Here is a 144,179-nt window from a genome sequence, read left to right as displayed (position 1 = left end):
TGAGAAAAACAAACCAGTAAAGTTGCTGAATGACTTTCTGCTGTCCTATTCAATAAAAAAGATGACAAGAAATACAGAATATAACTTCAGTGCTAGATTAGAATCTGAAAAATAATAGCCACAAGGCTTTTATAACAGCGAATAATATCAGATATACACCATATGAAGCAACATATGTCTACATTTTATATCAACGTGCCAATCCCTGAGATTCTGCTCCATCCCATGAGTAACTACTCTTTTAATTCTGAACATGAGGAAAGAAGCGATCTTTTTCCACAATGCAAATTGTATATAAATAAACGTATCAAACTGAGGGGAAAAAAATTAATATACCGTTAAGAAGGACAGAGAGCATCTGACACCTGTGCAGAGTCTGCTCCCTCCCTGGATTCACTTCAGTTGCTACAAGTGATTAGTGTTTCCTCCCTCTCTCTCTCCCTCCCAGGATGAGGAATGGAAAGGGCGAAGATATCGCTTTGCTCCCATGATTTCTCCATGATGTGGGAATCCTTGTCTCTCTCCAGCTTTGACAATCGGTTGAAAGACCACTCATGTATGGAACGTGCTCCGTCTATTGCTGCTGCGAATGGGTGTTGCTATTTCAGGCTGTGTACCCGCTTAAAGCTCTTCCCACAGTCAGTTCATTGGAACACTCTCACTCAGGTATGCATACCTCAGTCTCACTGATGTTTGAAACCTTGTGAAGCAGACAGGACAGGAGAGAAATAAAAAAATTCTACTAGATTCAAAGGCCGATGATATTCCCGTGCCAATGAATTGATTGTCTCTATCAGATCTTGTTTTGAGATTTCTGGCTGTAAAGCCTCCCTTTCTTATATCCTGTAAAAGGAGATTACAGAAGACATTGCTGCCTACACAGTATAGAAATTCAAAACAGACAATTCTGGTTTCTGTGGAACATTCTTTCTTTTCTCCTTCCCTCAAAAATGTGAATCGTAATGCTACAGTCTCCCTCCATTCTTACTCTACTGTGGCTATTATCACCCTCATTCCCGTTCTCCTAAAAATGCTGAAAAATGTTGACTGACAGATCCTGTGGAACCCTAGGTCTGAATATCATACATAAGTAAAGCATTTTATCCATATCTCCCCTGTCAAGGTCCCACAGGATGTTTATCAGCTCTTCGGCCAAAATAATCCATTCACCCCATCGAATCTGCTCCACCATTTATTACCATAATGATTAATATTATAATCCAAACATCCACATTCATGCCTTATTATTGATTCCCCTATTGATTAAAATTCTGCCCAACATCTGCCTTGACTATACTTAGTGATTGAACTTCAATAGCCCTGTCATTCATTACCCTCTGAGAGAAGATATCCACCTCATCTCCATCATAAATATGCAAACACTTAAGATTAGAGGCTATCCCTTCTGGTCTGAGACTCTCCCACAAATGAACACTACCTTTTTGGCAACTAACCTTTGAGGCCCACTAAAATTCTGATATTTATTCATTCAGATCTCCTCTCATTCTTCCAAACTCGAACGAATGCTCAGCTAAGCTACTCAACATTGCATCATGAGCAAACACGTCAATTCCCAGGATTAATTTTGTGAACGCTCTCTCACCAGCTTCCAATGTTTCTGTCATCTCCTCTACTTCGAGGGACCAGAGTGCAAAACACGCAAGTTACAGCATAATAAAAGAATGATAAATAATAGACATTTTTCTAGCAGAAATTCAAAAATGTGCAAAAATAGTCAGATGGAAAAGAGTCCAATCATGTAGTGGTAAGGAGCCTGATGGCTTGGGGGGGAAGAAACTGTTGCCTAGTCTGGTCGTGATAGATTGAATTGGGAGGTGGGTGTGAGGATCTAAAGTTGGAATTTAGGCAACAAAATATGTACATTTTTATTTCAACAAAATGGCTTCTCGATTTAAAAGAATACTACAAAATGGCCTGTGAACCATACTGCTGAATATACTGCTGATTCGCAGAATTAACTTGCAGTTCAAAGATAAGAGGGCAATAGAATTTTCATAAGATGAATACTGACACATTATTTGACCATTTGAACTAACCTTGAACTAATACATGGCATGACAATTTATGTAAATTAGATATCCTTCTTAAAGAAAATATCATTGGATTAACTTGCTGTAAATCATGTCACCTTATTATATGTGATTGGTCTTTCTCGTAATTAAGACTACTTTTTTTTAAAAAACATATAAATCATGTGCAATTTTCAAATGTAATTGTGCAACTTCATCACGGAACACAGAAGCTTCAATCTCTGTGTTGCTGGATAGAATTGCGTTAAGATACCTTAATTCAATAAACTAATGAACCTTGCTTTTCGAATACACCGCATTTGTCGATTCCTTGAACCGATCTCGAACCAAGAGGCCCCTCTTGAGGAGACGCAGATCTTCATTTTGGTACCGTGACACGTTTCGGCTCGGACAGATTGTGAACAGCAGTGTACGAGTTAAATGTCCTTCACTATTGAGTGTTGAGGAATTCGGCCTGCCAGACGTGATTATTTTTAGAACTTTTGGTTTTCCTGTCAGTCAAGTGGTGTCTAACGTGACCAGTCCAGCCCGAAAGGATCGGTCTTAGCAATGGTTGAGTCTGGGGGACTTGTTAAATGTTTAAAAAGGGGGCAGAGATTAATTGAAGTTGAGGGTGCTTTGGTACTTACGGACAGTGGTCTTCGAAAATTGCTGAGCTCTGAGGGGAGGGTTGAAATCTGAATTCCCAAGCTTTGTTAATTTTTGTTTTGTTTTTTTTTAAATTCTTTCTCCCAAGCTTCGTTGCTTTCAGAAATAAAACAAAATCAATCTCCAGAGATTGGTTATTTTCTGGCGTTATCTTTTTAATAGAAAAAAATTCGATCGCTTAAACTTCATTTATTTTCGGTTGGGGTTGTGTTAACTTTGTTAGTTTTCGTTTTAAAAAAAAACTCCGATTGCCTAAACTTCGTTTATTTTCGGGTTCGTTTCATTTGAACTTCGTTATTTTTCGGGTTGTAGCTTCGTTTATTTTGGGGTCGTGTCATTTAAACTTCGTTACTTTTCGGTTTAAAGAAACTCCGATTGCCTTGATTTAGAGATGCCGCTGTCGGACTGGGGTGTACAAAGTTAAAAATCACACAACACCAGGTTATAGTCCAACAGGTTTAATTGGAAGCACTAGCTTTCGGAGCGACGCTCCTTCATCAGGTGATAGTGGAGGGCTCGATCGTAACACAGAATTTATAGCAAAAATTTGCAGTGTGATGTGACTGAAATTATACATTGAAAAATTGATTGTCTGTTAAGCCTTTCATCCGTCAGAATACAGTGATAGTTTCACTTCTTTCATGTGTAAATCACAAAACCCTTTTTTTAAAAGTTGTATCCTCGGGTTAGCTGTTAACAGTGGTGATAGCTAGACAATATTTTGAAGGAGTTAGCCCCCAGTGTTCTCTGTCTATGACCTGATGTTTAGATTGATTCTAATCTAAAAAGTGATATAACAGAGTTTTACATAAATTCACGCAGTTTTTGAGCTCAGAGTTCGACATGAATGTATGCAGTTTTTGAGCAAAGTGCAATGTAACTCTGCAAGTACAAATTCACCACACAAAATATATGTGTGCATGTGGGTCTTTGTCTGTGTTGTGTATCTGTCTGGGTTGGGAGTTGTGAGTTTGAGAATGTGTGTGTGCGTGTAGTGAGTGCAGAGTGTCTTAAGTCTGTGAGGGGGTGCGTGTGGGAGTGTGTGTGTCTATAAGGGTGTGTGTGGGCGCCTGTGTCCGTGTGTGTTTGTGTAGGAATATATGTGTGTGTGTGTGTGTGTGTGTGTAGTGCAATGGTGATCACCTGTAATGTGACATGGTCCCGGTTGAGGCCCTTCCTATGGGTACCGAACTTAGCTATCAGCCTCTGCTCGGCCACTTTCCTCTGCTGCCTGTCCCGAAGTCCACCTTGGAGGATGGTCACCCGAAGGTCCGAGGCTGAATGTCCTGGACCACTGAAGTGTTCCCCAACTGGGAGGGAACCCTCCTGTCTGTTGATCGTTGTGCGGTGCCCATTCATCCGTTGTCGTAGCCTTTGCTCGGTTTCCCCAATGTACCATGCCTCCGGGCATCCTTGCCTGCAACGTATAAGATAGACAACGTTGGCTGAGTCACATGAGTACCTGCCATGTACAATGTGGGAGGTGTTCCAACGCATAATAGTGGTATCTATGTCCACAATCCGACACGTCTTGCAGCGTCCACCGTGACAGGGTTGCATGGAGTTGTCCTGAGAGCCGGGCAGTTTGCTACGAACAATGATCTGTTTGATGTTTAGCAGTTGTTTAAAGGCAAGCAGTGGAGGTGTGGGGAAGGTCTTGGTGAGGTGCTCATCCTCATTGATAATGTGTTGCAGGTCATGAAGAACATGGCGTAATTTTTCAGCCCCTGGGAAGTACAGAACAACGAAGGGTACCCTGTCAGTTGCAGCATGTGTCTGTCTCCTGAGGAGGTCATTACGGTTCCTTGCTGTGCCACAGACTCCTCTACCCTGGGGAAAAGACTTTAAGTACTCACCCTATCCATGCCCCTCACAAATGTCTATAAGATCACCATGCAGCCTCCGATGCTCCAGGGTAAATACTGTCAGCCTATTCAGCCACTCCATGAAGCTCAAACCCTCAAAATCTGGCAACAGCCTTGTCAATCTTTCGAAGTATCACACATATTTCCTACAGCAGGGAGACCAGAACTGAACACAGTATTCCAAAAGTGGTCTGACCAATGCCCTGCACATCCACAACTTAACCTCCCAACTCCTGTGCTCTCTGCTCTGACCAATAAAGGCCAGCATACCAAACGCCTTCTTCACTATCCTGCCTACCTGCAATTCCAATTTCAAGGAACTATGAACCTGCAGTCCAAGGTCTCTTTGCTCTACAACACTCGTCTTAACTGTCAGTCCTGGCTGGATTCACTTCTCCTTATCAACAGCTCAAGGCCAGGAGCCTGGAACATTTGAGGTCCTTTTCATGTATGGAGTTGTTTTTCTTATTCCTTGACTGTTGATATGGTAGTTTACTGGCCTTGTAAGTCTGCTGTTAGGTCGGTTTAACTTTACATTTTTTTTCTGCCTGTCTGCAAAGTCAGGCCCTTACTTCTTTGTTTCCCTGTGCTTTTATAGATTTCACAATAAATGTTAATTTTCCATTACACCAGCTGGGTACCTTTTAAATGCTGTAATTGTACCAGCCACCACCACTTCCTCTGGCAGCTCATTCCTTACACGCACCATCCTCTGAATATAGGAGTTGCCCCTTAGGTTCATTTTAAATCTCACCCTCACCCTGAAGCTATGACCCATCCAGGGAAAAGATCTTGTCTATTTACCCTATCCATGTCCCTCCTGATTTCATAAAAGTTTGTAGGGTCACCCCTCAGCCTCTGGCGCTCGAGAGAAAACAGCCCCAGCCTGTTCAGCTCAAGCCCTGACAACATCCCTGTCAATCTTTTCCGAACACTTTCAAGTTTCACAACATCCTTCCTCTAGCAGAGAGACCAGAACTGCATACAATATTCCAAAAGTGGCCTAAACAATGTCTGGTGCAGCTACAACATAAATTCAACTCCTATAATCAGAGGATTGGGAAAGTTTTCAAAACCCACAAAAGATAACTGGGAAAGAACGGAGGGGCAAACCGAACTTTTGCAGGTCAGCTTGGCCATCAGGGCGGGGGGATGGGAATGAGGGAAGGAAGCTGAATGTGCTGGAGCCAAGGCGCAGGAAGAACAGAGGATGCAAAACTCGGCGTGACGCTGCAATGAGGAATATTGCATGTGATGGACTTGCACCTGTTGCAGTTACTTGTGGGAATCAGCTGCATTTTAAAAATAAAAACAGAAAACCTAGCTACCCCTGACACAAAACTACGTGGAAGCCATTTTGTTACGAAGCAATGTTTGCAGTAAAATGTAGCCTGTTAACATAATGCTGTCTGAGCCCTGGCTAAGGAATTCTGTTTTGATAGCCTGACCTTGCAGCTGCAGGCTGTCTCTGCTCCTCGGGCCATTAGACTGTGCTACTCCATAGAATGATGGATTGGTTCTCTCTGTCCCTTATCAGTAATTCGAGCCTAGCTGAACCTGCAGTATAAGATAACATTCAGATTTGTAGACATTAAGAAACGTGGGTCTGGACAACGTATGAGAAACTTACGACTGCCCCTCAGTTGCATAATTAATGGAGATTGTGCTTGTGATTTACCATAAAACTTGTAACATTCTGTATGACATTAGAATACGTCAGACTTTGTTTGACTCCCCATGGCAACGAATGAAGCTAGTTAATTGCTCAAGTTCTCCTCTCCTGACTACTTTGCTTTAAATGATTTGACACACGAGTTACTTGGCCCCAACAATACTAATAGTTACATCTAGGGAGAGAGAATTCCTCAAATAGGGCACTCTCAGAATCCTGGGACAGCCCTATTTCTGGTTTACTTCCTAATGAACAAACATTAAGCATTTATTTATTTTTGATTTTGTTTCATTTTTCTTGTTTGATTCCCTGCTCTGACTACACTCTGAGTCTGGATGGGTGACAGGCTGAGATTGTGGGTTTGCTTTCGATTGATTGAATGTTTTCTTGTTCTGGAAGCTGTAAAAGAGGCGTGAAAGCTTCAGCAGAAGTCCAGCAAAGCTGAGAACAGACCGACATCTTACTCTGTGGGAACAGGGAGATCAGAGGACAGAGAAATCAGGCCCTGAAACCCGAGCTGACACCAGACTACTGTGTGCTCAGTGCTTTGGTGAGCAGTGCCAACCCTCTGCCTTTACCTCACTTCCCATCTGACTACACCTCAATATCCAGGACCCAATCCTTGCCATCCTGAAGCCATGTCTCTGTAAGGAGTCTCAGATCATAATTATTCACTTCCAATGTGTGCAGTTAATTCATTCACTTTTGTTACAATGCAGCACACATTCAGACTCACCATGTATCATTTCAATTTTTGTGACATTAGTATTCAGTTTCGATTGCTGATACATTTCCTCTCCTTGACCCTTTCTGTTGTTCTGATGTTCATTTTCCACATCACGACATTGCTCACCGGCCATGATTTGGATTGGCCATGCTAAATTGGCCACAGTGTCCAGGGATGTGCAGGTTAGGTGGGTTAGCCATGGGAAATGCAGGGTTATAGTTTCGTAGTAATAGAAGCAGGAATAGGCCATTTGGCCCTTCCAGCCAGCTCCGCCATTCATTAAGATCATGGCTGATCTATCCATTGTCTGAGCTCCTCCTCCCTGCATTGTCCCAACTACCCTTAATTCCCAGACTCAACAGAGACACTCAGCCTTGCAGCTGTACTGCTACCTGATAAACAAATTCTTTCCTTCCATGGGAATATCCTTCTCTTTGCAAGGACCTATTGCACACTTATCAGCTACTGACCAACACCGTCCAGACACTACGTCGCTGGGCAATGTGACTTAGTTACTCAATATCCTGCAATTAACAGTTTGCTAATTGTTAAATGACTGTAACCTATATAATCACATAACTCTCTGTTTCTCGTCGGAGTGACTTGTGACTATTAGGTCGACTTGGCTCTCCCCGTGAGCTCCCGAATAAACAGTCAATAACTCAAGGTTTGTGTGTCATGATTACTTATCCAATACTTATTGGACTACTACGAGCAAGTCACCCACAGCATAATCCACTTCCATCCCCAACATGGATCAAGAGGCCATACTTTTTTGCCAGACAAGTGAATGTATCAAGCTCAGGAAACAAAGCCTGTCAAACATTAACAGGCACAGATCTAAACCAACCTTTTCCAGAGTCTGTCCTTTCCCCTCGATTGACTTCCTTTTTCCCTCAGCTCCTACAAACCAACAGCTGAACCCAAGGATAAGAAAAGAAAGGGGAAAGGGGGCGAGAAAAGAGAGTGCGGTACTCCAGATGTTAAACAGAGAAAAGAAGATGCAGTATGTACTGAAACTCAATCTTCATTCAGCGAGAGAAGAGCTTCAGAAGCTCATGGTCAAACTTCCGCATTCAGACAATGGCGGGGGTTTTAATTAGCAGGAGGACCAGACTCCTTCCGGTCCTCCTGGGATTCCCAAAGGTTGGTCGCACCGTCCATCAGAACGACGAGGGGCGGGGCCCCATTCCGATCTCACACATGCGCACCATGAACATTGCTCACAGCCGATAGAGCAGTATCTGGATCGCATGGGATTGTGGGTAGGACATCCGCCATGAAAGAGCTGAAATAAAGAGTCCCATATGCCTTCTTAACGGTCCTTTTTCATGTGTTCATGACGTACACGCCAGGAGCCAATCTTTAATCGATTTTCAATTGATCCACTGAGTGAAACACTACAGATGTTTAACTCGAAACTCTATTTCCAATTTAGTGTCAGTATATCGCTCTTTGTCCGTCCTCAAATAAGGACCAAATCATGCCTGCCTTGAAGAAGTTTTCCTCCTCTCTCTACAAGAATCTCAGGGAGTCCCTCTCCCACTGCAACTCCCAAGTCATTTCCTCTGCCCTGAAGCTCTTCAAACTTCCAGCTCAGCGCTGTCCCCATGACTTGTCCGGACTTGTCCGACCTGCCTTGCTCCTTTTCCACCTATCCACTCCACCCTCTCCTCCCTGACCTATCACCTTCATCTCCTCCCCCACTCACCCATTGTATTCTATGCTACTCTCTCCCCACCCCCACCCTCCCCTCGCTTATCTCTTCACGCTTCAGGCTCACTGCCTTTATTCCTGATGAAGGGCTTTTGCCTGAAACGTCGATTTCAAAGCTCCTTGGATGCTGCCTGAACTGCTGTGCTCTTCCAGCACCACTAATCCCGAACCAAATCAAAGTCCAACGTCTATTCCACCTGAACATTGATTTTTTTTTTAGTTTGCAGATTCCAACCATTTATTAAAAGTTATTCATGGTACATGAGCATTTCTGGCTGGCCAGCATTTAGTTCCGCTTGAAAAGGTAATGGTGACCTGCCTTCTTCAACTGCTGTGGTCCACACGCTGTACGGTGACCCATAATGTCCTTATGGAGGGTATTCCAGGATTTAGACCCAGCAACACTGAAGGAACAGCAATATATTTCCAAGTCAAGATGGTGAGTGGCTTGGAGGGGTACTTGCAAGAAGTTGTGTTCCTAAGTATCTGTTGCCTGATCCTTCTAGATGGAAGTGGTTGTTGGTTTGGAAGGTATTTTCTAAGGATCTTTGGTGAATTTCAATGTTGTGTCTTGTAGATCATATGCACTCCTGCTTCTGAACAGTCGGGCAGAGGGATTGGATGTATGTGGAGATGGTGCCAATCAAGCAGGCGACTTTGTCCTGGATGGTATCAAGCTTTTTGAATGTTGTTGAAGCCGCTCCCATCCAAGCTGGTGGGAGAGTAGTCCATTATACTGTTGACTTGTGCCTTGTAGAAGATGGACAGGATTTGGGGAGTTTCTTGCCACAATATTCCTGACCTGTTGCCTGCTCTTGTTGCCATTCTGTCTGTTGTTAGTCTAGTTGAGTTTCTGGTCAATGGTAAACCCCAAGGATATTGATAGTGGGGTGTTTAGTGACAGTAACACTGTTAAATATCACGCGGCAGTGGTCAGATTATCTCTTTTGGGGGTGAGTCATTGTTTGGCATTGGCGTGCATAAATGTTACTTGTCACTCATCAGCCCATTGGATATTGTTAAGATCTTGTTGCATTTCAAACTGAACTGCTTCAGTTTGTGAGGAATTGTGAACATCGTGCAATTATTGGTGAATATCACCACCTCTGACCTTATGATGGAAGAAGGTCACTGATGAAGATGGTTGAGCCGAAGACACTACCCTATGAATTCCTGCAGAGACGGTCCTGGAACTGAGATGACTGACCTCCAACAACCACAGCCATCTCTCTGGGTGCCAGGTATACCTTAACAATTAAGATACACAACAAATATTTTAAAACAAATTGAAGGAATACATACGAGACACCCCTCTTCTGGGAGACGCAAGTGCAAGTTTTTCTGTTCCAGAAACAATCTGATAAATGTTTACTGTTATCAACTTTTTTGATCTTGGCCAGCCACAGCTTCCCCTGTCCATTCCCCCCATCACCCACAGATCCCACTGTCTATTCTCCCCCGCCATCCACAGCGCCCCTTGTCCATTCTCTTTCCATCCCCAGATTCTTGTCCATTCTCCCTCTATACTTCAAACAGCCTGTCCATTCTCTCTCACGCAACCCTCTGCAACCCTGTCATTTCATTCCTCACCCTCTGCCTTCTGACCAGTCCTTCTACACACCCTCTGCCCCATCTATTCTCTCACCACCACACCCCGCTGTCCCCATCTATTCTCTCACCACACCCTCTGTCCCATTTCTATTCTTCCAGACCTCCACCATCTCCTCTCTATCCATTCTCTCTCTCTCCCTCCCCCCACCATCTGTCATCCCCACCCATTCTCTCTCCCCTGTTGTGGGAAAAAACACCAGGCTCGGATTCAGAATTGAGGTTCAATGACAGAGTTTATTGCACAAGGTAATACTGGGGATAGAAAGACACCAACAGAACAGTGTCAGCTGCGAGACTTCTCTCGACCTGGAGCACACGTCAAGAAACTTTTATACATCTTGTGATACAATCGGTCAGGGATGAGATTATTGTCTTTGTAACATGATTTGTTTATGGTAATCCTTGTAGAATCGTTGATAGTTTCGGTACAGTCTTTGTCAGTTCCAGCACAGCCTTTGTTAATTTCCGCACAGTCGTTGTCAGTTTCAGTGCAGACATTGTCCATTTCAATGTCTGCATGGAAATCCATTGTTGTAGTAATGGGCGCTAATTGCTCTTCCTGAGAAGGGGGATTTGTGCAGCCCTGGCTATTAGCATTTGGTATTGAATCTGTATCAAGCTGTTAGCACTTCTATAATGGGTGTTGGCTGGACCCAGACACTTCGGCGGGCAGTGTTCATTACTCATGTGTATTCTCTCCCCCATCCGCCTTAAACTAATCACCTGGGTTGTGAGTCCATTGTGCTGGCATTCTGGTGGCCCCAAGCAGTATCTGTATCAGCTCTGCTGTTTCTCTCCGTATTGTCATCTGGCGGCCATCTTGTGTGTCAAGTTGGCCAACTGATGGCTCAGTGATCATCTTGTGTATCTGTGTGTCTAGTGTCACCCTGCCCTGTGCCATCTCCCACTTCTCCGCCACACCCATTCTTTCTCCCCCGCCCAATCTCTCTATCAACCCCACTTATTCTCTCTCTCTCTGTTCCCCCCCCCCACAGTTTCTCTCTGTCCCCCATCCATTCTGTCTCTTTTCTCCCCAGCCCCAACCACACCCTTCTTTTCTCATGCCTCGTACCAGCTTTGACCGCTGTATCAAGCCCTTCAAAGGACACACACACACAGAGAAAATGGATGGTGATGACTCTACCTGGGAGTCGGGAGGGGTGAAAAATTGAGAAAGTGAGGACTGCAGATGCTGGAGATCAGAGCTGAAAATGTGTTGCTGGAAAAGCGCAGCAGGTCAGGCAGCATCCAAGGAACAGGAGAATTGACGTTTTGGGCATAAGCCCTTCTTCAGGAATTCTCCTGTTCCTTGGATGCTGCCTGACCTGCTGCACTTTTCCAGCAACACATTTTCAGGGGTGAGAAATGGCTGATCTTCAAAATTGAGAATATCTAAAATGATATCTTCAGAAACATCGTTAAAGTCAGAAAGCACGTTCAAGTTTTTCAAAGAGCTGCTGAAATCTTTCTGAAACTTTCACTGAAATAAGCATAGTCAGGCCACAGCTCAGGAGAGGCTTGGAGGTGTGAATGGGCGAAAGTGAGGACTGCAGGTGCTGGAGATTAGAGTGGTGCTGGAAAAGCACAGCAGGTCAGGTAGCATTTAAGGCTTTTGTCTGAAACGTCGATTTTCCTGCTCCCTTGGATGCTGCCTGATCTGCTGTACACTTCCAGCACCACTCTGATCTTGACTGTAAGGGGTGAATGGCCTAATGAAGTTGTTCCAACTATCTAGAAATAGCGTCACAGAGCACAGAAACATACCCTTCGGTCTATGCCGACCAGATATCCTGAATTAATCTAGTGACCCATTTGCCAGTATTTGGCCCCTTATCCCTCTGAATCTGTCCTATTCATACCCCCATCCAGATGCATTTTAAATATTATCATTGTACTAGCCTCCACCAATTCATCTGGCTGACACGCACCACTGTCTGTGCAAAAAGGTTACCCCTCAGAAACCTTTCCCCTCTCACCCGAAACCCATGCCCTCCAGTTCTGGACTCGCCCCCCAACGTGGGGAAAATACATACAAAAGTTGAGCAGCCAGACAGAATGCAAAAGCAATGAAGTGTCGAACCATCACGAAAAAACAAATTGTGCCTCTACCCCTTCGTGGGCGGCACGGTGGCACAGTGGTTAGCACTGCTGCCTCACAACGCCTGAGACCTGGGTTCAATTCCTGCCTCAGACGACTGACTGTGTGGAGTTTGCACATTCTCCCTGTGTCTGCGTGGGTTTCCTCCGGGTGCTCCGGTTTCCTCCCATAGTCCAAAGATGTGCAGGTCAGGTGAATTGGCCATACTAAATTGCCCGTAGTGTTAGGTAAGGGGTAAATGTAGGGGTATGGGTGGGTTTCGCTTCGGCGGGTCGGTGTGGACTTGTTGGGCCGAAGGGCCTGTTTCCACACTGTAATGTAATGTAATCTAATCTAATCTTATTTACCCATTGGCATTTGGACTCTTAAAATCTGACAGGAACACCAGCATACTGCGCATGTTATCCGGTGTCAGCAACGCAGTGCCAATGCCCACCGGTATCAGCAAAACTCTGGGCATGCTCATCGCGTTCCGCAAAAAAAGGCTCGCGACCTTCCTTTGATGGCCCAGTAGGGAACCCTGGAGGACCGGAATGAGACTGGTCCTCCTGCCAATCAGAGCCATAGCATTGTCTGAATGCGGAAGTTGGACCATGAGTTTCTGAAGCTGCTACTCCTGCTCCTCTCTTTCTGAATCAACATTGAGCTTCACCCAGACTGCAAATTCCTTCCTCTGTCTAAGATCTGTGAGTACAGCACTCTCTTTTCTCGCCCCCTTTTCCGTTTCGTTTTCATTCTGGGATTCAATTGTTGATTTGCAGGAACTGAAAGGAAAGGGAGTAAACCCAGGGAGGGGACAGACTCTGGAAACATGGTCGAGGTCTGTGTCTCAATTGGCAAAATAGACAGGCAGGAGGCTGGAACGACACAGCAAACCAGGAAGCATCAGGAAGTGGAGAAGTTGATGTTTTGGGTATAATTCTTCTTCAGGACTGGGGATGGGTGCTGGGGCAGGTGTCTAAAGTGGGGATAAGTGAAGACAGGGAGAGGTTACGGCCTGATGAGTCAATGGGTGAAAGAAATCAGGTTAATGAAAGGGAGAAGTGGAAATGAGGGGCACGGGGCTGAGAAGGGAGTCGGGGGATGGAAAGGGAGGTTATTTGAAATTGGAGAACTTGATGTTGAGTCCTACAGGCTGTAGGTTGCCCGGGCGGAAGATGGGGTGTTGTTCCCCCAATTTGCGGTTTGGTTCGTTGTGGCAATAGAGGAAGGCTAAGATGTTCTTGTCAGAAAGGGAGTGGGAAGGGGAATTAAAATGAGTGGTGACTGGGAGGTCTGGTCAGCCTCTGCAGACCCAGCTGTGATGCTCGCCAAACTGTTCCCCAAGTTTACACTTGGTCTTCCCAATGTAGAGAAGACCACAATTTACAAACTGACAAATGCAGTATCTCAATGTGAAGTTATAGCCATTGCTGTGAAAAAAAAGCAGAAAGGGGATGTATTGTTTAAATGGTGATATATTGGGATGTGGAGAAAGTGAGAACTGCAGATGCTGGAGATTAGAGTTAAAATGTGGGGCTGGAAAAAGGCAGTAGGTCAGGCAGCATCCGAGGACCAGGAAAGTTGACATTTTGTTCCTGAGCACTTCATCAGGAATGATGTGTGGATGTGCAAAGGGGCCTCAGCATCCTTCTACACCAGTCACTTCCAGTTGTCAGACAGGTGCAGGTGAAGAGCTTTTGCCTGAAATGTCGATTTTTCCCGTTCCTCAGATGCTGCCTGACTGGCTGTGCTTTTCCAGCATCACTCTAATCTCGACTCTGATTTCCAGCATCTTCAGTCCTCACTTTTGCCTGGATAGGTGCAGCAAGCAATCAGCAAGGCAAGGGGTATATTAACAAGAGGAATTGCGTTCAGAAGTGGGGATGTCTTCCTGCGTTAGGGGGTCATTGAATATTATTCAAGGCTGAGTTCATCTGATTTTTGAACGCCAAAGAAGTGGATGTTTCTGGGGGAAGGCAAGTAAATGATTTAACACCAGTATAGAACAGTTACAGAGTCAGACACCAACAGAACCAGACCCTTTAGTCAAACTAGTCTAAGGCCGACTATATTCACAAACTAAACTAATTCCACCTACCTGTGATTGGCACATATTCCTCCGAACCTTTCCTATTCATATACTTATCCAAATGTCTTTTAAATGTTGTTACTCAACCTGCATCCACATTCATTCCACATACAAACCACTCTGTGTAAAAAAGAAAAGTGCCCCCCCCCCCCACCCCCCCCCGCCTTTTTAAAATCCTTTGTCCTCGCACCTTCAAATTTGCTGCCTAAACTTGAAACCCCCACCTTAGGGAAAGGATACCAGCGGTCACCTCATCTCTGCCCTCGTGATTTTATAAACCTCTGTCAGGTCACCTCGAAACCTCCTGTGATCCAGTGAACAAGTCCCAACCTATTCATCTCGATGGTTGTGAATCTGCCGATAATCTGTTGAATGTTGGTGCAGGCTTGAAAGACCAAACAGCCTACTCCTGCTTTCAATGCACTCTGTGTGTGTCCAGGACAGCAAGAGAACATAAGGCATCGGAGCAGAAATTGGACCATTCAAGGTTTGCTCTGCCATTCAATTATGGCTGATAGGTTCTTCAGCCACATTCTCCCACTTTATCTCCGTAACCTTTCATCACCTTGAGACTCAAGAACGTCTCCATCTCAATCTTGAATATCCTCGGTGACCTGGCCTGCACAGCCTTCTGTGGCAGTGAATTCCATAGATTCACCGCTCTCTGGCTGAAGAAGTTTCTCCCTATCTCCATGCTGAAAGGTCTTCCCTTTACTCTAAGGCTGTGCCCACTGGTTCTAATCCCTCCAACCAATGGAAACAGATTTCCAAATTCCACTCTGTCCAGGCTGTTCAGTATTCCTAGTTTCAATTAGGTCCCCCCCCCCCCCCCCCCACTCCACCCTGAGTGTGGGCCTGTTAATCAGCATGAAGCAGACCCTTCAGGATGAGGTCCAGCAGGGATTAGGTTCAGCAAACTGAGAATGGAGAGAGGGTGTGTGGGGTGGAGATTTTCAACTTCAAAGGAATAAGAGAGGAAACAGAGTTCACTATGAATGAGAATTGATCAGGTGAGCTGATGGGCCAAGAAGTGGCAGTTTAGTTTAAGAGGTGTGTAGTTTGCATTTTGGTCAAGCAATCCAGGCAGGACTGACACAGTTAAGGGGAGTGTTGCAGAACAAAGAGACCTTAGAGTGCAGGTTAATAGTTCCTTGAAAGTGGAGTCACCGGTAGACAGGATAGTGAAGAAGGCATTTGGTATGCTTTCCTTTATTGGTCAGAGCAGAGAGTACAGGAATTGGGAGGTCATGTTGCAGCTATGTAAGTCCACATTTGGAAGACTGCATTCATTTCTGGTCTCCCTGTTATAGAAAAGATGTTGTGAAACTTTGAAAGGGGTTCGAAAAGATTTTTAAGGCTCCTGTCAGAGTTGGAGGGTTCGAGCTACAGGGAGAGACTCAAATGGCTGGGGATATTTTCCCTAGAGCACAGGAGGCTGAAGGGTGACCTTATAGACGTTCGTAAGGGGCATGGATAGGGTGAATACCCAAGTTACTTTTGCCAAAGTGGAAAGGTCCAAAACTAGAAAGTATATGTTTGAGGTGAGGGAGAATTTTAAAAGGTATTTGGATGGGTACATGAAAAGGAAGGGTTTTGAGGGATATGAGCCACATGCAGGCAAATTGGATTAGGTTAATTTAGGATATCTGTTTGGCCAGACAAGTTAGACCAAATGTGCTGTTTCCGTGTTGTATGACTCTAATCTTTGGTGAAAGCAGAAGTGTGATTGTGAAGGCTGGAGTTTCAGAGCAGCTTTCAAAGATGTTTTGCCCTTAATGGGAACAGAAGAAGTTACAATGAAATCTTGCATTTGTGAGACAGCAACTGAATGAGTTGCATCCAGGATTTTGGTGGAAAGTGGGAATTCATTGCACTGTGGGGATGAAGCTCTACCTATTGAGTAATTTCTGCTGGTGAATGAAACCAGGCCTCAAGATTAGGAGGAGTAAATGTAGGACAGAGATGAGGAGGAACTGCTTTTCCTGGAGAGTAGTGAATCTTTGGAATTCTCTGCCCAAAGAACCAGTGGAGGCAGCTTCATTAAGTATATTCAAGACACAGTTGGATGGGTTTTTGCAATGGTAGGGGAATTAAGGGTTGTTGGGATAATACAGGGAGGAGGAGCTGAGTTAATGGATAGATCAGTCATGATCTTAATGAATGCCGGAGCGGCTGGATGGGCCAAATGGCCTATTCCTGCTTCTATTACTCCGAAACTATAACCCTGCATTTCCCATGGCTAACCCACCTAACATGCACATCCCTGGACATTATGGCCAATCCAAATCAAGGCCAGTGAGTAATGTAGTGATGTGGAAAATGAACATCAGAGAACAATTGAAAGGGACAAGAAGAGTAAATGTACCAGCAATCAAAACTAGATTCTAAAGATCACAAAAATTGAAACTAAAAATGGTGTGTCTGAATGTGTGCTGCATTGTAACAAAAGTGAATGAATTGACTACATACATTGAAGTGAATAATTGCAATCTGACACTCCTACAGAGACATGGCTTCAGGATGACAAGGATTGGATCCTGAATATTGAGGGTGTCCTCAAATGGGAAGTTAGGTAAAGGTGGAGGGTTGGCACTGCTAATCAAAGCACTGATCACAGGGTAGTCTGGTGTCAGCTCAGATTTCAGGTCCTGATTTCTCTGTCCTCTGTTGATCTCCCTGTTCCCTTCTACACCTTCTGGAACAATAAAACATTCAGTCAATCAAACCCCAACCCACAATCTCCCAGCCTGTCAACCATCCAGGCACAGTGTAGTCACAGCAGGGAATCACACAAGAAAAATGAAACCAAATTTGTAATAAATAGGTGCTTGTGTTTAATGTTTGTTCATTAGCAAGTAAACCAGAAATAGGGCTCTCCCAGGATTCTTATACTGCCCTATTTGAGGAATTCTCTTCCCCCTTATATCTAACTATTAGTACCCAGCTATGATTTACAACAATACTTATACCAACAGAAGTAAGGCATCTGTTCTCAAATAGGTAGAGACATACAGGATGGAAATAGACATTTTCTCTCTCTCATGACCACACCGCACCGCACCGCACTACACTTCACTTGCAGAGCTGGGCTAAAATGTCACTTTTTGTTATAAAACTTTAAGTTCTCTTGAGAAGGTGCCTTACAGGTAGTTCTGGGATTTGCATGTTAATGATGCCTGCAACCCAATCGAAAAGATGAAAGACTGAACAATCCAGGTTTGTTCAACATGTCATTTCAATGACATGGACATTGTCATGTTTTTCCATAAATTCTATGTCTTATGACCTTATTCTCGACAATGAAGGAGCAGCGCTCCAAATGCTAGTGCTTCCAAACACACCTGTTGGTCTCCAACCTGGTGTTGTGATTTTTAACTTTATCCATTTTAGGGGGGGATTTGCAATACAAAATTATCCATAGTGTGTAGGGATGTGCAGGTTAGGATGGATTGGCAGTTCTAAATTACCCATAGTGCCCAGGGATGTGCAGGTTAGGTGCATTAGTCAGGAGCGTTAGTATTGTTAGAAACATGTTTAATAAAATTTAGACGAGACCACCAAAACTGGAAATAAGATAATTTATCCTACGATCTTGCAAGAAAGGGCATCAAATGCAGAAGCAAATGAGCAAATTAGAACTTAGGTTAATGTACAGTTATACCCTTTGAGCTGAGTGAGGTCATCTCTCCAGACTCCTAATTACCCAATCTCTCTTACTGTACCAGACCACTGCCCAGCTGCACTCCACCCTTATTACTTCCCCCTTCCCCAGGTTGGCAACCTTCCTTTCTGTAAATGCTGACACATACATTTATTTTGTCAAGATCTGGTTTAACATTTTGTATCAATTCTGCTGGTAAATTCCACCCTCGGACATTTCATTAACTTGTATCGTTTTGTATAGCTCAAACATTTCGGTTATCTCAGCTTTTTGCTGAAAGCATAACTTTACAAAAAGAACTTTTTGTTATAGTAATTACACACCAAAGTTAGCATTTAATTAACCACAATTATACACTGAAAAGTCCCTAAATACCTGCAGGGTTAATAGTTCTCTTGCTGTACCCCTTTTCTGTATGCTTTTTCTATATCTGCAAAAACATACTTTACCCATTTCTAACAATTCCCCCATTTCTTTTCTTAACCATTTGTTGTTTTTGCAATCTTATGTTCTGCCCTCTTTTCACCCTATGGTGTCGAGGTTCACAATCTAGTCATTTCTGACCTTCTAAGTTTGTACCATTATTGGTTGTTGTCCTCCCAAAGACATTACCAGCTTAGTCATTATCCATTTTATCACATTAAACCCTATCAGTAAACCTACAATTATTAGTAGCTCATAAATGCCTAAATTCACTAACCGTTTTCCCACCCGGTCAATCTCCAGTTACCCCATCCCCATCCTTCATCTTTTCGGAGTTCATCTTCAATTTCTCTATTTACTATTTCCACCTTATCTTCCACTATGGAAGAGATGTCTGGGATGAAGGTGCAGCATTCTTTACCAATCAGAGCACAGGTTCCCCCTTTTTCGGCCAAAAGATAGTCTAAAGCCATTCGATTCTGTAAAGCTGTCAGTCTTGTGGCAATCATTTCAGTGGTTATGGCCGATATTTGGGATTGAGTTTCTCCCATCGCGCCGGTGGTATCATTAATTAAATTTTCAAGGGCAGCCGCTATTTCTGTATTTTCACCCCTGCCCTTGTAGTGCCGTATTGGGAGTAGTGTCCACAGTAGACGGTCTCCTTCTGAGACCTCTCTGGTCTTGCGTCTTATCCCCCCCTCCTTTCTCAGGTTGGGCTCATGCTTTTCTATTCGGAGGTGACGGACGATATAAGCGAGGTAACAGCAGCCACTCCAACCTTTCTGGTTTTGGGGAAGTGTTTCGTCAACTTCATAACATGACACATTTGATCACACGAACATATTTTTTCCCGGGAATAAATGGATAGGCCTTCAGACCGCATACCCAATAGGTTCCGTTTAATATTTGGGGAGTGGTCGTGGCAGTGGCTTGACTGGTGTGGACACAAGATGATTTTCCCAGTTGGAAAGGTGCAGCATCATTCTGATTACAGAAACAGGTGGTATTTACTGCTCCTTTTGGTGGGGAAATTCTAAGACTATCAATAGCGCCCTGATGCTTTGGAGCTGGCCTTGGGAACCATCCCGCAAAGCTATATTTGCTTCTTTCAAACCTCCACTTTGTATTATTTGAACCCACATCAAATTATTGTACATCGTACACTTCTTTTTTAGTGAGCGGTATTACCGAGGTGGGGATCCCAGATTCGCCATGGTGTGGGACTTCTGCACAGACCCAACAGTCAGCAAGTCCCTCTTGTTTAGCATAATTCTGGCACAGCGTAGTGAAGTGATTTTTCCCACTTCCTTGAATAGTTAGTACTACTAACATTACAATACTATACCAGTATCTACCCATCTCTGAACTCTGCCTACCATCCTGTCTTAACATTTTAGGTGTCACACAGCCCTTACAATCAATAACAATATATATATATATATATATATATATATCAGCAAACGTTAAAAGAGTCTTTTGTCTCCGTTCATTCTTTCTTTCTTAACTTTCAGAGGGTTGTCTGTAGGATGAGCGTGCCACTCCGCCTTTGGGGCATTCACAGGACCTTTAACGTGAGTGTGATGACTCCACCCTTTCTCAGCAGTCCGAATAGCTGTTTCACTAGTTAGGAGGGTTAGGAATGGTCCCTCCCAGCTCGGGTGCAGTTTGGTATCTTTCCAGGTCATGATCAGGACCCAATCACCCGGTTGTATTCGATGTACTGCAAACTTGAGTGGCGGTGTCTGTATTCTTATTCCTAAGAATAGACAAAAAAGAGCCGAGCGCCACAATACAGTTCGTTAAAAACTTATCATTGAACTCTGACCAGCCGTTAGGCAGAGTTTCAGCCTCGATAATGCTTCCCTCTATCCCGTCTACTACAGTATATTCATTGTGCTTTTTACCCTCAATCATCTGGGAGGACCCGTCGATAAACAACCGAGCTCTCGCATGCAACGGTACGTCTCTTAAGTTCATTCGCACTTTAGTCTGATATTCAGTAATATCAAAGCAGTCATGTTCTGGATTGACAGGGGCCACCCCCCTCTCTCCGCCACAGAAATGCAGCTGGATTCAAGCAACTGTCTGTGACTAACACAAGGTCATCCTGTTCTATTAAGATTGTCTCATATTTCAAGATCCTAGAGTCTGTGAGCCATTGTCCCGCATTCTGATTTAAGAATTCTTTGCCTTTTACTCCAGGAACCTTGAGACCTTTGTTAGTTAATTTAACACCGCTAGGTCTAAAGCTTTGGGATGATCGTGCTGCTCCCGTATCCACTAAAAACACTGTTTCCTCTCCTTCAGGTCCCACCTTTAAATTTATCAAGGGTTCCCAGTGGGTCACAGGAGGAGGGAACCCCTGACTCCCCTAATCTTCATCAAAAATCATCAATGATACCGCTTCTCTTTGTCATCCGAACCTTGGACATTGTCTTTTAAAATGTCCTGTTTTTCCGCAGTAATAACATCCTGCCAGTTGCTTCCTTCCCCTACCATCTGCTCTCTGTCTCTCTTGTCCTCCTCTGTTCTCTGATTCTAACTTTCTCGTTGTAATTTCTTCAACTGCTGCAACCATTATTTTAGCTTTTTGTTTTTGTTTCTCCACTTCCCTTTTTCACATTCACTTTCTGTGCCTCATATAACAGATCTTCTATCTGTTTTTCACTCCAGCCTTATAATTTCTGTAATTTCTTTTGTATGTCCGGCCATGATTTAGTTACAAATTGGACCTTTAAAAGTCCCTGTGCTACCGGATCATCGGGATTTATTCCCGAATATTTTCTACAGGCTTCTTTTAATCCCTGTAAAAAGGCTGATGGGGCTTCCTCCTTTTCCTGTCTTACTTCAAAAGCTTTAAAAGAATTCTGAGATTTAGGTGCTGCTTCTTTAATACCCAAAATGACCATTTCTCGAAAGTCCCTCATTTTTCCTCTATCGTGTTCATCCATACCCTTCCAATGGGGGTCTACATTGGGGAATTTGCTTTTGGCTGGTATCACTCCCTCACCCACCGGATGTCTCTTTTCCATTCCCTCAGAGCAGCTCTTCTAATCATGCCCCTTTCTTCTGACCGTACCTGATGTGGGGTGCTGACTACTAAGGCTCCCCTAAAGGTAAGTTTCCGACTCTCCTCTACCAATAAGGCTATTGCTCCCACTGCCTGCACACACTCTGGCCAGTAATGTAGCTTTCCATTCTTTAATTAACAATGAATTAATGCAGTCATGTTTTAAATTAACCATGAATCAATAAGACAGGTCACTGAGAATGTATGAAGGAATCCTACCAATTAATATTGATTCAGGCTAACACAATTGAATTATTATAAATATTAATTATTAATTATATATATTATATAATTCAGGATGGAAACACAACCAAGTGATTAAAACATTTTTAAAACTGTAATCGCGCAGTTCTGTTTGTTTACCAGTCACTTGTGACTTCTCGTTCTGTTTCTGTCATTGTTTTGCTCGAGCACATTCATTTTTAAGAACCTCAACAGATTCCATAGCACCTTTTGCAGTTAATTCGATCCCCAATTTGGTGGCAATATCTCGTCATGAACGCAAAACTGATTCTTCGTGCCTCTCACCACAAAACTGTTTCCATAATCCAATTAACTTTTGTTTTTGTTCCCACTCCCTTGGGCTTAAAATTTAAGGATGACCTTGCTGCCCCCGTCTCGACTAGGAAAACCAAGTCCTCTTTGTAAGGTCCCACCTTTAAATTTATCAAGGGTTCCTGGTGGGTCCCCGGGGGCAGGAACTCCTGACACCCCTATTTTCATCAAGGTTCATAAACGACACTGCCTTTACTTCCTTTTTCAGCTCTGGACACTCTCTCTTAAAGTGACCTGTCTTTCCACAGTAATAACATCCCGCCTGTGGGGATTTCCACTTTGATCCTTGATCCTTGTTCCTGTTTACCAGACCCCTTAACATCTCCTCCCCGATCCTTTCTCCTCACTTTATTTTCAACATGCTGCCCGCCACCATTCCGGTTTCCTTATCCTTTTAGTTTTCTCCTTTTCTTTATTACCTCATTAACCGTGGCTTATCATTATTTTTGCCTTCTGTTTCTGCTTCTCATGTTACGTTGCCAGATTAATTACTGAGCTGATTAAACCAACTGAACAGCTTTAGGGCCACCTCCTGGCCATTCCTCATCACCCAATGTTTTGTTTAGACCTTGATTCTTTTCAAGAAATATTGCAATTTTTCTTGCTCCCTGTAATCTCAAATACAGTTTATCAATTGATGCTTGCTTTTCTTTAAAGCCTGTTCCTAACTATACATTTTGGAATCTTACTTGTAAATATATATTTATATATTATAAATTCACTTAGTCAGTGTTTAATATTCAAAATGCAAAATGCACACAGTTCCCAACTCTGAAATCCACCACAATCACCCGGTTCCAGTCCCCTGATTCAAATCCAAAACTAGTCCTCCCAAGTAGTCCTGACCAGTCATTGCTCAATTGCAATGCTATGGGTCGTGAAATAACCAGAGCTGCCTTAAAAGGATTTGTCTGTTCAAGTTAAAACTTCAACTGTCCTCCATAAATCGCTTTTATGTAAGGATAAAAGAGATTAGTTAGAAACTGATAGTAAAGCAGTTATGACCTGTAAAAAGAACAGTTTATTTCATAATCTTGCAAAATCCTTAACCTTAAAAGAAATCATGTTAAAATTTCCATAATGGAAATCAGATTCAAAACAATTCCGGATCTCAAGCTCCAGGGAACATTCAATCACCAACAAACAAATGTGCATTCACACTGAATCACAAAGGGATAAACTTTCTACGAGCTGTACAGCTCTTTTCTCTCACTCTCTCACACTCTCACACTCTCACACTCTCACACTCTCACACTCTCACACTCTCACACAGACACTTTTTGAGTTTCCCGCAACGACTCCTCTAGGTTTTGAATATTTTTTCTGGACGCCTGGCCATAAGTTAGTTACGAAGTGCACCCTCAGAAGCCCTTCAGCTACTAGCCCTTCTGACACGAAGCATAATCTGATTCCTCTTGACTTAAAGACTGTTTTTCATTGACATTTTATCATTTTTTTTATCCTTTCCTCGCGTCCAGGATTGTACTTCCAATCTCTTAACATTTTTCCTAAAGGACTGTCCATTGGAATGTGGTCCTCGGACGTCCCTCTCATGTCCCCTTCGACACTTAAACAACTATTCTTGTTTCCCATTTTAATAGTCGGCCATTTCTTTATGCAATTTAGTTAACCTGACTGAGGTCCGGTGTCACCTTCTTCCACACCCATTTCAGGGTCCTAACCTTCGCGTGGGGGATTTTCCCTCTTAACAACCGGTCTAAGGCTGGGTGATCGAATCAGGTAGACACCTTACTCATCAGATTAATCTAGCCAATTAAACACTTTATTTTGAAAGTTGCCAATTTCCCATACTTCTCGTACGTCCCGTACTTCTCGTACATCCCCGACCACAAAGGCAATACTTAAAGATCCCTTTTCTTACCTTGGTCTGTGCACAAGAGTTACCTGGTCGAATCCGCGTGCCCTTATCCCACGGCAATACCTGGCAACCACTACTGTTGACTATCCCGGTCGCTTACCGACCGAACTTCCCGCCGCGTGTTTGTGCACCCTGTCCCGCAGCAATTCCCTGGATATATCCACCTGGCAACAGTGACAACTGCTACCTAACCTGGTTGATTGGGTTCGCCTAACCCGGTCGCCCAGAACCCCGGTTCCCTGGATACCCAGATATATCTGACTGGCAACAACTGCCGCTGCCGGCCACCCGGATATATCCACCTGGCAACAGTACCAACGGCCATCCACCCTGGCTGACCAGGTTCGCCTATTCCAGTCACCAGCACTCCGGTTCCCCGGATATATCCAACTGGCAGCAACTACAGCTGCCTACCCCGGTCGCCCGGATAAATCTTTTAAGACCTTTCTTACCCGGGTCTTGTGCACAGAAGAGTCACCCGACCGAACCTGCCGTGTCTGCCCATCTTGTTTTCAGGGTCTCTCAGTCCGGATCACGCTCTCCCAAAGCCGCTGCGGAAACAAGGGGAAACCAGAGATCCCGAAATCAGCGAGGTGCATCTTTTCCGTTTCTCCAAGAATGCCGAGCGACCGGAGTTTGGGATCCCAGAACGAGCCCCCAAATCTGTTAGAAACAAAATTCAATAAAATTTAGACGAGACCACCAAAACTGGAAACAAGACAATTTATTGCGAACTTGCAACTAAGGGCTTCAATTGCAGAAGCAAATGGGCAAATTAGAACTCAGGTTTGTGTACAGTTATACCCTTTGAGCTGAGTGAGGTCATCTCTCCAGACTCCTAATTACCCAATCTCTCTTACTGTGCCAGACCACTGCCCAGCTGCACTCCACCCTTATTACTTCCCCCTTCCCCAGGTTGGCAACCTTCCTTTCTGTAAGTGCTGACACACATTATTTTGTCGACAGTACATCAAGATCTGGTTTAACATTTTGTATCAACTCTGCTGGTACATTCCATCCTCGGACATTTCATTAACTTGTATCGTTTTGTATACCTTACGCATTTTGATTATCTCAGCTTTTTGCTGAAAGCATAATTTTAAAAAAATAACTTTTTGTGATAATAATTACACACCAAAGTTAGTGTTTAATTAACCACAATTATACACTGAAACGTAAAGATACTCTTCCCTAAATACCTGTAGGGTTAATAGTTCTCTTGCTGTACCCCTTTTCTGTATGCTTTTTCTATATCTGCAAAAACAACACTTTACCCCATTTCTAACAGACTATCATTAATTTCACAAGGGAACGGCTGTGAATGTTATCACTTGGTGTCCTGTTCACACAGATTCACCGATGCTGAGGCAAACGTTCTTAATTGCCTCACAACATCCTGTTATCATTTGGTGAGCCCAGGTGTGCCTATCTTTAAGTTCTCTCCTCTTTCTGAGCCTTCCTGCCTGTTATTTTCTAGTGCAGTAAATGTATTCAATAATTGTGGGCGGCATGGTGGCACAGTGGTTAGCACTGCTGCCTCACTGCGCCGGAGACCCGGGTTCAATTCCCGCCTCAAGCGACTGACTGTGTGGAGTTTGCACGTTCTCCCCGTGTCTGCGTGGGTTTCCTCCGGGTGCTCTGGTTTACTCCCACAGTCTAAAGATGTGCAGGTCAGGTGAATTGCCCGTAGTGTAAAGTAAGGGGTAAATATAGGGGTATGGGTGGGTTGCGCTTCGGCGGGTCGGTGTGGACTTGTTGGGCCGAAGGGCCTGTTTCCACACTGTAATGTAATCTAATTCAGCATTACATTTTAGTCTGAATGTTTAAAGACAAGTTTTAAGACTATATACTTTCTCACGCAGATGCCCACACCCTCATTCCTCCCTTTGATTGCACCGCGATCACTGAAAGAGAAGGCTAATCCAAACGAATGCCCTTCAAGGTGGTCCAGCCATCAACATACTGCAGAGCAGCACCACCATCTTCGCAGCTCATCTGGTCATATTTATCATCGCCATCGACACGTGTGGGTGAGCCATCGGATCGCAAAAGGAGCATCTTCTGGGGCAAATCTATATCACTAAGGGACCGCATAATCTTAGCAATTAAATACCTAACAATACCAATACCGACAAACAGACATAGCTAAATTGATAAGCCAATTGTACCATGAGCCCAATCTGCAGTTTCCCCAACTGGTCCCTTCAGTCATTCTGTCAAGGAATGCCTGGATCTCTTCTTATATCTCAGTAATATTGCCAGTGAGATCGGGAATGCCCATAGTGCATTTATCTTGGACAATGGTGCAGACCTCACCCTCCCGGGCGAGTATATCGTCTAAGGCATACCGATTCTGCACAGAGTAAAGACACAGGTCTGATAATCCCAGTTTACTCTGTTCCAGAGCCTCTTTAGTCTTATTTCCTCGAATGATCAGGCTGTAAAAGAGGGAATTGCGGTTCTGTTGACTTGTCACCCCTGCCGATCCTTCCAACCTCAGGGTACTCTGGATTCCCCAGCCTATCGGGTGTCCTGTATTGTCACCCAGTCCCTTGGGATCCTTCCAATTGGAGCAAGGTTGGCTGAGACCAACCGCTGCATCCTCCTCAGATGGAGGTTCCATCGACTTGTCCACCGGCCAGGACAAGGTACTGTTGTGGGAACAAGGGCTCCGATAGTGACCTTATGAGGGACATCTTTGCCATCAAGGACAAGGACATTGGTAGCTTTACCTTAGCTGAAGAAATAATAGTCTGGTTTGGTGTATATTAGGGAGAGTTTGTCAAAATAGGTTACTGAAATGTTACAGCAGGGGGTCTGGTCAGGTCTACAGAAGTAAAGGGTCGACGTTTTGCAAGAGGAGTTGTTTGAGCGCTGTAAAAAATGGGCCAAGTGACTCGAGCACTCGCACTGTATGGGAGACAATGGTCCTCAGAATGCTGTTCCCATTGGGCTCTCCCTTAGCTCTATTGTACATGGTCTTGGTGACAGGATCAGGTTCTGAAAAGAGAAAAGGCCTATAAATGCGCATGGGAAGGGTTCAGTTCCAGGTCCATGTGCCACGTAAGGCCTACTGTACGCCAGCCAGTGTTACACCAGCTGTTTGTATACACAGACCCGAGGTTATTGGAAAACGATATTTCTCTTCGCAGGGTCGACAGGAGGAAGTCTGACGAATAGAATGGAATCGGGGACTGAGGACGGGGCAAGTAAGTCATCTCCCAATAGAGAGGAGTAACATATTACTACCTCTGGGGTGAAGAGCATTCTGTGGGCCTGTATAAATACGTTGTTTGTGGATTGAGGAGTTTCCCCTATCAGGCTTCCCTTTTCTCAAGTCGGCCCGTCCTGCAAAATGGGATGGTGTTCCTGGGCATCCTTAAAATATTTACCATAATAACGGGGTTGATCATTTTTATCCTCACTAGGCTTGCGTCTGCAGGTAAAATCAAAAAAACATGGTAACGACATGGTAACTCCCACTGATTTCTACTGTCCAAATGGACCATCTGGTCTTTCTGATGTAAGAGTCCATTGCAATAATCAATCTTCATCACGTCAAAGGCGTCTGGTCCGGTGCACTGGACGACATCTCCTCAGCATGGGTGGTGGATAATCTCTGATCATTCCTGGTCGCATCCATACTTAGTGGCTTTCCCCATCAGGATGTTGTACGTGATCAGAAAGGTGAGGAGATAAGCGATCCCCCACATGTCCCTCCTCTTAGTTCAAGTACCTGCAATAAGATTAACATTAGAACAACAGCAAAATTCAAAACCCATCAACAATGGTGCAGTTGGACCCAAGCTGAGTGCCCAGTGACTTTGACCACCATAGGGGTGGGAAGTAAAACCTGGAAGGGGCCATCCCAACGAGGTTGGAGACCTTTGCCAGTCCAGGTCTTGACGAGCACGAACGTACCAGGCTCTACCTGTGACGAGGCTGAAAGGGAGGGTACATCGCTGTAGGCCGTACGCTCCTGGGAGTAAAAGGCACAAATAACACTAGTTAGAGGAAGAACATAACCAATCATTGCTTTGGTCATGTGGTGGAAGTGGACTGAGAAGGGAGTTGAATCGTTCCAAGGGGTACGGAGGCGGTGACCAGATAGACTCTCAGCTGGAGACAGTCGTGTCTTGCTCGCAGACATGGATCGCATCTGGAATAAGGCCACAGGGATTAGCATAACCAGGAGAGGCCATACTCTGCCACTAATTTGGCAAGTTTAGTCTTGAGTCTGGTTAAAACATTCAACAAGTCCGGCCGCCTGAGGATGATAAGCAACATGCAGTTGCCGACAAATACAAAGCTGGGAACAGAGTTCTCCGTTAATATTACCTACAAAGTGTGGTCCATTGTCCGAGCCAATGCACGCAGGTATACTGAAGCAGGGAATTATTTCCTTAAACAAAATTTTCATCACAGTCTCAGCAGTAGCATTAGGAGGAGGGTAGGATTCAATCCACTTCGAAAAGACATCAGCAACAAGCAAAACACATTTATAGCAACTCAACTCATTTCTCCAACTCAATGAAGTCCAGTTGAAGTGTCTCCAAGGGACCCTCCAGCAAGGGAGTTCTCGTAGAGATACTTGAACTAAGAGGTGGAGGATCGTCTACCCACTAACCTGTTTGATCACGTACAACATCCTGATCGGGAAAGCCACTGACTGAGTATCGATGCAATCCGGTACAATCTGAGATTATCCTGATGTCATATGGTGCACCAGATCAGACGCTTTCAACGTGGAGTCGCTTGAGCGATGGCGTGAGCTGCCAGAGGAAGTGGTGGGTGCTGTTACGATGACAAGTTAAAAGGCTGCTGGACGGGCATCTGAATATGAAGGGTTCAGTTGGGTCAGGGCCAAGTGATGGCAAATGCAACTGGAGTCATAGAGATGTACAGCACAGAAACTGACCCTTCGGTCCAACCCGTCCTTGCTGACAAGATAGCCAACCCAATTTAGTCCCAGCTGCCAGCTCCCGCCCCATATAGGGGCCAAGTGATGGCAAACGTGACTAGATTAATTTAGGATATCTGGGCAGGTTGGGTCAAAGGGTCTGTTTCGGTGCTGTGTGACTCTAATTGTCTTCAGTGGAAGCAGAAGTGTGGTTGTGAAGGCTGGACTTTCAGAGCATGTTCTGCCTGACTGGAAGCAGAAGAGTTTGACTGAAGTGTGTCGGTGTTAATGCCTTGATGTCTCATTTTGCTTCCACCTTCTCGGGGTCGATAACCATTTTGTGTCTGGTCCTTACTCCAGAAGCTGCATTGCAGGTTCACCCTGAATTGACACTTTTTTTTTGCTTCCCAAAATCAGACCTGCTCACTCTCAGCAGGATCCCAGTGTTGTTAAAGATATTAACTTTCAGTTGGAGGTATGTAAAATTCAGAGAGATGTCAGTCTTGATGTTTTTGCTTTTTCTGCCCCTGTAAGATCCTGAATCAGCACCTTCAGGGGAATTAGTTAGAGCGGAGTGAGAACAGAGGGGGAGAGAGAGTGGGATGGTGCTTTCAATTTTGTGGAACAAGAAAAGAATATTCCACAGAAAGGAGAATTGCTTGTTCTGAATTTCTACCCTGCACTGATAGTGATGACTTTTGTAATCTCTTTTTGCAGAGTATTTGAACATCTGAAGATTGAAGTTTCAAAATCAACAGATGAAGGGCTTATGCCCGAAACATTGACTCTCCTGTTCCTCAGATGCTGCATGACCTGTTGTGCTTTTCCAGCGCCACATTTTCTGACTGACTCTCCAGTGTCTGCAGTCCTCACTTTGATGTCAATGTCTGACAGTCACTCAATCCATCGGGACCGCAACGATTTTTGACTGTGATTTCTGTGAGAGGGATCAATGCTTTTCGGTTCCTGTTTGAGGACGTTTTCAGTATCATTGGGACTGGACGAGAGCCCCCACTGTTGCCGCGCACTGTGTGTGGAGCCTGAAACAGTTATACGGCCTGGAAAGGGGATTTCACGGCAGGGAGGGGCTCTACACGTGTTTGTGTGCAGCTGAAGCTGTGGCCATGGAGAAACCTGAGGAATCCCGCCCCGTGGAGGAACCGTGGAAGTGTGGCGACTGTGGGAAAGGTTTCCGTGTCCTGTCTGCCCTGGAGACTCATCGGCGCAGTCACACCGGGGAGAGGCCATTCCCTTTCACCGACTGCGGGAAGGCCTTCAGACATTTCTCCCAACTGCTGACCCACCAGCGGGTCCACACGGGGGAGAGGCCCTTCAGCTGCCCCAAGTGCGAAAAGGGCTTCAGCACATCTTCCACCCTGCTGAGGCATCAATGGATCCACACCGGGGAGAGGCCCTTCACCTGCTCAAAGTGCGGGAAGGGCTTCACCTACTCCTGCAACCTGTGGAATCACCAGCGAGTTCACGTGCCATCGCAGGGGGATTGAAGGAGTGACGGCCAAATGCCATTATTGATTGGATATCAACCAGGTTCTGGGGACTCCCGGGTTCGAATCCCGCCACGACAGATGGTAGAATTGGTATTCGGTCAGAAATATGGAGATCGGAATCTAACGATCAGACTGTTTCAGGGAGGGGGTGGTGCGGGAGAGAAAGCCCCCATCTGATTCACTCTCCCCCTTGTTAGGGAAGGGAACCGCCATTGTGGGAATGGATTCACTCAGTCGTTCCACCTGCATCCTTTACCCGGTCTGGCCTACACGTGACTCCAGACCCACAGCAGTCTGGTTGACTCTACACTGCCCCTTCCTGGCAAATGAGCGGGGCGAAACTTACTTGGAGACAGGGTATGGGTTGAAATTGCTGAGTGAGGCAATACTTCCTCCGGGTTACGGCTGTACCAAGGATCCGATTACAAAGGGACAACTTGGTGCTGACCAATAGTAAAGACAGTGAGGGGGGTGGACAGGGGAGATGTGGTGTGTGCACTTTGACCTTGAGGTGCTCAAAAAGCAACTGCTTTTTCTCTGCCTTTTTCCTGGGTGGGGGGATCTGAAGCTGTAACAAAGTTGGGTTGCAATAAAGGTTACCTGAACTTACCGCCGGGCTGACTCTCATTGAAAGCTTTGAGCTCCAAGAGGTTTTTGTTTTAAAGCTGCTCATTTCTAAGTTTAGAACATAGAACAAAGAACATAGAACAACACAGCGCAGAACAGGCCCTTCGGCCCTCAATGTTGCGCCGACCTGTGAACTATTCTCAGTTCGTTCCCCTACACTATCCCAAAATCAACCATGCGCTTATCTAAGGAATGTTTAAATCTCCCTAATGTGGCTGAGTTGACTACCTTAGCAGGTAGGGCAGTCCACGCCCTTACCACTCTCTGCATAAAGAACTTGCCTCTGACATCTGTCTTAAATTTATCACCCCTCAATTTGTAGTTCTGCCCCCTCGTACAAGCTGATGTCACCATACTAGGAAAGAGTCTTTCACTGTCTACCCTATCGAATCCTCTGATCATCTTATATGTCTCTATCAAATCCCCTCTTAGCCTCCTTCTTTCCAATGAGAACGGACCCAAGTCTCTCAGCCTTTCCTCATCAGACCCTCCCTCCAGACTAGGCAACAACCTGTTTAATCTCCTCTGCACCGTTTCCAATGCTTCCCACATCCTTCCTGAAATATGGGGACCAGAACTATACACAATATTCCAAGTGTGGCCGCACCAGCGTTTTGTATAGTTGCAGCGTGATATTGCGGTTCCCCGGAACTCAATCCCTCTCCGAATGAAACCTAACACACTGTATGCCTTCTTAACAGCACTATCCACCTGCGTGGCAACTTTCAGGAATCTATGCACATGGACTCCAAGATCACTGCCTTCCTGTTATTCTTCCCAAAGTGAACCACCTCACATTTAGCTGCATTGAACTCCATTTGCTACCTCTCAGCCGAATTTTGAGTTTATCCAAGTCCCCCTGCAACCTATAACATTCTTCCAAACTGTCCAGTACTCCACCGACTTTAGTGTCATCTGCAAATTTACTAATCCATCCACCTATGCCTGTGTCTAAGTCATTTATAAAAATGACAAACCGTAGTAGTACCAAAACAGATCCTTGTGGCACACCACTAGTAACCAGACTCCAGGCTGAATATTTTGCATAAACCACCACACGCTGCCTTATTTCAGAAAGCCACTTTCTAATCCAAACTGCTTAATCACCCTCAATCCCATGCCTCTGCATTTTCTCCAACATCCTACCATGTGGAACCTTTACGGAGGTCCATGTACACCACGTCAACTGCCCTACCCTCATCTACATGCTTGGTCACCTTCTCAAAAAGCGCAATGAGGTTTGTGAGACACGATCTGCCCTTGATGAAACCATGTTGACTATCTGAAATCAAATTGTTGCTTGCTAGATGATTTTAAATCCGATCTCTAATATTCCTTTCCAAAAGCTTTCCTTCAACAGAAGTAAGGCTCACTGGTCTATAATTACCTGGGTCATCTCTGCTGCCCTTCTTGAACAAGGGCACAACATTTGCAATCCTCCACTCTGGTACTAAACCTGTCGACAATGACGACTCAAATATCAAAGCCAAAGGTTCTGTGATCTCCTCCCTCGCTTCCCAGAGAAAGCTCGGATAAATCCCATCTGGCCGAGGGCACTTGTCTACTTTCACTCCTTCTAGAATTGATAACACCTGTGTGCAACTAACCTTGATCCTTTCGAGTCTAATATCTCGTACCTCATTCTTCTCCTCTACAATATTCTCCTTTTCCTGAGTGAAGACCGATGAGAGATATTCATTAACACCTCTCCAATCTCCACAGGGCCCACACTCAACTTCCCACTTCTGTCTTTGATTGACCCTATTCCTACCCTAATCATCCTTTTATTCCTCACATACCTATAGATAGCTTTAGGTTCTCCTTTATTCTATTTGTTAAAGACTGTTCATGTCCTCTCTTTGCTCTTAACTCTCTCTTTAAATCCTTCCTAGCTAATCTGTAACTCTCCATCGCCTCTTCTGAACCATCTTGCCTCATCAACACATAAGCCTTGTCACAAGAGATGCAATTTCTGTTGTAAACCACGGTTCCCTTACCTTATCACTTCCTGCCTGACAGGGACATACCTAACAAGGACACACAATATCTGTTCCTTAAACCAGCTCCACATTTCAATTGTTCCCATCCCCTGCATTTTGCTACCCTATTCTATGCATCCTAAGTCTTGCCTAATTGCATTATAATTGCCCTTGCCCCATCGATAACTCTTGACCTGCGGCATGTTCCTATCCCTTTACATCGCTAAATGAAACCTAACTGAATTATGGTCACTCTCTCCAAAGTGCTCACCTTCCACTAAATCAAACACCTGGCCTGGTTCATTACCAAGCACCAGATCCAGTGTGACCTCCCCTCCTGCACACACTGGACAAAAACTGATCCATACGACGTACTCGAGTGAAAGCATTTCCGTCAATGTTGGGGAAGTTAAAGTCCCCCATAATGACCACCCTGTTCCTTTCACTCCTACCCAGAATAATTTTGCTAATCCCCTCTTCCACCTCCCTGGAACTCTGCGGAGGCCTATAAAAAAAACTCCAAGCAGTGTGACCTCTCCTCTCCTGTTTCTAACCTCAGCCCACATTACCTGAGTAGATGAGTCCTCATCAAAAGTTCTGTCAGCCACCGTTATACTATCCTTGACTAACAAGGCCATGCCTCTCCCTCTTTTACCGCCTTGGCTGTTCTTAATGAAAGATCAAAACCCTGGAACCTGCAACATCCATTCCTCACCCTGCTCTATCCATGTCTCCAAAATGGCCACAACATCCAAGTCCCAGGTACCTAGCCGTGCTGCAAGCTCACCTACCTTATTGCAGATACTCTGGCGTTGAAGTAGACACACTTCAAACCAGTTCGCTGTCTGCCAGCACATTCCTGTGACCCTGAAATCCTGTCCCTGTGATTCCTACTCTCATCCTCCTATGCACTACAGCTACACCCCCGGTTCCCATCCCCCTGCTGATCTCGTTTAAAGCCACCCGAATAGCACCAGCAAATTTCCCACCCAGGATATTAGTACCCCCCTGGTTCAAGTGAAGACTGTCCTGTTTGTACAAGTCCCACCTTCCCCAGAATGAGCCCCAATTATCCAAAAACCTGAAACCCTCCCTCCTGCACCATCCTTGCAGCCACGTGTTCAGCTGATATATCTCCCTATTCCTTGCCTTGCTATCACGTGGCACGGGTAACAAACCAGAGATAACCACTCTGTTTGTTCTAGCCCTCAGCTTCCACCCTAGCTCCCTGAAATCCTGCCTTACATCCCTATCCCTCTTTCTGTGGGAGATTAGAAATATTGTTTGTGCAGATGGGTGAGGTGGGGTAGTGGGGGGAAGGGAAGCGAAATTCTTGTAGTATGTAGCATACGTAAGGCTAAGACTTTAATGAATATAGAGGGTCTTTTCAAGAAAATAGTTTTAAGCTAGGAAATAACTTGAAAGTGTTGTAGTTGACCACAAAAAGAAGCAACAGGGGCATTTCACAATAAAGCTTATAGTATGATAAGAGAAACTGGATAAAAGAACAAGCTGTAACAAACAAGGAACAAAGAATGCAGACAAGGACAGCAGGATGGCCAGATAAGAAAATAACTAACAAGTGAGGTAATCAGCTTATGATCGGATGGGAAAAGGGAGGCGTGATTCCGCAACTTTTTAAACTGAATAAGAAAGCTAACATGCTCTGTTTTGGCGCGCATTTCTGCTTGATTGCGAAGCGTCTGGTACTTGCAAGACTGTAATAAATTGTTCTTGTTTCCAAGGCTTTGTCTCACGCTGATTGATTTGTGAGTGAGTTCTGTATCTCACAATTGGGGGCCTCGTTCCGGGATGCAAAACTCAGACCGCTTGACACTCTTGGGATGACGGGGAGGTGTACCTCGCCGATTTCGGTGATCTCCGACTCCCTTGCTTGTCGTTGGCGGTTTGGGCGAGTACGATCCGGACTGGGAGATTTATGGCCGGACGTCCAGAAGAATATTCAAAAGCTCAAGGAGTCGTTGCGGGAAGCTCAAAGTGTCTGTGAGATACGGTGTCTGTGTGTGTGTGTGTGTGTGTGTGTGTGTGATAGAGAGAGAGAGAGAGAAACAGAAAGAGCTGTACAGCAACTAAAAAGTTTAACCCGTTGTGATTTGGTTTGAATGCACAATTGTTTGTTGGTGATTGAATGTTTCTACTTTGTTCCCTGGAGCTCGAGATCCGGGACTGTTTTGAATCTGATTTCTGCTATGGAAATTTTAACATGATTTCTTTTAAGGTTAAGGATTTTACAGATGATAAAATAAAATGTTAACTCCTGTTCTTTTTACAGATCATGACTGCCTTACTATCAGCTTCTAACTAATCTCTTTTATCCTTACATAAAAGTGATTTATGGAGAACAGTTGAAGTCTCAAAAAGCATATAGTTGGTCAGATTAATCAGATGAGTAAGGTGTCTCGTCAGGACCCTGAAGGGGGTGTGGAAGAGGGTGACACCGGACCTCGTTAAGATTAATTAAATTAGCAACAATGGTAGGCAAGGTAAGTTGCCTGGGTAATGATCGATCTGTAAATAACGTTAAAGGGGAATATATTTCACCCGACAGTCCTTTGGGGAGAATGTTGGGAAATTGGGAACACAACTCCCAGACGCGGGGGAAAGGTAAGGCTATAATGGTGAACTACTGTTGTTGTTTTGTCTGGACTAGATAAAATATTAAGGCGCCTGGTATTTTGTGGCCCAAATATGGGTCCGATGAGGATTGGCTGTGTCAAGATCTTAATATATATGTCAATCGGAAAGAAGCGTACAGTCAAAAAGTGTCCAATTATGCGGTTTGTTGGATAGGGAGCGCAGGAGTAAAATTATGTCCCATGAATAGGGAGGAATCAGGGAAAGAACAGAAAAAGAATGAACAAGGGAAGCCACAATGTGACCCCTTAACGTGTTTGCCGCCCCCATATACTACTCCCCGGAACAAGCCTCCAGCTCCCAATGTAGAACCGAGCCCAGACACAGAAATGGGAACGGACTCTGAACTAAAAGATGCAGAACCGGGGGAGGGGGGGGGCAGAGTCACTCGAGCCACCACACGTAAAGGAGGGGCAGAGATATTGGAAAATGTAAAATTATGTCCCTTACGAGAGGTTCCGATTGGGGAAGGTACAATCGGATATGTAAACGCTCCCTTAACTAGCAGTGAAGGTAGGGTCTTTACAAAGGAAATGAAAAGTTTAATAGAGGATCCGTTGGACGAGCCGAACAATTAGAGCAATTCCTAGGGCCTAATTTATATACCTGGGGAGAACTGATGGCAATTTTAGGAACCTTATTTTCAGGGGAAGAACGAGGTATGATTAGGAGAGCAGCTTTATAGGAATGGGAAACCAGGCACCCAGTTGGGGAAGAAGGGGCCCCAGCTGAACAGAAATTCCCAAATGTTGACCCACATTGGGAAAATAATGACAGAGAAGACAGGGAGTCAATGCGGGATCTATGAGAAATGGGAATATTAGGAATTAAAGAGGCGGCACCAAGATCATAAAACTTTGTTAAGGCCTTTGAAGTACGACAAGAGAAGGATGGAACCCCTTCTGCATTTCTTAAAAGGCTCAAGGAGGCCACAAGGAAGTATTTGGGAATGGATCCTGATAATCAGATAGCACAGGGACTCTTAAAGGTCCAGTTTGTAACGAAATCATGGCCGGACATACAAAAGAAATTACAGAAATTAGATGGATGGAGTGAAAGACAGATGGAAGAGGTGTTACGAGAGGCACAGAAAGTGTATGTGAAAAGGGAAGACGAGAAGCAGAAACAGAAAGCCAAAATGATGGTGGAGGCAGTAGAAGAAATAACAAAAAGGAGACTGGGGTCAAGGGATAACAGGAAGGGTAGGGGAGGACACGAAAGACAAGGGTCAGATACCTGGGAAAGGAGGCAACAAACCACAGATAACCACTCTGTTTGTTCTAGCCCTCAGCTTCCACCCTAGCTCCCTGAAAGCCTGCCTTTCCTCCCTATCCCTCTTTGTTTTGTGGTTAGCACTGCTGCCTCACAGCGCCAGAGCCCCAGGTTCAATTCCCCTCCCCCCCCCCCCCCCCCCCCACGTCTGCGCGAATATCCTCCCATTTTCCAAAGACGTGCAGGTTAAGGTGAATTGGCCAAGCTAAATTGCCCCGTAGTGTTAGGTGACGGGGAATGGGGCTGGGTGTTTTGCTCTTCGGTGGGTCGGTGTGGACTTGTTGGCCCAAAGGGCCTGTTTCCACACTGGAGGGAATCTGATCTAAAGTTCTGGAATTTATATATTGATGATCCTGCAGCACAGCTACCGGCAGAAGAAGCAGCGCTGCAGAAGCCAGTGCTTCCAAGTACACCTGGGTGGGCGGGGTGTACCATAAGGGGCGGGGTTTAGATTGGAGGGTGGGCGGAGCACAATGGCGGGGCGTGCTCGTGAGATGGTCGCGAGCTAGTAGGCGGGGCAAGGCGGCTATCATAGAGGCGCGCGGCTTTGTGGGCGGTTGCGCGTGAGGGCAGGATGCGTGGTTTGACTCGCGCGGGGTCCGCCGCGTAGGGGCGGGGTTTGGTTCGCGAGGTGGAAAGGAGTTTGTGCCCGAGAGCCGTGGCTTGGTATCGATGGGGCGGGTTTACATGCAGCGTTCCAAAGTGCGGGGTGAACGAACTGCGTTCGGAAGGGACGGGGTTAACGAGTGCGTCCGGAAGGGGCGGGGTTTACGAGCTGCGTCCGGAAGGGGCGGGGGTTTACAATCTGCGTTCAGAAGGGGCGGGGTTTATGTGCCGATTTGGCGGAGGAGGGGGCGGGACCAGAGCCAGGGGGCGTGGCCACCCCCGAAGCCGGAAGTGTGCCGCGGCCTGTTTCCTCCGCTGGAGCTTCGGCTGCAGTAAGGAAGGTAAAGCTTTATCAATATTTCCTTTTAAAGAGTTTGTATTTAATAACCAGTAATGGTTACTCAATATCATCATAAAGTCCCAAAATGCAATTCTTTTCAATCCATAGCAGATCAGCACTAAGAGTTAATTTTCTACGGGATTCAACAGCCTCAGCACTAAAACGGCTGTGAATGTTGCCACTCCGTTAATATTACCTGCAAAGTTGGTCCATTGACCGAGCTAATGCACGCAGGTATACTGAAGCAGGGAATTATTTCCTTAAACAAAATCTTCACCACAGTCTCAGCAGTAGCGTTAGGAGGAGGGTAGGCTTCAATGCACTTCGAAAAGACATCAGCAATAAGCAAAACACATTTATAGCAACTCAACTCATTTCTCCAACTCAATGAAGTCCAGTTGAAGTGTCTCCAAGGGACCCTCCAGCAAGGGAGTTCTCATAGAGATACTTGAACTAAGATGTGGGGGATCGCCTACCCACTAACCTGTTTGATCACGTACAACATCCTGATCGGGAAACCTGACTGAGTATCGATGCGATCTGGAACGATCCAAGATTATCCTGATGTCATCTGGTGCACCAGATCAGACGCTTTCAACGTGGAGTCGCTTGAACGATGGCGTGAGCTGCCAGAGGAAGTGGTGGGTGCTGGTACGATGACAAGTTAAAAGGCTCCTGGACTGGCATCTGAATATGAAGGGTTCAGATGGGTCAGGGCCAAGTGATGGCAAATGCAACTGGAGTCATAGAGATGTACAGCACAGAAAGAGACCCTTTGGTCCAACTCGTCCTTGCTGACAAGATAGCCAACCCAATTTAGTCCCAGCTGCCAGCATCCGGCCCAGATAGAGGCTAAGTGATGGCAAACGTGACTAGATTAATTTAGGATATCTGGGCAGGTTGGGCCAAAGGGACTGTTTCCGTGCTGTGTGACTCTAATTGTCTTCAGTGGAAGCAGAAGTGTGGTTGTGAAGGCTGGACTTTCAGAGCATGTTTTGCCCTGACTGGGAGCAGAAGAGTTTGACTGAAGTGTGTCGGTGTTAATGCCTTGATGTCTCATTTTGCTTCCACCTTCTCGGGGTCATTAACCATTTTGTGTCTGTTCCTTCCTCAAGAAGCTGCATTGCAGGTTCGCCCTGAATTGACACTTTTTTTTTGCTTCCCAAAATCAGACCTGCTCACTCTCAGCAGGATCCCAGTGTTGTGAAAGATATTAACTTTCAGGTGGATGTATCCAAAATTCAGAGAGATGTCAGTATTGATGTTTTTGCTTTTTCTGCCCCTGTAAGATCCTGAATCAGCACCTTAAGGGGAATTAGTTAGAGCTGAGTGAGAACAGAGGGGGAGAGAGAGTGGGATGGTGCTTTCAATTTTGTGGAAAAACAAAAGAATATTCCACAGCAAATAGAATTGCTTGTTCTGAATTTCTACCCTGCACTGATAGTGATGGCTTTTGTAATCTCTTTTTACAGAGTATTTGAAAATCTGAAGACTGAAGTTTCAAAATCAACAGATGCCCGAAACATTGACTCTCCTGCTCCTCGGATGCTGCCTGACCTGCTGTGCTTTTCCAGCGCCACATTTTTTGACTGACTCTCCAGCGTCTTCAGTCTTCACTTTGATGTCAATGTCTCACAGTCACTCAATCCATCAGGACCGCAACGATTTTTGACTGTGATTTCTGTGAGAGGGATCAACGCTTTTTGGTTCCTGTTTGAGGACGTTTTCAGCATCAGTGGGACTGGACGAGAGACCCCACTGTTGCAGCGCACTGTGTGTGGAGCCGGAAACAGTTATACGGCCTGGAAAGGGGATTTCACGGCACGGAGGGGCTCTAAACGTGTTTGTGTGCAGCTGATGCTGTGGCCATGGAGAAACCCGAGGAATCCCGCCCCGTGGAGAAACCGTGGAAGTGTGGCGACTGTGGGAAAGGCTTCCGTGTCACGTCTGCCCTGGAGACTCATCGGCGCAGTCACACTGGGGAGAGGCCATTCCCCTGCACCGACTGCGGGAAAGCCTTCAGACATTCCTCTTACCTGTTGGCCCACCAGCGGGTCCACACGGGGGAGAGGCCCTTCAGCTGCCCAGAGTGCGGGAAGGCCTTTACTCAGGCCTCCACCCTGCTGAGGCACAAGCGGGTCCATACGGGGGAAAGGCCTTTCAGCTGTCCCGAGTGCGGGAAGGCCTTCAGCAATTCCTCCACCCTGCTGACCCACCAGCATGTCCACACGGGAGAGAGGCCCTTCAGTTGCCCTGAATGCGGGAAGGCCTTTACCCAGGTCTCCAACCTGTTGAGGCACCAGCGTGTCCATACGGGGGAAAGGCCTTTCAGTTGCCCTGAATGCGGGAAGGCCTTCAGCGATTCCTCCACCCTGCGGAGTCACCGGCATGTCCACACGGGGGAGATGCCGTTCACCTGCTCTCAGTGCGGGAAGGGCTTCACCTGCTCCTCCAATCTGCGGATCCACCAGCGTATCCACACGGGGGAGAGGCCCTTCAGCTGCCCCAAGTGCGGGAAGGCCTTCAGCAATTCCTGCGCCCTGTTGAGGCACCAGCATGTCCACACCGGGGAGGGGCCGTTCACCTGCTCTCGGTGCGGGAAGGGCTTCACCTGCTCCTCCACCCTGCAGAGCCACCAGCGGATCCACACAGGAGAGAGACCCTTCAGCTGCTCTCAGTGCGGGAAGGCCTTTACCCACGTCTCCTCCCTGATGACCCACCAGCGTATCCACACGGGGGAGAGGCCGTTCACCTGCTCTCAGTGCGGGAAGGGCTTCACCTGCTCCTTCAACCTCCAGACCCACCAGCGGGTCCACACGGGGGAGAGGCCCTTTAGCTGCCCAGAGTGCGGGAAGGCCTTTACCCAGGTCTCCACCCTGCTGAGGCACCAGCGGGTCCACATGGGGGAGAGGCCCTTCAGCTGCCCCGAGTGCGGGAAGGCCTTCAGGAATTCCTCCACCCTGCTAGCCCACCAGCGGGTCCACACGGGGGAGAGGCCCTTCAGCTGCCTAGAGTGCGGGAAGGCCTTTACCCAGGTCTCCACCCTGCTGAGGCACCAGCGGATCCACACCGGAGAGAGGCCGTTCACTTGCTCTAAGTGCGGGAAGGGCTTCACCTACTCCTCCAACCTGCGGAAACACCAGCGAGTTCACGTGCCATCGCAGGGGGATTGAAGAAGTGACAGCCGAGAGCCATTATCGATTGGACTATCAACCCGGTTCTGGTGACTCCCGGGTTTGAATCCCCCCACGACAGATGGCAGAATTGGCATTCGGTCAGAAATGTGGAGTTCGGAATCTAACGATGAGACCGTTTCAGGGAGGGGGTGGTGCGGGGGAGAAAGCCCCCATCTGATTCACACTCTCCCTTATCAGGGAAGGGAACCACCATTGTGGGAAAGGATTCACTCAGTCGTTCCAGCTGCATCCTTTACCCGGTCTGCCCTACACGTGACTCCAGACCCACAGCAGTCTGGTTGACACTACACTGCCCCTTCCTAGCAAATGAGCGGGGAGAAACTTACTTGGAGACAAGGTATGGGTTGAAATTGCTGAGTGAGGCAATACTTCCTCCGGGTTACGGTTTTACCAAGGATCCGATTACAAAGGAACAACTTGGTGCTGGCCAATAATCAAGACAGTGAGGGGGGGTGGGACAGGGGAGGTGTGGTGTGCACTTTGACCTTGAGGTGCTCAAAAAGCAACTGCTTTTTCTTTGCCTTTTTGCTGGGGGGGATCTGAAGTTGTAACAAAGTTGGGTTGCAATAAAGGTTACCTGAACTTACCACTGGGCTCAGACTCTCATTGAAAGCTTTGAGCTCCAAGAGGTTTTTGTTTTAAAGCTGCTCATTTCTTTCAGTCTCCTGCACTAAGTTTAGAACATAGAACAAAGAACATAGAACAATACAGCGCACAACAGGCCCTTCAGCCCTCGATATTACGCAACCTGTGAACTATTCTCAGCTCGTTCCCTGACACTATCCCAAAATCAACCATGCGCTTACCTAAGGATTGTTTAAATCTCCCTAATGTGGCTGAATTGACTACCTTAGCAGGTAGGGCATTCCACGCCCTTACCACTCTCTGCACAAAGAACTTGCCTCTGACATCTGTCTTAAATCTATCACCCTTCAATTTGTAGTTCTGCCCCCTCGTACAAGCTGACGTCACTATCCTAGGAAAGAGTCTTTCACTGTCTACCCTATCTAATCCTCTGATCATCTTATATGTCTCTATCAAATCACCTCTTAGCCTCCTTCTTTCCAATGAGAACGGACCCAAGTCTCTCAGCCTTTCCTCATAAGACCCTCCCTCCAGACCAGGCAACAACCTGGTAAATCTCTTCTGCACCGTTTCCAATGCTTCCCACATCCTTCCTGAAATATGGGGGCCAGAACTATACACAATATTCCAAGCGTTTTGTATAGTTGCAGCGTGATATTGCGGTTCCCCGGAACTCAATCCCTCTACGAACGAAACCTAACACACTGTATGCCTTCTTCACAGCACTATCCACCTGAGTGGCAACTTTCAGGGATCTATGCACATGCACTCCAAGATCACTGGCTTCCTGTTATTCTTTCCAAAGTGAATCACCTCACATTTAGCTGCATTGAACTCCATTTGCCACCTCTCAGCCCAATTCTGCTAATCCATCCACCTCTGCCTGCACCTAAGTAATTTTAAAAATGACAAACCGCAGTAGTCCCAAAACATATCCTTGTGGCACACCACTAGTAACCGGACTCCAGGCTGAATATTTTCCATAAACCACCACTCGCTGCCTTCTTTCAGAATGCCAGTTTCTAATCCAAACTGCTAAATCACCCTCAATCCCATGCCTCTGCATTTTCTCCAACATCCTACCATGTGGAACCTTTATGGAGGTCCATGTACACCATGTCAACTGCCCTATCCTCATCTACATGCTTGGTCACCTTCTCAAAAAACTCAATAAGGTTTGTGAGCCACCATCTGCCCTTGATGAAACCATGTTGACTATCTGAAATCAAATTGTTGCTTGCTAGATGATTATAAATCCGATCTCTAATATTCCTTTCCAAAAGCTTTCCTTCAACAGAAGTAAGGCTCACTGGTCTATAATTACCTGGGTCATCTCTGCTGCCCTTCTTGAACAAGGGCACAACATTTGCAATCCTCCACTCTGGTACTAAGCCTGTAGACAATAACAACTCAAATATCAAAGCCAAAGGCTCTGCTATCTCCTCCCTCGCTTCCCAGAGAAACCTCGGATAAATCCCATTGGGCTCAGGGCACTTGTCTACTTTCACTCCTTCTAGAATTGATAACACCTGTGTGCAACTAACCTCGATCCTTTCGAGTCTAATATCTCGTACCTCATTCTTCTCCTCTACAATATTCTCCTTTTCCTGAGTGAAGACCAATGAGAGATATTCATTTCCACCTCTCCAATCTCCACAGGGCCCACATTCAACTTCCCACTTCTGTCTTTGATTAGCCCTATTCCTACCCTAATCATCCTTTTATTCCTCACATACCTATAGAAAGCTTTAGGGTTCTCCTTTATTCTATTTGTTAAAGACTGCTCATGTCCTCTCTTTGCTCTTAACTCTCTCTTTAAATCCTTCCTAGCTAATCTGTGACTCTCCATCGCCTTATCTGAACCATCTTGCCTCATCAACACATAAGCCTCCTTCTTCTTTGTAACAAGAGATGCAATTTCTGTTGTAAACCACGGTCCCCTTACCTTATCACTTCCTCCCTGCCTGACAGGGACATACCTATCAAGGACACACTAGATCTGTTCCTTAAACCAGCTCCACATTTCAATTGTTCCCATTCCCTGCATTTTGCTACCCTATTCTATACATCCTAAGTCTTGCCTAATTGCATTATAATTGCCCTTGCCCCATCGATAACTCTTGACCTGCGGCATGTTCCTATCCCTTTACATCGCTAAATGAAACCTAACTGAATTATGGTCACTCTCTCCAAAGTGTTCACCTTCCACTAAATCAAACATCTGGCCTGGTTCATTTGCCAAGCACCAGATCCAGAGTGACCTCCCCTCTTGTCGGTCTTCGACATACTGTGTCAGAAAGCCCTCCTGCGCACACTGGACAAAAACTGATCCATACGACGTACTAGAGTGAAAGCATTTCCAGTCAATGTTGGGGAAGTTAAAGTCCCCCATAATGACCACCCTGTTCCTTTCACTCCTACCCAGAATAATTTTGCTAATCCCCTCTTCCACCTTCCTGGAACTCTGCGGAGGCCTATTAAAAAACTCCAAGCAGTGTGACCTCTCCTCTCCTGTTTCTGACCTCTCCTCTCCTGTTTCTAACCTCAGCCCACATTACCTGAGTAGATGAGTCCTCATCAAAAGTTCTGTCAGCCACCGTTATACTATCCTTGACTAACAAGGCCACGCCTCTCCCTCTTTTACCGCCTTGGCTGTTCTGAATGAAAGATCAAAACCCTGGAACCTGCAACATCCATTCCTCACCCTGCTCTCTCCATGTCTCCGAAATGGCCACAACATCCAAGTCCCAGGTACCTAGCCGTGCTGCAAGCTCACCTACCTTATTGCGGATACTCTGGCGTTGAAGGAGACACACTTCAAATCACTTCACTGTCTGCCAGCACATTCCTGTGACCCTGAAATCCAGTCCCTGTCCTTCCTACTCTCATTCTCCTGTGCATTGCAGCTACACCCCCCGGTTCCCATCCCCCTGCTGAGCTAGTTTAAACCCACCCGAATAGCACCAGCAAATATCCCACCCAGGATATTAGTACCCCTCTGGTTCAAGTGAAGACTGTCCTGTTTGTTCAAGTCCCACCTTCCCCAGAATGAGCCCCAATTATCCAAAAACCTGAAACCCTCCCTCCTGCACCATCCTTGCTGCCACGTGTTCAGCTGATATATCTCCCTATTCCTTGCCTTGCTATCACGTGGCATGGGTAACAAACCAGAGATAACCACTCTGTTTGTTCTAGCCCTTAGCTTCCACCCGAGCTCCCTGAAATCCTGCCTTACATCCCTATCCCTCTTTCCATGGGAGATTAGAAATGTTGTTTTTGCAGAAGGATGAGGGGGTATAGTAGGGGGAAGGGAAGCGCAATTCTTGTAGCATGTAGCATACATAAGGCTACGACTTTAATGAATATAGAGGGTCTTTTAAAGAAAATAGTTTTAAGCTAGGAAATAACTTTAAAGTGTTGTAGTTGACCACAAAAAGAAGCAGCAGGGGTATTTCACAATAAAGCTGAAGTATACTGATTCCGCAATAAAGTGATTCCGCAATTTGTAAACTGAATAAGAAAGCGAACAGGCTCTGTTTTGGCGCGCATTTCTGCTTGATTGCAGAAGCGTCCAGTACTTAGAAGACTGTAATAAATTGTTCTTGTTTCCAAGGCTTTGTCTCAGGCTGATTGATTTGTGAGTGAGTTCTGTTTCTCACAATTGGGGGCTTCGTTCCGGGATCCAGGACTCAGACCGCTCGACACTCTTGGGATGACCGGGGAGGTGCACCTCGCCGATTTCGGTGATCTCCGACTCCCTTGCTTGTCGTTCGCGGTTTGGGCGAATACGATCCGGACTGGGAGACCCTGGAAACAAGGCGGGCAGACGCGGCGGGTTAGGTCGAGCAGCTCTTGTGTACAGGACCCGGGTAGGGAAAGGTCTTAAAGGATATATCCGGGCGACCGGGGGCAGCGGTATTTTCTGCAAGAATTGCTGCGGGACGGGGCGCACCGAAATGACCAGGTAACTCTGTGCACAGACCAAGGTCAGAAGAGAGACTTTTTATGTCTTGCCTTGGTGGTCAGGACATATAAAAGTATGGGGAATTGGTGATATATAAAATGTTAGAAACGAAAATCGCTTCTCAATAATCGCTCTAGACAAATTCAGGAAAACAAAGTTTTATTAACAAGTCAAGTCTGCAGAGTCGGGCACCCTTAAAGAAAAGGCGCGCTGAGGCTTACAAAGTCTCCATTATTTATAGGACAAGTCCCTCCTCTCCTTGGCTCCAACAAGCCATGAGGTTCACATTCTTAAAAACATCATTATTTTTATCACAAAGTCTGCAACAAAAGGCTCCAGAGTCTCCAAAGTTTGTTGTTTTTCTCACCCTGTAGTCTTATCAGTCAAAAGCTTTAATCTGAAACAGATGTCTCAAGTACTCCCATCCTGGAGTCTTATCAGCCAAGGACTCATCCTTCTCTGCTGTGTGAATGGCTTCATTAATCAAGAGCCTGCTTGCTTTTACTATCGCTCACAAATTGTCAGCATTCTGCACAATTTAAACTACTCTACTTTTGAGTATATAAAATGGTTGTTAGAAAAGAAACAAAGGTTTTGTCTTTTATTATAGATCAGTCTGTGGTCCAGGCACATCTTAAAGTTTAAACCGAAATTACCTCTCACAATTCCACCCTTTTCTTTCTTTAAGATGTGCCTGACCAAGATAAGCCCCCCCCCCCCCCCCCCCCCCTTCCCTCAAGGGCCCGGGAAATCCTTGGTCTTTCGCAGCAACATCACTTTAAGTTCCCGTGTCCCATGTTGTGGAACCACCACTGCCTGGAGTCGGGAAATATTTTTCTGAATTAAAAACTGAATACAGGGAGTTAGGCAGGGTAATACGAGAAGAAGAATCATGCCGCCCCCAACCACCAGCAACGGCGTGCGCCACCAGCTACCACCTAGGAGACCATCCCACCATCCAATGCCACTAAGAGGACGCCAAGATTGTACTGGCACATGGGCCAATCTCCGAATTTCATCGGAAATTTTCAAAACCGCTTTCCCATTATCGTCAATTTCTAGACAGCAGTTTGTCAGGTTTAATTTCCCGCACACACCCCCCTCCGAGGCCAACAGATAATCCAAGGCAAGTCGGTTTTGATATATAGCAGCCCTCATCTGATCCTGCTGCTGAGCCAACAGCTCTAGGGCCAGGGCAGTCCGGTTAGTAATGACCTCTACGACTGCTTGGAGCCTGATAATTCGATTTAGCATATAGATAGGAGTACGATATCCCCATGATCCGTCCTGTGCCCAAGTAGCCGGCCCATAGTATTCAATAATCCGGGCCGGTGGCCACTCATCCCCCCAATCACCGACTTGGATATCCCTTGGCGACCTACGCAGGGAGTCAAAGAGTTTAACTCCCAAATCATCGCCTTCCTCCCGGGGTAATAGGAAGAACGCAGGTCGTATTAGACCCAGGAAGCATACCCCAGCCCATCCCATGGGCAGTTTGGAGTATGCCTGATTACCGCATATCCAAAATAGGCCATCTGGAGCAGGCCCTCCCTGCCTCACAACGTCATCCCACAACTCCTTTACCCCAGGGACGCCCTCATAAGGACCAGGACCACTGCAATTCCAGTATTCGGATTGTTGACCCCGTGGCAGAGTCTGGACAGGATTATTCCAGCATTGATTCCCCTGACAACCACCGGTCCACACTCTTTTCATGCCATCGGAAGGGTCAGCACTGAGCTCGTAAGAGGAGGAATCAGAACGTAACCGAATGCAATTTTGATGATCTCGGTTTGCAATGTACCAAGCAATATTCTCAGGCCACCATACTCGCATGGTTGCATCCAATATATTCTGACAGGGGCTAATCCCTACCTTCACGGTCCCTTTGCCTTCAATACAGAACTGGCCCTCAGGGCTGTTTGTCAGTCTCCACCCCTGGCTTTTTCTGTCGTTGTCACGAGTCCAAGTGGTTTGCAGCAATTCCCCTATGTCTAAGCTTTGACCAGTCCACGGCCATTGTTCCGACATATGCGGCCCCCCACAGACCCAGCAATTGCTAACATTTAAAACAGTGGCTATTCTAGAGGTGAGATCAATAAACAGGTTTTGTGTAACATCAGGGAGTTCAATCTGTCCTTCTACCTCTTCGTATACAGATGGCACTTTAGGGAGCACGACCGTTCCCTGTCGGTCTTGCTCTTTCCCCAACCCCCGATCAGGGATCTGTATCTTGGTCTCCTTGACTCTGTCAACCTGCTCCCTGAGCAACACGGAGGATAGGTCCCACCTCCCAGTTTTGCTAATACACACCCAGCGGTCATTTATAGGGCATCCATGGATTTTGCCACCGTATCCTTTATTATATACCTGATAATAGGGTCTCCCATCCTCCCAACATTCATGGAGTGCACTCACATCGTAACACCTATCGTCCACATAGGAATGGGACACAAATGATCCCGAATAGATTCGAATCCCAAGTCTTACTGTAGTTCGACATTTGTCACATCTCCCCTCACCCTCCCCCACATACAGGAGTAAACTGATCAATATCCCCACCAATACAGTCCAAGTAGAGTTCATTATTGCTGTCTTTTCAGTTTTACCGACAACGGCTTGTCCCCTTGCTCGCATGTCCAGGTGCTTTCTTCTTCAGGTGGAACGGGCCACTCTATCCTTGATGCGTGGACCCACCCTTTTTCTTTCGTTCGAACAACTGCCTCAGTTGTTAACAGAACCAGGAACGGTCCTTCCCACCGCGGCTGGAGCTTTTCAGCCTTCCAGGTCTTAACAAGTATCCAATCTCCGGGCTCCACCTTATGCAGGAGGAAGTCGAGCGGCGGAGTCTGAGCCAGGAGACCTTTCCTTCGGAGTTCTGCAAAAGAACGGGATAAGGCCAGTAAATAGGTTCGGATAAATACATCCCCCCCTTGTAGAGTGGGACATCCATCAACCTTACTCCAATACGGTAATCCGAAGAGAATTTCATAGGGGGAAACCCCGACATCTCGGCGAGGTGCCGTACGTATCCTCATTAGGGCAATGGGCAGGCACTTTGGCCAGGGTAACTTAGTTTCTAACATCAGCTTAGTCAATTGGGTCTTGAGCGTGCCATTCATTCTCTCAACTCGACCCGAACTCTGAGGATGCCAGGGTGTGTGGAATTTCCATTGGATACCCAGGGCATTACAGATCAAATGGTGTAGCTTAGAAATAAAATGCGTCCCGCAATCGGAGTCAATAGATTCCATTATGCCATATCTCGGGATTATGTTCTCTAACAACAGTCGGGCCACGGTTGGTGCATCATCTTTGGCAGTTGGGAAAGCCTCTACCCAGTGAGTGAAATGGTCTACTATTACTAGCAGATATTTCCATCTCTGTACTGGGGGTAATTCTGTAAAGTCGACTTGGATCCTCTGAAATGGCCTAATCGCTAGGGGCTGACCACCAGCTGGCATAGAACGCATGGCTTTCTGATTAATACGCCGGCAAGTGGGGCATCCGACTACCTCTTGTTGGGCTAATGTGTATATCCCCCTGCATACATAATCTCTCAGGATTGTGACACACACATGGCTTGCACCCCGCAGTGGGTCTGATGGTGTAATCGGTGCAGAATACCCCGGGTGATCTGTTTGTTCAGTACTTGTCTCCCATCAGGAACCGTCCACTTCCCGTTAGTATCTAGCCGGGCACCCAATTGATCCATTTTATCAATCTCCCCCTGGGTGAAGACGGGTTGTTTAGCGAGGCCCTCCCTCAACGGTATTAACGTTAACAATTGGACGGATTTTTCGACCGCTGCCCGCTTGGCTTCCTCGTCTGCCAGCCGGTTTCCCACCGCTTCCGGTGTCGACCCCTTCTGGTGACCGGGTACATGGACTACTGCAAGTTCCGTAGGTAACGCCAGGGCTTCCAACGTTAGGCTGATCATTTGTTCGTGAGCTAATTCCTTTCCCCGGGAAGTTATCAATCCTCGCTCTTTCCAGATTTTCCCGAAAGTATGAACGACTCCGTATGCATACTTTGAGTCAGTATATATGGTCCCCACTTTCCCTTCCAACAGCTTCAGGGCCCTCTGGAGGGCGTACAACTCACAGGATTGGGCTGACCACTTCCCGGGCAGTCGTCCAGACTCAATCGTCCGTTTCGTTGCACCATCTATAACAGCATAGCCACTGTATCGTACTCCACTGATGCACCGGGAGGACCCGTCGATATACAGTTCCTGTCCCTCACCCAGCGGGGCTTCTTGCAGGTCCTCTCGGCTTTTGGTCTGCAAGTCCACAAATTCCACACAATCATGCTCCTGTTCCCCGTCTGCAGGACGTCTGTACAGAAACTGGGCTGGGTTGCAACTGAGATCTTTTGCAAAATTGAGATCGTTCCCGGTCATCAAAATCGTCTCATACTTTAGGATGCGAGAGTCTGTTAACCAGCGGTGAGCCTTCTGAGCCAGTATGGCACTAACCGAATGTGGGGAGTATACTGTGATCCTTCCTCCAAAGGTAAGTTTTCGGGCCTCTTCTACTAACATTGCCGTAGCTGCCACTGCCTGTATACAGGTCGGCCATCCACATGACACAGGGTCTAACATTTTTGACAAAAATGCAACCGACTGACGTTTCCCTGCCCGCAGCTGAGTGAGCACACCCTGGGCAATTCCGCCGGCGCTATTAACATATAACTGGAACGGTTCCTTCAGGGTGGGTAAAGCCAATACCGGAGCTCGAATCAGTTTATTTTTAATAATATTAAATCGCTGCTCCTCCTCATCTGACCAGTCCACCTTTTGTCCTTCTTGTCCCAGTTTGTCGTACAAAAATGTTACTAAAGTGGTGTAACTTTCAATCCATATCCGGCAATACCCTACTAGTCCCAGGAATTGTCTGACTTCCTTCTTCGTCCTGGGTATTGGCATACCCGTAATTCCTGATATTCGTTCTGGCGTGATACGGCGGTGCCCCTTACTGACTTGATGGCCCAGATATCTTACTTCTCGCTCCACAAACTGGAGTTTTGTCCTGGAGACGCGTAGACCCTGTTTCCCCAGGAAGTTCAACAGGGCAACGGTGTCTGCTCGTACCTCCTCTTCTCTTGGTCCTGAGAGTAAGAGATCATCGACATATTGGAGCAATTGATTCTCCGCGTTACACTGAAATCCTTCTAAGATCTGCTCCAGTATTTGTCCAAACAAATTGGGTGACTCCGTGAATCCCTGCGGCAAGACCGTCCATCTTAACTGTCGCTTTCGTCCTGTGAAGGGATTCTCCCATTCAAAGGCAAAAAGGTTCCGACTTTCTTCGTCAAGGGGGCAACTCCAAAAAGCATCCTTCAGATCTATTACGCTGAACCATTCATGTTCGGGGGGAATTTTACTCATTAACGTTTAGGGATTAGGTACCACCGGGTATCTAGCCTGGACTACTTCATTCAACCCCCGCAGGTCTTGCACCAGCCTATATGTCCCGTCCGGCTTCCTCACAGGGAGTATTGGAGTATTGAAAGGGGACATGCATTCCTCCAGTAGTCCATCTGTGATTAATCTTTCTATCACAGGTTGTAACCCCTCCCGTCCTTCCATAGCAATCGGGTATTGTCTCCTTCTTACCGGGCCTCTTCCTGGTAACATGGTGATTTGGAGAGGTTTGATGTTTAGACCCCCTCTGTTCCCCTCTCGGTACCAAACTTCCGGGTCTATTTGTTGATCATCTTCTTCGGTGAGGGCGAACAACCTTACCACCATTTCCCCGTTACTTGGTACCGTTCCGATCCCTAGTTTGACCTGCAAGTCTCTTCCTAACAAATTAAATCCCGCCGATGGCAGTAGAAGGAGGTCTCGTTTAGTAGTTCTGTTTTCATATCCAATTTCCACGTCCTCTACCACTGGGACTTGTAATTTCTGTCCTCCAATTCCAGATACCCCCATAACTTTTCCTCCTGCTCGGGTGCCGGGGGGTATTTGGATTATACTTGATCTTTCGGCTCCCGAGTCCACCATAAATGTGATCTCCGATCCTTGGGGCCCTACTTTCAAGTTTACCAGGGGTTCCTGTCGATAGTCCTTTTGCCCCAAGGGTAGGAACCCCCGACCTCCCTAATCTTCCTCCATCAGGGTGTACGACCTCACCTCCTGTTCTTATCCCACTCGGGGTCGGTGAGGGGAAACTTCTGCTCCCCTCCTTCTCCCCCCTCTCTCTCCCAGACCAAGAGCGCAGCTTGTCGTATCATCTGACGCTCCTGGCTAGAGAAGAATGTTTTCATGATGGAACACATCTCTTCCCACGTGTAAGTATTCGGACCCAGGAACTGATCCAATTGTTCAGCAAGTCCCATGGGGTCCTCTAGTAGACCCTTCATCTCCCTCCTGAAATTCCGTACTTCAGTACTCGTCAAGGGAACGTTCACATATCCCGTCCTTCCTTCCTCGCCCCCCATGGGCACTTCCCGGAGTGGATTCATTCTTGCAATCGAGACAGGGTCTTGTCTGTGACCCTTTCCAGCTTGAGATCTGGTCTGTACCCCTGAGGTAGTTTGTGATTCCTCCCCATCTTCTTCCCCTTCCCCTGAATCGTCGTCACCCGAAGGAACATTCTGTGGGGCAGACGGGGTCACGTAGGGCGGCGGTAAGTGATCTAAAGGGTCCCATTCTTTCTGCCCTTTCGAGTCTTTATTAGTTACCTGCATTTGACAAGATATCGTAACCGGCAGCCAACAAAGGGCATAATCACTTTCTTCCAGATTAACATCAGGTTTTGAATTGACATATAAAATGAGGGCTTGCCGGACCCAGTCTTCGTCAGTACCGAATCTAGGCCACCACACTGAGTCGCCCTGAATAGGTTTCTGGGACCACTTTTGACAGTATTTTACCATCTTCCTTTTAGACTTTCCCTTTCTTCCAGCCTGATCCCAATTATTTAGCATTCTCCCTAACGGACTATCGTCAGGTACCCCGGGGTATGTGTCATTGTCCCTGTTTAAGCCTACCTTTCCCTTAATCACCTTAGATCCCTTATTTCCCATTTCCGAGGACTTCGTATTTTTCCCGTGATAATCTATCACAATGTAGCCAATTCCCGGACCTTCAGTCCCGTGATCGCCCAGGTTCCTTTGCAGGCACCCCCGGTCTTTGGATTACTGTGTCCTACGTCTCTGTGACACAAATCACAGGCACCCCGTAGGTACACGTTCCTCCTCAAACACGGTCTCTGCAAAATCCCTCACAGGCGAGCCCCGGTCTCCAGATTCCTGAGTCCCACGTCTTTGTAGAAAAAAAAATCCACAGGCACCCCGTAGGTACCCAGTCCTCCGGAAACACGGTCCCCGCAAGTTTTGTCTTACCTGGGTTCGGTGCACCGAAATTACTCGATCGTTAACCGTCCCCACTGCCTCGGGTACACCCCTCCTTTGTTTTCCTGAGCCTCCCGGATATCACTCGCTCAAGCCGCGCGGGGCGACAAGCAAGGAATCAGGGACTGCTGAACTCAGCAGGGTGCACCTTCTCCGATATCCTTCCTCAACTCCCCTTGCGGCCGGAGTGTTGATCCCGGATGACGAGCCCCCAAGTTGTTAGAAACGAAAATCGCTTCTCAATAATCGCTCTAGACAAATTCAGGAAAACAAAGTTTTATTAACAAGTCAAGTCTGCAGAGTCGGGCACCCTTAAAGAAAAGGTGCGCTGAGGCTTACAAAATCTCCATTATTTATAGGACAAGTCCCTCCTCTCCTTGGCTCCAACAAGCCATGAGGTTCACATTCTTAAAAACATCATTATTTTTATCACAAAGTCTGCAACAAAAGGCTCCAGAGTCTCCAAAGTTTGTTGTTTTTCTCACCCTGTAGTCTTATCAGTCAAAAGCTTTAATCTGAAACAGATGTCTCAAGTACTCCCATCCTGGAGTCTTATAAGCCAAGGACTCATCCTTCTCTGCTGTGTGAATGGCTTCATTAATCAAGAGCCTGCTTGCTTTTACTATCGCTCACAAATTGTCAGCATTCTGCACAATTTAAACTACTCTACTTTTGAGTATATAAAATGGTTGTTAGAAAAGAAACAAAGGTTTTGTCTTTTATTATAGATCAGTCTGTGGTCCAGGCACATCTTAAAGTTTAAACCGAAATTACCTCTCACATAAAATTAAGCATATGTCAATGGAAAACAGCCAGTGTCAGAAGGGCTAGTAGTTGAAGGGCTACTGAGGATGCCTTTCATAACTAACTTATGACCAGACGTCCAGATGAATATTCAAAAGCTAGAGGAGTCGTTTCGGAAAGCTCAAAATGTCTGTGAGACACGGTGTCTGTGTGTGTGTGTGTGAGAGAGAGAAAGAGCAACTAGAAAGTTTAACCCGGTGTGATTTGGTTTGAATGCACATTTGTTTGTTGGTGATTGAGTGTTTCTGCTTTGTTCCCTGGAGCTTGAGATCCGGGACTGTTTTGAATCTGATTTCTACTATGGAAATTTTAACATGATTTCTCTTAACGTTAAGGATTTTACAGATAATGAAATAAAGTGTTAACTCCTGTTCTTTTTACAGGTCATGACTGCCTTACTATCAGTTTCTAACTAATCTCTTTTATCCTTACATAAAAGTGATTTATGGAGAATAGTTGAAGTCTCAAAAAGCATATAGTTGGTCAGATTAATTGGACGAGTAAGGTGTCTAGTCAGGACCCTGAAGGGGGTGTGGAAGAAGGTGACACCGGACCTCGTTAAGATTAATTATATTAGCAACAATGGGAGGCACGGGGAGTTGGCTGGGTAACGATCGATCTGTAAATAATGTTAAAGGGGAATATATTTCACCCGACAGTCCTTTGGGGAGAATGTTGGGAAATTGGGAACACAACTCCCGGACGCGGGGAAAAGATAAGGCTACAATGGTAAACTATTGTTGTTTTGTCTGGACTAGATAAAATATTAAGGCGCCTGGTATTTTTTTGGCCCAAATATGGGTCTGATGAGGATTGGCTGTGTCAAGATCTTAATATATATGTCAATCAGAAAGAAGCGTACAGTCAAAAAGAGTCCGATTATGCGGTTTGATGGATAGGGAGCGCGGGAGTAAAATTATGTCCCATGAATAGGGAGGAATCAGGGAAAGAACAGAAAAAGAATGAACAAGGGAAGCCACAATGGGATCCCTTAACGTGTTTGCCACCCCCATATACTACTCCCCGGAACGAGCCTACAGCTCCCGAAGTAGAACCGTGTCCAGACACAGAAATGGGAACGGACTCTGAACTAAAAGATGCAGAACCCGGGGGGGGGGGGGGGGGGGGGGGGGGGGGGCAAGAGTCACTCGAGCCACCACATGTAAAGGAGGGGCAGAGATATTGGAAAATGTAAAATTATGTCCCTTACGAGAGGTTCCGATTGGGGAAGGTACAATCAGATATGTAAACGCTCCCTTAACGAGCAGTGAAGTTAGGGTCTTTACAAAGGAAATGAAAAGTTTAAGAGAGGATCCGGTTGGACGAGCCGAACAATTAGAGCAATTCCTAGGGCCTAATTTATATACCTGGGGAGAACTGATGGCAATTTTAGGAACCTTATTTTCAGGGGAAGAACGAGGTATGATTAGGAGAGCAGCTTTATAGGAATGGGAAAAGAGGCACGCAGTTGGGGAAGAAGGGGTCCCAGCAGAACAGAAATTCCCAAATGTTGACCCTCATTTGGAAAATAATGACAGAGAAGATAGGGAGTCAATGCGGGATCTATGAGAAATGGGAATATTAGGAATTAAAGAGGTGGCACCAAGATTTATAAAACTTTGTTAAGGCCTTTGAAGTACGACAAGAGAAGGATGGAACCACTTCTGCATTTCTTAAAAGGCTCAAGGAGGCCACAAGGAAGTGTTTGGGAATGGATCCCGATAATCAGATAGCACAGGGACTCTTAAAGGTCCAGTTTGTAACTAAATCATGGCCGGACATACAAAAGAAATTACAGAAATTAGATGGATGGAGTGAAAGACAGATGGAAGAGCTGTTACGTGAGGCACAGAAAGTGTATGTGAAAAGGGAAGACGAGAAGCAGAAACAGAAAGCCAAAATGATGGTGGAGGCAGTAGAAGAAATAACAAAAAGCAGACTGGGGTCAAGGGCTAACAGGAAGGGTACGGGAGGACACGAAAGACAAGGGTCAGATACCTGGGAAAGGAGGCAACAAACCAGAGATAACCACTCTGTTTGTTCTAGCCCTCAGCTTCCACCCTAGCTCCCTGAAATCCTGCCTTGCATCCCTATTCCTCATTTTTCTGTGGTTAGCACTGCTGCCTCACAGCACCAGAGCCCCCGGTTCAATTCCCTTCCACCCCCCCCCCCCCCCCGTGCTGCGTCTGCGTGGGTTTCCTCCCACAGTCCAAAGACGTGCGGGTTAGGGTGAATTGGCCAAGCTAAATTGCTCCGTAGTGTTAGGTGACGGGGAATGGGGCTGGGTGTTTTGCTCTTCGGCGGGTCGGTGTGGACTTGTTGGCCCGAAGGGCCTGTTTCCACACTGGAGGGAATCTGATCTAAAGTTCTGGAATTTATATATTGAGGAACTGAAACCTGCAACCCATTCTAAAAGCAAAGCAGCGGTCCAGGTTTGTTCCAAATATTGCATCGGTTGCATGACACTGTGATGTTTTGGTATTAATTCTGTGTCTTATGATCCTGCAGCACAGCTACCCGCAGAAGAAGCAGCGCTACAGAAGCCAGTGCTTCCAAATACACCTGGGTGGGCGGGGTTTACCCTGGGGGCGGGGTTTACGGCTGCGTTCTGAAGGGGCGGAGGAGGGGGCGGGACCAGGGCCAGGGGGCGTGGCCACCCTGAAGCCGGAAGTGTGCCCGCGGCCTGTTTCCTCCGCTGGAGCTTCGGCTGCAGCAAGAAAGGTAAAGCTTTATCAATATTTCCTTTTACAGAGTTTGTATTTAATAACCAGTAATGACTACTCAATATCATCATAAAGTCGCAAAATGCAATTCATTTCAATCCATAGCAGATCAGCACTAAGAGTTAATTTTCTACGGGATTCAACAGCCTCAGCACTAAAATGGTCTCACAAGGGAACGGCTGTGAATGTTATCACTTGGTGTCCTGTTCACACAGATTCACCGATGCTGAGGCAAACGTTCTTAATTGCCTCACAGCATCCTGTTATCACTTGCTGAGCCCAGGTGTCCCTATCTTTAAGTTCTCTCCTCTTTCTGAGCCTTCCTGCCTGTTTATTTTCTAGTGCAGTAAATGTATTCAACAATTCAGCATTACATTTTAGTCTGAATGTTTAAAGGCAAATTTGAAGACTATATACTTTCTCACGCAGATGCCCAGACCCTCATTCCTCCCTTTGATTGCACTGCGATCACTGAAAGAGAAGGCTAATCCAAACGAATGCCCTTCAAGGTGGTCCAGCCATCAACATCCTGTAGAGCAACACCACCATCCTCGCAGCTCATCTGGTCATATTTATCATCGTCATCGACACGTGTGGGTGAGCCATCAGATCGCAAAAGGAGCATCTTCTGGGGCAAATCTATATCACTAAGGGACCTCATAAGCCTACCAATTAAATACCCAACAGTACCAATACCGACAAACAAACATAGCTAAATTGATAAGCCAATTGTACCATGAGCCCAATCTGCAGTTTCCCCAACTGGTCCCTTCAGTCATTCTGTCAAGGAATGCCTGGATCTCTTCTTGTATCTGAGGAATATTGCCAGTGAGATCGGGAATGCCCATAGTGCATTTATCTTGGACAATGGTGCAGACCTCACCCTCCCGGGCGAGTATATAGTCTAAGGCATACCGATTCTGCACAGAGTAAAGACACAGGTCTGATAATCCCAGTTTACTCTGTTCCAGAGCCTCTTTAGTCTTATTTCCGCGAATGGTCGGGCCGGAAAAGAGGGAATTGCGGTTCTTTTAACTTGTCACTACTGCCGATCCTTCCAACCTCAGGGTACTCTGGATTTCCCAGCCTATCGGGTGTCCTGTATTGTCACCCAGTCCCTTGGGATCCTTCCAGTTGGAGCAAGGTTGGCTGACACCAACCGCTGCATCCTCCTCAGATGGAGGTTCCATCGACTTGTCCACCGGCCAGGACAAGGTACTGTTGTGGGAACAAGGGCTCCGATAGTGACCTTATGAGGGACATCTTTGCCATCCAGGACAAGGAAATTGGTAGCTTTACCTTTACCTTAAGAAATAATAGTCTGGTTTGGTGTATATTAGGGAGAGTTTGTCAAAGTAGGTTACTGAAATGTTTCAGCAGGGGGTCTGGTCAGATCAACAGGAGAAAAGGGTCGACGTTTTAGATTAGATTACTTACAGTGTGGAAACAGTGATGAACAGATTGGAATTGGAGACTGGGGACAGGCAAGTAAGTCATCTCCCGATAGAGAGGAGTAACATACTACTGCCTCTGGGGTGAATAGCGTTCTGTGGGCCTGTATAAATACGTTGTTTGTGGATTGAGGAGTTTCCCCTGTCAGTCCACACCGCCCTGCCGAAGCACAACCCACCCATACCCCTACACATCTACCCCTTACCGAACACTACGGGCAATTTACCATGGCCTTCTTTGGACCGTGGGAGGAAACCGGAGCACCCGGAGGAAACCCACGCAGACACGGGGAAAATGTGCAAACTCCACACATTCAGTCGCCTGAGGCGGGAATTGAACCCGGGTCTCTGGCACTGTGAGGCAGCAGTGCTAACCACTGTGCCACCGTGCCGCTCACGGTGGCACAGAGGAGTCGCTTGAGCGCTGTAAAAATGGGCCAAGGGATTCGAGCACTCGCACTGTATGGGAGACAATGGTCTTCAGAATGCTGTTCACATTGGGCTCTCCCTTAGCTCTATTGTAAATGGTCTTGGTGACAGTATCAGATTCTGAAAAGAGAAAAGGCCTATAAATGCACAAGGGAAGGGTTCCGTTCCAGGTCCATGTGCCGCATAAGGCCTGCTGTACCCCAGCCAGTGTTACACCAGCTGTTTGTATACACAGACCCCAGATATTGGAAAGTGATATTTCTCTTCACGGGGTCGACAGTAGGAAGTCTGATGAATAGATTGGAATCGGGGACTGGGGACGGGGCAAGTAAGTCATCTCCCGATAGAGAGAAGTAACATACTACTGCCTCTGGGGTGAAGAGCGTTCTGTGGGCCTGTATAAATAAGTTGTTTGTGGATTGAGGAGTTTCCCCTATCAGGCTTCCCTTTTCTCGAGTTGGCCCGTCCTACAAAAAGGGATAATGTTCCTGGGCATATTTACCATAATAACGGGGTTGATCATTTTTATTTTCATGAGGCTTGCGTCTGCAGTTAAAATCAAAAAAACATGGTAACGACATGATAACTCTCACTGATTTCTACTGTCCAGATGGACCATCTGGTCTTTCTGATGTAAGAGTCCATTGCAATATTCAATCTTCATCACGTTCCACACGTCAAAGGCGTCTGGTCCGTTGCACTGGACGACATCTCCTCAGCATGGGTGGTGGATAATCTCTGATCATTCCTGGTCGCATCCATACTTAGTGGCTTTCCCCATCAGGATGTTGTACGTGATCAGAAAGGTGAGGAGATAAGCGATCCCCCACATGTCCCTCCTCTTAGTTCAAGTATCTGTAATAAGATTAACATTAGAACAACAGCAAGATTCAAAAACCCAACTGGACAGGGTCCACTCCTTTTGTTAAGATCCAGGATTCTCTCCTCCTCTTCCCCCCTTTTGATTGGTGCGGTCAATCAATTTACAACGGTGCAGTTGGACCCAAGCTGAGCGCCCAGCGACTGGGACCGCCGTAGGGGTGGGAAGTAAAACATGGAAGGGGCCATCAACGAGGTTGGAGACCTTTGCCAGTCCAGTTCTTGACGAGCACCAACGAACCAGGCTCTACCCGTGACGAGGCTGACAGGGAGGGAACATCGCTGTAGGCCACACGCTCCTGGGAGTGAAAGGCACGCATAACATTAGTTAGAGCAAGAACATAACCAATCATTGCTTCGGTCATGTGGTGGACGTGGACTGAGACGGGTGCCAAATCGTTCCAAGGGTACGGAGGCGGTGACCAGAGAGACTGTCAGCTGGAGACAGTCATGTCTTGCCCGCAGATATGGATCGCATCTGGAATAAGGCCACAGGGATTAGCATAACCAGGAGAGGCCAGACTCGGCCATTAATTTGGCAAGTTTAGTCTTGAGTCTGGTTAAAACATTCAACAAGGCCGGCCGCCTGAGGATAAGCTCCATGCAGTTGCTGACAAATACAAAGCTGGGAACAGAGTTCTCCGTTAATATTACCTACAAAGTTGGTCCATTGACCGAGCTAATGCACGCAGGTATACTGAAGCAGGGAATTATTTCCTTAAACAAAATCTTCACCACAGTCTCAGCAGTAGCATGAAGAGGAGGGAAGGCTTCAATCCACTTACAAAAGACATCAACAATAAGCAAAACACATTTATAGCAACTCAACTCATTTCTCCAACTCAATGAAGTCCAGTTGAAGTGTCTCCAAGGGACCTCCAGCAAGGGAGTTCTCGTAGAGATACTTGAACTAAGAGGTGGGGAATTGCCTACCCATGGACCTGTTTGATCACGTACAACATCCTGATCGGGAAAGCCACTGACTGAGTATCGATGCGATCTGGAATGATCTGAGATTATCCTGGTGTCATTTGGTGCACCAGATCAGACGCTTTCAACATGGAGTCGCTTGAGCGATGGCGTGAGCTGCCAGAGGAAGTGGTGGGTGCTGATACGATGACAAGTTAAAAGGCCCCTGGATGGGCATATGAATATGAAGGGTTCAGTTGGGTCAGGGCCAAGTGATGGCAAATGCGACTGGAGTCATAGAGATGTACAGCACAGAAACAGACCCTTTGGTCCAACCCGTCCTTGCTGACAAGATAGCCAACCCAATTTAGTCCCAGCTGGCAGCACCCGGCCCATATAGGGGCCAAGTGATGGCAAACGTAACTAGATTAATTTAGGATATCTGGGCAGGTTGGGCCAAAGGGTCAGTTTCCGTGCTGTGTGACTCTAATTGTCTTCAGTGGAAGCAGAAGTGTGGTTGTGAAGGCTGGACTTTCAGAGCATGTTTTGCCCTGACTGGGAGCAGAAGAGTTTGACTGAAGTGTGTCGGTGTTAATGCCTTGATGTCTCATTTTGCTCCCACCTTCCCAGGGTCGTTAACCATTTTGTGTCTGGTCCTTTCTCAAGAAGCTGCGTTGCAGGTTCACCCTGAATTGACACTTTTTTTTTGCTTCCCAAAATCAGACCTGCTCACTCTCAGCAGGATCCCAGTGTTGTGAAAGATATTAACTTTCAGGTGGAGGTATCCAAAATTCAGAGAGATGTCAGTCTTGACGTTTTTGCTTTTCTGCCCCTGTAAGATCCTGAATCAGCACCTTCAGGAGAATTAGATAGAGCAGAGTGAGAACAGAGGGGGAAGAGGGTATGCGAGTGCTTTCAATTTTGTGGAAAACCAAAAGAAAAGAATATTCCACAAAATAGAATTGCTTGTTCTGAATTTCTACCCTGCACTGATAGTGATGACTTTTGTAATCTGTTTTTAACAGTGTATTTGAAGATCTGAAGACTGAAGCTTCAAAATCAACAGATGAAGGGCTGATGCCCGAAACATTGACTCTCCTGCTCCTCAGATGCTGCCTGACCTGTTGTGCTTTTCCAGCGGCACACTTTTCGACACTGACTCTCCAGCGTCTGCAGTCCTCACTTTGACGTCAATGTCTGACAGTCACTCAATCCATCGGGACCGCAATGATTTTCAACTATGCTTCTGTGAGAAGGAGCAAAGCGTTTTGTTTCCTGATTGAGTACGTTTTCAGCATCAGTTAGACTGAATGAGAGACCCTACTGTTGCAGCGCACTGAGTGTTGAGCCTGAAGCAGTTATACGGCCTGGGAAGAGGAATTCACGGTGGGGAGGGGCTCCACACGCATTTGTGTGTAACTGAAGCTTCGGCCATGGAGAAACCCGAGGAATCCAGCCCTGTGGAGAAACGATGGAAGTGTGGCGACTGCAGGAAAACCTTCTGTGTCCCGTCTGTCCTGGAGACTCATCGGTGCAGCCACACCAGGGAGAGCCCGTTCCCCTGACCCGTCTGCGGGAAGGGCTTCAGCACTTCCTCCACCCTGCTAACCCACCAGCGGATCCACACTGGGGAGACGCCCTTCAGCTGCCCCGAGTGTGCAGGAAGGCCTTCAGCGATTCCTCCACCCTGCTGAGGCACCAGCGGGTCCACACAGGAGAGAGGCCCTTCAGCTGCCCCCTGTGCAGGAAGGGCCTCACCAGCTCTACCAACCTCCAAAGGCACCAGGGAGTTCATGTACCATCGCAGGGGGATTGAAGGCACGATGGTTGAGTGCCAGTATCGACCCAGTTCCAGGGGCTCCCAGGTTTGAATCCCACTGCAGCAGATGGTGCGATACAGGGTATGGGTTGAAATTGCCGAGTGAGACAACACTTCCTCCAGGTTAAGGCTGTACCAAGGATCCAATTACAAAGGGACAACTTGGTGGTGACCAATAGTAAAGAAGTGAGGTAGGGGGGTGGTGAGGTAGCGTGTACCTTTTGACCTTGAACTGTTTAAAAAGCAGCTACTTTTTCTCTGCCTTTTTGCTGAGGGGTTTGAACCTGTAAAAGTTGGATCTCAATAAAAGTTACCGGAAATTACCCCCGGCTCAGACTCTCATTGAAAGCTTTGAGCTCCAAGGTTTTTGTTTTAAAGCTGCTCATTTCTTTCAGCTTCCTGCACTAAGCTTCCAATGTGGCGTATCAGATGGATCAGTGAATGAGCAGCCAGTTTCGTTAGAAATTGTGAATTTTTCAGGAGTGCATAGTGTGTCATTTCATCGGCGTTGTAAAGTTTACTGGCAGCATTGGGAGGTGTGGGCTGTGCTCACTAGAAATGATGTGGAGGAGCCGGTGGTGGACTTGCCTGGATGAAGTTAAAAATCACACAACACCAGGTTATAGTCCAACAGGTTTATTTGGAAATGTGAGCTTTTGGAGCACTGCTGCTTCATCGGTTCGCTGTGGAGCAGGATCAAAAGACACAGATTTTATAGCAAAAGATCACAGTGTCATGCAACTGATAGCAATCTTGGTTTGTTCAATATATCCTGTTAAGTCTTTCACCTTTTAGAATGCGTTGCAGGTTTCAGTTCATGAATATGTAAATCCCAGGACATCTTTTGATTCACATTCTCAAGATGACTTAAGTTTTTTTAAAAAAAGTGAAAATTCAGCCCAGACAGCCCCGATAAAGGTGTGAGGTTCGAGTCTGTCAATGTCCCAATTTTGAATCAGACTGGGTCTATTTCCAAAGGAGGAATTTATAAAATATTACATAGATTGACTGCCTGCAGACTGTGCACTTTTTGAGCAAAATTGAATGTATCTGCAAACATAATTCTGCCAATACAAATTTGCCCAAAAAGTGATATGTGAGTTTATGCATGAGTGCACATAAGAGTGTGATGGAGTATATGCCTGTGTATGTGTGCGAGAGAGCACGTGTGTATGAGTGAGGTATGAATAAAAGCAAGGGCTTGCGTTTTGCTAAAGCAAGGACAGTCAGGACTTGTACAGTTAATTGTAGGGCCCTGTGTCATGCTGTAAGAGAGAGACATGGTGGGGTTCAGGTACACAGTTCTTTCAAAGTTGCTTCACTGTGAGACAGGGTGGTCAAGAAGGCATTTGGCATACTTGCCTTCATTGTTCACCACATTGAGTAAAGGAGTTGGGACATCATGTTGAGGTTGTACAGGATGTTGGTGAGGCCACTTTCAGAGTACTGAGTATGGTTCTCGTGTCCCTGTAATAGGAAGAATACTATTAGAGGGGGTTCGGTAAAGATTTACCAGGATGTTGCCAGGACTGGAGGGTTTGAGTTATAATGAGAGGCTGGGACTTTTTTCACTGGAGCACAGGAGGTTGGGGGGTGACATTATTGAGATTGATAAAATCATGAGGAGTGGAGGTAAGGTGAATAGCAAAGGCTCTTCCTTAGCGTTGGGGAGCTCAAGACTAGGGGGGATATTTCTTTAAAGTGAGAGGAGAGAGATTTAAAAGGAACCCGAGGGGCAACGTTTTGACAGAGGGCGGTTTACACGTGGAATGAACTTGTTGAGGACGTGGTCAATGCAGGTACGTTTACAAAGTCTAAACGACATTTGGATGGGTACATGAATAGAAAGGTTTAGAGGGATTTGGGCCAAACGCAAGCAAGTGAGGCTAGTTTAGTTTGGGAACCCTGGTCGCCATGGATGAGTTGGACCAAAGAGTCTATTTCTGTGCTGTCTACCTCTCTGAACCAGAAGTGATCTTATTGAAACCAGTAGAATTCTGAAAGGGGCTTGACAGGATAGATGCAGATAAAACGCTCCTTTGTGGTGGGAGTCATAGAATCCCAATAATGTGGAAACAGGCCATTCAGCCCATCTATTCCACACTGGCCCTCTGAACAGCATCCCACACATACCCACCCCCTTACTCCATATTTCCCATGGCCAATCCACCCTCAGTTTCACATCCCTGGTCACTATGGGTAATTTAGCACAGCCTATCCACCCTGACCTCTACACCCTAATCTATAAATTACCTTCTCAAAAATGTAATTTAAATGTCAAGTTTTTCTCTAAGAAAAATGTTAGTCTGACAACATTCGGGCGCAGACAGAATTCACACATTGTTAGAAAAGCTCTGCATTTGAATGACATTCTTGAGAAGGTAACAAAAAAGAAGTTCTGGGATTAACAAACCAAAGAGCAGAAACCTATTCTAAAAGATGAAGGATTTAATCTAAAATTGTTTGATGTGTCACATTTCCATGACCCTAGACTCCTTTGGATATAAATTGTGATCATGATCTCATTCTCCACAATTACCTAATGAAGGAGCGGCGCTCCACAATTACCTAATGAAGGAGCGGCGCTCCAAAAGCTAGTGCTTCCAAACAAACCTGCTGGATTATAACCTGGTGTTGTGTGATGTTTAACTTTGTCCAAGTGAAATTTCTCCTCTGCACAAGCACGGGTGAACAGTTTGTTTTAGTGCTTTGTGCGAGATCGGGCTAGCAGCTTTTAAATCCTTATGTTAAGCAGTTCAAGTAAACTGTCAATCAGCAAATATATTCCGAGAGTGGTACTTCCAGCTCTGGTAATCCTGTTGCATCAACAGAGAGGGAGAGGTTGTCACATCTAAAGAGCAGACAGAAAAGTTATTTCGCTTGTTGAGTCGGTTCCTCACTCAGATGAGACTGGATACTGCTTTTAATGGATCATAAATAAATGCTACAATGGAACACCTTAAATTCAAGGAATTTTGAAAGGGCAAACGAACAGTAACTTTGAACAGAGATGTTCTTCCATTTCCAACCTTGGTTGAGCCAAATGAAGCATTTTTACTGATAGCTCCATAATCATGTTCCTGCTGGATTTTTTTCAGGGCAAACAATTTCTGGTGGGAGAAATTCTGCATCCTGGGAAGGCGGGGAAATGAGAAAAAAAGCTGTTGAAAGCTTTGAACTGTGGGCCCATGAGCTCTCGTGGGAGCAGTGCATTTGCCAAAAACATTTCGGAGGAATTCTGTTTACCTGTTGGACTGAAAATAGTTTCCCCACTGAACGTTAAACAGGTATTGAGAACATTGCGCATTATAGAGTGTGTTCCTGAGGACTGGAGGAGGATTGAACTTGCCAACGTGAACCACACTTTGCAGGGAGAGGAAATTTCTCTGGATGGAATAGGTTGATGGAAGTCAACAATTGTCAGATTATTTCATGAAAATAACAGCTGGTATGGGGATCCCAGAAGAGGGGCGTCTGTAATGAGCACACAGAAACAAACCCTTCAGTCCAGGCCAACCAGACAAGCTAAATTAATCTAGTGACCCATTTGCCAGCATTTGGCCCATATCCCTCTGAATTCTTCCTATTCATGTCCCCATCCGGATGCATTTTTTTCTTCGAAGAATACTTGGGTGAGAGCCAAGATATGCAATATCTCAATGTATAATAATGAAGCAGCTCATTTATTCTGAAATTATTTCAATTAGTTGGTCAATTGCCAAATAATAGCTGCATAACTGTTGTCAATATTGATACCCAGGAAAGCTATTTTGTTTAGTATATTTCCTTTGTAAATATCTTATCCAAATTATAAAATGAATGTATTTTCATATGAAATAAAATTTGCAGTGTTTTATTAAATGGTTGAAAGTAACTTTGCACTTAATTGCTCCATTTGGGTTTAAACATTGTGACTTAGATAAAAGTGATCTTTGCTGGGGGCATCTGAAGCTGTAACAATGTTGGGACACAATAAAGGTTACCTGAACGTTCTGCCGGACTCAGACTCTCATTGAAAGCTTAGAGCTCCAAGTGGTTTTTGTTTTAAAGCTATTCATTTCTTGCAGCCTCCTGTACTAAGTTTCCAATGTTAGAAGTTTAAATTTTTCGGGAGTGCAGGCACTGCATCGTTTCATCAGCAGTTTACTGGCAGCACTGGGAAGTATGGGTTGTGTTCATTAGAAAGGAGGTGGAAATACTGCTGTTAGACTAGGTGGGGCAAGGTTTAAAAATCACAACACCGGGTTATAGTCCAACAGGTTTATTTGGAAGCACTAACTTTCAGAGTGCTGCTCCTTCATCGGGTAGCTGTGGAGCAGGATCATAAGACACAGAGTTAAGAGCAAAAGATCAGTGTCATGCAACTGATATGATATATTGCTGTTAAGTCTTTCATCTTTTAGAATGGGTTGCAGGTTTTATTTCAATAATGTGTACATCGCAGAACTATTATTAAGTCGTATTCTCAAGATCACTTAAGGTTTTTTTTAAAAACAGGTGACAGCTCAGCCCAGACAATGCATGAAAGGTGAGTCAGTATCCCAATCTTAAATCAGACTGGTTCTATTTCCAAACTAGGAATTTATAAAATATTATATGGACTGACTACCTGCATGTTGTACGCTTTTTGTGCAAAATTGAATATATCTGTAAATATTATTCTGCAAATGCACCCCATCGTTATATGTGCGTGCGCGCGTGTGTGTGTGCACATGCTTTGTAAATGGAGTGTGATGGAGGAGAAGCCTGTGAGAGGGTGTGTGTACATCGGAGAGAGAGCGTACATATGAGAGAGGTATAGATAAAAGTGAGGGGTTGCATTTTCCTAAAATAAGGGCTGGACTTGTACAGAGGGATATGGGGGGGGGGGGGGAGAGAGGGAGGGGTTCAGGTACATACTTCATTGAAAGTTGCATCACTGGTTGGAAGGGTGCTTCACAAGGCATTCAGCCCACTTACCTTATTTGTTCACTCCATTGAATAAAGGAGTTGGGACATCATTTAGAAGTTATACAGGATGTTGGTGAAGCCACTTGTAGAGTACTGAGAACGCTTCTGGTGGCCCTGTAATAGGATGAAAACTACTACAGAGGGTTCAGTAAAGATTTACCAGGATGTTGCCAGGACTGGAGGGTTTGAGTTATAAGGAGAGGCTGAGACTCTCTTCACTGGAGCACAGGAGGTTGAGGGGTGACCTCATTGAGATTGATATAATCATGAGGGTTCTAGGTAACATGAGCATCAAAAATAGCGAGGACCCTGCACGGTTATGTCAAGTGACTGGGGGGGGGGGGGGGTTGAAATTGTGACATTTGGACACTTTAAATCCATCAGGAACAGCATCTCCATAGAGCATACTGTGCATGTCAGGTGAGGTGCCAGAAGACTGGAGGTTGGCTAATGTGGTGCCACTGTTTAAGAAGGGTGGTAAGGACAAGCCAGGGAACTTTAGACCAGTGAGCCTGACATCAGTGGTGGGCACATTGTTGGAGGGAATCCTGAGGGACAGGATGTACATGTATTTGAAAAGGCAAGGACTGATTAGGGATAGTCAACATGGCTTTTTGTGTGGGAAATCATGTCTCACAAACTTGATTGAGTTTTTTGAGGAAACAACAAAGAGGATTGAGGAAGGCAGAGCAGTAATGTGATCTATATGGACTTTAGTAAGGCGTTTGACAAGATTCCCCATGGGAAACTGATTAGCAAGGTGAGATCTCAAGGAATACAGAGAGAACTAGCCATTTGGATACAGAACTGGCTCAAAGGTAGAAGACAGAGGGTGGTGGTGGAGGGTTGTTTTTCAGACTGGAGGTCTGCGACCAGTGGAGTGCCACAAGGATCGGTGCTCGGTCCTCTATTTTTATCATTTACATAAATGACTTGGATGCGAGCATAAGAGGTACAGTTAGAGGGAGAGGCTGAACAGGCTGGGGCTGTTTTCCCTGGAGTGTCAGAGGCTGAGGGGTGACCTTATAAAGATTTACAAAATTATGAGGGGCATGGACAAGATAAATAGACAAAGTTTTTTCCCTTGGGTTGAGGAGTCCAGAACTAGAGGGCATAGGTTTAGGGTGAGAGGGGAAAGATATAAAAGAGACCTACGGGGCAATTTTTTCACACAGCGGGTGGTACGTGCATGCAATGAGCTGCCAGAGGAAGTGGTGGAGGCTGGTACGAATGCAACAATTAAGAGGCATTTGAATGGGTATATGAATAGGAAAGGTTTGGAGGGATGTGGGCCAGGTGTTCAGGGGGGGGACTAGATTGGGTTGGGATATCTGGTCGGCATGGACGGGTTGGACCGAAGGGTCTGTTTCCATGCTGTACACTTCTGACTCTATGCTGGTTCAGCAAAAGCCGCGCATGCTCTGTCTACAGAAACAGTGCAAACCCTTCTTCAAATGGACCAATGAGAAGCCAGACAAGGAGCCTGGTCCTCCTGCCAATCAGAACTCCCCAATTGTCTGAATGCGGAAGATGGACCATCAGGTTCTGAAGCTGCTGCTTCTCTTCAAATGAAGATCGAGCTTCACCTCAGACTGCAACTTCCTTCCTCTATCCGCCATCTGTGAGTACGGCACTGTCTTTACCATTTCATTTTTTCATTCTGGGGTTAAATTGTTGACTTGCAGCAACGGAAAAGAAACCGAGTGAATCCAGGGAGGGGACAGAATCGGGAAACGTTGGTCCAGGTCTGTGTCTCAATTGGCAAACGCACAGCAAATGCAGTCCCACAGTGTGAAGTTATAACCTCGGTTATGAAAAAATAACTGCCAAAAGGAGGTACGTTGTTCAAATGGTGACATATTGGGATGTGGAGAAAGTGAGGACTGCAGATGCTGGAGGTGAGAGTCGAAAAGTGTGGCACTGGAAAAGCACAGGAGGTCAGACAGCATCCGAGGAGCAGGAGAATCGACGTTTCAGGCACGAGCCCTTCCTCAGGAATGATGTGTGGATGTAAATAGTGGCCTCAGCATCCTTCCACACCAGTCACTGCCAGTTGTCAGACGGATGCAGCAAGCAATCAGCAAGGCAAGAGGTATATTAGCAAGAGGAATTGATTTCAGAAGTAGGGATGTCTTCCTGCAGTTAGGGGGTCATTGAATATATTCAAGGCTGAGTTCATCCGATTTTGGAACAACCATGAAGTGGATGTTTATGGGGGAAGGCAAGTAAAATGGTTTTAAGACCAGTATAGAACAGTTAGAGTCATACAGCACAGAACAGACCCTTTAGCCCAACTAGTCCATGCTGACTATATTCACAAACTAAACTAGTCCCACCTGCCTGTGTTTGGCCCATATTCCTCTGAACCTTTCCTATTCATGTACTTATCCAAATGTCTTTTAAACGTTGTTACTCAACCTGCATCCACCATTTCCTCTGGACATTCATTCCACACAAACCACTGTTTAAAAAAAAGGTGCTCCTCATGTGTTTTTTAAATCTTTCTCCTCTCACCTTAATTTGCAGCCTAATCTTGAATCGACACATGCCAATCACGTTATCTACGCTCCTCATGGTTTTGTAAACCTCTATAAAGAGAGCAACGAACCTTACAGTACAGGAACAGGCCCTTCAGCCCTCAAAGGCTATGCTGATCGAGATACTCTATCTAAACCTGCCGCCTATTTTCTAAGGATCTGTATCCCTCTGCTCCTTGCCCATTCATGTCTCTGTCTAGATACATCTTAAATGACGCTATCGATCCCACCCCTACTGCCTCCACTGGCGATGCATTCGAGGCGCCCACCACCCTGTGTAAAGAACTTTCCATGTATATCTCCCTCAAACCTTTCCCCCCTCACTTTGAACTCGTGACCCTGAGTAATTAAGTCTTCCCCTCTGGGAAAATAATTCTTACTATCCACCCCTGTTTACACCCCTCATGGTTTTTAGGCCTCAATCAGGACCCCCCCCCGCCTCAACCTCCTTATTTCCAATGAAAATAATCCTAATCTACTCAATCTCTCCTTATACCTCGCGCTCTCCATAACAGGCAACATCCTGGTGAACCTCCCCTGCACTCTCTCCAAAAGTATCCACATCCTTTTGGAAATCTGGCAACCGGAATTGTACGCAGTATTCCAAATGCGCCAAACCAAAATCTTATATAACTTTAACATGACCTGCCAGCTCTTTTACTCAATCCGTCCGATGATGGAACGCGTGTTGTATACTGCCTTGACCACTCTACTGACATGCATTGCCACCTTCAGAGAACAATAGACCCGAACACCCAGATCTCTCTGTACATCAATTTCCCCTCGGACCTTTCCATTTACTGTATAGCTCACTCTTGAATTGCATCTTCCAAAATGCATCACCTCGCATTTGTCTGGATTGAACTCCATCTGCCATTTCTCTTCCCAACACTCCAATCTACATTCTGCTGTATCGTCTGACACTCTTTCAACCTCCTGTGCTCCAGTGAAAAAAGTCCCAGCCTACCCACCAATAGGTGTGAATTCTGTCTGGGTCCCAATGTCGAGTCAGCCTGACATTTTTGATAGAAAAGCTCTGCATTTAAATTACGTTCTTGAGAAAGTTACTGAAAACAGGTTCTGGGATTAACATACCAAAGAACAGAACCCCATTCTAAAAGATGGAAGAATAATCTAAATTGTTTAATGTATCACATCTCCATGAACTGGACTCTATTGGCTATAAATAGTCTAATCATGATCTTATTCCCCACAACCACCTGAAGCAGCAGCAGCACTTCAGAGTGCCAGAGATACGGGTTCAATTCCCACCTCGGGCAACTGTCAGTGTGGAGTTTGCACATTTTCCCAGTGTCTGCGTGGGTTTCCTCCCACAGTCCAAAGATGTGCAGGTTAGGTGACGTGGCCACGCTAATTTGCCTGTAGTGTTAGGTGAAGGGGTAAATGTTGGGGAATGGGTCTGGGTGGGTTGCTCTTCGAAGGGTCGGTTTGGGCTGAAGGGCCTGTTTCCACACTAAGTAATAAAATCTAAAATAAATCTAATCGCTCCGAAAGCTAGGGCTTCCAAACAAACCACATTATGGCAGCGGCGGGAGGTGTGTATTATATTCACTAAAAACAGTTAAGCAGTTAGATAACACGTTCGAGTGGGAAGTGTGTATAACATGATCTCACAACTCCTATACTCAATGCTATGAGCAATGAAGGAAAGCAAACCAAACGCCGCCTTCACTACTCTGTCCACCTGAGACTCCAGCACTCCAAGGTCTCTTTATTCTGCAACACTCCCCTTAACTGTCAGTCCTGCCTGGATCGCTTGACCAAAATGCAAATCTCTGATTTCTCTAAATTAAACTCCAACTGACACTCCTCGGTTCATCAGCCGATCCCATAAATTCCAATTTATAGTGAACTCTTTCCTCTCATTCCCTGGAAGCTAAAAATCTCCATCCCATACTCACTCCCTCCATTTTCACTTTGCTTATAGCAGAAGAATGTAACTGAGAAATTATCAGCCACGATTGAATGGAATGAGCAGACCTGGTGGCCTAATTTCTGCTCCTATGTCTTGTGGTCTCTTGCTGTCCTGGACACCGAGAGAATTGGGACCAGCATTGAACCGATCATGACTGGATATGGATCTACCTGCATCTAGGTGGATGGGCTGGAACGTTTTCACTGGCGCATAGGAGGTGGAGATGTGACCTTATCAAGGTTTATAAAATCATGAGGGGAGAGATGAGGTGAACGACAGGTGTCCTTCCCCTAGGGTTGGGGTTTCAAGATTAGGGAGCAAATTTTGATGGTGACAGGAGAAAGATTTTAAAAAGACTTGAAGGGCACAATTTTTTTTATACAAAGTGGTGCACATGCGGACTAAATGTCTAGAGGAAGTGATGGATGCAGGTACAGTAACGACGTTTAAAAGACATTTGGATAAGTTCATGAATATGAAAGGTTTAGAGGGATATGGGCCAAAACACTGGCAGGTGGGACTGGTTTAGTTTGAGAACATAGTCAGCATGGACTAGTCTGTGAGTCTGTTTCTGTGCTGCATGGCTCTGTAACTCGGTCCTATACTAGTCTTAAAACCATTTTCTTGCCTTCCCCATAAACATTCACATAAAAATCAGATGAACTCAGCCTTGAATATATTCAATGACCCCCTAACTGAAGGAAGAAATCCCCACTTCTGAACTTAATTCCTCTTGCTAATACACCACTTGCCTTGCTCATTGCCTGCTGCACCTGTCTGACAACTGGCACAGAAGGACACTGATGCCCCTCTGAACATCCACGCATCATTCCTGATGAAGGGCTCGTGCCCAAAACTTCGACTGTCCTACGGCTCGGATGCTGCTTGACCTGCTGTGCTTTGCCAATTGTGGTCTTCTCTACATCGGGGAAAGCGAGCGTAAACTTGGGGAACTGAGCATCCCAGATGGGTCCGCAGAGGCTGAGCGGACTTCCCATTTTAATGCCCCTTCCCACTCCCCTTCTGACATGACTATCTTTGGCTTCCTCCATTACCACAACAAACCAAACCACAAATTGGAGGAACAAAACTTCATCTTCTGTCTGAGCAGTCAACAGCCCGGAGGACTCAACACTGAGTTCTCCAGACCCACAGCAGTGTGGTTGAGGGCAAACAGCACAAGGATTAAACCAAACAGTGAGGGGGTAAACAGCACAAGGATTAAACAAACAATGAGGGGGTAAACAGCACAAGGATTAAACAATGAGGGGGTAAACAGCACAAGGATTCAACAAACAGTGAGGGGCAAACAGCACAAGGATTCGACAAACAGTGAGGGGGTAAACAGCACAAGGATTAAACAATGAGGGGGTAAACAGCACAAGGATTCAACAAACAGTGAGGGCAAACAGCACAAGGATTAAACACACAGTGAGGGGTAAACAGCACAAGGATTAAACCAAACAGTGAGGGGGTAAACAGCACAAGGATTAAACCAGTGAGGGGCAAACAGCACAAGGATTAAACCAGTGAGGGGCAAACAGCACAAGGATTAAACAATGAGGGGGTAAACAGCACAAGGATTCAACAAACAGTGAGGGGCAAACAGCACAAGGATTAAACACACAGTGAGGGGTAAACAGCACAAGGATTAAACCAAACAGTGAGGGGGTAAACAGCACAAGGATTAAACCAAACAGTGAGGGGGTAAACAGCACAAGGATTAAACCAGTGAGGGGCAAACAGCACAAGGATTAAACCAGTGAGGGGCAAACAGCACAAGGATTAAACCAAACAGTGAGGGGCAAACAGCACAAGGATTCAACACACAGTGAGGGGGAAACAGCACAAGGATTAAAACAAACAGTGAGGGGGAAACAGCACAAGGATTAAAACAAACAGTGAGGGGTAAACAGCACAAGGATTAAAACAAACAGTGAGGGGTAAACAGCACAAGGATTAAACAAACAATGAGGGGGCAAACAGCACAAGGATTAAATCAAACAGTGAGGGGGAAACAGCACAAGGATTAAATCAAACAGTGAGGGGGAAACAGCACAAGGATTAAACAAACAGTGAGGGGTAAACAGCACAAGGATTAAACACACAGTGAGGGGGAAACAGCACAAGGATTAAACACACAGTGAGGGGGAAACAGCACAAGGATTAAACCAAACAGTGAGGGGGAAAACAGCACAAGGATTAAACAAACAGTGAGGGGCAAACAGCACAAGCGCCAGTAAAAGCAGATGGAAAGTGAGTGTAAAATGTCACTATGACAGGACAGGCCCCACATTCCTTCCCCTCCGTCCCCCCCACAACCTGCCTCACCTTTCACCTCCCGGGCCCAGTACCTTCCAGGTGGCCCCATAGTTGACACAGGGGCCGCCCCACGACCAGTAGAACTCCACCACCCAGGCGGCCGACGAGTTCCCAAGCAGGCCCTTAACCCCATCCGCCTCCAGAATGCTCACCGGCTCCTGCCTGCTGTACAGCCGGCCGGTGTGGCCGTGACCCAGCAGCTGCGCCAGGAAGGCGGCGGTGCCCAATGACGGGTGTCTGCCCCGGGCCGCACGGCGCCATTTTCCTAACGGCCGCCCGCCCGCCGCTTCCCCGCTCGAGCGACTTCTCCTCCCAACCGCCTTCACCCCCGCGTGACGTCTGCACGGGGGGATGGGCGGGGCCGGGGGAGCCTCACCGTCACCAAGCAACAGCCACCTCGCGCTACAACTGCTCATTCACAAACACAAACTCTCCTGTCTCGCTCTGCAGCTGCAGGGGGGACACTGCCACGTTTCCAGGAGCCCTGTCTACATTGGGAAAGCTCACGGCTCAATTTAAACAGATATTCCGACATCTAACGGAACGGCGTCATATCTAAAGGGGGCAATCTGCATTTTAAAGGGACGTGGACATTTTAACGGGTATTTCTGCAAATAAAGAGATTTAAATGGACGAGATTACATTTCAAAGGGATGTGGCACATTCAAAGGGATATCTTCATATGTAAAGTGACGCAGTTATATCTAAACGAATCTACATTTCGAAGAGACGTTGCCCTAATTATAAGTAGAGACAATAGGTGTGAATTCTGTCTGTGTTGCAATGTTGAGTCAGACTGACATTTTTCTTAGAAAAGCTCTGCATTTAAATTACATTCTTGAGAAGGTAATTTATAGATTCGGGTGTAGGTTAGGGAGAATTGGCCGTGCTAAGTTATCCATAGTGACCAGGGATGTACAGGTTCGGGTGGCTTGGCCATGGGAAATACGGAGTAAGGGGTTGGGTATGAGTGGGATACTGTTCAGGAGGGCCAGAGAGGAAGACATGGGCTGAATGACCTGCTTCCACATTGTCGGAATTCGATGACCCTCCCCACAAAGGAGCATTTTATCTGCATCTATCCTGTCAAGCCCCTTTCAGAATTCTACTGGTTTCAATAAAGATATGCAGCACAGAAACAGACCCTTCGGTCCAATTCGTCCATGCCGACCAGGATTCCAAACTAAACCAGTCCCACTTGCCTGCATTTGGCCCATAATCCCTCTCAACCTTTCTATTCATGTACCCATCCAAATGCTGTTTCAATGTTGTAACTGTACCTGCATCTACCACATCCTCAGCAAGTTCATTCCACATACAAAGCCACCCTCTTTCAAAATGTTGCTCCTCAGGTTCCTTTTAAATCTTTCTACTCCAAGCAATATGCCCCCAAGTTTTGTGCTCCCCGACGCTAAGCAAGAGCCCTTTGCTATTCACCTTACCTCCATTCCTCATGATTTTATCAATTTCCTGCACTCGAATGAATAAAGTCCCAGTCTCTCCTTATAACTCAAACCCTTCCAGTCCTGGCAACATCCTGGTAAATCTTTACCAAACCCTCTCTAATAGTATTCTTCCTATTACAGGGCCACCAGAACCGTACTCAGTACTCTTAAAGTGGCCTCACCAACACCCTGTACAACCTCAACATGATGTCCCAACCCCTGTACTCAATGGTGTGAACAATGAATGCTATGCTGCTAAATGCCTTCTTAACCGCCCTGTCTACCTGTGATGCAACTTCCAAAGAACTATGTACCTGAACACCCCCCCTCCCCCATGTCTGTCTGTTCTATAACATGACCCAGGGCCTTACCATTATCTGGACAAGTGCTGCCCTTCGTTGTTTTAGCAAAATGCAACCCCTTGCTTGTATTAATACCTCTCACACACATGCTCCCCCTCAGACACACACAAACATTCCCCCCCCCCCCCCAATGCTCTCACAGGCTTATACTCCATCACACTCACACTTTACCAAGCATGTACACACTCTCACGCACAAACTCACATGGACGCACCCACAATTCTTTGGAGTGAATTTGTATTGGCAGAATTATATTTGCAGATACATTCAATTTTGCTCAAAAAGCATACAATTTCCAGGCAGTCAATCCATGTAATATTTTATGAATTCCTACTTTGGAAATAGAACCAGTCTGATTCAAAATTGAAATACTGACAGACTCAAATCTCACACCTTTAATGCGTTGTCTGAGCTGAGATGTTATCTTTTTTATAAAACCTTAAGTCATCTCAAGAATGTGACTTAAGAGATGTTCTGGCAGTTACACATTAATGAACCAAAACCTACACCCATTCGAAGAGATGAAAGACTTGACAGCAATCTAGGCTTGTTCAATATATTCCATCAGTTGCATGATATTGACCTTTTGATATACGTTCTGTGTCTTACGATGCTGCTCCACAGCTACCCGATGAAGGAGCAGCACTTAGAAAGCTAGTGCTTCCAAATAAACCTGTTGGACAATAACCTGGTATTGTGTGATTTTTTTAAACTTTATCAACCCAGTCTAATACCGACACCTCCACATCATTTCTAGTGAACACAGCCCACACCTCCTGGTGCTGCCAGTAAACTTTACAATGCTGATGAAACAACACAGTACCTGAAAGATTTACAATTTCTAATGACACTAGCTACTCATTCACTGCTCCATCTGATACACGACATTGGAAACTCAGTGCAGGAGGCTGAAAGAGAGGAGCAGCTTTAAACAAAAAGCCTCTTGGAGCTCAAAGCTTTCATTGAGAGTCTGAGCCTGGCGGTAAGTTCAGGTAACCTTTATTGTGACCCGACTTTGTTACAGCTTCAGATTCCTCCCCTGCAAAAAGGCACAGACAAAGTAGCTGCTTTTTAAACAGCTCAAGATCAAAGCCCACACAAACCCCACTGTCTTTACTATTGGGCAGCACCAGGTTGTAATTAGATCCTTGGCACAGCCTTAACCCGGAGGAAGTATTGCCTCACTCAGCAATTTCAACCCATTCCCTCTCTCCTAGTAAGTTTCTCCCCGCTCATTTGCCAGTGGGGGAAGGGCAGTGTAGAGTCAACCAGACTGCTGTGGGTCTGGGGTCACATGTAGGCCAGTCCGGGTAAAGGATGCAGCTGGAACGACTGAGTGAATCCTTTCCCACAATGGCGGTTCCATTCCCTAACAAGGGAGAGAGTGAATCAGATGGGGGCTTTCTCCCCTGTACCACCCCCCCTCCCTGAAACGGTCTCATCGTTAGATTCCGAACTCCACATTTCTGACAGAATACCAATTTTGCCATCTGTCGTGGCGGGATTCGAACCCGGGAGTCCCCAGAACCGGGTTGATAGTCCAATCGATAATGGCTCTCGGCCGTCACTCCTTCAATCCCCTTGCGATGGCACGTGAACTCGCGGGTGCTTCCGCAGGTTGCAGGAGTAGGTGAAGCCCTTCCTGCACTGAGATCAGCTGAACGGCCTCTCCCTTGTGTGGACATGCTGGTGGGTCTGCAGTTTGCAAGAATTGCTGAAGGCCTTCCTGCACTCGGGGCAGCTGAAGGGACTCTGCCCCGTGTGGACCCGCTGGTACTTGTGCAGGTGGGAGGAATACCTGAAGCCCTGCCCGCACTGAGATCATGTGAACGGTCTCTCCCCTGTGTGGATCCGCTGGTGCCTCAGCAGGTTGTAGGATGTGCTGAAGGTCTTCCCGCACTCGGGGCAGCTAAAGGGTCTTTCCCCCGTGTGGATCCGCTGGTGCCTCAGCAGGTTGGAGGAGTAGGTGAAGCCCTTCCCGCACTGAGAGCAGGTGAACGGCCTCTCCCCCGTGTGGACCCACTGGTGGGTCAGCAGGGAGGAGGAATTGCTGAAGGCCTTCCCACACTCGCAGCAGCTGAAGGGCCTCTCCCCGGTGTGGACACGCTGGTGCCTCAGCAGGGTGGAAGAATTGCTCAATGCTTTCCCGCACTCGCGGCAGCTGAAGGGTCTCTCGCCCGTGTGGACCCGCTGGTGGGTCAGCAGGGTGGAAGAATTGCTGAAGGCTTTCCCGCACTCGCGGCAGCTGAAGGGTCTCTCGCCTGTGTGGACCCGCTGTTGCCTCAGCAGGTGGGAGGAATGTCTGAAGGCCTTCCTGCAGTTGGTGCAGGGGAATGGCCTCTCTCCGGTGTGACAGTGCCGATGAGACTCCAGGACAGACGGGAAACGGAAGCCTTTCCCACAGTCGCCACACTTCCACGGTTTCTCCACGGGGTGGGATTCCTCAGGTTTCTCCATGGCCACAGCTTCAGCTGCACACAAACGCGTCGGGAGCCCCTCCCTGCCGTGAAATCCCCTTCCCAGGCCGTATAACTGTTTCAGGCTCCACACACAGTGCGCTGCAACAGTGGGGTCTCTCGGCCAGTCCCACTGATGCTGAAAACATCCTCAAACAGGAACCAAAAAGCGTTGAGCCCTCTCACAGAAATCACAGTCAAAAATAGTTGCTGTCCCAATGGATTGAATGACTGTCAGACATTGACATCAAAGTGAGGACTGCAGACGTTGGACAGTCAGTCAAAAAATGTGGCGCTGTAAAAGCACAGGGGAGTCAGGCAGCATCCGAGGAGCAGGAGAGTCAATGTTTCGGGCATAAGCCCTTCATCTGTTGATTTTGAAACTTCAGTCTTCAGATCTTCAAATACTCTGCAAAAATAGAGATTACAAAAGTCATTAGTATCAGTGCAGGGTAGAAATTGAGAACAAGTAATTCTACTTTCTGTGGAATATTCTTCCATCCCACTCTTCCCACCCCCCTCTGTTCTCACTCCATTCTAACTACGAGAACTCCCTTGCTGGAGGGTCCCTTGGAGACACTTCAACTGGACTTCATTGAGTTGGAGAAATGAGTTGAGTTGCTATAAATATGTTTTGCTTATTGCTGATGTCTATTCAAAGTGGATTGAAGCCTACCCTCCTCCTAACGCTACTGCTGAGACTGTGGTGAAGATTTTGTTTAAGGAAATAATTCACCGCTTCAGTATACCTGCGTGCATTAGCTCGGACAATGGACCACACTTTGTAGGTAATATTAACGGAGAACTCTGTTCCAGCTTTGTATTTGTCGGCAACTGCATGGTGCTTATCATCCTCAGGCGGCCGGCATTGTTGAATGTTTTAACCAAACTCAAGACTAAACTTGCCAAATTAATGGCAGAGTCTGGCCTCTCCTGGTTGTGCTAATCCCTGTGGCCTTATTCCAGATGCGATCCATATCTGCGATCAAGACACGACTGTCTCCAGCTGAGAGTCTCTCTGGTCACCCTCTCCATACCCCTTGGAACGATTCTGCTCCCTTCTCAGTCCACTTCCACCACATGACCGAAGCAATGATTGGTTGTGTTCTTGCTCTAACTAGTGTTACGCGTGCCTTTCACTCCCAGGAGCGTGCGGCCTATAGCGATGTTCCCTCCCTTTCAGCCTCGTCACGGGTAGAGCCTGGTTCGTTGGTGCTCGTCAAGAACTGGACTGGCAAAGATCTCCAACCTCATTGGGATGGCCCCTTCCAGGTTTTACTTCCCACCCCTACGGCGGTCACAGTCGCTGGGCGCTCAGCTTGGGTCCAACTGCACCATTGTAAATTGATTGGCCGCACGAATCAAAATGTTTGGGGGAAGAGGAGGAAAGAATCCTGGAATCCCAACAAAAGGAGTGGACCCTGTCCAGTTGGGTTTTTGAATCTTGCTGTTGTTCTCATGTTGATCTTATTGCAGATACTTGAACTAAGAGGAGGGACATGTGGGGGATCGCCTATCTCCTCACCTTTCTGATCACGTACAACATCCTGATGGGGAAAGCCACTAACTATGGATGCGACCAGGAAGGATCAGAGATTATCCACCACCCATGCTGAGGAGATGTCGTCCAGTGCACCGGACCAAACGCCTTTGACGTGTGGAACGTGATGACGATTGATTATTGCAATGGACTCTTACATCAGAAAGACCAGATGGTCCATCTGGACAGTAGAAATCAGTGAGAGTTACCATGTCGTTACCATGTTTTTTTGATTTTAACTGCAGACGCAAGCCTAGTGAAGATAAAAATGATCAACCCCGTTATTATGGTAAATATTTTAAGGACTCCCAGGAACACCATCCCTTTTTGCAGGACAGGCTTACTCGAGAAAAAGGGGAAGCCTGATAGGGGAAACTCCTCAATCCACAAACAACTTATGTATACAGGCCCACAGAACGCTCTTCACCCCAGAGGCAGTAGTATGTTACTCCTCTCTATCGGGAGATGACTTACGTGCCCCGTCCCCAGTCCCCGATTCCATTCTATTCGTCAGAATTCCTAATGCCGACCCTGTGAAGAGAAATATCACTTTCCAATAGCTCCGGTCTGTGTATACAAACAGCCGGTGTAACACTGGCTGGCGTACAGCAGGCCTTATGCTGCACATGGACCTGGAACGGAACCCTTTCCTTGCACATTTATAGGCCTTTTCTCTTTTCAGAATCTGATACTGTTACCAAGACCATGTACAATAGAGCTAAGGGAGAGCTCAATGGGAATAGCATTCTGAAGACCATTGTCTCCCATACAGTGCAAGTGCTCGAGTCACTTGGCCCATTTTTTACAGCGCTCAAGCGACTCCTCTTGCAAAACGTCGACGCTTGACTCCTGTAGACCTGACCAGACTTCCTGCTGTAACATTTCAGTAACCGATTTTGACAAACTCTCCCGAATATAAACCAAACCAGACTATTATTTCTTCAGCTAAGGTAAAGCTACCAATTTCCTTGTCCTGGATGGCAAAGATGTCCCTCATAAGGTCACCATCGGAGCCCTTGTTCCCACAACAGTTCCTTGTCCTGGCCAGTAGACAAGTCGATGGAACTTCCATCTGAGGAGGATGCAGCGGTCGGTCTCAGCCAACCTTGCTCCAACTGGAAGGATCCCAAGGGACTGCGTGACAATACAGGACACCCGATAGGCTGGGGAATCCAGAGTACCCTGAGGTTGGAAGGATCGGCAGGGGTGACAAGTCAACAGAACCGCAATTCCCTCTTTTACAGCCTGACCATTCGAGGAAATAAGACTAAAGAGGCTCTGAAACAGAGTAAATTGGGATTATCAGACCTGTGTCTTTACTCTGTGCAGAATCGGTATGCCTTAGACTATATACTCGCCCGGGAGGGTGAGGTCTGCACCATTGTCCAAGATAAATGCACTGTGGGCATTCCCGATCTCACTGGCAATATTAACTAAGATACAAGAGGAGATCCAGGCATTCATTGACAGAATGCCATGACGCACGCGGCCGCTACATCGCCCGCTGCAATACCTGCCGCCGCCGCCCCTGCAACCGCAGGGGAATCCCGTAGAGAATTAACTCTTAGTGCTTATCTGCTATGGATTGAATTGAATTGCATTTTGGGACTTCATGATGAGAGGTTTTTATTCCAGGCTTCCAAAGAGTATGATCTCCAGGACAAACCAAGAGAGAGGCTTTACAGGTCTGAGTTCTCAAAGGATTCCCTGGGCCACCTCAAATCTCCACTTTAACATGGGAGGTAGGACAAAATGGCTTCTGCTTGGCTAACTCAGTGGGACTGAGTCAGGCAGATACTCACGACTCAGAACAAACGAAGAAACCACAGACTGATATAAATCCAGTGAAAAAAACTGCAAATGCAGAAGTAACAAATGTGAACCTAACCATCAATCGCAGAAGTAACGGTTTAATCCTACCACCAGACAGGACAAATACGATTCCAAGAACAGGTTGTCTACAAGAAATTATGATAGATTAGATTATATTCCCTACAGTTTGGAAACAGGCCCTTCGGCCCAACCAGTCCACACTGACCCTCCAAAGAGTAACCCACCCAGAACCATTTTCCCTCTGACTAATGCACCTAACACCATGGGCAATTTAGCATGGCCAATCCACCTGACCTGCACATCTTTGGGCTCTGGGAGGAAACCGGAGCACCCGGAGGAAACCCACGCACACGGGGAAATGTGCAAACTCCACACAGACGGTCACCCAAGGCTGGAATCGAACCTGGGACCCTGGTGTTGTGAGGCAGTAGTGCTAACCACTGAGCCACCATGCCACCCTAGGCTAAGTCAAAAATGCATGAGGACCTTGCGGGATCTGATTGGTTGTTACTATGTGATCTTGCTCAATGTCTGACTCTAAACAACGTACATAAGTTCTATCCACACTCTGTAAAAGTTGGTGGATTCTTTTGGCAGTCTAGGAGTACTCATCGATGGCCCAGTGGTTAGCACTGCTGCCTCACAGCACCAGGGGTCCCAGGTTCGATTCCAGCCTCCGGGGTCTGGCTGTGTGGAGTTTGCACATTCTCCCCATGTCTGAGTGGGTTTCTTCCCACAATCCAAAGATGTGCAGGCTTGGTGAATTGGCCATGCTAAACTGCCCATAATGTTAGGTGCTTTAGTCAGAGGGAGATGGGTCTGGTTGGGCTACTCTTCAGAGGATAGATGTGGACTGGTTGGGCTAAAGGGCCTGTTTCCACATTAGAACATAGAACATAGAAGAATACAGCGCAGTACAGGCCCTTTGGCCCTCGATGTTGCGCCGATCCAAGACCACCTAACCTATACAAACCCACTATCCTCCATATACCTATCCAATGCCCGCTTAAATGCCCATAAAGAGGGAGAGTCCACCACTGCTACTGGCAGGGCATTCCATGAACTTACGACTCGCTGAGTGAAGAACCTACCCCTAACTTCAGTCCTATATCTACCCCCCCTTAATTTAAAGCTATGCCCCCTTGTAATACCCGACTCCATACGCGGGAAAAGGTTCAGACTGTCAACCCTATCTAACCCCCTAATCATCTTGTACACCTCAATCAAGTCACCCCTAAACCTTCTTTTCTCTAATGAAAACAGCCCCAAGTGTCTCAGTCTTTCCTCATACGATCTTCCTTCCATACCAGGCAACATCCTGGTAAACCTCCTCTGCACCCGTTCCAGTGCCTCCACATCCTTCTTATAGTATGGCGACCAAAACTGCACACAATATTCCAGATGCGGCCGCACCAGAGTCTTATACAACTGCATCATGACCTCAGGACTCCGGAACTCAATTCCTCTACCAATAAAAGCCAATACGCCATATGCCTTCCTCACCGCACTATTTACTTGGGTGGCAACTTTCAGAGATCTGTGTATATGGACACCAAGATCCCTCTGCTCATCCACACTACCAAGTATCCGACCATTAGCCCAGTACCCCATCTTTTTGTTATTCTTCCCAAAGTGAATCACCTCACACTTAGCTACATTGAATTCCATTTGCCACCTTTCTGCCCAGCTCTGCAGCTTCTCTATATCCTGCTGTAAACTGCCACATCCTTCCTCACTGTCAACAACTCCTCCGACTTTCGTATCATCCGCAAACTTGCTCACCCAACCTTCTAACCCCTCTTCCAGGTCATTTATAAAAATGACAAACAGCAATGGTCCCAAAACAGATCCTTGCGGAACACCACTAGTGACGGCACTCCATGAAGAAACTTTGCCATCAACTACTACCCTCTGTCTTCTTCCATCCAGCCAATTCCTAATCCAAACCTCCAACTCACCCTCAATGCCATATCTCCGTATTTTCTGCAGTAGCCTACCATGGGGAACCTTATCAAACGCCTTACTAAAATCCATATATACCACATCTACCGCTTTCCCCTCATCAACCTCCTTCGTCACCTTTTCAAAGAATTCAATAAGGTTTGTGAGGCACGACCTGCCCTTCACAAAACCATGCTGACATTGTTGGGAATCTAATCTAATCTAATCCTTCTGGGCTGATCAGAGTCTACCGAACAGGCCATATCAAAGAATAAACTATTGCTTGTGTGATTGACAAAGTCACTTCCAGGTATGTTTATTGACCAATCCCAGAAATCGGATCCAGACAGCAGTCCAGATTAGAACAACCAGATAGGAAATGGTTAATGTCCCCAGGATGTGGGGAGCAAAATAAGACACCAAGGCGTTAACACCAACACCAGGGAAAAACTGAACATACAGACGTAACAAACATTCGTAGTAAGCCAGAATCACAGATGTACAGCACAGAAACAGTCCCTGCTGACCAGATATCCTAAATCAATCCAGTCCCATTTGCCAGCACTTGGTCCATGTCCCTCTAAATGCTTCCCAATATATACCCATCCAGATACCTTTTAAAGGTTGTAATTGTACCAGCAGTCACCACTTCCTCTGGCAGCTCATTCTTTACACACACCACCCTCTGTATATAGGAGTTTCCCCTTAGGTTTCTTTTAAATCTCACCCTAAACCTATGAGCAATCCCAGATCAAAGATCTTGTCTATTTACCCTCGCCATGCCCCACATTATTTTATACAAGGTTGTAGGGTCACCCCTGTGGGTGATAGGTAAAGCAGTGTTACTTCTGCAACCATAATTGCTTCTGCAAGGTAAATGAACTAACGCCAGGGTATAATTGTTTCAGCCAAGAGTGGAGTTAACAAGAATGAAAGCTATGTGAAGGAAATATATAATTGCTTTTGTATTAGCTAAAATGTGCATACATGAAATGTGCCTGCCAACAATGGTAGATGTTACAAACAGATAAGGTGCTTTGAGGGGAGGGGGTGTAGGTTAAGCTAGATATGTTCGTACAAAGTTATAATCATCTGTTTCCTGCTTCTGCAAAAACAAAAAAAAACACAATCAAGGAGGTCAGAAGGCTCAGTGTCGGCGAAAAATGGGAGGAAATGTTGCTTTCGGAAACAAGGAAGCAGCTGGCAGTGAAAGAGGATATACGCTAACACTTTGTTCACGCACAAGGCTGGATAAGGCAAGAAATAGACAAGAGTAATGGGCGCCACCGGGAAAGAATGGAGGGACAAACCGATCTTTTGCGGGTCAGCTTGGAATATCAGGGCGGCGGGGGGGGGGGAGGAACGTGGATGAGGGAAAGAAGCTGAATGTGCGGAGCCAAAGTGGAGGAAGAACAGAGGATGCAAAACTTGCTTGAAGCTGCAATGAGGAATATTGCATGTGCTGTACTTGTACCTGTTGCAGTTAATGGTGGGAATCGGGTGCATTTTAAAAATAAAAACAGAAAAGATATCCAGCCCTCCCCCTTCCCAATCTCTATCCTTCAGTTCCTCCTCACCCGGCTAACTGAGACACATACCTGAGTTTGCAGAGTCTGCTCCCTCCCTGGATTCACTCCAGTTGCTACAAGTGAACAATTTCCCCTCCTCCCATCTCTGTCTCCCTCCCAGGATGAAGAGTTGCCCAGAGGGCGGGAGATTCACTTTGAAACTGACAGAGCCACTTCCGCCTTGTGGCGTCACAAAGGAACTAGGGGCGGGCCGAGGAAAAGCGACGGTTGAGGGGGCGGGGCATGGCCAACCGCGGAACGCCGCACTGCGCATGCGCCTGTAGCAGACGAGGACGAGAAAACACTTTCCAAAAAACCCCTCCCTTCAGAGAATCCCCACAGTGTGGAAGTAGGCCACTCGGCCTCACCAACCCTCCCAAAGGTCACCCACCCACACCCATTCCCCTACATTTAACCCTGAGTAATGCACCTTACGCCTAATTTCACATAGCCAATTCACCCTAACCTGCACATCCCTGGGCACTATGGGTAAGTTAGCATGGCCAATTCACCCTCACCTGCATATCCCTGGGCACTATGGGTATTTCAGCATGGCCAATCCACTTTAGATTAGAGTGGTACTGGAAAAGCACAGCAGTTCAGGCAGCATCCGAGGAGCAGGAAAATTGACGTTTCGGGCAAAAGCCCTTCATCAGGAATAGAGGCTGCAGGGTGGAGAGATAAATGAGAGGAGGGTGGGGGTGGGGAGAAAGAAGCATTGAGTACAATAGGTGAATGGGGGTGGGGATGGAGGGGATAGGTCAGACAGGAGGGTGGAGTGGCCTGTTCGGATCTGAACTCTGCTGGTTTAAAGTTGGTCCGGAGTCCGTGTAGGATGAGTTGGTTACGGGGGCAGGTAATGAGGAAGCAAATGTGGCTGTGGTAGCGAGTCTGTTTCAGGACATGGTTGAAAAGCTTCAGGGCAGAGGAAATGACCTGGGAGTTGCAGTGGGAGAGGGATTACTTGAGATTCTTGTAGAGAGAGGAGGAAAACTTCTTCAATGCAGGCATCCTTGCAAGAGGATTCACTGTAGGGTTAAAATCAACTAGGTAAAAACAAGGACTGCAGATACTAGAAACCAGATTCTCGAATCACACAACTCCAGGTTGTAGTCCAACAAGCTTCTTTGGAAGCAGTAACTTTTGGAGTTCTGCCTCTTCATCAGTTGGTTGTGGAGGATAAGATCCTAAGACACAATTTAGAGCAAATCATTCCAGTGTCCTGCCACTGAAATGGTATATTGAACAAACCTGGATTGTTAAGTCTTCCACCGTTTCAAATAGGTTGTAGGTCTCATTACAATGTAAATCCCAGAACTTCTTGTTGTCACCTTCTCGAAATAACAAGGCTTCATAGCAAAAGCTCACATCTCAGCCCAGACAATGCATTAAAGGTGCGAGGTCAGAGTCTGCCTGTATCCCAATCTTGAGTCAGACTGGTTCTGTTTCCAAAGTCGAATTTACAAACTATTACATGTATTGACTGCCTGCAGATTTTTCCTTAAAAAATGCACATAGAATGTATCTGCAAATATACATCCCCCCCCACCACACACACACACACACGCACAAGTTTGTTGGGTGAATTCGTACTTGCAGAATTATGTCTTACTTTGCTCAAAAACTGCATGAATCCATGTAAGATTCTGTAAATCAGTTTAACCATTGTGGCACAGAGTCTCACACAGGGGAGCTCACACCTTCAATACATTATCTGGGCTGACGCGACACCAATTGGTAAAGTTCACTTGAGGATTTAACTATTTTAAAAGGTTTTCTGATTTACATTTGAAAGAACTGATACTATCATGGTCATTCGAACAGGTGAGAGACTTAAACAATCCAGGTCTTTTTCAATATATAGTTTCAGTTACATCACACTATAAACTGTTGCTATAAATTCTGTGTCTTACAATTTTATATTCCACAATCCCCTGATGAAGGAGCTGCACTCCGAAAGCTACTGCTTCCAATTAAACTTGTTGGACAGAATTTCTCAAGTAGGGCACCATACGAATCCTGGGAGACTGCTATTTCTTGTTTACTTCGTAATGAACAAACATTAAGCACGGTCGCCAATTTATTTCTAATTTTGTTTCATTTTTCTTATTTAATTCTCTTCGATGATGTGGGAGAATTGTTAGATTTGGGTCAGCCATTTGGTCACATATTAAAGCCTGGAAACCATTTTGAATCTCAGCTTAGTGCCTGCTTGCTAAAGTTTGTGTTTCCCAGGCTCAGCGGAGACGGTTGGCCTTGCAGCTGTGCTGCTTCTGATAAACAAATTATTTCCTGACATGGGGCTTTATTTCCATCCCCCACAGTTGGCAAGTCAGGCAGGAGATACCCTGGTCCTGCCAGGTCACCGGCCGATATCCTTTGAGAGATGAAATATCTGGTTGCTGCTTTTGTTGTGTCCAAAATAAAGAGGAAAGCTGGCCAGGGACAAAAGTGCCGATAGAAATATTGATACAATTCTCCCTACTCAGCCACAAGATACTAGTGAGAGAACTAAACAGGGTCCTAGCATCTGGACATAATACTGCTGAGAGCACTTGTGCTTTACAAAATTAGTCATAAATAATTTGCGTACTGCAGGGTTATGAGAGGTGAAACCCTATTTGATAAGCCCTGGACCCACACTGAGGTCCGTGGCATGCTTCAAGATACCCTCAATCTGTTCGGGTGCCCAACATTAGTTTTAATTGGCGAGTAGAAATCTGAAGTATAATTGCTCACTTCAGGATGTCCAGACTTGAATGAATTTGGCATACAGGACACATTGGGCAACCATTAAAGACTCTGTTGTATTTCCCTGGGTTATGGACTCATGCAGAGACACAAACAACTTGTGTTGAAAACAGTGTTCGATTTGCAAATGGAACAGCTGAGAGGTATTTAGAGTTAGCACACTTGGTTAAGCAGCAATGTGTCACAGCCAGGATTTATGAGGCTCAACTCCCTAACTTGGGCTGTTCTGGAATGTGAGTGCCTCATTAGCCTTGGAAGGAAGGAAGGAATAAACAAAAGCTGACAAACTGAGATATGAAGCAAGTTAGAAAATGTTACAGAGAGACACACACAGGCAGAAGTTTGCAGGAAAGTTAACACTTCATAATCTGGTTTCAATGCACATTAGCCTGGGTATAGTACTGATATCACAGGGGCCTCAAATAGGGGACTCCCTCAATACTCAAACCAAAACATGGGTGTCCCCTGCTGGACTGGTTTGTGTTCATTCTTTGCTGCTGCCTATTTCAGTTGATGGTGTCCATTATTGTGGCACCCAGATTTTCGGAAAGCAGCTCGGAAAAGATCTGAAGCGTATTTAATTTGTAAACAAACAAGATGCATACTTTAAGAGGGATGCCCTGTGTTTGTTAACCACTTCCTTGCCTGGTCAGCCTTTACTGGTTTACAACTTGCGTATATAGAATCACCTCACGTACATTGTCATGAATATTGTCTAATATGAGTAGATGTATTTAGTAGATGAATCAAAACCATCTCAATGACTGAAACAGCTGACACTGCATTGTTGGTCAAATGGGAAATATTTGCATCAGTTAACGAAAACTCTTCAAAGTTTACAGTCACGGGTACGTCAAGCTGAAGAATTAGGTCCGGGGCATATTGGAGCCTGCTTCCTCGGACAGAGAATTCCGCAGATACACTACTCTCTGGGAAAACCAGCAGCCCTCACTTCCTCCTCCTCATCTCTGTCCTAAACCTACTCCCCCAAAGCTTGGGGCCTAGTCTCAGCCACCAGCAGAAATGACTGGATAGGGTAGGGCTTCATCCTCTCAGTGCAAAGAATTCCCACTTTCCAGCAAAATCCCGGAGTTGCTTGCTGTCTCACAAATGGAAGATTTCGTTGTAACTTCTTCCGGTCCCAGTAGGGCAAAACATCTTTGAAAGCTGCTCTGAAAGCCCTGTCTTCACAACCACACTTCTGCTTTCACCGAAGACAGTTACAGTCACACACCACAGAAACAGATCCTTCCACCCAACGAGTCTATGCCAACCATATATCCAAAATCAATCTATTCCATTTGCCAGCATGTGGCCCATATTCCTCAAAAACTTCCTCTTCATGTACCCATCCAGATGCTTCTTAATTGTTGTAATTGTACCAGCCTCCACCACTTCCTGTCAGCTCGTTCCATAAATGCAAAACCCTCTGAGAAAAAGTGGCCCCTCGGGTCCCTTTTAAATCATTGCCATCTGAGCTCAAACCTCTGCCTTCTAATTTTGCACTCCCCTACCCGGAGGAAAAGACCTTGGCTATTTACCCCTATCCATGCCCCTTATAAACTTCTATAATGTCACCCCTGAGCCTCCGACACGAAGGGAAAACAGCCCCAGCCTATTCAGACTCTCGCTCAAACCCTCCAACTCTGACACCAGCCTTATAAACCTTTTCCAAACCCTTTCAAGTTTCACAACATCCTTCCATAGGATGGAGATCAGAATTACACACAATATTCCAAAAGTGGCCTAACCAATGTCCTGTACAGCCGCAATATGTCCTCCCAACTCCTTCACTCAATACTTCACCAATAGAGGAAAGCATACCAAACATCATCTTCACTATCCTGTCTATCTGCCACTCCACTTACAAGGAACTATGAGCATGCACTCCAAGGTCTCTTTCTTCTGCAACACTCCCCCTATCTAAGTCCTGCCTGCATTGCTTGACCAAAATGCAACACATCACATTTCTCCAAGTTCAACTCCATCTGCCCCTCCGTAGCTTATCAGCTCATCCAATCAATTCTAATTTATTGTGAACTCTCTTTCCTCTCTTATCCCTTAGAAGCTGAAGATCTCCCTCCATTTCCAATTTGCTGAACCTAATCCCTGCTGTACCTCATCCTGAAGGGTCTGGTTCATGCTGATTAACAGGGCCATACTCAGGGGAGATCTAATTGAAGCATACAGAATACTGAACAGCCTGGACAGAGTGGATGTTGGGAAGATGTTCCCCTTGATCGGAGAAACTAAGACCCGAGGGCACAGCTTTAGAGTAAAGGGAAGACTTTTTAGAATGGAGCTAAGGAGAAACCTCTTCAGCCAGAGAGCAGCGAATCTATGGAATTCATTGGCACAGAAGACTGCAGAGGCCAGGTCACTGAGGATATTTAGACTGAGATAGCTAGGTTCTTGAGTATTGAGGGGATCGAAGGTGACAGGGAGAAAGCAGCAGAATGGCCCTCAGAAACTGATCAGCCACGATTGAATGGTATGAACAGACCTGATGGGCTGAATAGCCTACTTTCTACTCCTTTGCCTTATTGTCTCTTGCTGTCCAGGACACTGAGAATTGGGAGCAGGAGTCGGCCATTTGGTCTTTTAAGCCTGCACCAGCAATGAACAGATCACAAATGGATATGGACCACCCTACATCGAGATGCAGAGGCTGGAACCTTTTTCACTGGAGCAGAGGTTAAGAGGTGTCCTTAGAGAGGGTTAAAAAATCATGAGGGGTATAGGTGAGATGAATGGCAGGTGTCATTTCAAGATGAGGGAGCAAACTTTTAAAGTGAGAGTAGAACGAGTCTAAAGACATGAGGAGCACTTTTTTTAAAGAAAGAGTGTGGTTGTTTGTGGAATGAATGTCTAGAGGAAGTGATGGATGCAAGTACAGTTACAATGTTTAAAATACATTTTGATAAATAAGTGAATAGGAAAGGTTCGGAGGGATATGGGCCAAACACAGGCAGATGGGATTAGTTTGTGAATATAGTCAGCATGGATTAGTTGACCTGAAGGGTGTGTTTCTATGCTGTATGACTGTCACTGTTCTGTACTACCCTTAAAACTATTTTCTTGCCTTCCCCAATAACCATCCACTTCTCTGTTGTTCAAAAATGATATGAACTCAGCCTTGAATATATTCAATTACTCCCTAATTGCAGGAAGACATCCCCACTTCTAAACTCAATTCCTCTTGCTCATATACCACTTGCCTTGCTGAATGCTTGCTGTACCTGTCTGATAACTGGCATTGACTGGTGTAGGAGGACGCTGAGGCTCCTTTGTCCATCCACACATCATTCCTGATGAAGGGCTCTTACCCGAAACGTCAACATTCCTATTCCTTGGATGCTGTCTGACCTGCTGTGCTTTTCCAGCGCCACACATTTTGACTCTGATCTCCAGCATTGCAGTCCTCACTTTCTCCACTTCCCAATATATCACCATTTAACCAATACATCTCATTTCTGCTTTGTTTTTTCCACAGCAAAGACTATAACTTCACCCTGTGGTACTGCACTTGCCAGGTGTTTGAGGCACAGACCTGGACCAGTTTTTCCAGAGTCTGTCCTCTTTCTGGATTCACTCCCTTTCTTCTCAGTTGCTGCAATTCAACAATTGGATCCCAGCATGAAAATAAAAGAAATAGAAAAGGCAGTGAGAGAAGAGTGTGCTGTTGGACAGAGGAAGGAAATTACAGTCTTGGATGAATCTCAATCTTCATTCAGAGAGAGAGGAGCAGCAACAGCTTCAGAAGCTCATGGGTCAAGATTAGAGTGGTGCTGGAAAAGCACAACAGGTCAGGCAGCATCTGAGCAGGGTGACGGCAAAAGAAATTCATGCACCATTTTTAGACAGATAGAAGCATGTGCAGTTTTTTGCAGACACCGGCGAACATGCTGACACTGATGGGCACGTGCAGTAGGCTCTGTAGATATGTTGGTGTAACTGCCAGATTCAACTGGCCAAATGTCAATAGGAGGAAAAAAGGGTAGAGCCACAATTTTGATTCACCTTCCCACCTCTGGATCTACCCTTATCCTCCGTTCCAGTGAAAAAGTCCCAGCCTCTCCCGATAACTCAAACCCTCCAGTCCTGGCAACGTCCAAGTAAATCTTTACCGAATCCCCTCTAATAGTATTCTTCCTATTACAGGGTGACCAGAACTGTACTCAGTACTCTAAACAAAATGGCCTCACCAACATCCTGTACAACCTCAACACAGAACAAAGAAAATTTACAACCCAGGAACAGGCCCTTCAGCCCTTCAAGCCGAAGCCGATCCAAATCCCCTGTTTAAACCTATCGCGCAATTCCTGAATCTGTATCCCTCTGCTCTCCCCATACTCATGCATCTGTACAGATGTACCTTTTCTTTTTATAGATTTTTTTTTGAAAATTTAACATTTTTACAAGTTTACAAATTAAAAAAAGACAAGTACAAACATTAATATACAATTAAATTTTAAATAAATAGCCAAAACCTGTCAAACAAAAAGAGATACAGAGAAGAAAAAGAAAAAGACAAAACTCATCTAGCTACTAATCTAACCTATAACTAAGGTAAAAACAATAACTGCAGATGCTGGAAACCAGATCTAACCTATAACTAACCAGAGCGTATGATCAAATATCTTACATTATTCAAAAGAAAACAGGATAACATAGTAATTAATTAGTGAAGTACACACTCGTAATGAGTTAACATCAAGTTGTAATAAAACCCGTAGTCATGTGGGATTCCTCTCCCAAAAGGCCCCGGACCAGCCAGAACTGTTACCTCAACTAGATGAAAGCCCTTGAAAGAATGGTCGAAATATCTGTATCCATGTAATTTAAAAAGGGCTGCCATATTTTATAGAATAATTCAGTTTTTTGGTGCACCATATTTGTAAGGAAGTCAAGGGGAACATATTCCATGATTAATCTATGCCAATTCTGAAGTCCGAGAGGGCCCTCAGCCACCCAGTTTACTAAGATATTTTTCCTTGCATAGAAGGAGAGAATGGAAAATAATTTCCTCCCGTGCACATCCAGAGAAGGTAAGCTCGAGAAGCCCAGAAGAGGAGATACTGGATCTATTGTAATTTCCGTTCCCAAGATGTCTGTCAGGGCGTTTACTACTTCGGTCCAGTATTTGTGGATCTTATGGCATGTCCATAAGTGGTGTGGAAGAGTGCCCAACTCTGTTTTAAATTTGGGACACATTGGAGATACTCCTGCCCTAAATGTTGCCAATCTTTCCGGTGCCATATGGGCCCTATGAAGTATTTTTAACTGAATGGCCTGAGTTCTGTTACAAATGGAGATTTTTTTGGCATTCTCCCAGATGTCATTCCACATTTCTGTAGAAATTTCCAGCTGCAAATCCTGATCCCATGTTCTAAGCAGACGGTCCATATCTTCCGACATTTCATCACGTAATAAATGATAAAGAGTGCTGATCAAGGGTACGCCCATTGGCCACAACACTCTTCGTTCTCTATCTGATTTATAGAGACTATTTAATAGCGTAGTCGTCTTCTGTATGTAATCTCGTATTTCGAAGTATCGAAAGAGGTCTCCATTAGGTAATCCAAATTTCTGATGCAGCTGTTCAAAAGTCATCAGGACCCCCTTCTCAAACAGATCCCCTAAACAGGAGATACCCCTGGATCTCCAGGATTTGAATGTGGTATCTGTAAGCCCCGGTTGAAAACCCCATGCCCCCACTATAGGAGTATAGGGGACATTTTATGTGAATTACCCTCGTTTTGCCGCATTATATTCCAAGCTTTAATTGTGTTTAGTACTATAGGGTTTCTATAGTGGTCCGTAATGATTTTCATCTAATCTAAAAATAAGAGGTTAATAAGAGAGCACTGTACTTGAGAAACCTTGATGTCCATCCAGATTGGGTCATGTCTGACCCGCAATCAATCGGCTATGCAGCTTAACAAGAAACTTAACTGATACTTCCTAAAGTCTGGAAAATCCAGCCCTCCCCCCTTGCCTGTGGAAGCTGTAGCTTCCTTAACTTAATAAGGGGCCGTCTAGGATTCCAGATGAACGAACCCAGCCAACCATACAATTTGCACAGTGCCAGCCTCGGCAGCATCTCCGGAAGCATTCTCATCGGGTATAAGAGACGGGGCAAGACATTCATTTTAATTAGGGCTATTCTACCTAGCCAGAAAATTGGAAGGTCTCCCCAGCGTGAAGGTCCTGCCTTACCCTTTCCAATAGATGCACAAAATTGGCCTTGTATAGCTGGCCAAATACTGGGGTGATAAAAATGCCTAAGTATAGGAAACCCTCCAGAGACCACCGAAAGGGGAAGTGGGATCGGTCCAATAAGTGGGACATACGAGTGAGGCGTGGCCTCCGATTTTGAAAAATTAATTTTGTAGCCTGAAAATGCACTAAATGTATTAATAACTTGGATTAAGGGACGCACGGACATCAGAGGATTACTAAGAAAAAGGAGATCATCTGCAAATTTTATGTTTACCTGTACAAACCCTCAGGGCCGTTATATTAGAGTCAGCCCGTATCGCTTCCGCCAGTGGCTCAATTATTAGCGTGAATAGCAACGGTGAGAGAGGACATCCCTGACGGCAGCCCCTACCCACACTGAAGCTACCTGAGCCTAATCCATTGGTGATCACAACTGCTTTGGGATCATTATACAGTGTTGAGACCCATTTGGCAAATACGTTTCCAACACCAAACCTTTCTAATGTATAGAACAGGTATGACCATTCAACCCTGTTAAATGCCTTCTCCGCGTCCAAAGAGACTACTATTCCTGGTATTTTTTCCTGATGACAGACTTGATTCACATTCAAGACCCTTCTATTGTCATTAAATGATCTACGGCCCTTAATAAACCAAGTCTGCTCCTCTTTTATGATATATGGCAGCACCCTCTCCAGCCTCAATGCTAATGTTTTAGAGAGAATGTTAAAATCTACAGTTAGCAAGGATATCGGTCTGTATCATGCACAATCTTCTGGATCTTTTCTTTTTTTGAGAATAAGGGAGATATTCACCTCATTCAGTGAAGGCAGGAGGCAGCCCTGACTATTTCTGTAGTTTTACATGTTCATAAGTGGGCCAGCTAATACTCCTGTGAACTCTTTGTAAAATCCAACCTGAAAGCCCTCTGGGCCAGGTGCCTTACCGCTCTGAAATTGCCTAATTGCATCAAGTATTTCATGGGTTGTTAGGGAAGCATTCAGGACCGATACATGTTTTGGGGTTAAGTCCGGAAATGCCAGGCTTTTAAAAAAGGACTGCATCCTCCTGGCTCTACCTTCACAATCCTGCGATCAGAATAAAACTTTCTGAAGATTGCGTTGATCCTTTTAGGATCGTGAGTCAGAGTACCAGCATTTTCCCTGATAGCTGTGATAGCTTGAGAGGCCATTTTGTTTACTTGCAAGAAATGCTAAGCATCTACCAGGTTTATCACTAAATTCATATAATCTTTGTTTTGCAAATAATATTTCCTTCTTTGCCGTTAAGGTGAAGGCGGTATTCAGAGCTGTCCTAAGGGCCGTAATCCTTTGTAATTTGGCAATAGAAGGTCTGTCAGCGTATGCTGTTTCAGCTGCTATTAAGCGAGCCTCAAGTAGACGCTGTTGGTTTCCCTTTAATTTTTTCTGGGTCACCAAGTATGAAATGATCAGACCTCGTGCATAAGCTTCAATAGTCTCCCACATCATTGACGGGTTACTGGCCGTACCTGAATTAATTTCCAAGAAAGCTTTAAATTCTTGAGAAAAATATTTTGCAAATTTACTATCCTTCGTTAAGAAGGAACCCATACACCAATGTCAGGGGGATGCCTCATTGTTCCTAGCCTTGATTTCCATATACACAACAGCGTGATCAGAAATTATCATATCACCTATTTTACAGGATGATATGGAATTTAAAAAACTCGAGGGGACAAAAAACATGTCAATTCTCATGTGACATTTATGTGGATTAGAGTAAAAAGAGAAATCTCTGCCTTGCGGGTGGAGGCACCTCCACACATCTACTAATCCTAATTCTTGATTCAAATCCGCCAATTGTCTATATCTGGGGGATACACCCGCAGTACTCTTGGGTATGCTGCCTATTTCCGGCTCCATAATGCAATTAGAGTCTCCCCCTATAATTGTATGACGAGCACCGAGAGCCATCAATTTGGAGAAGGCTTCCTTTATAAATTTGAAAGGATGCGCCGGGGGACAATACTGGTTTAAAATCCCATATTCCTCTCCATTTATAAGGGCTTTAATTAGCATATATCGCCCAGATTCATCTTTTATCTGACTTAGGATTTTGAAAGGGAGATTCTTTTAAATAAGAAGAACTACTCCCCTACTTTTTGAGCTGAAGGAAGGAAAGAAGGCCTGATCAAATCCACCCTGTTGTAATTTCAAGTGTTCTTCATCCAATAAATGGGTCTCCTGTAGGAGAGCTATATCAACCCTTTCTTTTTTGACATTTGATAATATTTTCTTCCTTTTGATTGGAGAATTACTTCCCTTGACATTCCAGGTGCACCATTTAATTGAATGACTCACCATAATCATCCAGACAAGTCCGAGACCCCCCGGGAGGAGAAACACCATCCAAAACACCACGAGCATAGACCATAGAAAATTCACAAAGAGATTCTTTATTACACTCACACTAACATAATAAAAAACTATTTCTAAATAAAAAAACAAAAACATATTTAAATGGAGATTTTCCCTCTCATTTCCTTTCCGAAAACCCACCATATCCTCTCCCAACCAGTGCCCCACCCTCGACCCAGGAACCCCATAATAAAGTGAAGAAAATTCAAGTGTATGCCCAAGCTAAAGTTAACAATGAGTACCCTCCCTACCCGCCCACACCAACACTTAGATATATTTGGTGATGTTAATACCACGTATAAACATATAAAACTATAAAATTACAGTCTCAGCAGATAGTAATTAATTATGATAATACAAAATAACAGGGGGAAAACAACCCAGCTTTAAAAGAAACAGAAAAAATAAGACAAAGCAGAGACCCCTCCTCACCTAAATCTACGAGGCCACCCAGCCTATATATATAGAAATACAAAAAAAAGGGGAAAATCGCAGAGTGGAGAACAAATAAGCCCCCTCTCCCTACTCCCCGGAAATAATATTAAGCAATAAAGTAATAAGAGAAAAAAAAAAGGGTGAACCAGAGAAGGGGGAGGGCAGAACAACATCATTCACCACACGAGTTAACTCTTAAGATTTATCCAAGAGGCCAAACATTCCGTGGCCTTCTCCGGCGATCCGAAGTCATACACTGACCTTCGTGGCTAAAACGTAGTGTTGCTGGGTAGCGCAGGGAGTACTGAATGTTTAAATCCCTTAAACGCCCTCCTCTTTTGGACCAGAAATATGGAAAAGTCCTCAATCAGCATAATCTTGGATCCTTTGTAAATCATGGCTTGGGGATCTTTCCCAAGATTTCTGGAAGCTTCTAGGAGCATCTGCTTCTCCTAAAAGCACTGCAGCCGGAACAGGACTGGGTGGGGGCGCTGGTCCAAGCTGGGCCTATGTATTGCAACCCGGTGGGCCCATTCTACCGAGACCTGGCCTGATCCAGCCTCCAGATTCAATAACTGTGGAAGCCACTGCTCCAGAAACGTTGTAAACTGGCCTTGCTCTTCCCATTCGGGAAGGCCCAGCAAACAAATATTTTCGACAACCTTGATTTTTGAGGTCGTTAATGTGATCTTCCAAGGCCCGGACTCGCTGGTCGAGAGTCCAGACCCGACCCTCGGCTGATTCTGCGGCAGCCTCGGAGGTCGCAGCCTTTAGCTCCGCCCCTCCGACTCGATGTTCGATTCTTTCAATATCTCGGTCGTGCTTCTGCAGCGCGACCGAGAGCAACTCCCACCTGCTCCTGGACTCTTCTATGAAGGTGGCGATCTTCTCTTCAAGCTTAGAAATCACTGCAACAAGGCTCGCTACCATAGTTAAGTACCCTGGGGCAGCTGTGGACGCCTCTACTGCAGCTGGGGAGGGGTTCCTTTGTGCTGCGAGCTGCGGGCATTCTTTCCTTTAGTCATTTTAACGGGGCACTAAACCGCTCAAGTTTGGTGCAAAATAACTAGCTGTATTTAAATAAAACCTATTTAAATGATTTGGAAGGTGTGGTGGAGGCAGGCAGCCTACTTTGCCTGAGTCTTGGGCAGAGCACTACAGACTCAGACTTGCTGGGTCGCCGCCATCTTGGATTTCCTCCACCCAGATGCACCTTAAATGAATCTACCGTCCCTGCCCCTACTTCTGCTGGCAATGCATTCCAGACATCTATCACCCTCTGAGTAAAGTACTTTCTGTGTGCATCTCCAACATGATATCCCAACTCCTGTACTCAGCATGTGAACAATGAAGGCAAGTGTGCAAAACACCTTCTTCACCCCCATCTACCAGTGATGTAACTTTCAAGAACAATGAACCCGAACACCCCCAGGTCTCTGTTCTACAACACGACCCAGGCCCTAATATTACCTGTACAAGTCCTTTATTTTAGTAAAATGCAAACCCTCACTTATATCCATACCTCTCTCATACACACGCTCTCTCTCAGACATACACATACACCATCCTCTCAACACACTCACCCTCTCGCAGGCTCATTCTCCATCACAATCACACTTTATCAAGCATGCACACATGCAAAGACACACTCACTGATGCACAGTCTTATACACAAACTCACATACAAACACACTTTCCTGATGAAAGGCTTTTCCCCGAAACGTTGATTTTCCTGCTCCTCGGATGCTGCCTGACTTGCTACAACACCACATTCTTGATCCTAAACTTAGTACCCTTTAGTTCTGGGCTCCCCCATCCAAAGGAAAATACCATGTCTATTTACCCTATCCATGTCCCTCATGATGATATAAAAGTGTATATGGTCACTCCTCAGACTCTGGCACACTACGGAAAACAGTCCCAGCCTATCCTTATGTCTCTCCTCACCCGGCTAACCATGACACATACCTGAGGTCGTAAAGTCTGCTCCCTCCCTGGACTCACTCCAGTTGCCACAAGTGAGCCTGCTCCACAATCATTAAGATCACGGCTGACCTGTCCATCGTCTCATCTCCTCCTCCCTGCAGTCACAAGGAACCCCTTAATTCCCCTACCAGGCAAAAACCCACCTAACTGTGTCTTGAATATACTTAATGAAGCTGCCTCTATTGCTTCCTTGGCCAGAGTATTCCATAGATTTTGATGGAAGCCCTTTTGCCCAAAACATTGATTTTCCTGCTCCTCGGATGCTGCCTGACTTGCTGTGCTTTTCCAGTACCACTCTAATCTAGACTGTTCCATAGATTCATGGCCCTTGGGGAAAAGCAGTTCCTCCGCATCTCTGTCTGAAAGCTACTCCCTCTAACCTTGAGGCCTAGTCTCACCCACCAGCAGAAATGACCGGACAGGGTAGTGCAATGACATTGGGAAGATGTTTCCACTGGTAGGAGAGACTAGGACCAGAGGGCATAGCTTTAAGAATAAAGGGAAGACCTTTAGGAACAGAGATAAGCGATGTCGCCTTTTCTGCCAACAGCGAGGAGCATGGACACCAGCGGGCATGCATGCTGTTGTTCACACCGAGGAACAGACACAATATGCTCTGTGGCGATGCTGGTGTTATTGACAGATGTTAAGTGTTCAAATGCCAAGGGGAGAAATAAAGAGTAGAGCCACAGTTCTTTTTCCTCATGTGGTTCAACATTTTATAGCTTTTGCATTTTGTCTGGCTGCTCAACTATTTTTTAAATGTCTTTGCGTCAGTGTAGGGTTGAGGTTCACAACAAGAGGGCATAGGTTATAGGGTGAGAGCAGAACGATATTAAAGGTATCTAAGTTGCAACTTTTCCATGCAGAGGGTGGTGCACGTATGGAATGAACTGCCAGAGGAAGTAGTGGAAGCCGGTATAATTACAGCACTTAAAACACATCTGGATGGGTATATGAATAGGAAGGATTTAGAGGGATATGAGCCAAGTGTTGGCAAATGGGACTAGATCAATTTAGGATATCTGGTTGGCATGGACAGGTTGGATCAAACGGATCTGTTTCCGTGCTGTACATCTGTGACTTTAAATAATAAAGTCTACTTTTCCAAATAACAAACTATATCCATGTTAACAAGGCTTAGTGCACAACATGCTTTACTAACCATTCTCAACAGGTCCTGCCCCTTCAATGACTGAGGAACATATACATGCTGGTGTATAATCTCCTTCACTAGTATTTACACACTAACCCCAGCAATTGCACAAGTAACAGTAAAGGGCAAACAGCACAAGGATTAAACCAAACAAACAGCGAGGGGAAACAGCACAAGGATGAAACAAACAGCGAGGGGTAAACAGCACAAGGATGAAACAAACAGCGAGGGGTAAACAGCACAAGGATGAAACAAACAGCGAGGGGTAAACAGCACAAGGATGAAACAAACAGCGAGGGGTAAACAGCACAAGGATGAAACAAACAGCGAGGGGTAAACAGCACAAGGATGAAACAGACAGCGAAGGGTAAACAGCACAAGGATGAAACAGACAGCGAGGGGTAAACAGCACAAGGATGAAACAAACAGCGAGGGGTAAACAGCACAAGGATGAAACAGACAGCGAAGGGTAAACAGCACAAGGATGAAACAGACAGCGAGGGGTAAACAGCACAAGGAGTAAACAGACAGTGAGGGGGAAAACAGCACAAGGATTAAACAAACAGTGAGGGGAAAACAGCACAAGCGCCAGTAAAAGCAGATGGAAAGTGAGTGTAAAATGTCACTATGACAGGACAGGACAGGACAGGCCCCACATTCCTTCCCCTCCGCGCCCCCCCCCCAACCTGCCTCACCTTTCACCTCCCGGGCCCAGTACCTTCCAGGTGGCCCCATAGTTGACACAGGGGCCGCCCCACGACCAGTAGAACTCCACCACCCAGGCGGCCGACGAGTTCCCAAGTAGGCCCTTAACCCCATCCGCCTCCAGAATGCTCACCGGCTCCTGCCTGCTGTACATCCGGCCGGTGTGGCCGTGACACAGCAGCTGCGCCAGGAAGGCGGCGGTGCCCAGTGACGGTGTCTGCCCCGGGCCGCGCGGCGCCATTTTCCTAACGGCCGCCCTCCCGCCGCTTCCCCGCTCGAGCGACTTCTCCTCCCAACCGCCGTCGCCCCCGCGTGACGTCTGCACGGGGGGATGGGCGGGGGCGGGGCCGGGGGAGCCTCACCGTCACCAAGCAACAGCCACCTCGCGCTACAACTGCTCATTCACAAAAACAAACTCTCCTGTCTCGCTCTGCAGCTGCAGGGGGGACACTGCCACGTTTCCAGGAGCCCTGTCTACATTGGGAAAGCTCACGGCTCAATTTAAACAGATATTCCGACATCTAACGGAACGGCGTCATATCGAAAGGGGGCAATCTGCATTTTAAAGGGACATGAATATTTGCGGAAATACCGTTAAAATGAAGAGATGTAGATGGACGAGATTACATTTCAAAGGGATGTGGCACATTCAAAGGGATATCTTAATATGTGAAGTGATGCAGTTATATCTAAATGAATCTACATTTCGAAGAGACGTTGCCCTATTTATAAATAGAGACAATAGGTGTGAATTCTGTCTGTGTCCCAATGTTGAATCAGACTGACATTTTTCTTAGAAAAGCTCTGCATTTAAATTACATTCTTGAGAAGGTAAGTTATAGATTCGGGTGTAGGTTAGGGAGGATTGGCCGTGCTAAGTTACCCATAGTGACCAGGGATGTACAGGTTAGGATGGCTTGGCCATGGAAATATGGAGTAAGGTTCAGAGGGCCAGAGAGGAATAGATGGGCTGAATGGCCTGCATCCACATTGTTGGGATTGTATGACCCTCCCCATAAAGTATCCATTTTATCTACATCTATCCTGTCAAGCCCCTTTCAGAATTCTACTGGTTTCAGTAAACGTATGCAGCACAGAAACAGACACTTCGGTCCAATTCGTCCATGCCGACCAGGATTCCAAACTAAACCAGTCCCACTTACCTGCATTTGGCCCATATCCCTCTAAACCTTTCTATTCATGTACCCACCCAAATGCTGTTTAAACGTTGTAAATGTACCAGCAACTACCACATCGTCAGTAAGTTCATTCCACATACAAAGCCACCCTCTTTCAAAATGTTGCCCCTCCAGTTCCTTTTAAATCTCTCTCCTCACCTTAAGTAATATGCCCTCAAGTTTTGAGCTCCCCGATGCTAAGCTAGAGCCCTTTGCTATTCAGCTTACCTCCAGTCCTGGCAACTTCCTGGTAAATCTTTACCGAACCCTCTGTGATAAGAATACTTCCGATTACAGGGCCATCAGAACTGTACTCAGTACTCTGAAAGTGGCCTCACCAACATCCTGTACAACCTCAACATGATGTCCCAACCCCTATACTCAATGGTGTGAACAATGAATGCTATGCTGCTAAATGCCTTCTTAACTGCCCTGTCTACCAGTGATGCAACTTCTTACGAACTATGTACCTGAACACCACTCCCCCATGTCTGTCTGTTCTATAACATGACCCAGGGCCCTACCATTATCAGTACAAGTCCTGCCCTTTCTTGTTTTAGCAAACTGCAACCCCTTGCTTGTATTAATACCTCTCTCACACATGCTCCCCCTCAGACACACACACACATATATACCCCCCAATACTCTCTCAGGCTTATACTCCATCACACTCACACTTTACCAAGCATGTACACACTCTCACGCACAAACTCACATGCACCCACACACAATTCTATGGGGTGAATTTGTATTGGCAGAATTATATTTGCAGATGTATTCAATTTTGCTAAAAAAGCACACAATTTCCAGGCAGTCAATCCATGTAATATTTTATGAATTTGGAAATAGAACCAGTCTGACTCACGATTGGAAAACTGTCAGACTCAATTCTCAGGAAGAAAGTGAGGACTGGAGATGCTGGAGATCAGAGCTGAAAAGGTGTTGCTGGAAAAGCGCAGCAGGTCAGGCAGCATCCAAAGAGCAGGAGAATCGACGTTTTGGGCATGAGCCCTTCTTCAGCCCTTTCCTGAAGAAGGGCTCATGCCCGAAATGTCAATTCTCCTGCTCCTTGGATGCTGCCTGACCTGCTGTGCTTTTCCAGCAACACATTTTCAGACTCAATTCTCACACCTTTAAATGCATTGTCTGAGCTGAGATGTCATCTTTTTTATAAAACCTCAAGTCACATTCTTGAGATGACTTAAAAGATGTTCTGGCAGTTACACATTAATGAACCAATACCTGCACCCATTCTAAGAGATGAAAGACTTGACAGCAATCTAGGCTTGTTCAATATATTCCATCAGTTGCATGATACTGATCTTTTGATATACGTTCTGTGTCTTACAATGCTGCTCCACAGCTACCCGATGAAGGAGCAGCACTCAGAAAGCTAGTGCTTCCAAATAAACCTGTTGGACAACAACCTGGTATTGGGTGATTTCTTTTAACTTTATCAACCCAGACTAATACCGATACCTCCACATCATTTCTAGTGAACACAGCCCAAACGTCCTGGTGCTGTCAGTAAACTTTACAATGCTGATGAAACAACGCAGTACCTGAAAGATTTACAATTTCTCACGATACTAGCTTCTCATTCACTGTTCCATCTGATACATGACATTGGAAACTCAGTGCAGGAGGCTGAAATGAAGGAGCAGCTTTAAACTAAAAATCTCTTGGAGCTCAAAGCTTTCAATAAGAGTCTGAGCCCGGCGGTAAGTTCAGGTAACCTTTATTGTGACTCAACTTAGTTACATCTTCAGATTCCCCCCTGCAAAAAGGCATAGACAAAGTAGCTGCTTTTTAAACAGCTCAAGATCAAAGCCCACACATACCCCACTGTCTTTACTATTGGGCAGCACCAGGTTGTAATTGGATCCTTGGCACAGCCGTAATCCGGAGGAAGTATTGCCTCACTTAGCAATTTCAACCCATACCCTGTATCCTGGTAAGTTTCTCCCTGCTCATTTGCCAGTGGGGAGAGGGCAGTGTAGAGTCAACCAGACTGCTGTGGGTCTGGAGTCATGTGTTGGCCAGACCGAGTGAAGGATGAAGATGGAACGACTGAATGAATACTCTCCCACAATGGCGGTTCCCTTTCCTAACAAGGGAGAGAGTGAATCAGATGGGGGCTTTCTCCCCCGCACCACCCACTCCCTCTGCCATCTGTTGTGGTGGGATTCAAACCCGGGAGTCCCCGGAACCGGATTGATAGTCCAATCGATAATGGCACTCGGCCGTCACTCCTTCAATCCCCCTGCGATGGCACGTGAACTCGCTGGTGCTTCCGCAGGTGGGAGGAGCGGGCGAAGCCCTTCCCGCACTGAGAGCAGGTGAACGGCCTCTCCCCGGTGTGGATCCGCTGGTGCCTCAGCAGGGTGAAAGATGTGCTGAAGGCCTTCCCACACTCGGGGCAGCTGAAGGTCCTCTCCCCCGTGTGGACCCGCTGGTGGGCCAACAGGGTGAAAGATGTGCTGAAGGCCTTCCCGCACTCGGGGCAGCTGAAGGTCCTCTCCCCCGTGTGGACCCGCTCGTGGCTCCGCAGGTGGGAGGAGCAGATGAAGCCCTTCCCGCACTGAGAGCAGGTGAATGGCCTCTCCCTCGTGTGGATGCGCTGGTGGATCAGCAGGGTGGAGGAAGTGCTGAAGGCCTTCCCGCACTCAGGGCAGGTGAACGGCCTCTCCCCCGTGTGGACCCGCCGGTGGGCCAACAGGGCAGAGAAAAACATGAAGGCCTTCCCACAATCTGGGCAGTTGAAGGGCCTTTCCCCTGTGTGGTCCCGCTGGTGCGCCAGCAGGTGGGAGTAATGTCTGAAGGCCTTCCCGCAGTCGGTGCAGGGGAATGGCCTCTCCCCGGTGTGACTGCGCCGATGAATCTCCAGGGCAGACGGGAAACGGAAGCCTTTCCCACAGTCACCACACTTCCACGGTTTCACCACGGGGCGGGATTCCTCAGGTTTCTCCATGGATGAAGCCTCAGCCACACACAATCGAACTTCCAGCCCCTTCCTGTCGTGAATTCCTCTTTCCAGGTTGAATAGCTGCTACACGCTCCACGCACAGTGCGCTGCAACAGTGGGGTCTCTCGTCCAGTCCCAGTGATGCTGAAAACATACTCACTCAGTCAGGAACCAAAAAGCTTTGATCCCTCTCAGAGAAATCAGTCGAAAATCGTTGCGGTCCTGGTGGACTGAGTGACTGTCAGACATTGACGGCGAAGTGAGGATCGCAAATGCTGGAGAGTCAGTCGAAAAATGTGGCACTGGAAAAGCACAGGGATGTCAGACAGCATCCGAGGAGCAGGAGGGTCAATGTTTTGGGCATAAGCCCTTCATCTGTTGATTGAGAAACTTCCACCATCAGATCTTCAAATACGCTGTAAAAAGAGATTACAAAAGCCATCACTGTCAGTGCAGGGTAGAAATTCTGAACAAGCAATTCTACTTTCTGTGGAATATTCTTTTCTTTTATTATTCCACAAAATGGAAAGCACCATCCCACTCTCTCTCCCCCTCTGTTCTCACTCCGCTCTAACTAATTCCCCTGCAGGCGCTGATTCAGGATCTTACAGGGGCAGAAAAAGCAAAAACATCAAGACTGACATCACTCTGAATTTTGGATACCACCACCTGAAAGTTAATATCTTTCACAACATTGGGATCCTGCTGAGGGTGAGCAGGTCTGATTTTGGGAAGCAAATACAATGTGTGTCAATTCAGGATGAACCTGCCACGCAGCTTCTTGAGGAACAACCAGACACAAAATGGTTAACATCCCTGGGAAGGGGAAGCAAAATGAGACATCAACGTCTTAACACTGACACCAGAGAGAAATTGAATATACTGACATGGCAAACATTAGTGGAAAGCCAGAGTCATAGAGGTATACAGTACAGAAACAGACCCTTCGATCCAACTCGTCTGTACCGACCAGATATCGTAAATCAATCTGGAACCGTTTGCTCACACGTGGCCCATAGATGGGGTCATCCCCACCCCCCTGTCCTGAGACCTTGATGCCTCCAAGCTGACCTTCAAAGGTTTGTTTTTTCCCTCCATTCTTTCCCGGTTGTCTTTTGTAAGTTTTGAAAACTTTCCCAATCCTCTGAGTATAGGATTTGGGCAGTTGTGTTGTCGCAGTACAGGACATTGGTTAGGCCACATTTGGAACATTGCGCACAATTCTGGTTTCCTTCCTATCAGTAAGATGTTGTGAAACTTGAAAGGGCTCAGAAACATTTACAAGGATATTGCCAGGGTTGGAGGATTTGAGCTAAAGGGAGGCTAGGGCTGTTTTCCCTGGAGCGTTGGAGGCTAAGGGGTGACCTTATAGAGGTTTATAAAATCATGAAGGGCATGGATAGGATAAATAGGCAAAATCTTTTCCCTGCAGTGGGGGGAAGGGGAGGTCCAGAACAAGAGGGCATAGGTTTAAGGTGAGGGGGGGGAAAGAAACAAAAGAGATCTGAGGGGCAACCTTTTCACACAGAGGGTAGTAAATGTATAGAATGAGCTGCAGGAGGAAGTGGTGGAGGCTGGTACAATTGCAACATTTAAAAGGCACCTGGATGGGTATATATGAATGGGAAGAGTTTGGAGGGATATGGGCTAGGTGCTGGCAGATGGGACTAGATTGCGATGGGATATCTGGTCGGCATGGACAAGTTGGACGGAAGGGTCTGTTTCCATGCTGTATATCTCTATGACTAGTTGGACTTAAGGGTCTGTTTCTGTACTGTATGACAACTGGCAGCGACTGATGTAGAAGGACGCTGAGGCTCCTTTGTCCATCCACACATCGTTCCTGATGAAGGGCTCGTACCCAAAAAGCCAACTGTCCTGCTCCTCAGATGCTGCCTAACCTACTGCTCTTCCAGTACCACACTTTTTGACCCTGATCTCCAGCATCTGCAGTTCTCACTTTCTCCACATCCAATTACATCTCCATTTAAACAATGCACTTCCTTTCTACTTTTTGTTTCCCACAGCAAAGGCTATAACTTCATATTGTGGTACTGCATTTGCCATGTGTTTGCCAGTTGTGGTCTTCTCTATATCGGGGAGAGCGAGCGCAAACTTGGGGAATGGTTCACTGAGCATCATATCTGGGTCCACAGAGCCGACCAGAGTTCCCAGTCACCACCCATTTCAATTCCCCTTCCCACCCCCTTTCTGACATTACCATCTTTGGCCTCCTCTATTGCCACAACGAATCAAACCGCAAACTGGAGGGACAACATCTTAATAGAGAAGGAAGTAAGCAATAAATAATAGACCCCTACAGAGTGCTGAGGAAAAAAGGGACCTTACTGTCCAAGTTCAGAGATCCCCAAAGGTATCAGTACAAGTAAAACGGGGAATGAGGAAGGCAGATGGATGGGTATGTGAATAGGTGGGGTTTAAAGGGATATGGGGAGAAAGTGAGGTCTGCAGACGCTGGAGATCACAGCTGAAACTTTATTGCTGGAACAGCACAGCAGGTCAGGCAGCATCTAGGGAACAGAAGATTCGACGTTAGAAGGGCATGTGCCCGAAACGTCGAATCTTCTGTTCCCTAGATGCTGCCTGACCTGCTGTGCTGTTCCAGCAATAAAGTTTCAGCTTTAAAGGGATATGGGCCAAGTGCTGATAAATAAGATAGATTAATTTCAGATATCTAGTCAGCATGGACGAGATGGACTGTTTCTGTGCTGTACAGCTCTATGGCCATCCACTTCATTTTGAAATGTTTGCACTACCACTTGGAACATCCTGTTAGGGTTCAGAGAGTGCCAGGTCCTGACATCTCCTTCCTCATGTCTCCTATGTATTTTAAGTCAAAAATACCATTTGTATGTTCCTGGGTTAGTACTTTAAATACACAGACACATACAATATAATCAGAGTTTCTACTCGGTAGAGACAGTGATGATTTATTTCAACTTGCTAACAGGGTATCATAAGTGGAGGATCTGCAGACAGAAATCTTGGAAGAAATTCCATAACAAGATCTGACAGGGTCACTCAATATCATTGGGGGGTTGAATCTGGAAAGAGAAATCCATTCGACCTGCTTCAAAGAGGAACTACCAGTGAACTGAGCTTTAACTGGTTACACAGAATAAGTGTATGTGTCCCAGTGAACTGACAATGGGAAGGAGCTTTAACCAGTTACACAGACAGAGGGGCTGGGGCATTTATTTTACCCCTGGAGCATCAGAGCCTGAGGGGTGACCGTAGAGAGGTTTATAAAATCATGAGGGGCATAGATAGGGCAAATAGCCTAGGTCTTTTCCGCCCAGGGTGGGGGAGTCGAAAACTAGAAGGCATAGGTTTAAGGTGAGAAGGGAAAGATTTGAAAGGGACCTAAGGGACAACTTTTCATGCAGAGGGTTGTGCATGTATGGAATGAACTGCCAGAGGAAGTGGTGGAGGTGGGCACAATTGCAATGTTTAAGAGGCATTTGGTTGGGTATATGAATAGGAAGGGTTTGGAGGGATATGGCCTGGGTGCTGCCAGGGGGAATTAGATTGGATTGGAATATCTGGTCGGCATGGATGAGTTGGAGCGAAGGGTCTGTTTCTGTGCTGGTTATGCTAATCCCTGTGGCCTTATTCCAGATCGATCCATATCTGCAGGCAAGACACGACTGACTCCAACTGAGAGTCGCTCTGGTCACCGCCTCCGTACCCCTTGGAACGATTCGGCACCCTTCTCAGTCCACGTCCACCACATGACCGAAGCAATGATTGGTTGTGTTCTTACTCTAATTAATGTTATGCGTGCCTTTCACTCCCAGGAGCGTGCGGCCTACAGCGATGTTCCCTCCCTTTCAGCCTTGTCACGGGTAGAGCCTGGTTTGTTGGTGCTCATCAAGAACTGGACTGGCAAAGGTCTCCAACCTCGTTGGGATGGCCCCTTCCAGGTTTTACCTCCCACCCCTACGGCGGTCCCAGTCGCTGGGTGCTCAGCTTGGGTCCAACTGCACCGTTGTAAATTGATTGACCCCACCAATCAAAAGTGCCGAAGAGGAGGAGAGAATCCTGGATCTCAACAAAAGGAGTGGACCCTGTCCAGTTGGGTTTTTGAATTTTGCTGTTGTTCTAATGTTAATCTTATTACAGATACTTGAACTAAGAGGAGGGACATGTGGGGGATCGCTTATCTCCTCACCTTTCTGATCACATACAACATCCTGATGGGGAACGCCACTAAGTATGGATGCAACCAGGAATGATCAGAGATTATCCACCGCCCATGCTGAGGAGATGTCGTCCAGTGCACCGGACCAGACGCCTTTGACGTGTGGAATGTGATGAAGATTGATTATTGCAATGGACCCTTACATCAGAAAGACCAGATGGTCCATCTGGACAGTAGAAAACAGTGGGAGTTACCATGTTGTTACCATTTTTTTTATTTTACCTGCAGACGCAAGCCTAGTGAGGATAAAAATGATCAACTCAGGAACACCATCCCTTTTTGCAGGTCGGGCCAACTTGAGAAAAGGGAAGCCTGATAAGGGAAACTCCTCAATCCACAAACAACTTATTTATACAGGCGCACAGAACGCTATTCACCCCAGAGGCAGTAGTATGTTACTCCTCTCTATCAGAAGGTGACTTACTTGACCCATCCCCAGTCCCCGATTCCATTCTATTCATCAGACTTCCTCCTGCTGACCCTGTGAAGAGAAATATCACTTTCCAACAGCTCCGGTCTGTGTATACAAACAGCTGGTGTAACACTGGCTGGGGTACAGCAGGCCTTATGCTGCACATGGACCTGGAACGGAACCCTTCCCTTGCACATTTATAGGCCTTTTCTCTTTTCAGAATCTGATACTGTCACCAAGACCATGTACAATAGAGCTAAGGGAGAGCTCAATGGGAACAGCATTCTGAGGACCATTGTCTCCCATACAGTGCGAGTGCTCGAGTCACTTGGCCCATTTTTTTTTTTACAGCGCTCAAGCAACCCCTCTTGCAAAACGTCAACCCTTTCCTCCTGTCAACCTGACCAGACCCCCTGCTGTAACATTTCAGTAACCTATTTTGACAAACTCTCCGTAATATACACCAAACCAGACTATTATTTCTTCAGCTAAGGTAAAGCTACCAATTTCCTTGTCCTGGATGGCAAAGATGTCCCTCAGAAGGTCACTGTCGGAGCCGTTGTTCCCACAACAGTACCTTGTCCTGGCCAGTGGACAAGTCGATGGAACCTCCATCTGAGGAGGATGCAGCGGTTGGTCTCAGCCAACCTTGCTCCAACTGGAAGGATTCCAAAGAGTATGATCTCCAGGACAAACCAAGAGAGAGCTTTACAGGTCTGAGTTCTCAAAGGATTCCCTGGGCCACCTCAAATCTCCACTTTAACATGGGAGGTAGGACAAAATGGCTTCTGCTTGGCTAACTCGGTGGGACTGAGTCAGGCAGATACTCACGACTCAGAACAAACAAGATACCACAGACTGATATAAATCCAGTGAAAAAAACTGCAAATGTGAACCTAATCATCAATCGCAGAAGTAACGGTTTAATCCTAACCGCCAGACATGACAAATACGATTCCAAGAACAGGTTGTCTACAAGAAATTATGAGAGATTAGATTATATTCCCTACAGTTTGGAAACAGGCCCTTCGGCCCAACCAGTCCACACTGACCCTCCAAAGAGTAACCCAGCCAGAACCATTTTCCCTCTGACTATTGCACCTAACACCATGGGCAATTTAGCATGGCCAATCCACCTGACCTGCACATCTTTGGACTCTGGGAGGAAACCGGATCACCCGGAGGAAACCCACGCAGACAGGGGGAGAATGTGCAAACTCCATACAGACGGTCACCCAAGGCTGGAATCGAACCTGGGACTGTGAGGCAGCAGTGCTAACCATTGAGCCACCGTGCCGCCCTAGGCTAAGTCAAAAATGCATGAGGACCTTGCGGGATCTGATTGGTTGTTACTATGTGACCATGCTCAATGTCTGACTCTAAACAATGTACATAAGTTCTATACAAACTCTGTAAAAGTTGGCGGATTCTTTTGGCACTCTAGGAGTACTCATCGGTGGCCCAGTGGTTCGCACTGCTGCCTCACAGCACCAGGTGTCCCAGGTTCGATTCCAGCCTCCGGGGGCTGGCTGTGTGGAGTTTGCACATTCTCCCCATGTCTGCATGGGTTTCCTCCAGGTGCTCTGGTTTCCTCCCACAATCCAAAGATGTACAGTTTGGTGAATTGGCCATGCTAAATTGCCCATAATGTTAGGTGCATTAATTATAGGGAGATGGGTCTGGGTGAGCTACTCTTCAGAGGATAGGTGTGGACTGGTTGGGCCGATGGGCCTGTTTCCACACTGTTGGAATCTAATCCTTCTGGGCTGATCAGAGTCTACTGACCCGGCTGTATCAAAGAATAAACTATTGCTTGTATGATTGACAAAAGAGTCATTTCCAGGTGTGTTTATTGACCAATCCCAGAAATCCGAAGATCCGGACAGCAGTCCAGATCATCAGAACGACCAGATAGGAAACGGTTAATGTCTCCAGAATGTGGGGAGCAAAATAAGACACCAAGGCGTTAACACCAACACCAGGGAGAAACTGAACATACAGACGTGACAAACATTTGTGGCAAGCCAGAATCACAAATGTACAGCACAGAAACAGTCCCTTCAGTCCATGCTGACCAGATATCCTAAATCAATCTAGTCCCATTTGCCAGCACTTGGCCCATGTCCCTCTAAATGTTTCCCAACATATACCCATCCAGATACCTTTTAAAGGTTGTAATTGTACCAGCAGTCACCACTTCCTCTGGCAGCTCATTCTTTACACACACCACCCTCTGTGTATAGGAGTTGCCCCTGAGGTTTCTTTTAAATCTCAGCCTCACCCTAAACTATGAGCAATCCCAGATCAAAGATCTTGTCTATTTACCCTCGCCATGCCCCACATTGTTTTATACAAGGTTGTAGGGTCACCCCTGTGGGATATAGGTAAAGCAGTGTTACTTCTGCAACCATAATTGCTTCTGCAAGGTAAATGAACTAACGCCAGGGTATAATTGTTTCAGCCAAGAGTGGAGTTAACAAGAATGAAAGCAATGTGAAGGAAATATATAATTGCTTTTGTATTAGCTAAAATGTGCATACATGAAATGTGCCTGTAAACAATGGTGGATGTTACAGACAAACAGATAAAGGTGCTGTGAGGGAAGGGGGTGTAGGTTAAGCTAGATATGCTCGTAAAGCTATAACCATCTGTTTCCTGCTTCTGCAAAAACAAAAAAAAACACAATCAAAGAGGTCAGAAGGCTCAGTGTCGGCGAAAAATGGGAGGAAATGTTGCTTTCGCAAACACAGAAGCAGCTTGCAATGAAAGAGGATATACGCTAACACATTGTTCACGCACAAAGCCGGATAAGGCAAGAAATAGACAAGAGTAATGGGCGCCACCGGGAAAGAATGGAGGGACAAACCGATCTTTTGCGGGTCAGCTTGGAACATCAGGGCAGGGGGGAATGGGAATGAGGGAAAGAAGCTGAATGTGCTGGAGGAAGAACAGAGGATGCAAAACCGGCTTGAAGCTGAAATGAGGAATATTGCATGTGATGTACTTGTACCTGTTGCAGTTACTGGTGGGAATCGGGTGCATTTTAAACATCAAAACAGAAAAGATATCCAGCCCTCCCCCTTCCCAATCTCTATCCTTCAGTCCCTCCTCACCCGGGTAACTAAGACACATACCTGAGTTTGCGGAGTCTGCTCCCTCCCTGCATTCACTCCAGTTGCTACAAGTGACCAATTTCCCCTCCTCCCATCTCTGTCTCCCTCCCAAGATGAAGAGTCGTCCTGAGTGCGGGAGATTCACTTTGAAACTGACAGGGCCACTTCCGCGTTGTGACGTCAATAAAGGACCGAGGAGCGGGACGAAACCAACAGCGGGACGCCGCACTGCGCATGCGCTGCACCTGCAGCAGACGGGGAGGAGAACACACTTTCGAAAAAACCCTCCCTTCAGAGAATCCCCACAGTGTGGAAGCAGGGCACTCGGCCTCACCGACCCTCCCAAGGGTCACCCACCCACACCCATTCCCCTGTCCCCATTGCTCTTCATTTATCCCTGAGTCATGCACCTTGCCTGCATATTTTGCCTAATTTAGCATGGGTAAAAACAATGACTGCAGATGCTGGAAACCAGATTTTGGATTAGTGGTGCTGGAAGAGCACAGCAGTTCAGGCAGCATCCCAGGAGCAGCAAAATCGACGTTTCGGGCAAAAGCCCAACATCAGGAATAAAGCATAGCCAATCCACCCTCACCTGTACATCCCTCGGCACCATGGGTAATTTAGCACGGCCAATCCACCCTAACCTGCACATCCCTGGGCACGATGGGTATTTCAGCATGGCCAATCCACCCTAACCTGCACATCCCTGGGCACTATGGGTAATTTAGCATGGCCAATCCACTTTAGATTAGAGTGGTACTGGAAAAGCACAGCAGTTCAGGCAGCATCCGAGGAGCAGGAAAATCGACGCTTCGCACAAAAGCCCTTCATCAGGAATAGAGGCAGGTTGCCTGCAGGGTAGTGAGATAACTGAGAGGGGGTGGGGTGGGGTGGGGTGGGGTGGGGGTGGGGAGAAAATAGCATAGAGTACAATGGGTAAATGGGGATGGGGTTGGAGGGGATAGGTCAGGGAAGAGGGTGGTGGAAGGTAGCAAAGAGTACGATGGGTGAATGGGGGTAGGGATTGATAGAGATAAATTTCAGGTTGTCAGTTGTATGTTGATTTTAATGAATATAAAGGGTCTTTTAAGAAATAGTTTTAAGCTAAGAAATTACTTGTAGCTGACCACAAAAAAAAGGGCAGCAGGGGCATTTCGCAATAAACTCATAGTTTGTAGGTCTGCTTTTTGGACTATCAAGATAGTAAAGGATGATCTCAGAAGTCAGACGGTTAGATAAGAGGAACTGGACAAAGTAACAGGAAGGCTGTAACGAACAAGGACAGCCAAATAAGGCAGATTTAAAGAAAAACAAGCGAGGTAATTAATAAGTATGATAGGCTTAAGCTTGGGTGCAGGGAATTACCAAATGAAGGAATAACGGGTGCAAGTAATAACCAAATAAAGTGATAGAATGAAATAGATACGTTAGGGCCCGTGTGTCCATGAAGAAGGAGCACGCGGTGTCCACCAACACCCTGGAGTTATTCAGGGAGAGGTGGGCGCCGCAGGGAGTGGAGTGCATCATTTCTCCCTCCAACTCTATTTTGATTTAGTCCGTACCCTCCCCTTCACTGTTTTGATCACACAGCACTGCCCTTTGATGTGAAGGGCAGTGTTTGTCACTGGCCACCCGGGTGTTTTCCTATCTTCCTGGTGGTGGAAATTGAATAAAGATTTGTGCACTTTGTGTCTTTCACTGTGTCTCACACCTGCACACACACACACCATGGGAAAAAATAATAGAATGAAATAGACACTTATGATAGGTTTATTACTCAGTGTAGGGTGTTGAGAGAGCCCTCAGAAAAGTATAAAAAGCTCTGTATTTTACTGTCGGGTATGACTCTCTTCATAAAGCCACCCATTTTGCAAGATGTTCGAATAAATGTGCTGCTTCGGAACTCTTTGACTCGGACTGAAAATTATTGATTAAGTGGGGTTTGTTTCTCACAGCACTATTTAGCATGGCCAATCCACCCTAACATGCACATCCCTGGGCACTATGGGTAATTCAACATGGCCAATCCACTTTTGATTAGAGTGGTGCTGGAAAAGCACAGCAGTTCAGGCAGCATCCGAGGAGCAGGAAAATCGACGTTTCGGGCAAAAGCCCTTCATCAGGAATAGAGCCTGCAGGGTGCAGAGATAAATGAGAGGAGGGTGGGGGTGGGGAGAGATAAATGAGAGGAGGGTGAGGGTGGGGGTGGGGAGAAAGTAGCATAGAGTACAATAGGTGAATGGGGGTGGGGATGGAGGGGATAGGTCAGAGAGGAGGGTGGGGGAGGTAGCAAAGAGTACAATGGGTGAATGGGGATGGGAATGAAGGTGATAGGTCAGACAGGAGGGTGGAGTGGCCTGTTCGGATCTGAACTCTGCTTGGTTAAAGGTGGTCCGGAGTCCGTGTAGGATGAGTTGGTTACGGAGGCGGCACTGAGGAAGCAAATGTGGCTGTGGTAGCGAGTCTGTTTCAGGACATGATTGAAGAGCTTCAGGGCAGAGGAAATGACCTGGGAGTTGCAGTGGGAGAGGGATTCCTTGAGATTCTTGTAGATAGAGGAGGAAACCTTCTTCAATGCAGGCATCCTTGCAAGAGGATTCACAGTAGGGTTAAAATCAACTAGGTAAAAACAAGGACTGCAGATACTAGAAACCAGATTGTAGAATCACACAACTCCAGGCTGTAGTCCAACAAGCTTCTTTGGAAGCAGTAACTTTTGGAGTTCTGCCTCTTCATCAGGTGGTTGTGGAGGATAAGATCCTAAGGCACAATTTAGAGCAAAACATTCCAGCGTCCTGCCACTGAAATGGTATATTGAACAAACCTGGATTGTTAAGTCTTCCACCTTTTCAAATAGGTTGCAGGTCTCATTACAATGTAAATCCCAGAATTTCTTGTTGTCACCTTCTCGAGATAACAAGGTTTTATAGTAAAAGCTCACATCTCAGCTCAGACAATGCATTAAAAGTGTCAGGTCAGAGTCTGTCTGTATCCCAATCTTGAGTCGGACTGGTTCTGTTTCCAAAGTCGAATTTACAAACTATTACATGTATTGACTGCCTGCAGATATTTCCTTAAAAAAATGCACATAGAATATATCTGCAAATATACATCTCCCACCCCCCCCCCCCCCCCCCCCCGCCACACACACACACACACACACACACGCACAAGTTTGTTGAGTGAATTCGTACTTGGAGAATTATGTCTTACTTTGCTCAAAAACTGCATGAATCCATGTAAGATTCTGTAAATCAGTTTAACCATTGTGGCACAGAGTCTCACACAGGGGAACTCACACCTTCAATACATTATCTGGGCTGACGCGACACCAATTGGTAAAGTTCACTTGAGGATTTAACTATTTTAAAAGGTTTTCTGATTTACATTTGAAAGAACTGAAACTATCATGGTCATTCGAACAGATGAGAGACTTACCACCAATCCACGTCTTTTTCAATATATAGTTTCAGTTACATCACACTATAAACTGTTGCTATAAATTCTGTGTCTTACAATTTTATATTCCACAATCTCCTGATGAAGGAGCTGCACTCCGAAAGCTACTGCTTCCAATTAAACTTGTTGGACAGAATTTCTCAAGTAGGGCACCATACGAATCCTGGGAGACTGCTATTTCTTGTTTACTTCATAATGAACAAACATTAAGCACGACCCCCTATTTATTTCTAATTTTGTTTCATTTTTCTTATTTAATTCTCTTCGATGATGTGGGAGAATTGTTAGATTTGGGTCAGCCATTTGGTCACATATTAAAGCCTGGAAACCATTTTGAATCTCAGCTTAGTGCCTGCTTGTTAAAGGTTGTGTTTCCCAGGCTCAGTGGAGACGGTTGGCCTTGCAGCTGTGCTGCTTCTGATAAACAAATTCTTTCCCGACATGGGGCTTTATTTCCATCCCCCACAGTTGGCGAGTCAGGCAGGAGATACCCTGGTCCTGCCAGGTCACCGGCCGATATCCTTTGAGAGATGAAATATAGAGGGTGGTTGCTGCTTTTGTTGGGTCCAAAATAAAGAGGAAAGCTGGCCAGGGACAAAAGTGCTGTTAGAAATGTTGATACAATTCTCCCTACTCAGCCACAAGATACGAGTGAGAGAACTCAACAGGGTCCTAGCGTCTGGACGTAATGTTGCTGAGAGCACTTGTGCTTTACAAAGTTAGTAATAATGAATTTGCTTACCCCAGGGTTACGAGAGGTGAAACCCTATTTGATAAGCCCAGGACCCACACTGAGGTCCGTGGCATGCTTCAAGGTGCCCCCGATCTGTTTGAGTGCCCAATGTTAGTTTTAATTGACGAGTAGAAATCTGAAGTATAATTGCTCGCTTCAGGACGTCCAGACTTGAATGAATTTGGCACACAGGACACATTGGGCAACTATTAACTGAGACATGTAGAAGGTTGAAGAGTGTTACAGAGAGAGAGGCGCGCAGGCAGAGGCGGGCATAAGCGGGCAGAGAGAGGGGGGGGGGCGCAGGCAGGCAGAGAGAGAGAGAGAGTGAGAGGCGCAGGCAGGCAGGGAGAGAAAAAAAAGAGAGCCGCAGGCAGGCAGACAGAGAGAGCTTCATTCCTGATGAAGGGCTTTTGCCCGAAACGTCGATTTTGCTGCTGCTCCTCGGATGCTGCCTGAACTGCTGTGCTCTTCCAGCATCATTGATCCAGAGAGAGTGTGTTTGTTAACCACCTCCTTGCCTGGTCAGCCTTTTTCCCTGTCTACAATTTGCTTTTATAGAATCACCTCGCGTACATTGTTATGAATATTGTCTAATAAGAGTAGATGTATTTAGTCGATGAATCAAACCATCCCAATGACTGAAACAGCTGACACTCTAGTGTTGGTCAAGTGGGAAATATTTGCATCAGTTAACCAAAACTCTTCAGAGTTTACATTCACGGGTACGCCAACCCTCAGCATTAGGACCGGGACATATTGGAGCTGAGATGGAAAGGCCCGTTCCTAGTCCTGCTGGGTTTCCCAGTCAGCAGTCAAGGTCAAGGGGAGGCCGCATGGACACACACAACACAATGCAAACGAGCGCCACCTCCTGGAGGAACACCAGAAGACCCCGTCAGAGACACATATTCAGCCTTCATTCGTGAATGCCTCAGCCTGATCATTCTGCCTTTCACTGCACTATTCCTTATCTTTCTTTCACTAATTATGTTTGATTGGGCCTGATAACCTCTAGTAAACAGGAATTACAGTTTAATACTTTTTTTATGCACAGAAGGTCAACCACTCTCGCTGCTGGCTATGTGCCCATACCCCTATCCATCCCGAACTCATACCAAGCGAGCCCTTATGGAGTTTGAGCAACTTGCAGCTTTCTTTCCCCCTGCCTTTGGAACTGCTCGATTGGAAATCAAAGTCACCCCGCAGACAATCCTGTGCTCGGCTCAGTTCACTGTTGTGGCCCTCCCCTCCAGCGATCTCCCAGATGCCGAGATTTTCCATTCCTGATAAAACCCCGATGATGATTCCCAATCCCTGGAGCCTTCTGCCCCTGTCCTTACTGAACCCGAGGACTATCAGTCCGATTTCCAAGCACCAACCCCTGACAATCCCCCTGGCTCTGGGTATACTCCCCCTTTTGCTGACACCCACAATCTCCTCTTTTTAATAAAAAAGGAGGGATTGTGAGAGAATGTAATCAAAATTCAGAAAACTGCATGGAAGCCATTTTGTCACAAAGCATGTTTGCAGTAAAATGTAGCCTGTTAACATAATGCTGTCTGAGCCCTGGCTGAGGAATTCTGTTTTGATAGCCTGACCTTGCAGCTGCAGGCTGTCTCTGCTCCTCAGGCCATTAGACTGTGCTGCTTCAGAGAATGATGGATTGGTTCTCTCTGTCCCTGATCGGTAATTCGAGCTGAGCTGAACCTGCAGTATAAGATAACATTCAGTTTTGTAGACATTAAGAAATGTAGGTCTGGACAATGTATGTGAACCTTACGACTGCCCCTCAGTTGCATTATTATTGGAGAGTGGGGCTTGTGCTTTACCATAAAACTTGTAACATTCTGTATTTTATTGGAATACGTCAGACTTTATTTTGAACTAAGAGGTATTCCCCAATGGCAACGAATAAAGCTAGTTAATTGCTCAAGGTCTCCTCTCCTGACTACCTTGCTTTAAACGATTTGACACATGAGTTACTTTGTCCCAACAGTACTAATAGTTACATCGAATGGAGAGAGAATTCCTCAAGTAGGGCATTATCAGAATCCTGGGAGAGCCCTATTTCTGGTTTACTTCCTAATGAACAAACATTAAGCCTTTATTTATTTCTGATTTTGTTTCATTTTTCTTGTTTGATTCCCTGCTGTGACTACACTCTGTGTCTGGATGGGTGACAGGCTGAGATTGTGGGTTGGCTTTCGATTGACTGAATGTTTTATTGAAGAAGGGCTTATGCCTGAAACGTCGATTCTCCTGTTCCCTGGATGCTGCCTGACCTGCTGCGCTGTTCCAGCAACACATTTTCAGCTCTGAATGTTTTCTTGTTCTGGAAACTGTAAAAGAGGCGTGAAAGCTTCAGCAGAAGTCCAGCAAAGCTGAGAACAGACCAACATCTTACTCAGTGGGAACAGGGAGATCAGAGGACAGAGAAATCAGGCCGTGAAACCCGAGCTGATACCAGACTACCGTGTGCTCAGTGCTTTGGTGAGCAGTGCCAACCCTCTGCCTTTACCTAGCTTCCCATCTGACTCCCCCCTCAATATTCAGGATCCAATCCTTGCCATCCTGAAGCCATGTGCCTGTAAGGAGTCTCAGACCATAATTATTCACTTCCAATGTGTGCAGTTAATTCATTCACTTTTGTTACAATTTGGCACACATTCAGACTCACCATGTATCTTTTCAGTTTTTGTGACATTAGTATCCAGTTTTCATTGCTGGTATATTTACTCTCCTTGTCCCTTTCTATTGTTCTCTGATATTCATTTTCCACATCACTACATTACTCACCGGCCTTGATTTGGATTGGGGAGAAAGTGAGGTCTGCAGATGCTGGAGATCAGAGCTGGAAATGTGTTGCTGGAAAAGCACAGCAGGTCAGGCAGCATCCAGGGAACAGGAGAATCGACGTTTCGGGCATAAGCCCTTCTTTCCTGAAGAAGGGCTTATGCCCGAAACGTCGATTCTCCTGTTCCCTGGATGCTGCTTGATTTGGATTGGCCATGCTAAATTGCCCACAGTAACAAAGGATATGCAGGTTAAGTGGGTTAACCCATGGGAAATGCATGGTTATAGTTTCATAGTAATAGAAGCAGGAGTAGGCCATTTGGCCCTTCCAGCCTACATTAAGATCAGGACTGATGCATCCATTGTCTAAGCTCCTCTTCCCTGCATTGTCCCACCTACCTTTAATTCCCTGACTTAACAGAGACACTGAGCCTTGCAGCGGTACTGCTACCTGATAAACAAATTCTTTCCTTGCGTGGGAATATCCTTCTCTTTGCAAGGACCTATTGTACACTTATCAGCTACTAGCCAACACGATCCAGACACTGTGTCGCTGGGCAAAGTGACTTAGGTTGCTTTTGTTAATCGTTAAATGATTGTAACCTATATAATCATACAACTCTCTGTTACTCGTCGGAGTGACTTGTGAGCTCCCAAATAGACAGTCAATAACCCAAGGTTTGTGTGTCATGATTACTTATCCAATACTTATTGGTCTACTACGAGTAAGTCACCCACAGCATAATCCACTTCCATCCCTAACATGGATCAAGGGGCCACCCTTTTTTGCCAGACAAGTAAATGTGTCAAGCTCAGGAAACAAAGCCTGTCAAACATTAATAGACACAGATCTAGACCAACCTTTTCCAGAGTCTGTCCCTTCACCTCGATTGACTTTCTTTTTCCCTCAGCTCCTACAAACCAACAGCTGAACCAAAGGATAAGAAAAGAAATGGGAAAGAGGGCGAGAGAAGAGAGTGCGGTACTCCCAGATGTAAAACAGAGGAAGGAAGTTGCAGTCTGGGCTGAAGCTCAATCTTCATTCAGAGAGAGAGGAGCAACAGCAACTTCAGAAGCTCATGGTCGAACTTCCGCATTCAAACAATGGCGGGGGGGACTCTGATTGGCAGGAGGACCAGGCCCCTTCTGGTCCTCCAGGATTTCCAAAAGATTGGTCTCCCCGTCCGTCCGAACGACGCGGGGCGGGGCCCCATTCCGAGCTCACACATGCGCACTATGAACACTGCTCACGGCCCATAGAGCGGTGTCTGGATCGCATGGGATTGTGGGTACTACACCAGCCATTAAAGAGATGAAATCAAGAGTCCCATATGCCTTCTTAACGTCCTTTTTTATGTGTTAATGATGAACACGTCATGAGCTAATCTTTAATCGATTTTCGATTGATACACTGAGTGAAACACTACACGTGTTTAACTCTCTATTTCCAGTTCAGTGTCAGTACAACACTCTTTATCTGTCCTCAAATAAGGACCGAATCAAAAGCCCAACGTCTGTTCCACCCGAAGGTTGTTTTTTTTTAGTTTGCAGTTTCCAATCCTCCGTTTCAATCATTTATTAAAAGTTACTCGTGGTACATGAGCATTGCTGGCTGGCCAGCATTTAGTTCCCCTTGAGAAGGTGATGGTGACCTGCCTTCTTCGACTGCTGTGGTCCACACGCTGTACGGTGACCCATAATGTCCTTACGGAGGGTATTCCAGAATTTAGACCCAGCAACACTGAAGGAACAGCAATATATTTCCAAGTCAAGATGGTGAGTGGCTTGGAGGGGTACTTGCAAGAGTTGTGTTCCCAAGTATCTGTTGCCCTGGTCGTTCTAGAGGAACTGGTTTTTGGTTTGGAAGGCATTTTCTAAGGATCTTTGGTGAATTTCAGTGTTGTGTCTTGTAGATCGTACACACTCCTGCTTCTGAACAGTGGGACAGAGGGAGTGGATGTAAGTGGAGATGGTGCCAATCAAGCAGGCGACTTTGTCCTGGATGGTATCAAGCTTTTTGAATGTTGTTGAAGCTGCACCCATCCAAGCTGGTGGGAGAGTATTCTATTACACTGCAGACTTGTGATTTGTAGAAGATGGGCAAGGTTTGGGGAGTCACAGTATGCCTGACCAGTTGCCTGCTCTTGTTGCCATTGTGTCTGTTGTTAGTCTAGTTGAGTTTCTGGTCAATGGTAAACCCCAAGGATATTGATAGTGGGGTGTTTAGTGACAGTAACACTGTTGAATATCACGGGGCAGTTGTCAGATTCTCTCTTTTGGGGATGAGTCATTGTTTGGCATTGGCATGGCATACATGTTACTTGCCACTCATCAGCCCATTGGATATTGTTAAGATCTTGTTGCATTTCAAACTGAACTGCTTCAGTTTGTGAGGAGTTGTGAATCATGCTGAACATTGTGCAATTATTGGCGAATATCTCCACCTCTGACCTTATGATGGAGGACGGTCATTGATGAAGATGGTTGAGTCTAAGAAGACACTACCCTATGAATTCCTGCAGAAACGTTCTGGAACTGAGATGACTGACCTCCAACAACCAAAGCCATCTCTCTATGTACCAGGTATCCCTGAACAATTCAGATACACAACAATATTTCAAAACTAATTGAAGGAATACAGATGCAACACCCCTTTTCTGGGAGTCTCCAGTGCAAGTTTTTCTGTTCGGGAAACAGTCTGATAAGTGTTGACTGTCATCAACCATTTTGATCTTGGCCACACACAGCGCCCCCTGTCCATTAGCCCCCGCCACACACAGCGCTCCCTGTCCATTTCTTCCCCGCCACTCCAGCGCCCCCTATCCATTCTCCCTCACGACTCAAAGCACCCCCGTTCTTTCCTCCCACCACCCACAGCTCCCCCTGTCCATTCCCACCGCCAACCACAGCGCCCCTTGTCCATTCTCTCTCCATCCCCAGGTTATTGCCCATTCTCCCTCTATACTCCAAACACCCTGTCCATTCTCTCTCTTGCAACCCTCTGTACCCCTGTCGTTTCATTCCTCAGCCCCTGTCCAGTCCATCTCCCCACCTTCTACGCCCATCTAATCTCCCTCATCCCACCCTCTGACCCATGTCCATTCTTCCAGCCCCCACCATCCATTCTCTCTCTCTCTCATTCCCCCCACCATCTGCCACCCCACCCATTCTCTCTCCCCTGAAATACACCAGGCTCGGAGTCAGAATTGGGGTTCAATGACAGAGTTTATTGCACAAGGAAATACCGGGGCTCCGGGGAGAGAAAGACTTTTTTTTAATTTCAAAATATACTTTATTCATAGAAATAAATCTTTGGTACTTGTACAATTTGTCATGTCGTTCATAGATATATACATTGCATGTCTTCACATTACAAAGAACAGATTGAATGAATCGATTTTACAGTTATCTATTTACAGTTCCCTTTATTAACCATCCAGTCTCTTAGTATTTAGCTGTGGCTTCAGCAGAACCCACCTACTGAGTGGGTGCCCTGTTAAGAACAGATTTTTTTTTCTTTCAAAAATATACTTTGTTCATAAAATACTTTGGTGATCTGTACAACTGGACATGCCATACATATGTAAACATTCCATTTGTTTGCATTCCGAAAACAGAGTAATCATTCCTGTTTAAAGGTCTGTATGATTACATTTTTAGCTGAGGCATCAGCAGAGCCAAAATGACTGCGTGGGCCCCCTGTTCTTCTTTAGGCAGGCAGATGTTACACGGTGGTCTTTCCGCACTGCGCCTTGGCGGCAGCTGCCCCAGCTTCAGTGCGTCCCTCAACACATAGTCCTGGACCTTGGAATGTGCCAGTTTGCAACACTCAGTCAGGGTCAACTCCTTCAGCTGGAAGATCAACAGGTTTCGGACTGCCCAGAGAGCATCCTTCACCAAGTTGATGATCCTCCAGGCACAGTTGATGTTCGTCTCGGTGTGTGTCCCTGGGAACAGGGCGTAGAGCACGGAATCCCGCGTCACGGCGCTGCTCGGGACGAACCTCGACAAACACCACTGCATTCCTCTCCAGACTTCTTCTGCGTAGGCACATTCCAGAAGGAGGTGTGTGACAGTCTCGTCCCCCCCACCCCCGCAGACGCTTCGAGGGCAGCGTGTGGTGCAGCTGAGAGTCTGGGCGTGCATAAAGGATCTCACAGGCAGAGCCCTTCTCACCACCAGCCAAGCCATGTTTTGGTGCTTGTTGGAAAGTTCTGGCGATGAGGCATCTTGCCAAATGGCTTTGACAGTCTGCTCAGGGAACCGCTCGATAGAATCCGCCCTCTCCTTTTCCCAAAGGGTCTCAAGGACACTACGTGCTGACCACTTCTTGATGGACTTGTGGTCAAAGGTGTTTTTCTTCACAACTTCTCCATGAAGGACAGGTGATACGGAACGGTCCAACTACTCGGAGCGTTCTGCGGCAGCGAGGCCAGGCCCAACCTTCGCAACACCGGGGACAGGTAGAACCTCAATACGTAGTGACACTTGGTGTTTGCATACCGGGGATCCACGCACAGCTTGATGCAGCCACACACAAAGGTGGCCATCAGGATGAGGGGAGAGAAAGACACCAACAGCACAGTGTCAGCTGCGAGACTTCTCTCGACCCAGAGCATACGTCAAGAAACCTTTATACATCTTATGATACAATCGGTCAGGGATGAGATTATTGTCTTTGTAACATGATTTGTTTATGGTAATCCTTGTAGATTCGTTGATAGTTTCGGTACAGCCTTTGTTAATTTCCGCACAGTCGTTGTCAGTTTCAGTGCAGACATTGTCCATTTCAATGTCTGCAGGGAAATCCATTGTTGTAGTAATGGGCGCTATTTGCTCTTTCTGAGAAGGGGATTCCTGTAGCCCTGGCTATTAGCATTTCGTATTGAGTCTGTATCAAGCTGTTAGCACTTCTATAAGAGATGTTGGCTGGACCCAGACACTTCGGCGGGCAGTGTTCATTACTCGTGTGTATTCTCTCCCCCACCCGCCTTAAACTAATCACCTGAGTTGTGAGTCCGTTGTGCTGGCATTCTGGTGGCTCCAGGCAGTTTTGTATCAGCTCTGCTGTTTCTCTCCATATTGTGATCCGGCGGCCATCTTGTGTGTCAAGTTGGCCAACTGATGGCTCAGTGGCCACCTTGTGTATCCGTGTGCCTGGTGTCACCCTGCCCTGTGCCATCTCCCACTTCTCCGCCACGCCCACTCTCTCTCCCCCACCCAATTTCTCTATCAACCCCACTCATTCTCTCTCTCTGTACCCCCTAGTCTCTCTCTACCCCCACGCTTTGCCCCCCCCGTCCATTTTCTCTCTCTCTGTCCCCCATCCATTCAGTCTCTTTTCTCCCCAGCCCCCATCACACCCGTCCTTTCTCGAACCTCGAACCATCTTTGACCGCTGTATCAAACCTTTCAAAGGACAGAGCGAGGGAGATAATGGATAGTAATGACTCTGCCTGGGAGTCGGGAGGGGTGAGAAATGGCTGATCTTCAAAATTGAGAATACCTAAAATATATTCAGAAACATCATTAAAGTGAGAAAGCACGTTCAAGTTTTTTAAAAGAGCTGCTGAAATCTTTCTGAAACTTTCACTGAAATAAGCGCAGTCAGGCCACTGCTCAGGAGGGGCTGGAAGGGGTGAATGGGCGAAGGTGAGCACTGCGGATGCTGGAGGTTAGAGTCAAGATTAGAGTGGTGCTGGAAAAGCACAGCCGGTCAGGCAGCATTCGAGGCTTTTGCCTGAAACGTTGATGTTCCTGCTCCTTGGATGCTGCCTGACCTGCTGTGCATTTCCAGCACCACTCTGATCTTGACTGTAAGGGGTCAATGGCCTAGTCCTCGTCTTGTGAAGTTGGTTCCAACTATCTAGAAATAGTGAAACAGAGCACAGAAACATACCCTTCGGTCTATGCCGACCAGATATCCTAAATTAATCTAGTGACCCATTTGCCAGCATTTGGCCCCTTATCCCTCTGAATCTGTCCTATTCATATCCCCATCCAGATGCATTTTAAATATTATCATTGTACTGGCCTCCACCACTTCCTCTGGCTGACACGCACCAGCGTCTGTGCAAAAAGGTTACCCCTCAGAAATCTTTCCCCTCTCACCCTAAACCCATGCCCTCCACTTCTGGACTCGGGGTAAACCTGGGGAAAAGACATACCAAAGTTGAGCAGCCAGACAGAATGCAAAAGTAATACAATGTCGAATCACAGGGAAAAACAAATTGTGGCTCTACCCCTTTTTTCCTATTGGCATTTGGACTCTTAACATCTGACAGAAACACCAGCATTGAAAAGTGTGGTGCTGGAAAAACACAGACCAGGCAGCATCCGAGGAGCAGGAGAATCGACGTTTCGGGCATAAGCCCTTCTTCAGGAATCTTATGCCCGAAACGTCGATTCTCCTGCTCCTCGGATGCTGCCTGGCCTGCTGTCTTTTTCCAGCATCTGCAGTCCTCACTTTCTCCAAGAAACACCAGCCTCCCCAGTGAACATACTGCGCATGTTTTCCGGTGTCAGCAACGCAGTGCATATTCCCACCGGTGCGCGACCTTCCTTTGATGGTCCAATAGGGAACCGTGGAGGACCAAAACAAAACTGGTCCTCCTGCCAATCAGAGCCACTCCATTGTCTGAATGCGGAAGTTGAACCATGAGTTCCTGAAGCTGCTACTCCTGCTCCTCTCTTTCTGAATCACCATTGAGCTTCACCCAGACTGCAAACTCCTTCCTCTGTCTGAGATCTGTGAGTACGGCACTTTTTTTTTCTCGCCTCCTTTTCCATTTCTATTTCTTTCCGGAGTTCAGTTGTTGACTTGCAGCAACTGAAAGGAAAGGGGGTGAACCCAGGGAGGGAACAGACTCTGGAAACGTGGTCCAGGTCTGTGTCTCAATTGGCAAAATAGACAGGCAGGAGGCTGGAAGAACACAGCAAACCAGGCAGCATCAGGAGGTGGAGAAGTCGATGTTTCGGGTGTAACCCTTCCTCAGGACTGGGGATGGGGCTGGGGCTAAAGTGGGGATAGGTGAAGATAGGGAGAGGGTACGGCCTGATTAGTCATTGGGTGGAAGAAATCAGGTTGGTGGCAGGAAGGAGTGGTAGTGAGGGGCACGGGGCTGAAAAGGGAGTCGGGGGATGGAAAGGGAGGTTATTTGAAATTGGAGAACTCGATGTTGGGTCCTGCAGGCTGTAGGCTGCCTGGGCGGAAGATGGGATGTTGTTCCCTAATTTGCGGTTTGGTTCATTATGGCAATAGAGGAAGGCTAAGATGTTCTTGTCAGAAAGGGAGTGGGAAGGAGAATTAAAATCGATGGTGACTGGGAGGTCTTGTCAGCCTCTGCGGACCCAGCTGTGATGCTCGCCAATCCGTTCCCCAAGTTTACGCTCGGTCTCCCCGAAGTGGAGAAGACCACAATTTGCAAACACGTGGCAAATGCAGTCCCACAATGTGAAGTTATAGCCTTTGCTATGGAAAAAAAAGCAGAAAGACAGTGTATTGTTTAAATGGTGATACTTTGGGATGTGGAGAAAGTGAGAACTGCAGATGCTGGAGATCAGAGGCAAAGTGTGGTGCTCGAAAAAGGCAGTAGGTCAGGCAGCATCTGAGGACCAGGAGAGTCGACATTTCGGTCACGAGCACTTCATCAGGAATGATATGTGAATGGACAAAGGGTCTGATTCGGTGCTGTATGACTCTAATCATCTTTGGTGAGAGCAGAAGTGTGATTGTGAAGGCTGGAGTTTAAGAGGAGCTTTCAAAGATGTTTGCCCTTAATGGGAGCAGAAGAAGTTGCAATGAAATCTTGCATTTGTGAGACAGCAACTGAGTGAGTGAGTAAATCCAAGGTTTTGGTGCAAAGTGGGAATTCATTGCACTGTGAGGATGAAGCTCTACTTATTGAGTCATTTCTGCTGGTGAATGAAACCAGGCTCAAGATTAGGAGGAGTAGATTCAGGACAGAGATGAGGAGGAACTGCTTTTCCTGGAGTGTAGTGAATCTATGGAATTCTCTGCCCCAGGAAGCAGTAGAGGCAGCTTCATTAAGTATGTTCAAGACACAGTTGGATGGGTTTTTGCAATGGTAGGGGAATTAAGGGTAGTTGGGACAATGCAAGGAGGAGGATCTCAGATGATGAATAGATCAGCCCTGATCTTAATGAATGGCGGAGCAGGTTTGACGGGCCAAATGGCCTTCTCCTGCTTCTATTGCTATGTAACTGTGTAACCCTGCATTTCCCATGGCTAACCCACCTAACCTGCACATCCGTCATCATTGTAGGCAATTTAGCATGGCCAATTCAAATCAAATCAAGGTGATGTGGGAAATGAACATTAGAGAAAGGGACAAGGAGAGTAAATGTACCAGCAAAATGTACCAGGATTCTAAAGATCACAAAAATTGAAACGGTGAGTCTGAACGTGTGCCGCATTGTAACAAAATTGAATTAATTGACTGCACACATTGAAGTGAATAATTATGGTCTGAGACTCCTTACAGACACATGGCTTTAGGATGGCAAGGATTAGATTCTGTATATTGAGGGTGTTGTCTAATGGGAAGCTTGGTAAAGGTAGAGGGTTGGCACTGCTAATCAAAGCACTGATCGCATGGTAGTCTGATGTCAGCTCGGGTTTCAGGGCCTGGTTTGTCTGTCCACTGTTGATCTCCCTGTTCCCAAGGAGTATGTCGGTCTGTGCTCAGCTCTGCTGGATTTCTGCTGAAGCTTTGTCCCCTTTTTCACCTTCTGGAACAATAAAGCATTCAGTCAATCAAGCCCCAACCTACAATCTCCCAGCCTGTCAGCCATCCAGGCACAGTGTAATCACAGCAGGGGATCTCACAAGAAAAATGAAACCAAAGTAGAAATGACTAGGTGCTCGTGTTTAATGTTTGTTCATGAGAAAGTGGACCACAAATGGGGCTCTCCCAGGATTCTTATACTATCCTACTTGAGGAATTCTCTCTCCCTTACATCTAACTATGAGAACCCAGCTATGATTTACAACAATATTTTCACCAACAGAAGTAAGGCACCTGTTCTCAAATAGACAGAGACATACAGGATGGAAATAGACATTTTCTCTCTCATGCGCGCGCACACACACACACAAGTTCACGGGAATAAATGCACATTTGCAGAGCTGAGCTCAAATGTCACTTTTTGTTCTAAAACTTTAAGTTCGCTTGATAAGGTGCTTTCCAGGAAGTTCTGGGATTTGCATATTAATGATACCTGCAACCCTTTTGAAAAGATGAAAGACTTAACAATCCAGGTTTGTTCAATGTATCATTTCAGTGGCAGGACACTGTCATGTTTTTCTATAAATTCTGTGTCTTATTATTTTATTCTCCACAACCACTTGATGAAGGAACAGCGCTCCAAAAGCTAGTGCTTCTAAATAAACCTGTTGGACTATAACCTGGTGTTGTGTGATTTTTAACTTTGTCCAGGTTAGGGGGGAATTGCTATGCTAAATTACCCATAGTGTCCAGGGATGTGCAGGTTAGGTGTGATAGTCAGGGAGTAGAGCAACAGGTGCAGGGATGTGGGTGGGTCGGTGTGGACTCGTCGGGCCGATTGGCCTCCTTCCACACTGTGGGGATTCTGTGAAGGGAAGGAATTCCTGCAAACTATGCAGGGCAGTGCGGGCTAGCCAGCCGGTCGGCCGCGACCCACCCCTTCCTCTCGTCCCTTTTCCCATTCCCTACCCCACCCCTGACCCATTGAAGGCGTCACAACGCGGGAGTGGCCCTGTCAGTTTGCATGAAACTCCCTCCCTCTCGGCAATTCTTCATCCTGGGAGTGTGTGGGGAGGAATCTGTTCACTTGTGGCAACTGGAGTGAATCCAAGGAGGCAGCAGACTCTGCAAACTCAGGTATGTGTCTTAATTACCCGGGCGAGGAGGGACAGAAGGATGGGGTGGGGCTGTTTTCCCCATCGCGCCAGAGTCTGAGACTTTTATAAAATCATGAGGGGTATGGATAGGGTAAATAGACAAGGTCTTTCCCTTGGGATGGGAAAGTCCCAAACTGGAGGGTCATAGGTTCAGGGTGAGGGCAGTGGGGAGATGTAAAAGAGACCTCAGTGGCAACTTTTTCATGAAAAGGTTGGTGCTTTTATGGAATGAGCTGCCAGAGGAAGTTGTGGGGACTGCTAGAATTCCAACAGTTAAAAGGCATCTGGATGGGTGTATGAATACAAAGGGTTCAGTGGATCGGGGCCAAGTGATGGCAAATGTGACTGGAGTCATAGAGATGTACAGCACAGAAACAGACTCTTCGGTCCAACTCGTCCTTGCTGACAAGATAGCCAACCCAATTTAGTCCCAGCTGTCAGCACCCGGCCCATATAGGGGCCAAGTGATGGCAAACGTGACTAGATTAATTTAGGAAATCTGGGCAGCTCGGGCAGATTGGGCCAATGAGTCTGTTTCCGTGCTGTGTGACTCTAAATGTCCTCGGTGAAAGCAGAATTGTGGTTGTGAAGGCTGGACTTTCAGAGCATGTTTTGCCCTGACTGGGAGCAGAAGAGTTTGACTGAAGTGTGTCAGTGTTAATGCCTTGATGTCTCCGTTTGCTCCCACCTTCCCGGGGTCATTGACCATTTTGCGTCTGGTCCTTCCTCAAGAAGCTGCATTGCAGGTTCACCCTGAATTGACACTTTTTGTTTACTTCCCAAAATCAGACCTGCTCACTCTCAGCAGGATCCCAGTGTTGTGAAAGATATTAACTTTCAGGTGGAGGTATCCAAAATTCAGAGAGATGTCAGTATTGATGTTTTTGCTTTTTCTGCCCCTGTAAGATCCTGAATCAGCGCCTGCCGGGGAATTAGTTAGAGCGGAGTGAGAACAGAGGGGGAGAGAGAGTGGGATGGTGCTTTCAATTTTGTGAAATAACAAAAGAATATTCCACAGAAAGTAGAATTACTTGTTCTGAATTTCTACCCTGTACTGATGGTGATGACTTTTGTAATCTCTTTTTGCAGAGTATTTGAAAATCTGAAGTCAGAAGATTCAAAGTCAACAGATGAAGGGCTTATGCCTGAAACATTGACTCTCCTGCTCCTCGGATGCTGCCTGACCTGCTGTCATTTTCCAATGCCACACATTTTGACACTGACTCTCCAGCGTCTGCAGTCCTCACTTTGACATCAATGTCTGACAGACATTCGGACCGCAACAATTTTCAACTGTAATACTGCGAGAAGGAGCAAAGCTTTTTGGTTCCTGTTTGGGTACGTTTTCAGCATCAGTGGGACTGGATGAGAGACCCTACAGCGCACTGAGTGTGGAGCGTGTAACCGCTATACAGCCTGGAAAGAGGAATTGATGCCAGGGAGGGGCTTGTATGCGTGTTTGTGTGTAACTGAAGCGTTGGCCATGGAGAAACCCGAGGAATCCCACCTTTTGGAGAAACGATGGAAGTGTGATGACTGCGGGAAAAGCTTCTGTTTCCCATCTACCGTGGACTCTCATCGGCGCAGCCACACCGGGGAGAGGCCGTTCCCTTCCCCGAGTGTGGGAAAGCCTTCAGCAATTCCTCCACCCTGCTGACCCACCGGCGGGTCCACACAGGTGAGAGGCCATTCACCTGCTGTCAGTGCAGGAAGGCTTACACCTGCTACTCCGCCCTGCGGAGGCACCAGCGAGTTCACCTGTAGGGGAATTGAAACAGTGATGGCCAAGTTGCATCCTTTACCTGGTCTGGCCGACACATGACTCCAGGTTCACAGCAGTGTGGTTGACTCTACACTGCCCCACCCCTCCTCACTCGGCAAATGAGAGGGGAGAAACTTACTTGGAGACAGAGTATGGATTGAAATTATTGAGTGAGGCAACACTTCCTCCGGGTTACAGCTGTACCAAGGATCCAATTACAAAGGGACGACTGGGTGCTAACCAATAGTAAAGAATGTGAGGTGGGTGGGGGGGAAATGTATGTACTTTGACCTTGAGCTGTTTAAAAAGCAGCAACTTTTTCTCTGCCTTTTTGCAGGGGGATCTAAAGCTGTAACAAAGTTGGGTTGCAATAAAAGTTACCTGAACTTACCGCCGGGCTCAGACTCTCATTGAAAGCTTTGAGCTCCAAGAGGTTTTGTTTTAAAGCTGCTCATTTCTTTCAACCTCCTGCACTAAGCTTCCAATGTTGTCTATCAGATGGAGCAATGAATGAGGAGCCAGTATCATTAGAAATTGTAAGTTTTTCAGGATCATTTCATCGGCATTGTAAAGTTTACTGGCAGCATCGGGAGGTGTGGGCTGTGTTCAGTGGAAACAATGTGGAGGAGCTGGTGGTGGACTGGCCTGGGTAAAGTGAAAAATCGCACAACACCAGGTTATAGTCCAACAGGTTTATTTGGAAGCACTAGCTTTCGGAGCGCTGCTGCTTCATCGGGTAGCTGTGGAACCGGATCCAAAGGCACAGAATTGATAGCAAAAGCTCACAGTGTCATGCAACTGATAGGATATACTGAACAAACCTAGATTGCTGTTCAGTTTTCCATCTTTGAGAATGGATTGCGGGTTTTGGTTCATTAATCTGTAAACCCCAGAACATCTTTTCAGTTACGTTGTTGAGATGACTTAAGGTTTTATTTTTAAAAATGCTTACAGCTCAGACAATGCATTAAAGGTGTGAGGTTCGAGCCTGTCACACCCCAATCTTGGATCAGACTGGTTCTAGTTCCAAAGTAGGAATTTATAAAATATTACATGGATTGACTGCCTGCAGTTTCTGCACTTTTTTGAGCAAAGTAGAATGTACCTGCAAATAATTCTGCCAATTCAAATTCACTTCTTGGAGTTATTTGTGTGTGTGTGCATGTGAGTTTGTGTGCATGCTTGGTATAGAGTATAAGCCTGTGAGAGTGTTGGGGGGTGTATGTGTGTGTATATGTATGAGTGAAGTATGAATAAAAGCAGGGGGTTGCATTTTGCTGAAACAAGGAAGGGTGGACCTATACAGGTGATGGTAGGGCCTTGAGCCTTGTTGGAGAACAGAGACATGGGAGGATTCAGGTGCATAGCTGCATCACTGGGAGACAGGGTGGTTAAGAAGGTGTTTAGCACACTTGCCTTCATTGTTCACCCCATTGAGTATAGGGGTTGGGGCATCATGTTGAGGTTGTACAGGATGTTGGTGAGGCCACTTTCAGAGTACTCAGTACAGTTCTGGTGGCCCTGTAATAGGAAGAATACTATTAGAGAGGGTTTAATAAAGATTTACCAGGAGGTTGTAAGGACTGGAGAGTTTGAGTTATAAGGAGAGACTGGGACACTTTTCACTGAAGTGCAAGAGGTTGAGTGGTGATGTAATTGAGATTTATAAAACCATGAGGAGTGGAGGTAAGGTGAATAGCAAAGGGCTCTTCCTTAGTGTAGAGGTGCTCAAAACTAGGAGGCATATTTTTAAAAGTGAGGGGAGAGAAATTTAAAAGGAGCCTGAGGGACAACGTTTTGGTACAGGGTGGTTTGCATATGGAATGAACTTGCTGAGGAAGTGGTAGATGCAGGTACAGTTACAACATTTAAGCGAAATTCAGATGGGTACATGAATAGAAAGGTTTAGAGGGATATGGGCCAAATGTAAGTAAGTGGGACTAGTTATTTTGGGAATCCTGGTCGGCATGGACGGGTTGGACCGAAGGGTCTGTTTCTGTGCTGTCTACCTCTATGAACCAGAAGTGATCTTATTGAAACCAGTAGAATTCTGAAAGGGGCTTGACAGGATAGATGCCAATAAAATGCTCCTTTGTGGGGAGGGTCATAGAATCCCAACAATGTGGAAGCAGGCCATTCAGCCCATCTATTACACACTGGCCCTCTGAAGAGCATCCCACCCATACCTAACCCCTTTCTCCATATTTCCCATGGCTAATCCACCCTAACCTACACCCTAAAATACAGAAGAGGAAGTGTTGGATGTCTTGAAACATAAAGGTGGATCAATCCCAAGGACCTGATCTGCTGTAGCCTAGAACTCCTTGGGAAGCTAGAGAAGTGATTGCTGGGCCTGTTGCTGAGATATTATCATCAATAGTCACAGGTGAGGTGCCGGAAGACTGGAGCTTGGCTAACATGGTTCTACTGTTTAAGAAGGGTGGTAGACAAGTAAGCCTGATGTCATTGGTGGGCAAGTTGTTGGAGGGAGTCCTGAGGGACAGGATGTACATGTATTTGGAAAGGCAAGGACTGATTAGGGATAGTCAACATAACTTTGTGCATGGGAAATCATGTCTCACAAACTTGATTGAGTTTTTCTGAAGAAGTAACAAAGAGGATAGATGAGGGCAGAGCAATAGATGTGATCTATATGGACTTCAGTAAGGCATTCAACAAGGTTCCCCATGGGAGACTGATTAGCAAGGTTAGATCTCACGGAATACAGGTAGAACTAGCCATTTGGTGACAGAACGGGCTCAAAGGTAGAAGACAGAGGGTGGCAGTGGAGGGTTATTTTTCAGATTGGAGGCCTGTGACCAGTGGAGTGCCGCAAGTATCGGTACTGGGCCCTTTACGTTTTGTCATTTACGTAAATGATTTGGTTGCGAGCATAAGAGGTACAGTTAGTAAATTTGCAGATGCCACCAAAATTGGAGGTGTAGTGGACAGCGAAGAGGGTTACCTCAGATTACAACAGGGTCTGGACCCGATGGGCTGAGAAGTGACAGATGAAGTTTAATTCAGATAAATGTGAAGTGCTGCATTTTGGGAAAGCAAACCTTAACAGGACTTATTTACTTAATAGTAAGGTCCTAGGGAGTCTTGCTGAACAAAGAGACCTTGGAGTGCAGGTTCATAGCTCCTTGAAAGTGGAGTTGTAGGTAGATAGGATAGTGAAGAAGGCATTTGGTATGCTTTTCTTTATTGGTCAGAGTATTGAGTACAGGAGTTGGGAGGTCATGTTGCGGCTGTACAGGACATTGGTTAGGCCACTGTTGGAATATTGCGTGCAATTCTGGTCTCCTTCCTATCAGAAAGATATTGTGAAACTTGAAAGGGTTCAGAAAAGATTTACAAGTATGTTGCCAGGGTTGGAGGATCTGAGCTATAGGGAGAAACTGAACAGGCTGGGGCTGTTTTCCCGGGAGTGTCGGAGGCTGAGGGGTGACCTTATAATGGTTTACAAAATTATGAGGGGCATGGATAGTATAAATAGACAAAGTCTTTTCCCTGGGGTCGGGGAGTCCAGAACTCGAGGGCATAGGTTTAGGGTGAGAGAGGCAAGATATAAAAGAGACCCAAGGGGCAACATTTTCATGCAGAGAGTGGAACGTGTATGGAATGAGCTGCCAGAGGAAGTGGTGGAGGCTGGTACAATTGCAACATTTAAGAGGCATTTGGATGGGTATATGAATAGGAAGGGTTTGGAAGGATATGGGCCAGGTGCTGGCAGGTGGGACGAGATTGGATTGGGATATCTGGTCAGCATGGACGGGTTGGACCAAAGGGTCTGTTTCCATGCTGTACATCTCTATGACTCTAAAAACAAGTTGTAGACAAGTAAAAAGGCTGACCAGGCAAGGAGGTGGTTAACAACCTCAGGGCATCCCTCTTAAACCATGCATCTTGTTTGTTTACAAATTAAACATGCTTCAGCTCTTTTCCTAGCTGCTTTCTGGAAATCTGGGTGACACCTGGTTTGTAATACAGTATTAACCATTCCCTCCTTGCCCACATGTGTACAATAATGCACATAATCAATTGAAAAAGGAAGCAGCAAAGAAGGAACACAAACCAGTCCATCCGGGGTCACCCACATTTCGGTTTGAGTATCGAGGGAGTACCCTGTTTGAGACCATAGTTTGTTCTGCTCAGCAGGGGGCCTCCCCTGTGATTTCAGTCCCTTACCCAGGCCTGGCATTCCTATCCCCATATTGTCTCTATCCGGGTTTTGCTGGGGACCCAATGGGACCAAAGGTTTGGGGTGTCAGGCTGCCTGCTTGGCAGCAGCATCCATCTGCTCATTCCTTTGGAGACTGTATCCATTGCCTCAGCGTGAGCCGAACATCTTGATAGCTGCCAGATTGATTGGACAAAACAGCATTACTATTCATCTGCCCCGTGGGGGTTACAAATCCTCTATGTTCCCACAAGTCTCTGTAATCATGGGTCACACCAAAAGCACAGTGAGAATTGAAGATCTCAACCCCCAGCAGGGCTCTCTCAGTTCTGAGATTGGTCAAATCAACAGCAAGCTTCAGCAAGGTTTCACGCTTTAATTTGTAACGGCCGGGCAAAGATTTGTCCAGCAAGACAGATATTAAAAGATTCTGTGTTCCTTGGAGAAACTGTGTGATTAACTTGGAATAAAATATCAATTTTCATATGTTTCTTAAGTGACAGTACAGCTTTAATTACAGAGTAATCCAATAAAATGTAATAAAATTACATAATGGACAACAGATTAACCCAATGATATTTCCTGGGAAATAATGTTGTTTCACACGCATTATCTCCTCATACCTCTGCTTCAAGGTTAGCTAGGATGGTCAGTAATGTCCTATCTAGCTGAATTAGATCCATACTATGAAGAAGGCATTGTTTGCTTAATCTGTGATTCAGTTAGCTCAGGAATGCAGAAATGCAGCTTTTAGCCATTTTAAACACAGTGTTAATTTGCAGTCTGAAGACATGTTTTATATTACTTTATATTGAGATGCCATTTTGTGTTTAATAAAAGCTCCTGACAACAGCCTAAATCTACGTATTAGATCCTCATCTGGTATGGATCTGCTCCGTCACTCAAAACAAAACTAGATTTACAATTTAAGGTCATACATGCTATTCTGCTAAATTAATCCAGTTGATTTTTTTTGTTTAAAAATGTGAAAATTTCGTGAACAGTTCTTCCAGTTAATCACTGAATATTCAAATTTCTCTTCAAAATTAAAGATCATAACAGAACTGGGTGTCATTGTGGGATTTTGAATCTGGAGGGTGTGCTTGTGAAGCTTGAATGAACAATATTTCAAAGTGAATGTTATCGTGTTCAGTACTAAGACTTTCTGGAGAGGAAAGACTTGCCCTTGTGTATTTTGCAACACTTAACCAAGGTCAGTTCTATAGAATATGCAGTCAGGTTGATGCGAGAGTTAAGAGCTGGGGCAAACATCAGAAATAATGGAGGCAGGAGCACAGCAATTAGAGTTAGAAAGTTAGCCAAAAATATAAAAACAGGAAGGAAAGTTTTGTCACTTTGTTAACTTTTTAAAGAAAAGCTAAGTGTTGGTTCTGTAAAAAATGAGTCTGGGGATTCAATAACGGAGGATAAAGAGATGGCAGATGAATTGAAAAGAGCTTGAATCTGTCTTCAGTAGAGAGGATACAAGTAACACCCTAGAACTAGCTGGAAATCAGGAACTGAAAGGGAAGGAGGAACTGAAGACAATTACAATTACCAGGGAAGTAGTACTGAGTAAACTGTTGGAACTACAAGCTCACAAGTCCCAGGGGTCCAAAGGATTTCATTCTAGACCCTTAAAGAAAAATTAGCTAGTGATATAGTTAATGCATTGGTTTTAATTTTCCAAACCTCATTAGTTTCAGGGAAGGTTTCTGTAGATTGGAACACTCCTTTCTTCAAAAAGGCAGACCGAGAACAGGAAACTGCAGACAATTTACCTTAACATATGCCATAGGGAAAATGTTCAAAGCTATGATTAAAGATGTGATGACGGGGCACTTGTATAAGTTCAGGCAGCGTGAATGTGTTTTTGTCAATGGGAAATAATGTTGTAATAATGTTTTGAAGAACTGCCTCTCCCAACTGCGACTGAGCTGATAAATCTCATGTCCCGACAGGGAATGGAATCCGTTAGCACACTCCCCGCATTTCCACGATTTCTCTGTCGTTCTGGTGTCCTTTTGGCTCCCGGATTCTGATGAACAATTGAAACTGTGATCACACTCAGGAAATGTGTGCAGTTACTCCCTGCTGCGAATACTATAATGTTACTTCAGTCTGTGTAACTGGTTACAGCTCCATCCCATAGACAGCTCACTGGGGCACACTCTCTCTCAACAAGGGCAAAAGACATACAAAAGTGGAGTAACCAGACAAAATGCAGAAGCAATAAAATGTCGAACCACAGGGGAAAGAAATTGTGGCTCCACCCCTTTTATCCCTGTTGGCATTTGGACATTAAAATCTGTCAATAACAGCAGCAGCCTCAAAGAGCATACTGCGCATGTTTGCCAGTGTCAGCAACGCAGTACGCATGCTCGCTGGTGTCAGCAAAAAATAATGCTCATGCTAATCACTATTGGCAAAAGAGGCGCGGGACCTTCTTTTGATTGACCAATAGGGAGCACAGGAGGACCGGAAGGACATTTGTCCTCCTGCCAATGAGACGCACCCCATTGTCTGAATGCAGAAGTTGGACCATGAGGTTCTGAAGCTGTTGCTGCTCGTGTCTGAATGAACATTGAGCTTCATCCCAGACTGCACATTCCTTCCTCTGTCCATTATCTATGAGTACGGCACTCTTCTCTTGCCACCTTTTCCATTTATTTTTTCATTCTGGGATTCAGTTGTTGACTTGCAGCAACTAAAAGGAAAGAGAGTGAGTCGGGATGCGGACAGACTCTGGAAACGTTGCGCCAGGTCTGTGTCTCAATTGGCAAAATACACAGGTAGGTGGCTGGAAGAACACAGCAAGCCAGGCAGTATCAGGAGGTGGAGAAGTCAACGTTTCAGGTGTAACCCTTCTTCAGGATTGGGGATGGGTTTAGGGGGCGATGCAGATAAAGGGTGTGCTGGTTGGTGAAGTGGGGATAGATGTAGACAGGTAGAGGGTTTGACCTAGGCAAAATGGAGGACTGCAGATGCTGGAAACCAGAGGTTAGATCAGAGTCGTGCTGCAAAAGCACAGCAGGTCAGGCAGCATCCGAGAAGCAGGAAAATCGACGTTTCGGGCAAAAGCCCTTCATCAGGAATTTCCCTAGAGTAGGGGACTCCAAAGCTAGAGGACATATGTTTGAGGTGAGAGGGGAATGATTTAAAAGAGACGTGAAGGACAACTTTTTCACATGGACAGTTGTGCATGCATGGAACGAGCTGCCAGAGGAATTGGTGGAGGCTGGTACAATTATATTTAAAATGCATCTGGCTGGGTACATGAATTGGGACGGTTTGAAACTGTGTGGGTCACATGCTGGCAAACAGGACTAGATTAATTTTGGATATCTGGTCATCATGGACAAGTTGGGCCTAAGGGTCTGTTTCCATGCTGTATGGCTCTTAATCGTCTTTGATGAAAGCAGAAGTGTGGTTGTGAAGACTAGACTTTCAGAGCAGCTTTCGAAGATGTTTTGCCCTTACTGGGAGCAGAAGAATACAATGAAATCTTGCATTTGTGAGATAGCAATTGAGTAAAGGGAGTACATCTGCGATTTTGGCAAAAAATGGGAATTCATTGCACTATGGGGATGAAGCCCTACCTTATCCAGTTATTTCAGCTGGTGGATGAGACTCGGCAGTTCACGCAGGCAGTCAATCCAGTAATATTTTGTAAATTCCACTTTAGGAAATACAACCAGTCTGATTCAAGATTGGGATACAGACAGACTCAAACCTCACACCTTTAATGCATTGTCTAAGTTGAGATGACACCTTTTGTTATAAAACCTTAAGTTATCTCAAGAAAGTGTCTTACAGGAAGTTCTGGGATTTACATATTAATGATACCTGCAACCCATTCTGAAATATGAAAGGCTTAACAATCCAGGTTTGTTCAATATATCATTTCAGTGGCAGGACACTACTGTTTTTCTATAAATTCTATGCCTTATGATGTTATTCTCCACAACCACCTGATGAAGGAGCAGCACTCCAAATGCTGGTCATTCCAAATAAACCTGTTGGACGATAACCTGGGTGTGTGTGTTTTTTTAACTTTGTAAAGGTTAGGGTGGATTGACCATGCTAAAGTGCTCACTGTGTCTAGGGAGGGGCAGGTTTGTGTGAATTGGTTGTGCTAAATTACACATAGTGTCCAGGAATGGATTGGTCATGCTAAATTACCTCTAGTGCCCAGGAATGTGCAGGTTAGGGTTAATTGGCCAGACTAACTTATCCAGAGTGAAGATCTAGACCCCTCTTAAGGAGCCTTTTGGTTCGAGATCAGTCTAAAGAATCAATGGAATGCGTCTGTACAAAGCAAGGCTATCAGTTTAATAAGGCATCTTGACACAATTCTGTCCAGCAACACAGCGGTTAAAGCTGTGTTCCATGGTGAAGTTGTGCAAGTACATTCAAAAATTACACATTATTTATTTAAGTTTTTTTTAAGACACAGTACAGCCTTAATTACAAGAAAATACCAATCAAATATAATAAGGTGACATGATTTACAGCAGGTTAATCCAATGATATTTCCTGGGAAAGGAGTCTTAATTACGTAAATCATCATGCATGGTAGCAGCTCAAGGTTTGTTCGAATGGTCACTTAATGTGTCAGTGTTCATTTTAAGTAGACTCCATTGTCCTCTTATCTTTGGATTTTAGCTTAATTCTGCAAAACAGCAGGCCAAGTTCAGAGTTCAATCATTATTCTCAGCGATTTTGTTGTATTGTTTTAAATTGAAAAGCCATTTTGTGGTTAGTAAAAATCTGCATATACTTGTTGCGTCTGACAATAACCTAAATTCAAATTTTAGATCTTCACCTGAAGCATCAGAATCTGAGGGGTGACCTCATAGACGTTTGTAAGAGGCATGGATATGGTGAAGACCCAAGGTGTTTTCCCCAGGGTAGGGGAGTCCTACCCTGTTTGAGGTGAGAGGGGAATGATTTCAAAGGAATCTGAGGGGCAACTTCACGCAGACAGTGATGCATGTATGGAACGAGCTGCCAGAGGGAGTGGTTGTGGCTGGTACAATTACAACATTTTAAAAAGCATCTGGATGGGAATATGAATAGGAAGGGTTCAGAGGGATATGGGCCATATGCAGACAAATGAGACTAGATTAGTTTTGGAGATCTGATCAGATGAATTGGACCAAAGGGTCTGTTTCTGTGCTGTATGACACTAATCATCTTTGGCGAAAGCAGAAGTGTGGTTGTGAAGACTGGACTTTCAGAGCAGCTTTCAAAGATGTTTTGTCCTTACTGGGAGCAGAAGAAGTTACAATGAAATCTTGCATTTGTGAGATAGCGACTAAGTGAGTGAGTACATCTGGGATTTTGGTGGAAAGTGGGAATTCATCGCACTGTGGGGATGAAGCCGTACCCTATCCAGTCATTGCTGCTGGTGGGTGAGACCAGACCTCAAGACTAGGGGGAGTAGATTTAGGACAGAGATGAGGAGGGGAAAGTGAGGACTACTGCTTTTCCTGGAGTGTAGTGAATCTATGGAATTCTCTTCATTAAGTATATTCAAAATGGGTTTTCGCATGGTTGGGGAATTAAGGGTATTTGGGGCAATGCTGCGAGGAGGAGCTGAGACGATGGATAGATCGGCCATGATCCCAATGAAGAATGGGGCAGGCTGGATGGGCAAAATGGCTGACTCCTGCTTTTATTACTGTGAAACTATTTCCCATAGCTAACCCACCTCATCTGCACATCACTGAGCATTGTGGGTAATTTAGCATAGCGAATCCACTCTAACCTGCACCTACCTGGACACCATGGGTAATTTAGCACAGCCAATCCAACCGAAATTACGCAACACTGAACACTGGGTAATTTAACATGGTCAATCCACCCTAACCTGGACAAAGTTAAACATCACAACACCAGATTATAGCCCAATGGGTTTATTTGGAAGTACTAGCTTTCGGAGCACTGCTCCATCATCAGGTGGTTGTGGAGTATAAGGTCATAAGGCACAGAATTTATGGAAGAAGATTAAAGTGTCCTGCCACTGAAATGATATATTGAACAAACCTGGATTGTTAACTCTTTCATCTTTTACAGTGGGTTACAACTATCATTTATATGTAAATCTCGATAACATAAGGTTTTATAACAAAAGGTAACAACATCTGGGCGGCATTGTGGGTCAGTGGTTCTTAATTCTGCCTCACAGCACTTGGGACCCAGGTTCAATTCCAGCCACTGGCCACAGTCTGTGTGGAGTTTGCATATTCTCCCCGTGTCTGCATGAGATTTCTCCCGGTGCTCTGGTTTCCTCCCACAATCCAAAAATATGCAGGTTAGGTGAATTGGCCATGCTTAAATTGCCCAGTGTGTTACATGCATTGGTCAGGGGTAAATATGGGGAATGGGGCCTGGTGGGTTACTGTTTGGAGGGTTGGTGTGGACCTGTTGGGCCTGTTTCCGTACTGTAGGGAATTGAATCCAATCTCAGCTCAGACAATGCGTTAAAAGTCAGAGTCTGTCTTTATCCCCACCTTGAATCTGACTAGTTCTGTTTCTAAAGTAGGAATTTATAAAATACAACGTTCTGACAGCTTGCAGATTGTGCATTTTTGAGCAAAATAGAATTTATCTGAAAATGTAATTCTGCAAATGCAAATTCACCCCCATGGACTTGTGTGTGCTTACAGCTAAAAAGTTTATTTCCGTGCTGTGTATCTCTGTCTATTTGGTAACAGATGCTTTATTTCTGTTGGCATAAATATTGTTGTAAGTCATAGCTGGGTACTAATAGTTAGATATAAAGCAAAGAGAATTCCTCAAATAGGGCACTATCAGAATCCTGGGAGACCCCTATTTCTGGTTTACTTCCTATTGACAAACATTAAGCATGAGCACCTATTTATTTCTATTTTTTTGTTTCACTTTTCTTGTTTGATTCCCTGGTACGCTCTGTGTCTGGTCGGTTGTCAGGCTGGGAGATAGTGGATTGGGTTTCGATTGACTGAATGTTGTATTGTTCTGGAAGGTGTAAAGGGGTTGGGGGGAGTGTTGGGGAATCAAAACTTCAGCAGAGCTGAGAACAGATCAACATCTTACTCTGTGGGAACAGGGAGATCAACAGAGGACAGAGAAACCAGGACCTGAAATCCAACCTGACACCGGATTACTGTGGTCAGTGTTTTGATTTGCAATGCCAACCCTCTACCTTCACCTAGCTTCCCGTTTGACTACCCCATCGATATTCAAGATCCAATCCTTGTCATCCTGAAGCTATGTCTCTGTAAGGAGTCTCAGATCATAATTATCCTCTTCAATGTGTGCAGTCAATTCATTCACTTTTGTAACAGTGCAGCACACATGCAGACACACTGTTTTCGGTTTACATTTTTTATGATCTTTGCAATCCAGTTTTAATTGCTGGTACATTTACTCTCCTTGTCTCCATCATTCTGTGATGTTCATTTCCCACATCACTACATTGCTCACTGGCCTTGATTGGGATTGGCCATAGTGCCCAGGGATGTGCAGGTTAGGTGTATTTGTCGGGGTAATGTAGAGCGGTAGGGGAATGGGTCTGGGTGGGTTCCCCTTCAGAGGGTCGGTGTGGACTCGTTGGGCCGAGTGGCCTGCTCCCACACTGTGGGGATTCTCTGAAGCGAAGGGATATTTGCAAACGGTGCAGGACAGCGCAGGCGCAGTGCGTGCTCCCGGCGTGGCCCCGCCCATCCGCTGCTTTCTTGACGTCACAACGCGGAAGTGACACCGAATGAATGAAAATCCCTCCGTCTGGGCTAATCCTGGGACGGGAAAATCTGTTCACTTGTAGCAACGGGAGTGATTCCAGGGCGGGAGCAGACCCTGTCAACTCAGGTATGGGAGTTAGTTACCAGGTGAGGAGGACAGAGATTGGGAGGAGTAGATATCTTTTCTGTTTTCCTTTTCAAAATGCACCCGATTTTCACAAGTAAATGCAACAGGTATAACTACAGCACATGCAGCTTCAAGCCGGCTGTGCATCCTCTGTTCTTCCTCTGCCTTGGCTCCAGCACTTTTGGCTTCCTTTCCCTTCTCCACTCCCCCCCCCACCCCCCCCCCCCCCCCCCCCCCCCCACCCCCGCCGGGTGTTAATACCTCAATGTTTTTCCGGTTGTCTTTTGTGGCTTTGAAAACTTTCCCAATCGTCTGAGTACAGGATTTGGGAGATTATGTTGCAGCTGTACAGGACATTGGTTAGGCCACATTAGGAATATTGTGTGCAGTACTGGTCTCTCTGCTGTAGGAAGGATGTCATAGAGTCATGGATGTTGTGAAACTTGAAAGGGTTAAGAAAAGATTGGCAAGGATGTTGTCAGGGTTTGAGCTGATCAGGATGGGGCTGTTTTCCCTTGAGTACCAAAGGCTGAGGGGAGACCCTACAGATTTCTATAAAATCATGAGTGGCATGGACAGGATAAATAGACAAGGTGTTTCCCTGGAATGGGGGAGTCCAGAACTAGAGGGTAATAGGTTTAGGGTTGGGGGGAGATTTAAAAGGGCCCTAAGGGGCTACTCTTGTATTCAGAGGGCGGCGCATGTAAGGAATGAGCTGCCAGAGGAAGTGGTGGAGGCTGGTACAATTCCAGCATTTAAAAGGCATCTCGCTGGGTATATGAATAGAAAGGGTTTAGAGGGATATGGGCCAAGTGCTGTCAAATGGGACTAGTGATTGAGGATATCTAATCGGCATGGATGAGTTGGACCGAAGGGACTATTTCTGTGCTGTACATCTGGTAGACAATGGTCCTCAGAATTCTGTTCCCATTAGGCTCACCCTTAACTCTATTGCACATGGTCGTGGTGACGGTATCACATTCTGAAATGAGAAAAGA

At 46.1% G+C, this 144,179-nt stretch overlaps 1 protein-coding gene, 1 long non-coding RNA gene and 1 pseudogene across 2 annotated transcripts; 1 reads left to right on the top strand and 2 right to left on the bottom strand.

Annotated features, from left to right (window-relative positions):
• The first annotated feature begins 39,802 nt into the window (after positions 1 to 39,802).
• LOC148143681 (uncharacterized) lies at positions 39,803 to 41,371 on the top strand. Its single transcript, XM_087975257.1, has one exon. It carries the CDS (start codon positions 39,803 to 39,805, stop codon positions 41,105 to 41,107), a length of 1,305 nt encoding a protein of 434 aa, XP_087831383.1. The 3' UTR covers positions 41,108 to 41,371.
• Positions 41,372 to 62,693: 21,322 nt separating this feature from the next.
• LOC148143680 (uncharacterized) lies at positions 62,694 to 74,024 on the bottom strand. Its single transcript, XR_015751300.1, has 3 exons — positions 73,951 to 74,024; positions 67,013 to 67,117; positions 62,694 to 63,520 (listed from the first exon to the last, which is right to left on the bottom strand). It is a non-coding gene; the product is annotated as an uncharacterized LOC148143680 (long non-coding RNA).
• Positions 74,025 to 76,588: 2,564 nt separating this feature from the next.
• Positions 76,589 to 117,966, bottom strand: LOC148143679 (uncharacterized; annotated as a pseudogene).
• Positions 117,967 to 144,179: the final 26,213 nt, after the last annotated feature.

The sequence above is a fragment of the Chiloscyllium plagiosum genome, unplaced genomic scaffold (genome assembly GCF_037043375.1).
Source record: "Chiloscyllium plagiosum isolate Xiang-an unplaced genomic scaffold, Cpla_swu_hap1 HiC_scaffold_27, whole genome shotgun sequence".
Classification (NCBI taxonomy): domain Eukaryota; kingdom Metazoa; phylum Chordata; class Chondrichthyes; order Orectolobiformes; family Hemiscylliidae; genus Chiloscyllium; species Chiloscyllium plagiosum.
Note: the sequence above shows the minus strand (reverse complement) of the source record. Positions and strands in the feature narration are given on the sequence as shown.

Bases quoted from the DNA above. Each gene is read 5' to 3' on its own strand.
- LOC148143681 (XM_087975257.1), top strand. From the start codon at position 39,803: ATGGAGAAACCCGAGGAATCCCGCCCCGTGGAGAAACCGTGGAAGTGT.